The following is a 125474-nucleotide window of genomic DNA, read 5'->3' on the forward strand; positions in this document are numbered from 1 at the left end:
TTTGAATTAAAATATAATTTAATTTGAATAATCTTTAATTTAAAAAATCTTTTCGTCTTGTCATAAAACGTTCCACATTTTGAAACAATCCTATCTGGTTTTGCGTTTATACTATCGTGAAGATCGTTTATCAGGTTTATCGTGTTTTGCGTTTATCGAATTTTGCGTTTATTGTGTTTTGAGTTTATCCTATCGTGCATGTATCCTGTCCTATCGTGCGTGTATCCTATCATATCGTGTGTGTATCCTATCGTATCGTGCGTGTATCCTATCGTATCGTGTATCCTGTAAAGAATAACGATGCGGGTACTGTAGCTTCATGTTTTCAAAAGAAAGAAAATTAAAATAAACAAATTGCTTTCCCATTAACACTGCGTAAATGCTGTAGAATATCTAACTTTAACACTATTTTGTTGCCCCTATGAATGGTTACAAACAAACATCATGCTGGTTAAAAATAAAATTTCATTTTCTTGGATACAAACTATTACCAGTGAAATGAGTTTATATTTTCAATATCATAAAAGAGAAGGGGTCTGATTCGGCATTAAAATACTTTGTCTTTAGTTGCAGTAAAATCATATCGCACTATCGAATTTAATTGATAATTGTATGATAGGTGTTCAGTTCTAATAAAATTGTATCATTATAATTATACAATTATATATATGTTTTGCACAATATTAAGTATCGGATAACGATTTCCGGTCTATGTTTGAGAGCCATGTCCGGGTCTTTTGTTTTGTACAGGGGAATTTGTAGTTTTAACTTTACCATACGTACATGTATGACTGAAGAGTGAATAAACATTGACCAATGAGTTTCACTTTACTAAGTTTATGCATGTTTTTTAATTACTCGTGCAATATATGAAGTAAGAAACCTGTCAAAGAAGGATATGGAAAACAATTATATTGTGTATATTACACATTACTTAGTACACGTTATTCTTGTTCTGTTCGTGACATGATGGTGTCAACGTTCCTTTCGTGACTGTTTAAAGGAGGTGGAAGTATCATGGAAGTAAATGTATTTTTTTTTTCAAATAAGACAAAATTGAAATATTGGTCAAGTGTTTTTATAAGACAACTGTGTTACGTGTCACTTTTCCTCGAGACAAGGTGACAAAGTTACGGTATATTAATCAGTGACAAGATGACAAAGTTACAATATATTAACCAGTGACAAGGTGACAAAGTTACGGTATATTAACCAGTGACAAGGTGACAAATTTAAAGTATATAAACCAGTGACAATGTGACAAACTTACGGTATTTTAACAAGTTACAAAGTGACAAAGTTATAGTATATTAATCAGTGAAAATGTGACAAAGTTTTAGTGCATTAATACGATTTAAAAGAGAAAATTTTCGGATTAGCTTAGCATATAATATTTTGAAATTTTGAATCTCGAATCTGGAAGGAAACAAATATAGTACGACGCATGCGATTCAAAGCCCATTTACCGGGTAATAATTAGCTGTCTAGAAACCAACCTCGGTTCAAAGCCCTGGCCATTTTTACAGATCTTGCGTCTAGAAAAAAAAGCAGGAAATACCTTCTAAAATATTTATTTAGTTTATAATATTTCTATTAAATGAAACTTCCAAACAGCGTGTCTAAGTTTTATTTTTACTTAGAGACTTTTATATGACCCACTTTCTGCTTTTTTTGCAAACATGACGTGCAATTTGAATTAATTCCCCTTTTGTCGCCAGCTTACATCGTTTTAACATTTGATATTGATTAGCAAACACATAGTATGATTGAAATTGTCAAATAATTTTAAGAAATATGTTAATGTTACAAGAAAAAAAAAATATGTAGGATTCTGTTCGCAGCAAAAATATTTTGCAAGCTTTTTTTTTTTAATGATTTTACATTTACATTGAAATTGATTTACACACAAAAAACAAAGACTTTGTTTTACTTAAACGTAGGAAAACGTACATAGGTAATTCATTCAGGTTACATCCTGTGTATTAAGAAATGTATACACTAAGCAGCGTCGTTCCAGCGGAGCTTCTCATCCGCTTTGATTAAGCTCCACCCGACACTAACCTTATTTACGGAAAACCGACCGATTTGAAACCGTAGCCTTTAAGACTGATATGCAAAACCGGCGTTATAATATAAGATATTTAAAATGTACATGTAAGAGCCTAAGAAGTAATTCAAGGTATTAGAGACATGCCGGGCTCGGGGAAGGTTTGCATATAAGCAGTTTGCATTTAAAAAATAATCGTAACCTTGAATTATGCCTATATGTTGCTAAATAATTCCTCAACGCGTTTAGTATATAAATACGTTATGATCCTTGAATTTTTTTTTCAATCAATCAGATTTAATCATTAAGTATTAAATAAACTGAGGTAATTAAAAAAAAAATTCATAGAATAATAAAAAGAAGGCAGCGTTTTGCAAAATTGCATATGCACTTCTTCTATTACATATAATGAATTTGTTTTAATATACGGCGGAAATGTGTGTAGTGCTAATTAATTAATAGGCCAACAACCTAACACTCATGACCAGTGTTTGCAAACAATTTTAAATACGCTAATTTATGTACACGTACCTTGCCTCATTCCTTTATAATTAGACTGATTAAATACTAGAATTTCTGTCTACAGAAAAAGAAGAGGCAATGGGATTTAATTAGTCAACTGATAAATATACAACAATATAAAAGATCCATAGATATAAAACAAAATAAACTGATAGATGAAGCAATGTCGCCCAAAAGCAGAGCAAATATAATAATCAGAGTTCTACAAAATATTTAATTTTGGCACCTGATCCCACCTCTGAGGTTTCTGTGGTCCGTGTTTGCTCTGCTCTTAGTTTGTATTGTTTAATGGACTTTGAAACTAAATACTGCTCGTTATCTTTATATCCTACTTTTGCAGTTAGTAGCATTTAATGGAGTAGATCTACCTTCCCCTCAGTTCTCACTGTCGCCGTGCAAAGTAACAAAACAATAGTGACTCGGCAAAATACAGAGTATCGTTGTACTAAAGGCGGGTTTGACAAAGAATGTTTTTTCCTACGCAATTTGTCCCATCTATTGTAGGTCCTTGTTTCATGCCCTGTCACACTGTTGACTAAGTCGATGAAAACAGAAATAAATCAATTGTACTCCAGTCTGTACACGGGCTACCTGGTACTTCGTATCTTTTGAAAACTATATTTATTGTAGAATTTGTTGTTCATGGCGGATGGAGGCACTCTTTTAACCCCTTAAATGTATTCATTTATTACTTAAGAAGTTATATTGCTTATGTCTGAAAAAAGGTAATACAAAACCTTTGTTGAATTTACACATTACAATAAGGTAATTATTACTTGCAGTAAGAAACATTTTTTTTATTTTTATTATTTTGGCTCACTTTTTTTGCTTAATCCCAAATAGATATAGAGCTCTTACTGTATTAAAAATTAAATTTTGCTTTACAACATTTTATATAATGAATCTATTAAGAGATTTAACATTGAAAAAAAAATACTAGTATAATATGCTTCAAATCTAATTTGTTGTATAAGAATTTGGATAAATGCTAATACCCTTGCATGCACCTTCGTTCTTTCATGGTGCAGCGTCCCGAAAATTTTATTTTAATTAACTTTGGGAGAAGCCTTAATGTATACCATAATTGTCTCACTTTGCCATTTAAATCTCTATCAATGTACTTACGTAATTGATAATTGATAAGAAAACATAAGATAAAGGGAAAGCGAAAAAACTTAACTTACAATACAATATTTATGAGAAGTAGTAATCAAGGCAGAAAAAAATATTCCGGAAAAGAAAGGTGAGTGGAAGATATGAAGATTGTGTCTTGTTCGCTTCCTAGATGAAGTAGTTAACATGCTTTAAATGGCTTCACGTATTGTGCTATATAAAATAAAACCGTAATGTAAAATTCAGCGCTTGTGCAAAAATCGGATTATCCTGTACATAAACCAATTAAAGTGTTACATGAAAATAAATGTAATACAATAAAAGATGTATCTACAAGTTCAATGGGTAGCACCTATATGAATCATGTGTTTCATTGCAAAATTTTAATTGTTAATTTTATGCCCATGTTTTTTCATGATTTTATATAATTACTTATTTGATACCAAAGGGATAGTTGTCCATTTATTTTATTTTAAGTCTCTGTATTTAGAAAATTTATTCAAACTAAAAAATAATAATAATAAAAAAAAAGAATATGAGAAGATAATCAAGTAAATATTACAAGGGTTACAAACTGGATTATGATTTATTCTTAAATATAAATGTCATTAATCTACCCTAACCATATGGTCACTTCTTAAGCAAAAATAAGAAGTTGATATAAGAAGAAGATTATAAGAAGTTTAAGGCGAAAACATAAAAATAATGTACCATACATGAACTGTGAATTAAGAAGGGCTATTTATAAAAAGCAAATGCTGAAAAACAAGTTTGACAAGTGTAAGACAGATGAAAATTGGGAAGAGTTTAGGAAACAGAGGAATTATGTTACAAAACTAAAAAGGGTATCAATAAGAAACTATTTTCAAGAAAGATGTTTAGGGGACAAAAAGTTCAGATTTTTGGAAAACAATTAAACCATTCTTATCGAAAAAATCAAAGTCCGCAGAAAATACAATTATTTTATGTGAAAATGACAAGATTTTAAATGACCCAATAGAAACTTTCAACACTTTCAATGAATTTTATGCTAATGTGGCTAGTGAAATAGGGAAAGATGTAGTTTTTAATGAAAAAGATTATTGTAGTCTAAATGCCATCAGGGAAAATTTTGCTTTTACTGAGACATTTGATTTAAAAAAAACTAATGAAGAAGTAGTGACCAAGCTAATAAATAAACTAGATGTTAAGAAATCCACTTATGTAGATACAATATCAGCTAAACTCCTGAAATTTGGAGCACCTGTTCTGAGTAAACATATTTCTATTCTTGTTAACCAATCCGTACAAAAGGATACTTTTCCTGATAGACTGAAACAAGCTCAGGTCATTCTTTTATACAAAAAAGAAGATCCTCTGTTAAAAAGTAATTATAGACCTGTTAGTATTTTACCAACCGTGTCAAAGGTTTTTGAAAAGGTTTTATGTGTACAACTTTCTGACTATTTTGATGGTATTTTTAACAACGCACTCTGTGCATTTAGAAAAGGTCATGGATGCCAAACTACACTACTGCGACTCCTTGAAGACTGGAAAATGGCTTTAGATCAGAACTTACATGTTGCTGCTATTCTAATGGACCTCTCTAAGGCTTTTGATTGTTTGCCTCATGACATACTATTAAGTAAACTCTCTGCTTATGGTTTATCTTTAAATTCTGTCTCCATTCTAGGAAGCTACTTGTCTGAGCGCTTTCAGCAAGTGAAACTTCAGGGAGTTGTCAGTAGTTGGGTTGGTATTAAAAAGGGAGTACCACAAGGTTCCATCCTTGGACCACTACTCTTCAATGTTTTTATTAATGACATTTTTTTTTATTTCATTAAGAATGGGTCTTTGTATAATTTTGCAGATGAAAATACTTTAGCATACTGGCATAAGGATTTTGACACTCTGATAAATACTTTACAAGATGAAATTTCTGTATTATTGAAATGGTTTTAAGAAAACTGTATGCAAGCCAATCCATCTAAATTTCAGGCAGTTGTCTTTGGTAAGAAAAGTTTTGATAAAAACCCTGTATCAAAATTGATGGTGCAGAGATTTTGTGTAATGAGACTGTCAAATTATCATGAATTGATATTGATTTCATGCTCAAATTTGATGTCTATATTAGTTATATATGTAAAAAAGCTGCTCAACAATTAAATGTGTTTAAACGCATTGGCTCAGTATTAACTCGGGCAAACAAAATTACAATATTTTATAATTTTATTTTGTCAAATTTTAATTTCTGTCCTCTTGTATGGCACTTCTGCTCCAAGAAATATACCAGGAAAATTGAGAAAATTCAAAAAAGAGCTTCACGGTTTATATATGAAGATTTGGAAAGTAGCTATGAGTCATTACTACTTAAGGCAAAATTACCATCATTAGAGATTAGAAGAATGCGTAGCATGGCTCTGGAATGTTTTAAGATTTTACATGACCTTTCTCCTAGATGACTGTCAGACTTAGTGAGTTTTAAGAAAGTGACATACAATTTTAGATATTCAAACATTTTAGAAATACCAAAAGTGAGAACTACATCATATGGCAAAATGTCTTTTAGATATGCAGCACAAGTTTTATGGAACTCCTTACCTGAACATTTTAAACGTCAAACCAATTTTTTACAGTTTAAATCTATGAATCCCTCTTGGAGCGGTAAGGAATGTAAGGGTACAGCCTGCTCCACTAGGTAAGTTGTGTCCTTTTGTTTGTGTGTCTGTGCATGTGTGTCAGTTTATCTTTTCTTTTTTTCCCTGTTATGTTCTTTTTATGTTTCTCTCGATGTACTGTTCGCATGTTTGTAATGTTGTGACTTATATATCTATACCTGTTGCTTTCTCTATGCATCTGTGCTGTATTATTTATGTGTCTGTACATGTGTGTTTTTATATGTATCTTTAACTGATGATGTCCTTTAAATTAGACTGTGTGCTGTACTGTTGCAAGTAATTCTATGTTTATATAGTGCTGCATGTTTTCATTGTTTTACTGTTATGTATATGTTAAACATGTCAGTCAAAAGCTCATTAGAGCTTGTGTTACTTTTTAACTACCATACTGACTTTAAATAAAGCTTATCTTATCTTATCTATCTTACATAATGATCATTGTTTCAAATAAAGTATATATGTCAATCAAAGTCCTCAACGCTCTGTGTTTCCTCATAAAAATAGATGTCAATAGATCTATTACACGTAGGTTTCAGGTGGTTTGAGGAATCGATAAGGGATGCTTACTTCTCCTTGTCACATGATCCCACACTTAAAAACTTTGGAGGAGCGGTGTTTTATACCCTGTATGATCAAAGATTTCCATTGTTTGTGGGAATTTTCATCCAACCATACCAAGTTCTGAATATGTATGGGGAAATAGACATGTTTACAAAAGTAATGGTAATACACATGTCCATATGCACAGCTTACTACCTAGTACGTAATTCTTTCTATTGTTTGTGGGATATATTTCTTATCCAGCAATACCAGTTTCTGAATATGTATGTGGATAAGGACATATTTACAAACGGAATGGTAATACACATACAGAATGTAAAACTGAGTAAAACTAATATATACTTACAGTTTAGAAAGGTTTTGTAAACCATTAAAGGCATTGTTCGGTATAACGGTAATTTTGTTCAAGGAAAGATCCCTACAAAAAATAAAAAAAGAAACCTTCGTAAATCAATAAATTGTAGTCGGTTGTAAACATGTTATAAATGATAACATGGATTACAAACGTAATTAAGTAACTAAATTAACTGAAATAGAAAAAATGTAATCAGCATAGCATTAATCATCACAATTATTAATTTTTCATGGATGTCTTCTGTGCATCAACTGAGAGATGTCATAGCCATGAAAATTACACTATATGTGATTGGATATTTTGCTTACCAAGGTAAAAAAAATATAAAATATAAAAATTGTTTTTACATTCTCATTTTCAATAAATAGAACAGGATTATAAGTGGAAATACCTAATTACAATTACCTTTTTAGTAATCTTTCGTTTTCTATTTTATTTCCAAAAAAATAGTTCTCAGACTTTAAATATTATCAGAAACCTGTGTCTGTGCAGAGGATAGAGCGATGGTAATGTTTTTTTGGTTATACCATATGTGCTCGAGTTGCTAGCACAATACACGATATCGAATTTTAAACCATTAGTCATTTCAATCAAACCTTGTTTTGTGGACTTTTTAGACTGAATACTGTTTGTTTTCTGCATATCCTTATTCTACCGAATCTCCAATTTTCTTTGATATTAAAAAAAATACATTAATATGCATGGATGTACAGGGTTCTCCATGGATCGTTTTACGTGCCGGTGTAAAGACGTATAATGACCCCCATCGAATAATGACCGGGGGTCATTTTACAACGACAAAAAATGACCCCCTACCCGTAGAATAAAATCATTTTTTGTAGAAAAACAGTCATAGGGGTCATTATTTTATATGTTAGTCATATAAAATATTGACCCTCATTGAAAAATGACCCTCTTTAAAGTGATACAAAATTTATAACAGGCGAAATGAAAGGGAAAAATATGCTGAACATCATAATTGTTCTTCCTTCGAGTAATTCATGCAATTGTTCGAATAGATTTTATCTTTGTTGTTCTTAGCATGTAGGGGTGATTAAATTCCTCATTTCTCTCAGCCGAAAAATTGACAAATCAGTTTTAAGCAATTAACAATCAATCAATTAAGTATTTCTCTGATAAAGGAAATCAAAGATGGAACATGTAAATGGATCAAACGCTGGAGATGAAATTTATGAAAATATTTTTTTCCTATACTAACTCCATTGATACGTTGTTTCAGAAAAAAAAAATTGTCGGAAAAAAGTAGAAATTTGTAGCAGGCGAATTAATATCCGTGCGTACAAATAAGTTATTAATAAGGTTTCATTCGGACGATGCTCGATGCTGTATATTTTTCATTTGTTCCATCCTATACATGCAGACTATCACAATATGATTAAAGATATTAAGTCTTTGCAAATACATATTCTTTTTATACCCCCCCTCCCCCTCCTCGGTAGAACAACCAGACTTGCAATGAACATTTTCAAGTGAGAAATTAAAAAATTAAGAGATTCACGTAGTCTTTCAATGCTAAAATTGTGTTTGAAAAGAGATTCTTTAATTGTCAAGTAAATAAAATTTCTTTTCAATATTCCTCCTTTTAATGTTTGCTGAAAGAATGATATTCCACTTGTTTTTTTAGATATCAAACCATGCAACAATTAGGTTTAAATACTCTTTAAGGTAAGGTTTGCGTTAACAGGGAGATAACTCTTGCGAATCACCAAAGCGTTTGAAACAGGCGAATTTAAACCAGCGATGCTAAGCATCTCGGTAACGAATTTCCTCTGTCATACTTGATGTTTGTTGTCACTTAACGAGGCCGAGTCTAATTCGAGTGCGCATCACTTTGCGCAGCTTTTTAATTTTATGCAGTCTTAAATTGTTTTATTTTAATACAAAATTAACATTATTTGTAACTCCTACTGATCTGAAAATGTGATTTTACAACAATTATTGGAAAAAGAACGTTGAAATGGCTCTAACAACGTAACCATAGATATGTATTTTTACCGTAATATGGCAATTTTAGAGGTATTTGGCTTCGACCTAGACCAATCGAGATGGTGAACTTTTTTGAAATTTCACAATTTGATGACTTTTTACATTTACTTTCATTTACTTGAATGAAAAAGAAATCCCTAGGGCAGAAGTACAAAAAATATTGTAAAAATGTAAAAATTCGGCGATTTTCCAACAAATTCCCATTTGGTCCAATAATAAAGTTTGACAATATTTAAGATGGCCCACTAAGAAAACGGGGTGGTAAACATTGGATATTTTAATCCTAAAACAATAAATATCACAGTAAAAATTAATTTTAAAAAAATTATCAAAATCCCTAGGGCAGAAATAATTAGACTCGACCTCGTTAATGTTAGGACTAAAAACAAAGGACGTTTTCAGGAGAAAGACTTATAACAAATCAAAGCATAGGAATCTTAGAAGCCTTTGAGATTAGCTTGATTCATGTAGATGAACCAATAAAGGAGGACTTGTTTATTTTCGATACGAAACGTGACAAGTTGCACAGCAATTCCCGATCAGAAGAAAGTCATTGACGCATTGTGCTGATGTGTGTTTCTCGCTTCACCACTACACTAAAATTTTAAGTGAGAATGGGAAAGAAAAAAGAAAAGACCTGAGAGTATCCTGTAAAGTATAATGCTATATGCAGTCCGAAGAGGGAAGAAAAGTCACGGTGCATTTGACCATCACCATGTCCAATGATGATGTTGACAGTTTGATTGTTGATAGTATTTTCATCAGGTAATTATTTAACTATTCATTTTACTCAAAGTTGTGAATGATCTATTGACTACGGATTTAAAAACGATGAATAAACGGTACAAGGATGTCAGGATGTGACTAATATCCCAACATTGTCAAAAAAAAAATGCATTCATTCAATAAATTATGTAAAATAAAATCCTTGCTTTTTAGGCCTCAGAACAGGTATTCAATTGTTCAAGTTACCTTTTTAACTGAGGTTTGATTTTAATTAATATCTCATTTTCTAATTAATAAAAAAGAGATACAGATTGTGCATGACAAGAACATTAATTTTCTTGATCAAGCATTTGCATTTCACTAATTCAATCTGTAAATTTTACAATAATTTCATATTGATTCTTCATTCATTATATTGGAAATTTATTCATTTCATTGAGTGAATGAAACTCAGTGCAATTCCTTATGCTATTCAAAAAATGCAATTCCTTAAATGTTATTATAAAAATGAACACATGTGATTTCAGATCATGGGTCACTAATTGGAATAGATAAGAACCAAAGAAAAGTACTTCAGTGTTTCCTTAAAAGATTTGTGCCATCAATCAAAGTAGAGGTCATCCCATATCAGCTCAAGAATATTAAAGAAAGTTGGATGGATCAAGCTAAGATGTTGAACCAGACATGGCAAAATCAATGGAGATTTGGAGAAGAACTTCTGACTTGTTATACCCAATGCATATTTTTATATGTCTATATATTATAGAAGAAAATTTAATGTTCAACAACATCCTATCTAGTATATACATGCTGTTTTCCATATATTTAGAAAATATGTGTATGCGATGATTGCAGTTCATGCTCTGCTTGTCCATCTTTGAATTTGATTTCAGTAAAATAAATGTATACATCATAGGTATTAATTGAAGGTTGCTTTTGTCTATACTTACATGTAACAAGTTTCTTAAAAGGGTTTGTAAAATTGCAAGGAAATTAATACATGAACAATTAAGATTAATATTTTTATTCATTAAATTTTGTTTTTACCAGGACCTAATATGCTCAAATAAGTATTTCTGAAAACTGACAAGTTTTGTATATAAAGCTGCAGTGAACATGTATAATTATATCTACTGTAACAGTTTAAAACATGACACTTGGCAATTTTAAGGTTGTTAATTTAGTAGGAATGATAAGACCAATTTAGTAATCTAATAAAATTAAAAATTTTTCACAAATACATGTAGTTTATTTTAAAATTGTTTACATTTATAATCTATTAATAATGTTAAATTTCTAACCTTGGTATTAATAAGCAACAGACTGGCATGTTGAATTTCTCACCTTAGTATCAATAAGTAACAGACTGGCATGTTGAATTTTTCACCTTAGTATTAATAAGTTATAGACTTGAATGCATTCATATACTATCTAATGTGTTGTGTTTTATACTTGTAAATTTGGTAAAAATATAATGTTGATAATTCGCAAGAAACGGCTGTACCTACGTATGGGACTCGTGGTGACTGTATTTTCAATGAATCAACTCAAATATGAAAGATAATTTCTCAGAAAATTGTGCTTAAAAATCGTGTGCAGTGCGCAAAATGCAAATGCCTTTATTAAACGTTCTTAGCAATGTACAGAAATAGAGCCGACTAAATGTTATGCAGCTACGTTAAGGTCGCCAATAGGAATTATGCTTTAAAATATATACCGAGAAAAATCAATGTAATATCGATATGTATGCTTGTATGTATGGGGTCTTAACCTAGTTCGGCCAAAGCGACTTCACATACATCAGCTGTTTGTTACGTGACATGGTTAAATATACACAAAATATGTACTGATATTTAAATCCTAAAGTTCAACGATAAACGGATAATTTTTCACTATGAAATTGATTATGTTTTCTTTTAGATAAATTGCTTAACCCGGAAACTGCTTTGAGCAACTTCCCTATGTCCAGATATTATATAAAATTTACTAGTCTGTTGATAAACTTCGTTGTATTTAATAAGCTTATATATCACAGGACTGACCTCATATAATACCATTAATTTTATAGCTCGCCTATAAGTCGGACATAGAGTTTTGGACCAGAGATTAACTCCCAAAAAAACGACTTATAGGCGAGTATATACGGTAATTCATGGACAATTTCATCAGAATATTCAGATGTAAAGATTGCCATAAATACTAGAGTTCTTCCATGGAATAAATTTTCAGACCATCATGTAGCACAGGAGGAGTTTTATTTTGAATATTTTTGGCCAATTTATGCCTAAAAACAATATCAAAAATAACATTTAGTCTTTAACATTTACCAAGACAAGGTGATATCAATGTTGTCTTTAAAAGTGTAGAAAAAGTCTGATTTTTATGTTCCGAACCCATAATATAGCCCCTGTGTCCATGGAAATAATATTGGGGACATACATATTTTTTTAGTTCAAATTAATGAAAATGATCAAATTAATAACTTCATGGATTTTGATGGAATCGGTAGATATGTAAAACGTTGGTTTTTATATTTTTGTTGCCATGGCAACGGTTTCACTTTATCAAGGAAAATTGAAAAATCTTCTTTTTTACCCATATTTTCACATTTTTGATAAAGGAAAATTAAAAGTTTAAATAATAGAAGCATGAATTATACTAATTCCGGTCATTTTGAATATAAAAGTTTGATAATTTATAAAATAAATCAATTTTTTCAATGAAAATAATATTCGAGGTGAAATATGAAATACGTTAAATTTGGCGTCTTTTACTCAAAAAATGAGACGGGCAATATCTTTGAAAATCATATTGAATGATGAAGCTAATCTCCCTGAATAAATTTATATATAGCATGTGTGCATATTAAAAAAAAATATGAGTTGGAGGGAGACGCAAACCTTACCTTAATAGGAAAAATTAATTTTTCCTTCATTTCAACTTTTAGCTTGTATAAGTTTTGCAAATCCCATTTGACAATGAAAGAGGAGGAAATTTTTATCCCCCTCCCCCCCCCCCAAAAAAAAAAATAAATTAATAAATAAATTACGTTAAATCAAAAAAAAAAAAAAGAAAAAAAAAAGAAAAGCAAAAATATAAATAAAACTCTATACCTTTAAATACTACTAGAAGAGGCTCTAGATAAAATATTGAACACAAGCACTATCATATCATAATTTACTTTACCATGACTAAAGCATATATTTTAAATGTTGGTGGGGGTATACTTGAAAGTATTGTGGCAAAGTAACAGTTGTAAGTTAGTAGAATAGTAAATTATTTTAAGCTTATTTTTAGTCCCTCCTTATACACTGTTATAGAAAAATAAAGGTTGGCTATTTTTTGTTGTTGTTGTTGTTGCTTTTGTTGATAATCGACTTTCTCCTAAATATATACTCTGTAAAGCTATGGGCTAGTGTAAAATACACATTCCAATGCAAAAACTATACATGTAGATATAACCTTTTGATATAGCACACAGTATTCATTACATTTCTTCATTCTTGTTTTACTCCACCCTTTTACTCAGTTCTGAGTATATTTTTCAGAGAATTTAATATGAAAATCAGAACAAACATTTTCATTTTTGTAACGTCGTCTTTTTACTGTATCATAATACGAAAAGTTAATTGAAGATCATTTCTTTTTATGTTCCCGTATGCGTAATCGAAGATTCGTGGGATATATAATTTTATCGTGTCCGTCTGTATGTCTGTCTGTCTATCTATATGGCGGTCTGTTTCTCCGCAAAAACTTGAATCTTGACCATATCTTTTCATTTATTGGAGCTATGACTTTCATATTTTATATGTGTATTCCTTGTGACAAGACCTTCTTTGGGTACCACCAAATTTGAACTTTTGACCTTTACCTTGGAGTTTGTCCCATTTTACACAAAAATGCCAAATTTTTTACTTTGGCCATACCTTTTAAACGGTAGGTACTAGTACTCTCAAACGTCACATATGTATTTCTTTGGTATGACCTTTCATTGGATACTAAAAAACTTTTACCCTTTGACCTTGACCTTGGAAATTTCCGTACTTATAAAAAAAACTTTGTTAACCTTGGCCATAACTTTTGAACAGTAAGGGCTAGGGTTTTCATACTTCACATATGTAATCCTTGTTACATTAAACCTGTCTTAAGAAACCATGAACTTTGACCCTTTGACCTTTGAGTTTGACCTACCTTTTAAAAACTTATCCTTAGCCATTACTTTTGAACGAGTGTTGCTAGTGCTTTCCTATTTTGCAACTCTATTTCTTGTGAGAAGACCCTACTTTGGGTACCAATATTTTTAAATTGCTTTTAAAAATAGTTTAAACGTCGCTATGTTACCATACAGATCATAGCTTTTTTCACAAACACATCTTCTTATATATATGAGGAGTTGCGGATAAGAGATGGATACCCCAAAGCGTAACAGACGGACATCCCGATCACTATATACCCTCCCGTTTTTCAAGCGGAGGATATAATAATATATAATACTGCTGAATTTTTTCTGTCAGTACGATGATTTCCACCATCGAAAAACAATGTTTACCTAACCCTTTAGGCTCGATAAATCTTTCACTCCTTTAGATTCTGAATCTTCGCATTGACCTTATAATATAGCTATAATTGTATAATGTTATGAGATAAACATATCAATTTATTCCCAATTAGCTCAGGTGAGCATTTAGGCTAATATGCTTTTTTTTATCTAATTTTTTTTGCCCCCTAAAAAAATTCAGCTTTAATCCACAGGGAGATTTTCAAAGAAATCATTCATTTTCACTATATAATCAATGTAGCCCCGCCCTAGCACTAGAACCCCTAACCCTGGGGCTATGAATTTCACAATTTTGGGAGAGGACTCAATGCTTATTACATTCATGCCAACAGTTTGCCTGCTTGATGTCCATGAGTAAAGTAGAATATTTTTAAAGATTGCAATAATTTTAGTGGATTTGGCCCCACCTCTCAGGTCCCAGGGGGTCAGGGACCACAAAATTCACAATTTTTGTTCTCCTTCACCTATAGATGCTGTATGCTAAATTTGATTGAAGTTGTTTCAGTGGTTTCAGAGGAGAAGCTGAAAATGTTCAAATGTTAACACACGACGCACGACACACGACACACGACGACGGACGAAAACGGATAACAATAGGTCACCTGAGTTACTCAGGTGACCTAAAAATAAAACATGTTTTTTTTATCAACAGAAAGGAAGCTTTCACATTTTGTATTTTTTTCATATTTTGGATCAGAGGTTGTGCTCTATATAAAATATTGAAAAAATGTTTTAGGTCATTTTTAAAAGAATATATATGATTTGAAAAAAATGACGCATTTTATGACGTCATAATTTATTGACAAGATGGGAAATTACTTTACAAGTAATAGGTATTACGTAGTCACCAACACTCTGTGTGATATAGTGTATTTCAAAACAATGAAGATTTATACTCATTTTGTGGCATTTGTAACAAGACATTTTATTGATAAACATTTGCATCATTCTGGAAGACATCACAAATCAGAGACCAAGAAGTGTCTCAACCTATCTTGTCCTTTTTATATTCTAGCTCATATATTAAGACAAATCAAAGGTTTATTTTTGTGCTAAAAATAAGAATGGAAATTACCTAAAAAATATTAATTTTAGTCATTTCTTTCTAATACTTGACAGTCATTTTTGTTTATATTAAAGAGTATTCAAATTTTCTAGCCATGTCTAAAACAGTGCAAAAATCTATATTTTCTGAATACATGAACCCCAATAAATCTTTTTTTAGACAACTGTTGCTATAGAAATAAGAGAGATTCTATCTTAAATAATATGTCAAATATTAATTGCCCAGATATTCTTGTTCATGAAATATAATAATGCAGCTGTACAGCAGTATATTTCGTAAATACGTTTATCAATAAAGCGTCTTTAATGGAAAATTGTCATTTTTCTATATTTGCTGAGAATTTTCTACATATGGGTGGATGTGATGTTAATAGTAAAGGAAACCTCGTTCGTATAACGTGCATTTCACTAAATAGTTTGGAAGTATTTGTCAGTCACACAACGTCTATAAGTCTCTATATTATTTCTTTCCAACATTGCCTGTAAAGGTGCAATAACCTACATTTTCTCGATTATTCGAGGAATTTTTTTTTTGACCATTCTTGCTATAAAAAGAAACAAAAACTAGATGCCGTCATCAGACAGAAATATCCGTTTGCCTTTAAATACACACTCCTTTCGTATTGGGCTTTCAATGGAAAAAATCAAAATATTTCTATAATTATCACTGTAAATGTATTCGTCAAATTGAGCATAAAATTTGCAGTTGACCATGTGATCTATGAGCCTCATATATGTATTTTGTATACTTAATTCATTACCAATCTGGAATAAAAGAATTTAATTAATGAAGTAAATTACTGAATTACTGAGTAGATGCTGATAAATATTATCCCATAATTGGATCTTTTTAAATTTACTTTCTCAAGAACATAAAATATTTTTTAAAGTACAGTGTTTTTGATGAATCTATTAAAATGTGCAAACTGTTTTTTAGTATTTAGTCAAGCAAAAAAAAAAAAAAAAAAAAAAAAAAAAACCAATTAATTTGTCAATCCCCCCCACCCCACACTCCAGACTTCTTTCTTTTTTGAAATAGGCCTAGATAGCAAAGCTATGCTAAAACATCGTTTATCATGATAGTTTGAAAATTGTACTTGTACTAGTAACACCTTATTGAAAATATCTACATTCACATTGGGTTTGTGTCACCCATTATCAAATTTTTTTTAGACATCACCACTCGCCACACCTCGGCCGATTCGAACTTCATCTAATGAAGGCAACGGATTCAGCAAAGGTTTGCCGAATGATAATTAGCACATGTATGCTGACAGTGCAGTTAAATCATTTGTGTTTTAATTAGATTATATGACTTATATTTTATAAAGTTGACAGGACCTATGATAGTTGGTAAGTACAAGATTTAGTAAAGATTGTGTAAAAATAAATCGAAATGCAAATGGTTAGCTTGAAGTTCAAAAAGGTTCAAGATCATTGCATGCCACAGTAGACGAATTTCACATAACTGCACATAACACATAACTTCAAAAAAGTCAAGTTATCTCCCGTTGTGGACGTGACATTCAGTAAACAGGCGCAGATCCAGATTTTTTTTTCGGAAGGGATGGGGGTCACACCTAAGTAAAAAAAAATACAGTCCAAGATTTCCTGAGAAGCAAATTTAAAAAAAAAATAAATGAAAACAATGATGATTGGCTCTGTTTTTTTTTGGGGGGGGGGTGTCCAAAGTCATTCTTTTTTATCTTCAGTAAATAGTCTTATTTGAATATCTGCATATTCCGGAGGGAAGGGGGGTAGTCCGATCGCCCTAGTCACTCCCTGTAACTGAAATGACAATTGATCTTGTGACTCCAAAATAGTAGAAAATTTTTCCATATGACTATATATATATTTTGTTTCTTGTATTTTTTTCTGTTTGTTTGTCCACAGATACTTCCCTGCCCATAAATTTTGAGTGGATTGGGCTATACACATGGCTTCCACATTTTAAAGTTAAATTCCTTTTGACAAAACCTTTAACTTGGGTACAACCAATTTTGACCTCTTGATCTCTTGACGTTGGAGTTTGACACATTAATACAAGAAAAATACCTTAAACCTGGCCTAAGTTTTGAACAGTTGGTATTAGGGCTTCCATGCTTAACATGTGTATTCATTGTGAACTTTCAACGGGTATAATATTTTTGAAGAAAGGCTTGGAAGGTTTTACATTTTAACATAGTTCGATAGTCATTATAATTACGAGTAAAATGATATACAGCACAGCTACTATCTCTTTTGCTGATTAGAGGTATTACTAAAAATAGCTTAGTTTACACCTGAGAGCTCGAACAGAAAATGGCTGTATACCGGAAGTGACGTGTGTGAAGTCACAAGTGTGACATGGTATTGATCAATGTCGAAGGAAAGAATAGGTAAATTTTACTTTGCAGCGCGGGATGCACATCACACATAAAGATAATGTCCTTACACGATTTTCCCATGGAGAATAGACCAGATGGCCGTCGGCAATGATTAGTTTTGTTAAAACTAGACCCTTAAACGGAAATATTTCACCAGTCTCAGTCCTACTACATAGAGTACGATAGAGTACTTTAAAGTAAGCTATAAAAATGTTATAATTGATTGCAATTAAACTGCTTTTTTGTATGATTTTCTTCTTTAGTCTAACATAGTAAATATATATTTTTGATAAGATTTGCATGTTTTCCTTATTTTACAAGTTATTTCAGGCACGAAGCAAAAGGGGGGGGGGGGTGCCCCTTGATTCTACTAACATTACGTTTACTTTTAGAAATGTCCATTTAAAGGCTGGTTGGCCCCTCATTTTATACTGCACGAAATTGGATTTTCAAGCTTGAGTGATTTTTTTTTTTTTGCTTGTCAAGTTTTCAGGTAGGTCAATCATTTTTTTTATATGGCACCCCCTCCCCCCTTTCAAAATCGATGAGCATTGCGTGGCTGTATTTCAGTCTTTGATTTCAGGTTAATGTTGATCGTTTGATTCTAATCCTAATTTAATTTTTAACTTGAAATGTTTCATTGTAAATGTAAAAAATATTGACGTTATGCAATTAATTTAATTTTTGATACCAGTAAATAAAATTTAGTTGAAATTACTGTAAATCACTTTTTAATTGCGAGAACTTTATTTCCGCGTAATGACGCGAGACAGTGTGCTCGCGAAAATTTAATTCTCGCGTATAATAGTTTTCCTTAAGATTATATAGATCAATAACCACAATTCGCGAAAATTTTGTCTCGCTAATCTAGAGTCAATGACTACCTCGCGAAAATAAGGTGTCGCGAAAATCTAGTGATCTACAGTAGTAAGTCTGAAACAAAACAGTAATCGATATTGGGGTGTTAGTAATCTTTAATGCATAGAATGATTAATGTTGTGTTCTTGCCAAAATATCGCTAAAAACAAATATTTGAGGCACATATTGAAAATATTACATTATTATTATATGACAATCAGGAATCCACTTGTATATACAGCAATAAACAATCCAAATGCATTAAATAAATTACTTAATTTCTTTAATAATGATTAAGAGGTCTATCGGTATGGAGTTAAAGAAAGTCAATTTGCACCTCGATGCAGTGCCCACTTTTCATTTCTCTGGAACACTGAATCCTTTTATGAAAGTAGAGATCTTCCTCAGACTTATGTGCACCAACAACATTGCGTCCTTCGCAACAAAAGAAAATGCTATTTGCTTTTCTTAAAAGGAAAAGTTTTTGGATAAGTTTGAAAATCAAAATGCTTAAATAAATATAATTATTTGCAACAGCCTTGTTTACCACTTATCGTCAGCAACGGGTTTTTTTTTCTACTTTCGTTTTTAAAAAATGCACTTCCAATTTTGATATAATTATTTCTAATTTACTCAATAATTATTTATGTTTGATATCTTTTAAATGATAACACTGAATGTTGTTGCATGCACTGAATAAACAAAACAGCTATTCTAGAATTAACACAGATTTCGGCAATTACATTTTATTTTTAAAGCTACATGTACTAATCAAAGCATCTATTTTTTTCAAACAAGATTAAAAACAACTGGTTTAATTTTATTTCAATAAAAAAAATTGTCAATGAAAAGATCAAAACAAATTTTTGAGTCGGGCTAATTTCGTAGGTCGGTCGGCTAAAGACAAACGAACAATACTTTATTTTCGCCTTGCTAATTGTCTAAAGGCTGTGTATCTGTATATTTTCTGAAAACTTGTTTATCCTTTATCAAGTTATTTATGCTTAAAAATTTGATTTATAATAGTAGAATGTAAACTTGTACTAAAATATGTTCCCAAACTCCGTTTGGGGAACATAATTTGAAGACATCTAACTCCACAATCAATGGTAAACTTTATAGACTGATTCTGGTATTGTGTATCCATATGAAATGTAAAGATTGGAAAGATAATTCTGAATCATGATTTGTAGTAAGGTGCATGTAAGAAATATTGAACATTACTCTAAAGAATTGTAAATGTGTCCCCATCCTGCAATTTATATTCCTGTTTCAAACTGCCTCAAGTACAGGTTACGGACACTACAGGGTTTTTTTAGTGTCCGTAACCACATTGGTGATGATAACAGAGAAACAGCGCTGATGATCAGGAAAATTACAACACATCTCAGTATCTATATGAGATGCCTATCTAGGAAATTAGTTAAGATATCTATAGAGCCTTCCAATTTCACAGGATTAAAGTGGTTACGGACACTGCAGTTTTTTTGCAAAAACTTTTTCCCTGTAAGTAACAGAGCATTAATACTGTGATTTTAGACAGAAATCTGCGAAAATAAATGATATGGACATTATTTTTATGTGGCATAATGAGAGGGGTAAAATTATGTGAAAAATTTATAACAGTGCACCCCAATTACATTTTCTTTCATTTCTCCAAAAGTTGTTATTCAATCCTGGAAATTCCCCACATGACGTCTATAATTAGAAAAAAATGCCTAAATGAAAAAGTGAAAAGTTCAACACTACCCCGGGGATAATTAATTTCAGTTTGTAATAATAGTTATGTAAAAACATCTCTGTGCCGTGAAAAGTGCTGCTAGAATCCTACTGTCCTGCTGAAAATTCAAGCACCAAAATAATTTGTAAAAATAAATTCTAAAGTCTGATAATGATCATTGGCATGAAATTTATGAAATTTAATAATTATTTCAATTGAAAAATGCTGTAATTTCAAAGCGCAACCCCATAACCTGAAAAACGGTCATTTTGGGGTACTTTTTTGCAGTAACGTAAATTCTGTTAAGGCTAGACCAACAAAATTTTGCACACAAGTCCTTTATAAGTATGCCTATAAATGAATGTTGATAAATTACAAGTAAAGAAAATATCATTTTTAAAAATCATGTATAACAACGTGGTATTCTTAATGCGCCCTAATATTGTGTTTCACCCGTTCTTTTTTAAATGTAAGCAAACTTCTTGCCACTTTAAATTTGCGATTTTGCTAACAAAAAACATTTTCTTTTAATCTGACACAAGAAAAATTGAACAAAAACTTTACAGTGTCTGTAAATTTGGAAATTTATTAAAGGCATTGTCTGGAATGGTGGTTATCTAGTTGCTACCTAGGTTTCTGAAATGATATTTAACAACTCTGTCAAATTTACACTCTTTGTATTTGATAACACATTTATAAAAATAACTAGCTGTGATAAGCACTAAATGGAAATATATCATATCTTAGTTGAAACTATTTATTAATTCATTTATTGTATATTTATGTGCTTATGTTCACTTTCGTCATTTATCTGGTCAATAAATGACAAGTTCACATCTCTTCTCTATTGGTTCAAGGAACAGGAGCGTACAAGCTACGGAAAACCTTTTTTATTTTATAAGATTTATTATTATTGGTGGAAAAGTTGTGGATATAAAAATTTATCTCATACGAAAGACTCGCTTACTGTATAGGGGGAAAATAACTCGCGGTGTTAATATTCGCTATATTCACGGTGTTAACAGATCCGTGAATTCAAGAAACAGTGAATAAATTTTCAATAATCTCCATGTTTTATTTGGAAATTTGAGAATAGACTACGATAGATTTATAAAGGTGTACGTGCAGTCCATGGTCATTTCAGTAATTGCTAGTAGTACTGTCATTCAATTAATTCTAATTATCACGCTTTACTTGAATTCAAATCGGCAGATAATAATGTGTATTTGTTCAGAAGCTTTTTTAATAGCCAACGCTACATGTTTTATCAATCAAAACACGTGGGTCATGGGTTTTGATTACCCGTGCGTAACTAATGTTACCACGTGTATTTGTTACCTGCATTCTCATGCATATTAGTTCATGTAGTTTTTATCGACATTTTGGTTTAAAAAAATCATTCAAATAAATATCGAACTTACTGACGAAGGAAGTGTGGAAGGATATTATTTCGTACATTGTAGAACTACATGAAAAGTTTTATTTCCGTCCAGTGGTTTTTTCGCCGCGTTGTATCGAAGATCTCGGGTGCACATGCACTCATCGTAATAGGAACGTTTAGGGACTATTAATAACTGCACTTGTGTTAATTAATTATTTATAAAATCTAACAATTTTATAATAACTTAGCCTGTTGTTCGTGAAATAAAGACATAACGCTGATTAATGTCGTTTACTTGTAGCTATGGTATGGATTAAATGGAGACAAGGGAAGTAACTTTTATTACATACCAAATTCCGCGAATTCAAGAAACCGCGATCGTGTCAGATGAGAGAAAAACGTGAAAATTACAATCCGTGAAATTAATCCCCTATACAGTATTTAAAAGAAATGTTTTCGTTTATCAAGGTACCTGTATTGGTAACTTCAAGACGGATATTATCCCCCACCCTTACAATAAACCGTTTTTGGAGAAAGTAAAGCCTAGCAGTTATGTTGTTGTTATATGTTCTCCAACAATAATTTCTTACATTTGACTACGTATGCCTACCTAGTAATGCAGGTGCAGCTTACCATGGTTCAACAATTAATTTACAAGTAGCCTTGCCAGCACGTTTTGTACTGCCACCATACAAAGAGTTAATTTTCTCGATCCCATGATCCTTAAAACTTTCAGTCAGAAGTTCGTGTGATATCAAGCTCCAGCAATGGTCACATAATGTTTTCAATAACGCAGATAACATTTTTTTTTTAATTTTTAATACGATCTACTTTCTTTCAAGGCATGTCAACATCAACAGTGATACGTCATCAATTCGAATAAGAAATCATTCATGTAGTTTCACAGGAGAAGTCTAAAATGTCGTGTTAAAACGAAAGTCGTGTGAGATAAAATGAACATCTATAATTGTGTGATTTGATAATGGCTTTATCCGACGAGTTGAAATGGTGTATATTCTCTCGGAAAGCCTCGCGAATATATTCACCATTTCAACTCGTTGGAAAAATCACATCACACAATATAGAAATCCTTCATATATCTCTTTTTATCCTTCTTACTAAATGATAATTATAATGAATAAATGTAGAAATATTCATCGGTGTACGTTACATATAGTCAGTTGTAATGTTTGGCGTCAGCACACGAATTATTAGATAAGCACTTCTTATTACCTACATGTGAAAGGACAATATCCATATGATTTCAGGAACCTGTTTGACTTCTTGATTTTATCTTACAAAGTGCAATTCCTCTCAATAAGATCAGAAAATAAGAGTCGTCGGTTATCCCATCATTCTCAGAAAATAGGATTTGATTCTAAGTGATGTCATACACGATGTCATAGAAGGTGAAATTGATAAAATTCGCAGCACAGTTAAGGTTACAAAAGGGAGGCGGAGCCTAATTTGTACGGGAAATCTTGACTATGACATCATACACAATAAACGTCATACAAAATTTCTTTAAAACACCACAAAATGAGTTTATCTGCTAATTTAACCAGTAAGAAATCATCAAACTACATAAAAACTTACTACAGCGTGTTGTTTTATCCTTAGTTAAATCCCACATAACAAGTTATAAAAAAGTTACTGATCGCAATACACTTGTCAATATGACGTTATTTCTTACAAAGTGACGTAGTTTGTATGCAGTGAGAGACAGATCAAGTAATTTTCTCAACAAAATGTGTATTCTCTAATTAAATGAAATATTATTTACAGATATTCTATGGGGCAATAACTTGAATTTAATGTCTTCTTTACTATTTTATTAACATATTTTCTGTACATTATGTATTTAATTGACACTGCCGTATATTTTTATGCAAATACATTGGAGGGTAATGTGGGGGGGGGTCTTAATATATCGATCTAGTGCAAGGGCATACACTCTATGGATCAAAGTAAGTTTTTACATTTCAACTATAGAACTATTAAGGTATCTGAAAAGTGCTGCGATCCTGATGAAAAAAAAAATTAATTATATCAATATTTCATGCCGCTGACCAGCAAAAAATATAGCATTCGGTCATACAAGTATAATTTTAACAATGAAATTGCAGAATTTAGACAGGATCGCAGCCCTTTTTAGAAACTATAATGCCTGTTGAAAATATTTATATGCTAAACTTGGAAATTTAACTTGGTTGTGCCCTTGCACTAGTGACATTTATATGTAACATCAATACATCAAGTCAATGTGCTAAAATCGCGTGATTGCCGCATCACGTGACTAGTCTAAATATAAAATATAATCGTCCTCGATATGTAGTTATTAATCATAATTACAATTATCCGATATAAATACATGTAATGTACTAAAAATAATCGCCATCCCGATTACGAATACAGTTTTAAATACAAAATTTAGTCGATATTTCCATTGCGCACCTTACCTGTGCTGCATTACCAATCCCCTAATTGTTATTTTTCTTCAGTTGTAAAACACTTTTTCATTCCAAAAAAGGAAACATTCCTAGCTACAAAACATCTGTCTATATTTACAAAGTTTACAGATTTCATGCATCAGTATAAAGTACACTTTCAGTATATAAAATCTTATATAGAACAGCTTGTTCTTCATGTTTTGAAAGGAAAAATTAAATAAAAAAAATGTTATCTCATTAAAACTGAGGAAATGTTGTAAAAAACTTAATTTAACAACATTTCGTGGCCCCCATGTATGCTTTAAACAAAATTAATGCTGATTAAATCACAAGCATCATTAATTTTCTTGGTTGCAAACTATAACCTGTGAATTGTGTTTATATCATTTAATGTGATTTCAATATATGCTTATTACATGTAAGTATCACATTCTGATTAGCACGCATTTTCTGTCGATGTTTGAGAGCCATGTTCGGGTGTTGTTTTTTTTTAATGAGTTTAAAGGGGGAGGAAATAAGCACCTCCTTCAAATTTACCTGGTCTTAGAACCCCTGTCAATCATCTGAAATTAAGCCTGGGATTGGATACTTTGATTTGATTGACATTTAGTTTGCTGCTGTTGTGTATATCTTTGTACCTTGTCTGGAGATCGTACCGACCATCGAATTAACTTTCAGGCTTTTGATGCCTACCGCACTGTATGCCAACGTGACGAAGAAGCAATCAAATCGTTCTTTTCTTATTTTAATTCATAAGAATATGCCATAAATATAATCAATCTATCAAATAATTAAATAAATGACAAGAAAATCATGGCTATAGAATATATATTTTAAATTTATTTTTAAAAGGGAGGATTTCATATCACGATTACAATCGAAAAATTTTAATTTCCGTGTCAAAACATGAGTTAACGTATATTTATTCCTCCATTAATTAACAAAACAAACCGACCTGCGTTTGAAGCTAGTATCATGGAATTAAATAAAATTAATTTTTAAAACAAGTATGACAACATTGTAACATTGTTCATGAGTCAAGCGAATTTATATTTATAAGACAAACCTGTAATTGTCGCTTTTCTTCGAGACATGGTGACGTAGTTACGGTATAAGTTTTAGAAAAGAAATTACTCGGAATATAACATCTTGCTTTGTATTTAATGTTTGAAATTAATGATGAATCCCGAAAAAAAAAAAAACGATGCAGATGATTCTTTTCCCGTTTCATAGCTGTCGGGGAATCAACCGACCATGCGTTATGGAGAATTCAAGTAGGGTTTATCTTAAAAAGATATTTATTTAGACAATAATATTTCTACCTCAACATTTTATTCACAAAACATCGTTTCTAAGTTTTATTGTTATTTACCGAGAGACTGTTTTATGATTCACTTTCTTAATTCTTTCGTTTTGCGTAGACGACGTGTAATTTGAATTACTTCCCTTTTTGTCGCCAGATTACAACGACAGATTTTGGTGCTAAATGTATTTTCGTTATAACACTTCATTTAGAAGCACACTGTATATAAATATGTCAAATTATTCAAAATATCAATTATTTTAAAAGAAAGAAATTGAACAGGATTCTGTCTGCAACAAAAAATGCTTTAGTTCGCATTTCAATTCATGAGCTAAACATGAAAAAAAAACGGCCTCGGTTTACAAAGTCGTAGGAAATCGCATACAGGTAATACACTCAGGGGCTCAGGTAACATCCTGTGTATATAGGTAGTATACACAAGCCAGCGTCGTTCCCTCGGGGCTTCTCAGCCACTTCGATTAAGCTCCACCCCACTCCAAACTTACCTGAGGAAAACCGTACGGTTGAAAACCTCGGCCTTTAAGGTGAATTCTAGTTTTCAATTTACAATACATATGACTGATGAGTGAACAATTATTGACCAATGAATTTCACAATATTTATTTTATGTATGTTTTTAATTACTCGCGCAATATATGAAGTAAGAAACCTGCCAAAATAATTTCATTGTGTATATAACACATTATTTAGTACATGGTTTTCTTGTTTCTGTTCGTGACATGATGGTGTCAAAGTTCAGTTTAAAGGGGGTGGATGTGAAGTTTAAAGTATCATGGAAGTGATTTTTTTTTTTTTGGAAAATATAAGAAAAAAAATTGTAATATTGGTCAAGTGTTTTATAAGTCAACTGTGTTACGTGTCACTTTTCCTCAAGATAAGGTGACAAAGTTACGGCATATTAACCCCGTTTTACTTGGTAATAGCTAGCTGTCGGGAAATCAGCCCCAGTCCGAAGCCCTTGTCATTTTTACAGATCTTGCGTTTTGGAAAAATGAAGGAGGAATTACCTTCTCAAATATTTCTTTAGTTTATAATATTTCGATCAAATGAAGCTTCCAAACAGCGTGTCTAAGTTTTATTTTTTACTAAGAGACTTTAATATGACCCACTTTCTGCCTTTTCTTTTTTGCAAACACGTGCAATTTGAATTACTCCCCTTTGTGTCCCCAGCTTACATCGACAGATTTTGGTTTTATATTCGTTATAACATATTATATCAATTAATAAACAAACAGTATGATAGAAATTGTCAAATTATTTAAAAAATATATTCAAGTTACAAGAAAAAAAATGATGTAGGATTTTCTTCGCAGCAAAAATATTTTGCAAGATTTATTTCAAACTTTAACGGTCAACATTGTGATTGATTTACACATGAAAAACAATGACTTTGTTTTACTATATCGTAGGAAAACGTACACAGGTAATACATTCAGGTTACATCCTTTGTATATAGATAACTTTACACTAGGCAGCGTCGTTTCAGGGGAGCTGCTCATCCACTTTGATTAAGCTCCACCCGACACTAATCTTACTTACGGAAAACGGACCCGTTTGAAACCGCAGCCTTTAAGATTGATATGCTAAACCGGCGTTATAATTTTGGATATTTGAAATGTACATGTAAGAGCCTAAGAGGTAATCCAAGGTGTTAGAGACAGGCCAGGCTCGGGGAAGGTTTGCATATAAGCAGTTGGCGTTTAAAAAAAGAAACGTAATCCTGAATTATGCCGATATATTGCTAAATAATTCTTCAATGCTTTTAGTATATAAATACATTATGATCGTTGAATTATTTTTTAATCAATCAGAGTTAATTATTAAGTATTAAATAAACTGAGGTAATTAAAAAAATTTAAAGCACAATAAAAAGAGGGCAGCGTTTTGCCAAATTGTATATGCACTACTTCTATAACATATCATGGATTTGTTTTAATATATACGGCGGGAATGAGTGTAGCGCTAATTAATTAATAGGCCAACAACTTAAAACTCATGACCAGTGTTTTCAAACAATTTTGAATACGCCAATCTATGCACACGTACCGTGCCTCATTTCTTTATAATAAGACTGATTAAATAATAGAATTTCTGTCTACATAAAAACAAGAGGCAATGGATTTAATTAGTCAACTGATAATTATACAAAAATATAAACAATCCATAGATATAAAAGAAGATAAACTTATAGATGAAGCAATGTCGCCCAAAAGCAAGGCAAATATAATAATCAGAGTTCTACAAAATATTTAATTTTGGCACCTGATCCCACCTCTGATTTTTCGGGGGTCAGTGTTTGCATTGCTCTTATAGTTTGTATTGTTTAATGCACTTTGAGACTAAATACTGTTCGTTATCTCCATATCCTTCTTTTGCAGTTAGTTGCATTTCATGGAGTAGATCTACTTTCTCCTCAATTCTCACTATCGCCGTGCAAAGTAACAAAACAATAGTGCCTCGGCATACCAAATCCATTCTCGAAACTAAGGGCGGGTTTGACCGGTTGGCTAAAAATGCTTTCACCTTATACACAAATTGTCCAATCTCTGAAATTTCTGGGGTATGTGTTTTATACCCTGTCCCACAGTTGACTAAGTCGATGAAAACAGAAATAAATCAATTGTACTCCAGTCCGTAAAAGAGTTACCTGGTACTACTTATCGTTTCAAAAATATATTTATTGTAGAATTTGATGTGTTCATGGTGGATGGAGGCATTCTTTTAAACCCCTAAAATGTATTAATTTATTGCTTAAGAATTTAGATTGCTTATGTCTGAAAAAAGGTAATAAAAAACATTAATTTTGTAGCATTTACGCATCACAACAAGGTAAATTCTACGTGCATTAAGAAACACTTTTTTTTAATTTTTTAAAAATTATTTTGGCTCTTTTTTTTTTTGTTTTGTTTTGTTTTTGCTTCATCCCAAAAAGTGCTCTCACTGTATTAAAAAATAAATTTTGTTTTACAACATTTTAAATCATAAATCTATTAAGAGCTATAACATTGAAAAAAGTACTAGTATCATACGCTTCAAATCTAATTTGTTTTAAAAGAATTTGGATAAATGCTTATTCCTTTGCATGCACCTTCGTTCTTTCATGGTGCAGCGTCCCGAAATCTTTATTGTAATGGACCTTTGGGAAAACATTAATGTTTACAATAATTGTCTCACTTTGTTATTTAAATCTCTATCAATGTACTAACGTAATTGATAATTGATGAGAAAACATAAGATAAAGGGAAAAACATAACTAAGAATACAATATTCGTGAGAAGTAGGAATCAAGGCAGAAAAAAAATATTCCGGACGAGAAAGGCGAGAGGAAGATAGGAGTGAAGGTTGTGTCTTGTTCGCTTCCTAGATGACGTTTTAACATGCTTTAAAATGACTTCTCGTCTTCTGCTACAGTGGCTGCAATGTTTTTGTTGACAAACCAATCGTGTAGTATCGTTTGTGTATCGCGCGTGATCGTTCGTGTAACGTGAGAGATCGTGCGTGTATCAGACTCAATCGTTTGCAGTTTTAATCGTGCGTGATCGTGTGTTCATAAACGTGTAAATTTCGTTTTGTAAGATTTTATTGGAATGTTTTTGTTTAATATGCATTTCCCTTGTTTGTTTGTTTTTTAAATCAGAATAAAATAAATAAAACGCGAATTACATAATTAAAAGCGGAACGAACAAATTTGCGCTGTTAATAATTCATATAGTAACAATATTATGTTCTTATCAATGTGAATAGTGTAACTTTTTGTGATAATATGTACTTACATACTTGATTTACAATGTGTTAATTACTCATAATAAATTAAGGTCAGGATATTTTTTGAATAGATACATCAAAATTGATATTTTTTTACAGATAAAGAAACAATTCTCAATACTTACATCAATATTTAGTCGGGGAATGTACTTTGCGCGACATGATTGTCATAGTTTCCTGTACCGGTGTTTATCTAAGGAGCTTACTGTCAATCACTTTCTGTAATTTCTTAATAAAAGTGATTTGTAAAATAACTGTTGAATTTTAGAGATTTACAAATGTAAACATTTATTTACGTAATATGTATAACATCTGATTAAATTCATTGTAAAACCTTTTTTTTCAATCTTATCCCCCTTACTCTGCATTAAGAAATCAAATTCAATCTAAATTCACGGTCCACCTAAATGTAAATCTTCTATAACTAGAAGGGAAAATTCAGTCTTTTTAAGTCGGAGATTTACGTAAATAATTCATTTTAATTTAAAATAAATGATGTCATACATAGATGTATATACTTCCAAAAACATTCAATTCATTTTTAGGTCACCTGAGTAACCTATTGCAATCTGTTTTTGTCCGTCGTCGTGCGTCGTTCGTCGTGTGTTAACATTTGAACATTTTCAGTTTCTTCTATGCAACCATTCAACCAATTTCAACCACATTTGGCACTTATGGGTGAAGGGGAACAAAAATTGTGAATTTCATGGTCTGTGCCTCCGTGGGGCCTGAGAGGCGGGGCCAAAACCACCAAAATTAATGCAATCTTTAAAAATCTTCTTTTTTACTCCTGGACATCAAGCAGTCAAATTGTTAGCCTTAATGTAATAACCATTGAGTCCTCTACCAAAATTGTGAAATTCATGGCCCCAGGGTAAGGGTTTCTAGTGCTAGGGCGGGGCTCTATTGATTATATAGTAAAAATACACTATTTCTTTAAAAATCTTCTTCTCTGCTCCTGTATATTAAATAAACTAACCAAGTACATATTTATGAAGAGGAAGAATGCCTTTTGCAAAATTGCGAATTTCATGGCCCCAGGGTCAGGGGTTCTTGTGTTTGGAGGGGGGGGGAGCTCTTTTCATTATTTAGAGAAAATGCATTATTTCTTTAAAATCTTCTTGTCTAGATCTGCTTCTGGATATTAAATAAACTAAACAAGTACATATTTATGATGAGAAAGAAAGCTTTTTGCAAAATTGTGAATTTCATGGTCCCAGGGTCAGGGGTGTTTATGTTAAGGGGGGGGGCTCTATTGATTATATTGAGAAATGCAGAATTTGTTTGAAAATCTTTATCTCTGCTCCTAGGAATTCAACGAATTAACAAAGTATATAAGTATGATGAACAAGAATGCTTCTTCCAAATTGTGAAGATTATGGCCCCAGGGTCAGGGGTTCTGGTGTTAGGGCGGGGCTCTATTGCTGGGTATAAAATAAATTAACTAAGTATATAGTTATGATGAGCAAGAATGCTTCTTCCAAAATTGTGAATTTTATGACCCCATGGTCAGGGGTTCTTGTGTTACAATAATTCTTTGAAAATCTTCCTCTCTGCTCTTGAGTATTAAATAAACTCTCTAATTATATAGTTATGATGAGCAAGAATGCCTCTTCCAAAATTGTGATTTTTTATGGCCCCAGGGTCAGGGGTTCCTGTGCTAGGGCGGGGCTCTATTGATAATATAGTTAAAATGGATTATTTTTATAAAAATCTTCTTCTCTGTTTTGGGGTATTAAATAAACTAAGTTAGTAAATAGTTATGATGTAGAAGAATACCTTTGTGAATTTTATGACCCCAGGGTCAGGGGCTCTATTCGTTATATAGAGAAAATGCAGAAATTGTTTGAAAATCTTCTTCTCTGCTTCTGGGAACTAAGCAGATGAACTACCAATATAGCTATAATGAGCAAGGGCCATTCTTCCTGAATTATAAATTTCAACACCCATTGGTCAGGGGTAACATAGAGGGGGGCTCTACTTATATACTGGAAATGAATTAATCGATTGAAATCTTCTTCTTTGTATTAATCAAATATTATTGATAAGCAAGGGTGCCTTTTCCAAAATTTTGAATTGTGTGGGCCAAGGATCAGGGGTTCATGTGTGGTAGTGGTACTATACTGATTATTTCTGAATATTACTGATAAGCATTTTTTTGGTCTATGGGTATTTAGTAACCAAACTAAACAAGCTGATTGTATACATGTAGTTATGATTAGCAATGGTGCCTCTTTCAAAATTGTGAATGCCATGACATCTAGTTTAAAATATCAATCATTATCAAAGTCAATCATTGTAAAGTTGTTGCATGCTGCTCAGGTGACCTATAAGGCTCATGGGCCTCTTGTTTAGTATTCTGTCAGTCAATGAAATAATAAAAAATAATTATTTAAAACTTCATATAGGTATTAAACCTTTTTTCGTTATGAAAATATTCATTCTTTAATATTTTGAACCATTTTGAGTGAAGAATCGTGCGTTTGCGTTAGCAATCGTTTAAGATCGTGTAACGTGTAGAATCGTGTGCGTGAGGAATCGTTCGTGTAATAGGTTTTATCGAGCGTTAATCGTGCGGAATCGTTCGCGTAACGTGATCGTGAGTGTAAGTTGTCAACAATAACGTTGCAGCAACTGTATATAGAATAAAACTGTTATGTAAAATTCAGCGCTTGTGCAAAAATCGGATTATACTGTACATAAACAAATTAACATGTAAATAAATGTATTACAATAAAAGATTTATCTACAAGTTCAATGGGTAGCACCTACATGTATCATCTGTTTCATAACAAAATTTTAATTGTTTATTTTATGCATGTGTTTTTTTCATGATTTTAAATAATTAGTTATTTGATACCAAAAGGATAGTTGTCTATCTATTTTATTTTCCTTTTTTAAATTAAAAAAAAAGAATACTTAAGTCTCTGTATTTGAATGATTTATATTTCTATTTCATTTTTCCTCTTCGAAAATTTATTCAAACTAAAAAATAAAAAAAAATAAGAGATGATAATCAAGTAATTATTTCAAGGGTTACCAACTGGATTATGATTTACTCTGAAACAAAAAATGACATGAATCTCCCCATACCAAACGGTAACTTCTGAAGTAAAGATAGTGATCATAGTTTCAAAAAAAGTATATATGTCGTACAAAATCCTCAACGTGTTTGTGTTTCCTCAGCATTATTGTCAATAGATCTATTGGGTCTAATGTGGTTTGAGGAATCGACAAGGGATGCTTACTTCCCCTTATCACATGATCCTACAATAACAAACTTTGGACGAGCCGTGTTTTATGCCCTGTATGCTCAAAGATTTCTATTGTTTGTGGGAATTAGATCTGAATATGTATGGCGGAAAAGACATTTATACAAAAGTAATGGTAATACAAATATCCATATGCACAGCTTACTACCTAGTACGTAAAATAAGTACAAATACAGGATGATAGACTGAGTAAAACTAAGAGTTAATGATAAGAAAGGTTTTGTAAACCTTAAAAGGCATTTACCAAATAGTCTCCTACAAAAATAAAAAAAGAAATCCATTGTCTTCAGTTGCTTTCCGAGCATTTATAATTCCAAAAAAAAAGAGATGAAACCTTCAAAAATGCAGAAAGGTCCAGACTTTTCGTATGGATAAATTTTGAATGCAATCAATTGTAGTCGGTTGTATACATGTTATAAATGATAACATGGATTACAAACGTCAGTAACTAAATTCATGACTGCAAAAGAAAAATATAATCAGCATAGCATTAATCATCACAATTAATATTTTTTTCATGGATTTCTTCTGTCCATAAATTGAGAGATATCCTAGCCATGAACATTACACCATACATGATAAAATGTTTTGCTTATCAACCTGAAAATGTAAAACATTTTTTACAAATTCATTTTCAATAAATAGAGCAGGATTATAAATGAAAATACACTATTTACAATTACCTGTTTTAGGAATATTTCATTTCTCATTTTTTTTTATTTAAAAAAAAAATCCATGACTTTAGATATTATAAAAAAAACTTGTTTTTGTGTATAGGATGGAGCAATGGTTATGTTTTTTTAGTTATACCATATGTGCTCGATTTGCCAGCACAGTGCACGATATACAATTTATTACCTCGAATCATTTCAATCAAAACATTTCTACTCAATCTCCGAATTTCTTTGATATTAAAAGAATAAAGTATATTAATGTGCATGTATGTACAGTGTTCTCCATGGGCCGTTTTACGTGGCGGTCCCGTCACACTTAAATCCCTTAGCGCCACAGTTACAAAATCAGCGCCATTCTTCTGCCTCCATTTTACATATTAGTGCCACAGTAAAACTTTTACCGTCAGTAAGTTTATTAAACAAATGAAAGTCAAAATTATGTATTGTTGTTCAGTTTCTGATGGTAAACCAATGATTTATTTCAATCCTGCTAATAAGGACCCAATTAGGTCCCAACTCATCAACGTGGCTCAGTGGTTTTCAAGAGTGCTTGCTCTAGAGTCGCGGAGTAAAGAGCTTATTGTAACGTAGTGGGTTCGAATCCCACTTTGGAGCAAGGAGACCGGTCCTTCGGATGAGACCATACAAACTGAGGTCCCGTGTCGCAGTAGGTGCTCTCCCGAAAAAGGATCCCTCACTGCTCAATAGCCGCAAGTGCCGATTATTATTAAGAATTTGTAGCCCTCCACTGGCAAGTGATGGCCTCTCCATGTAAATGAAAAATCCAATTGAAATCTTTTATATTTAATAGATGTTGTCATGAGACAGTAATGCTCACACTAATGTGTTTGCCTATAAAAACACACTCATTCAAGTTGGGTTTTCCAAGGGAAAAGTCAAAATAATTCTATATTCTAAACGGTACATATATATGCTAAAAATGTGAATAAAATCCTTAGCTGACTATGTGACCTATGAGCTTCTCATGTGTATTTTATATACTTAATTCATTAACGTTCTAAAATAACTGATTTTAATTGATGATGTAAATTAGATTTTAATAGTCTTTTTGCCCATATTAATTCCATAAATTTAGTTACTTTCTCAACAGCAAATAATACTATTTTACTACAAAGCGTTTTGGATGAATTTATCAAAAGTGCAAACTTTTTTTTTAGCATTTGGTCAGGTTAAAAAAGTGCATATCCAACCCAATCAATTTGTAAATGCTCAACCCCTTCACATTTTTGAATAGGCCTATATGGCAAAGTTATGTTAAAACATCTTTTGTTATGATAATTTAAAATTTGTTCTTCTCCTTTGTATGTTTACAAATTAACATCTTTTTGAAAATTCCTTCAACACATCGAGTTTTCGTTATCCATTATCATATTTTTAGATAGCACCACTCAGCACACCTCGGTCGATTCATTCTTCATCTGATGTAGCACATGCTGTATCATTGTGCCGTGTGTTTATAGAAGTTGAAATAATTCATTTTATGTTTTAGTTGGATTATATTTCATGGAATTGACAGGAACTATGACAGGTTATGTTAAAGTTCAAAAAGGGTCAAATATCATCGCATGCCACAATTGACGAATTTCACATTGTGAGTCGGCATTTGACTTTATGCATATGATAATTGTATTTTTGGAAAAGGTCATTGTATTGACCATAGGACTTACAAAATTATGATTTGAAACGAGACCGCTGATATTCTTGTTTCATCAACTTGTTTGTCAATAACTTATCTCGTCATAGAAATTGTACAACTGTACAGCATGCCCTGGAGTATTGAATCAACAGAGATATAAACCATGAATGCAGATGATGAGGGAATGTTCCTGCATAAGTTAGGTACGTTGAAGATTAAAAAGTTAAAGTGTCATCAGGTTTTTATCAAGTTTAATTTTTAGATATGAATATATTCCAAGTTGAAATTGTTCAAATAAAACATTTTTTAAACCCTATAGGTTTACACTTTTTTCAAAAGAACGAGTCCTAAATTCAAATATTAAAGCCAGAAAAACAAATTGAGCAGGAAAATAAGAAAAATACTTTTATTTTTGTTTGAGTTTGAATATGTTACTGAAGACTTACTACAGCTTTTCACCTGGCACTCCTCAAATATTAAAACACCCAAAAACCATTGTGCCTGATGTTTTATTTAAGTCTAAAGAAACGTTTAGTAGGAATTATTTTTTTCATCCTTTGCAGTAAACATTCAGGGCACTTCATCATTCATTCTTGAGAGTCAAATAACCAACTCAATACATGTACCTTCTGGTTTTGTTTATGTTCAGTATGTGCATCGTCATGCAGAGAAAACATGTAATGTCCTTTACTCTATCCACTGAATTTCTTCACGCTTTTTTAAAAATGTAAGCAAATTGCCTGCCACATTTAATTTGTGAATTTGCTAACAAATAACATTTTCTTTTAATCTGACACATGAAAAAAATGATCAAAAACTTACAGTCTCTTTAAATTTGGCAATCCATTAAAGGCATTGTCTCGAATGGTTGTTATCTGGTTGCTACCTAGGTATCTGAAGTAAAATTTACCACTTCTGTAAAATTTACACTCTTTGTATTTGTGTACACATTTATAAAATTATTATTGAATCGTACTTAAGCTTTTCAGTGTATAATGAATGGATTTGAACGATTTAAAACAATTTTAAACTAGTTAAAAATGCATTGCTAGATAACAATAAAATAGAATGGAACCATATTCACAAGACTGATAACATGTAAGGAGATAATCATTTTTCATGTTAAATTTAAGTTTTTAAAGAGTAATCTGCACTTGATATAAAGCAGAAAATTTTCGATTTCTAAAAATGTCTGCGGTAAATAATTTATTTTATTTTATATTTTAATAAAGAGGAAGTTTATTTGTTTGAAATTCAAATAACTTTTTGTAAATGTGCTGCCCATAGACTTCAGTGTTACATTCAAGATGCAATAAATTGGACAATAATCAAAATTTTGTAAATCCCTTTAATGGAGCATTTTTTTCTACTAACATATTCAAAATACTACCTTGATTAAACATATTGGATCAAATGGTGGTTATACATTAAACACCTTTAAAAAAATATTCATATACTCGGTAATCATTATATAAAAATAGCTAAGATAAGCACTAATTAAATCTCAATATATGATATCTAAGTTGAAACTATTCATAAGTTGCCCTTACCCCAGCTATAATTAACATGATTGAATGTTATTAGGTCTTTCCACCTTTCCGTGGAATGACCAACTGAAATTGTTCTGTTTATTATTATTTTTCGTTATCATTTTTCCGCCGAATGGTTTTTTGTTTCACAAGTTATCGAATAGATTTATTGTTCATAAGAATGTACTCCCTAAATCATTTTTTTCTTTTAACCCTGCGTATATGAACTTCGACTCCTTTCGCAGTTGTCGCCCCTTTCGCAAAAATGCTTGTTATCACTACTCCTCCAAAACCGTAAAACGTAGAGAAATGAAACCTTCACCAATGTCTTTGACTAATTGAGAAAACCTTAAATCCTTCTTTCAAAAGTATTCATTGACCCCTTCAATGAGCACTGCCCCTGAAAATTCTTGAATTTTACAAATAATTAAAAATTTTCAAAACGAGAAGTCGTAGAGACCTGGGACCAACTGCAAAAAATTCCTTTACCTTTGTCCTTACAATCAATGTAAGGGTCATGGTCAAGGTCATTCCAAAAATGAGAAATTAAGCTCTTTTTATATTTTTTTTTATCTTTTAACATATACAACCTGTCTTGGAATCACTAATATGTACTCTTAAAACTATTTCAAAGATTTCATTCTTGTCCCTTAAGATTGACCCTATTAAAAGTTATCGCCCCTTGTGTGAAAACGTTGTTATTGCTACTGTTCCAAAACCATAAACCGCAAAGACATGAAACCTTCACTAATGTCTTAGAGGTTTTTGGGATAACTTTATGTTCACAAGCGAAAGGATCTGGTGATTCCTTAAATTAGCTACTGCCCTTTAATGCTTTTGTGCTTACCAATAAACCCTATACCTTTTAATCTATAAGTCTATCTATAATCTATAAGAGACATGGGGTTAATTAAAATGTGACCCTTGATCCTCGACCTTGAATATAACTTGAAAGTTTAAGGTCACTTCCATATTTTTAAATTTTTCATTTTTTTTCTTTTTAGCCATTCCTGGTTTCTTTTTGATGAAATTTAATTTTAAAGAGATAAATATTAAATGTAATTGAAATTCTAAGAAGGTGGAAAAACCTCTTATTGTACTGTGAACAATAAGTCTTCTAGTTGTATATTTATGTGCTTGTGTTCACTATCGTCATTTATCTGGTCAATAAATGACATGTTCACTTAACTCAAGTTGTCATGTCTTCTCTAGTGGTTCAAGTAACAAGTACGTTCAAGCTACAGAAAGCCTTTTTCATTTTGTCAGATTTATTATTATTAGTGGAAAAGTTTTGTATATAAAATTTATCTCATATGAAAGACTCGTATATTTAAAAGCAGGGTTTTCGTGTATCAAAGTACCTATATTGGCTACTTCAAGACGGAGGTTACATCCCCTCCCTTTAAACCGTTTTCGGAGAAAGTAAAGCCTAACAGTTAAGTTCTTGTTATAAGATTCCTTTAACATCTTCAACAATGCTTTCTTACATTAGACTACGTATGACTACCTAGTAACTTACCATGGTTCAACAATGAATTACAAGCCTTGCCTAGCACGTTTTGTACTGCCACCATTCAAAGAGTTAATTTTCACGGTCCCATGATCCTTAAAACTTTCAGTCAGAAGTTCGTTTGATATAAAGCTCCAGCAATTGTCACATAATGTTTTCAATAACGTAAATGGCAAAATTTTTAACATGATCTACTTTCTTTTAGGAATGTCAACATCAACAGTGATACCTCATCAAGTTATACGTTATCATTTCGAGTTAGAAATCATTCATATAGTTTCACAGAGGATGTCTCAAAAGTCTTGTTGAAACGAAAGCCGTATGAGATAAACAGAACATCTTTATTTGTGTGATTTGATATTGGATTTATCCAACGAGTTGAAATGGTGTATATTCGCTCGGCAAGCCAGGCGAATATATTCACCATTTCAACTCATTGGATAAATCAAATCACACAATATAGAAATCATTTATATATCTTTTTCATCTTTCTTATAAAATGAATAATGATTCTAAATGATCATTATACATGTAATGAATAAAGGTAGAAACATTCATCGGAGTACGTTTTATGTAGTCAGTTTTTGTCGTCAGCACAAAAATTATTAGATAAGTACTTCTAATTACCTACATGTAAAAGTACAATATCCATGTGCTTTCAGGAACCTGTTTGATTTCTTGATAGGATTTTTCTTAAAAAGTGCAATTCCTCTCAATAAAATCAGAAAATAAAAATCTTCGGTTATCCCATCATTCTCATAAAACAGGATTTAATTCTATGTGATGTCATATACGATGTCAGAGAAAGTGAAATTGATAAAAATACGAATATTCTTTTTTTAAAATTTCCTCAGTTGTAAAGCACCTTTTCATTCCAAAAATAATAGAAAAGCATTCCTAGCTTCATTACATCTACCTATATTTACTAATTTCACACTTTTCATTGATCAGAATGAAGTACACCTTGTGTATATAAAATCTTATACAGAACAGCTTAATTGTTCTTCATGTTTTCAAAGGAAAAATTAAAATAAACAAATTGTTATAGAAAACTGCGGAAGTGTTCTAAAATATTTAATTTTAACACCATTTCGTGGCCCCTGTATATGCTTTCAAACAAAATTAATGCTGGTTAAAACACAAGCATCATTAATTTTTTTGGTTGAAAACTATTACCAGTGAATTGTGTTTATATTTTCAATATCATAAAAGGGAAGCGGCCAAATTCGGCATTAAAATACCTTGTCTTTCGCTGCAGTAAGATCAAATCGTCCTTTTGAATTTAATTGATATTTGTATGATAGGTCTCCTGTTCTAATGAAATTGTATTATTATTATTATCTATATGCTTTGCACAATATTACATGTAAATATTAAATTCCAATTAGCTCGCATTTCCGGTCGACGTTTGAAAGCCATGTTCGGGTGTTTTCTTTTGTACAGGTAAATTTCTAGTTCTCAATTTAAAATTTCTATGACTGACGAGTAAACAATCATTGACCAATGGATTTCACTTATTTATTTTATGCATGTCTTTAAATACTCTTGCAATATATGAAGTAAGAAACCTGCCAAAACAATTTCTTTGTATGTATAATACATGTAGTATGTACACGTTATTTATGTTTCTGTTCGTAACATGATGATGTCAAGGTTTCTATCGTGACTGTTAAAAGGATTTTGAATTGAAGTTTGCAGTATCATGGAGGTTAATATTTTTTTTAAAAAGAAAACATTGTAATATTGCTCGTGTTGTTATAAAAAAATTGTGTTACGTGTCGCATTTCCCCGTCGCTCGATACAATGTGACAAAGTTACGGAATAATAATCAGATTTAAAATATAAATTATTCGGATATAAGACGGATATGGAGATAACAAACAGTATTCAATCTCAACGTCCATTAAACAATATACAAAATAAGAGCAGAGCAAACACGGACCTCTGAAACATCAGAGGTGGGATCAGGTGCCATGGAGGAGTGAGCATCCCCTGCCGACCGGTCAAACCGGCCGTGTGCTCGTTGTCATGATCAGGAAATAACGGAAAAATCCATCGTCAATTCAGTGTATAAATAATGGACTAACAATTGGTATAAAAACGTCAGTGAGCATTTGTCTCAATGATAAATTGTATTTGCTGACAAGGTCATTGTATCGACCATAGAATTTACGAAATGATGACTTTAAACGAGACTGTTGATATTCTTGTTTCATCAATTTGCTTGTCAATAATTTACCTCGTTTAAGAAATTGTTCATACGTAGAGCACGCATATTAAAACATCTTGCTTAGGATATAATATTTTGAAATTATGAATCTGGAAGGAAACAAATATAGGACGACGCATATGATTTAACCCCCTTTTACCGGGTAATTGCTAGCTGTCGGGAAACCACTTACCTCGGTCCAAAGCCTGGTCATTTTTTTTACAGATCTTGCATCTAGAAAAAAAATCAAGTAGGAAATACCTTCTAAAATATTTATTTAGTTTATAATATTTTTATAAAATGAAGCTTCCAAAAAGCGTTCCCAAGCTTTATTTTACTAGGATACTTATTTATAAACTACTTTCTTTTTTGTTTTGCATAAACGTCGCGCAATTTGAATTACTTCCCTTTGTGTCGACAGTTTACATCGACAGAACTTGGTTCTATATTCGTTTTAACATTTGATATTAATTAACAAACACACAGTATGATTGAAATTGTCAACTTATTCAAAAAAATTTAATGTTACAAGAAAAAAAATTATGTAGGATATTGTTTGCAGCAAAAATATTTTGCAAGCTTTATTTCATAATTTTACGATCAACATTGTAATTGATTTACACATGAAAAACAATGACTTTATTTTATAATATCGTAGGAAAACGTACGCATGTAATTCATTCAGGTTACATACTGTGTATATAGATAGGTATACACTAGGAAAACCGACGAGTTTGAAACCGTAGCCTTTAATATTGATATGCTAAACCGACGTTAAAATTCTAGATATTTGAAATGCACATATCAGAGCCTAAGAGGTAATCCAAGGTGCTAGAGACGGGCCGGGCTCGGGATAGTTTGCATACACAGAAGCTGCAACGTTATTATCGACAACTTACACCAACGATTCCGCACGATTAACGCACGATTAAACAGGTCTGGACGATTTCTAAATAAGGAAGTCAAGAACGATAACCGTGAATTGCTATTAATACACAGAATAAAAAAGGCCCTAATCCATCTGACCAATCAGATAACAGCATTAAGACAAACCCATGAGAGAATAAACATGTGGTTTTTAAGTTTTTTGCTCAAAAGATTTTTTTAGAACAAACTTTTTGTATACTTTATGCGCATTTGGGAATAATATGATATTTATGACAATTCTACCATGAACAAACACGACTTGAAAGCTTGGAAAGCTTGGAATACGTTTTAAGTGGGATAAAAAAAATCTGTCTCTAGGAGTTAGCAATCCCAAAATTTTACTTACGTTATAAAATTGAAATAAATACGGTAAATTTCCAGTCTTTAGAGCCTGACATAAAAATCTTATCGAAAAGATAGCAGTCTTTATTATTTTTTAGTGTTTATTGCAGAATGCAGAATGGTAGTAGTCCATGCAGTTTCTGAAATGCGAGGTAAGGTATTGGGATAAAACGCATTCATGTATAATTTAGTATTCTCTTTTCTCCACTTAAAACGCCTTTCCTCATGCCCATTTAAAGTCTGCATAGCTAAGTATTCGGCGCTCATGAAACCCGTGATAATGCAAAACTACATGTATATGTGTATATACTCTATACGATAAACACTTGTGTGAGTTGATCTATTCACATGGAATTAAAGCATTATCGATGAAAATCGGACAGCTAAGCAAAATTATATTTACCATCATTTAATATATTCCGGTAAATGTTATTATTGAACTTGATAAAAACATGCTGGTGCGATCTATACCTCTGTAAATGATTACATTCTATCGTGCATTATTTTTTTTTTTTTACCGAGATAAAATGTCAAGGTTGTTCATGGTAAAAATGTGGGGAATACCTTATTCTTCAAACGTTTTCATCTTACTTTTACAGATTTTTTGTCAAAAAATCTTTTTGAGGAAAAAAACAAAGCACGTGTTATCTTTTTGTTCTTTTAAAATATGTTTTGGGGTGTGTAAAAATGCTGTTGTCTGATTGGACAGAAAAATAATTACGTGCACTTGATGTACATTTATAGCAACTTTCGGTTATCATTCTTGACTTCCATATTTAGAAATCGTCCAGACCATTTAAACCTATTACACGAACGATCCTTGCTCAAGCGATTTCACACGTTACACGATCTTACACAATTGCTAAAGGCCCTGTCACACCAACTGCGTTCACACGGAGTCACTACGGCGTTGTTAAATTTTTAAAATCGCCGTGGAATCGCAGGAAAATTGCACAAATTTCTGTTAATTTTTCACAATATGAAGATGTCACGGCGTCCTTACGGCGACGGAGGAGATTCTACGGCGATCTAACGGCGTTCTACTGCGTTCCCACGGAGATCTCTCGGCGATTGACTGCGCTTCCGCGGAGTTTTCACGGCGCGTTAGGAGTTTTCACCTCGTGTTCACGGCGTTCTCACTGCGCTTGCTGCGTTCACAATACGTTCACAATGCGTTCTATACTCATTGATATATATTTAGAAGGAATGTAACACATTTTTGTTAAAAGATTCAAGTTACACGATGAAAAGACTTCTAATCATGCCAAGAAATATTACTAATCAAAAATGTTCTATATTCAAATAATTTAGTACTAAATTATTAATAGTTTTATGAATAAACTCTTTTTCTTTCAATTTCATCTGTTCAGTTGTGTTGTTAGATTTTCTTCATTTTATTTTTAATGAAAAAAAATAAGCACACCGAAAAGTTTTCTACAAATTTTAATTGAAACAACAGAACAAGTGCTTGTGTAATTTTCTCTTCCATTTTTTCACATAAATGCTCCTAGTGCAACAAATACGTGTTTAAATTATAGCTGATCATATATGATCCCATTGCTCTTGTTTTCTGAGCTGGCTGACAACGCTCTTACAACGCCTTGAAAGCGCATTATGATCGCCAACGGACGCTGTAGAAACGCCGTGTGAGCGCAATGACCGCAGTGACAACTCCGTGCTGTCGCCGTGTAATCGCAGCCGAAAAATCACAAGACGATGAATCTCATTAGAAGCGCCGTAAAAACGCGATAGAAACGTAGAGACATCTCCAAGGACTCCGCGACATCTCCGTGGGGTCTCCGTGGAAGTGCAGTCTACTATCACTGCGTTCGTGCCGCGATCATGTGCGACTTCACGGCGTTTATACGGAGCTTCCACTACGTTGTTGGAGATCTCACTGCGCTGCTACGGCGATCATACTACGTTTCTATTGCGTTCTTATTAGACCGCGATCACACGGCGCGTACTTTGTGCATGCTCAAAGTGATCGCCGTCCCCTGGCGTTCTTGGAGACCCTACGCGACCCTACGGCGTTCAGTGGAGATCTCGCCGCGTTGTCACGGCGCTGTAGGAGACTCTACTGCGATCACCTCGGCGTTTCGCATTTTTTGAGGACGCCGTGCAGTCGCCGTGAGGACGCAGCCCCGGTGTGACAGGGGTTAAACGCAAACGCACGATTCTTCACTCAAAATAGTTCAAAATATTTAGGAGTCAATGTTTTCAAAACAAAATACAACTCAATAATGATGATAGATTTCAAAGAATTTTCAATATTATTTCAAAAACTTGGGGAAAAAAGCGAAAATAGATATTTTTGTAACCTACATTGAAGTACATGTAAGACTTATTTATTATTTTAGATTATAAATTATTATAGTTTTAACAGGAAATTCTCCTACCTTATTGATTATAAGAAACGGATTTTTTCGCTTTATCAGAAGATGCACATGTAGTTTGACCGTAAAATTTGATTGAATTGGATCTCATAATATGCAGAAAGTGGGGAAGATTCAAAATAATATGGCAGCATGGAATGATTTACATTAGTAAAACGTGTTATATCAATATGTTTCCATTGATTCGATGTTTGTGATCCTCTAAAATGAACTTGCCAATTGTTTCACATTTTTTTAATAGCAGAAATTAAAGAAAATGGATAAAAGTACGTTACAGAGAATAACACTGATAATCAAACCCCCGAAAATCATGTCGAGTGCATGTTTAATTATTCGCCGACTAAATATTCATGTTAACATTGAGAAATGTTTTTTTTAATTGTAAAACAATTTATTTTTGATGAACTCTTTTTAAAAAATATTTTGACGACAATTAACAGTAAACAAGAATAAAAATCAGAGGAAAAAAATATTAAACATCTAAGTACGGTTTATCACAATATTACAGATCGCACTATTTGACAAGAACATAATATTGTACGACTTACTATATTGCTTGCTTACGAGCGATAATTAGTTCGTTCTGCATTCAATTATTTAAACTACGCTTCATTCATTTTATTGGGATTAAAAAAAAGGAAAAAAAAAAACAATTGAAACAAATAACATTCCCATTAAAACTTACAAAACTAAAATTGCACGTTTCTAAACGCACGATCCCTCACGAGTAAAACTGCAAACGATTGGGTCTGATACACGCACGATCTCGCACGTTACACGAACGATCACGCACGATACACGAACGATTCTACACGATTGGTTTGTCAACAATAACGTTGCAGCCACTGTAAGCAGTTGGCGGTTATAAAAGAAACGTAACCTTGAATTACTCAGTATTCCATTGCATTACTGAATAATTCCTCGAGGCTTTTAGTATATAAGTACATTATGATCCTTGAATTTTTTCACTCAATCAGAGTTTATCATTGAGAATTAAGTAAACTGAAGTTATTTAAAAAAAAAATATCAAAGCAAAACAAAAAGAAGGCTACGTTTTGCGAAATTGCATATGCACTATTTCTATTAAACATCATGGATTTTTTTTAATATACGGTGGGAATGTGTGTAGCGCTAATTAATTAATAGGCCAACAACTTAATACTCATGACCAGTGTTTGCAAACAATTTTGAATATGCCAATCTATGTACACATATCGTGCCTCGTTCCTTTATAATGAGACTGGTTAAATACTTGAATTTCTGTGTACAGAAAAACAAGAGGCAATGGGATTTAATTAGTCACCTGATACTTATACAACAATGTAAAAGACCCATAGATATAAAAAAATTAACTGATAGATGAAGCAATGTTGCCCAAAAGCAAGGCGAATATTATAATTAGAGTTCTACGAAATATTTCATTTTGTAGTTAGTAGCATTTCATGGATTATATCTACTATCGCCGTGCAAAGTAACAAAACAATTATAGCGACGCGGCAAAATATATAATATCAGTGTACAAAATCCATTATTTGAGCTAAAGGTGGCGTTTCTTTTTTTTTTTTTTTACACTGGACTAAAAATAGATTAAGAATTTCTAACAACTGAAATATGATTTAGCAAACCTTGAACTATAATGTTTACTCGCCTAAATGCTCGGGGAATACTGCTCTTTGGGTAGGTTTATTGTCATATTGTCCTCTGAACAGCAATTATTGTATGGTTTTATTAACTTTTTATGTGCAGAAGCATGGTGCGAGAGGTAATAATTAAAATGTCATCGGAATTGTCGTCAAAATCTTAATACTAGTAATAGAAATAATTCTACAAAAATCCGTGTCATAAAAATCCTAAGTCATTAATAATAATATCCTCAAACTTTCATCGCCTATTTGAATATTATTTCATTAATAAAAAAACAAACTGTAATTTATTTTCTGCAAAACGACTCAGAATTATGCAGTTTGGGTATTTTACGAAATTGAGTGTATATGACGTCATTTTGAGTTTATTAACACATTTCAAATTTAAACGACTTAATTTTCCGAATTAAAGTGATAATATAAGCGTTCTATTGTCATTTTACATAGTTGTACTACGCTCAGTAAGACATTCACAAATCCTTTCTCCTATGTAAACGACATTAAGAAATAATTTGAAAAAAAATGAATATCCGCCATTTTGAATCGCCATTTTGACTTTTAACTTACAGCTGCATCACCATTCAATAGTAGAATAGTGAGATGCAGAAGAAAAATACAAAACTGTAGTGTATGGATATTTGCAAAATTAAAATCCTGAACAAAGCAGAATATATAAACAATAGACAAATAAATCAGAGAAAATTTGAATTAAGTGTAGAAACGACTAAATGTTCTGAGTTAAACTAATAATGTAAGCATTTTATTATCGTTTTTTAGTTGTATTACACTTAGTGAGATATTTAAACATTATTTCTCCATTTGGAACGGTATTTAGAGAAAATAAGAAAGAATGGATATCCGCAATTTTGAATCGCCATTTTGAACTCTTTAACGCCATTTTTATGAAAGCCAGCATATTTTTTTTTTCGGATTTAGCTTACTCGAAATAGGTTAAAAACTATGCTGGACCAAATAATAATTATTTGCCGTTAGAAGTTATTTCTAGCCTTCTTTTTAAAAATCAGAACCAGACTAAATATAATAATCAGAGTTCTACGAAATGTCTAAAAACAAGAGGCAAAAGGATTTGATTAGTCACCTGACTATTTTAGAACAATTTCAAAGATCAATAGAGATTAAAAAAAATATTAAAAAAATTGATAGATGATGTAATGTCGCCCAAAGCAAGGCAAACCTGATAATCAGAGTTCTACGAAAAATTTAATTTTGCAGTTAGTAGCATTTCATGGAGTAGATCTACTTTCCCGTCAGTTGTCACTATCGCCGTGCAAAGCAACAAAACAATAGTGACTCGGCAAATTACAGAATATCGGTGTACCAAATTCATTATTAAAGCTAACGGCGGGTTTGACTGGTTGGCTAAAAATGCTTTCTCCTTTTACACAATTTGTCCAATCTCTGAAATTCCCGAGGGTCCGTGTTTTATGACCTGTCCAACAGTTGACTAAGTCGATGAAAACAGAAATAATTCAATTGAACTCCAGTCTATGAAAGGGCTACCTGGTTCCACTTTATCTTTTGAAAACTATTTTTATTGTAGAATTTGTCGTGTTTATGGTGGATTGAGGCATTCTTTTATACCCCTTAAATGTATTCATTTATGTAAAGGAGAAAGGCCGAAAACTGTTCATTCTATGAGAGAAAGAAGTAATCGGGGGCCGTAGGACCGACATTAATTCTTTCTCTCACAGAATGGACAATTTGAGGCCTCTCTCCTACTTAAAACAGGATTCTCTTTGTTCTGAAAATTTAACAAAAAATGTGCAAAACAGGTAGCACACATACGATAAATTCTTTGTTTACAGAATGGACAGTTACAGGTAAGCTTGGGGTGCACAGCAATTTGTTGAACAGCCATTGTGTTTCCAGTTGCAAATAAGAAAAGGTCTTTGTCTAAAGAATGGACAATTACAGGTGGATTTCGGGGGATGCTAGTTTTTATTTTAAGAATGCAACTCCCCCAAATCATTTTATATTTTGTGTTGTAAAGGCAAACATGTTTCCATCTGATTGAGAGAATATATGACAGAATCGAAATCGGGTTGAAACCAAAAGATGCACACAACCAGTGATACTATGATCTGGAAACAGAGAATTATTAAGCGTAAAAGAGAATATTATCCAATCCTTTATCCCCTCACAAACTTCGACGACAAATACAGTCGAGATATTTCGAATTCAAACCGGAAATCTGTTTTTTTTTATTCGAATTCAGTTTTTGAGGATATATTCCGAGTGCTGGATAGTCATGGGCCAAACATCGACCTGAAAATGTATATCAAATCAAATCTTGAAATGTTTCAATTTTGATTATTTGGTACCGAAATATTCACTGCAGCTGTGTATTTTTCATGGTGCAAACTGTTTTTTGGGTGATGGATTTAATATAAACCTACTTCAAGCTTAAAATGGATGCTTCTCGAGAGAATAATGCTTCCAAAATCTTAATCAAATTTGAAATTATGTCATTCAAATTCAAGTTTTGTGAATTGAAATAATGTGCATTATTCATGGATTTAAATGTGTAAAATCGAGCAGATCCGATGCAGACATGGTGTTCTGGATTAACTTATATCTCCAAGTTCTTTTAGTTATTCACATGTACATTAAATCGTATCTATTTAATATATTAATTTGTTTTTGTTTCCTCTTGTGCACATGCAAAAGGTTACCTGTAACTCTCCATTCTGTTTGTGTTATCTGTCCATTCTGTTTGTTTTTAACTGTCCATTCTTATTGAAAAAACTGTCCATTCTAAAAAAAGAATGGAGAGTTTTCCAAAACGAATAAACACTTACAGGTGACTTAATGGATTGTAAGGGGAGTTAGCTCAATACTAAGCTATAGAATGGACAACGCAAACAAAAGGTTTACGTCACAATCATGTTTTAGTGCTTAAGAAATTAAATTGCATATGTCTGGAAAAAAAGTAATAAAAAACTTTTGTAGAATTTACGCATCACAATAAGGTAATTACTACGTGCAGTAAGAAACTTTTTTATGGTCTTCCGTCTTCAGCAGAAGACCTTTCTATTATTTTTCGGTTTCTTTTTTACCTTTAAAGTAATATACGCTATAACGTGCGCCATTTTAAAATACGGCTGGAAATTTATATATTTTGTTTACCAATAAAAGTTATGAAAATGCTGTAAATTACACCATTTTAATAAAATTCGTTATAAAGTTATCAAATTATAATTATTTATTATCCTGCAAGGAGAATAATGTCTATTTTTAAGTAAATCCACCACGTGACGCCGTCGCTAGCTACTTTTAGATTGATAAACAAACACGGCGTCAAGAAGACGAGGTAAGCCCTTTGAGAAACAATTCACTTTTGACATGGATGGCGTGTTACTATTAATATAACTTATCTTTAAATGTAATCAGTATTAACCATCTGTACTCTATTATGACGCATATTAACCTTTTATTAATAATCATTGTCAAAATGCAACGTGCCTCGTTGTCTATAATTTCCAGTGGACATACGTGTCTATATTTAGACCTACTGATTACGCACTTCCTTTATCAATATTCATGAAAAGACTGAATTCTTGATTGCAGATATTGCTTTATTGTTCTGTTATTACAACGAGTTTTATAGTTAAGTTTTGTGGAAATATTTTTTTTTCATTACACTTTATGTGTTTCAAATCATTTAATCATTTTGTTTCACATACAAATCGGCATTCATACGGCGTATATTACTTTAAAATTATTTTTTTTTTCTTTACAAAATTTGTGCAGAAGATTTCTCAGAGATGGCTTGTTCGATTTTATTCAAATTTTCAGAGTTTATGTGTTTCTATCTGAAGTTTTTACCGGCGATTCGATTTTGAAAAAATCACTTTCGGTCGGAAGTTATCGCCCTTTGAACGAAATTTAGTGGACCTATTTGTCTGTCACGTTACTCGAAAACGGTTCAAGCTAGAAAGCTGATTTTTTTTCAGGGATGATAGAAGACATGTTGCCCTGTTGCGCCTGGGTCAGGATATTTTCCGGAAGTGCCTAGTATGGAAGCTTGGTAGAGGTCAAAATTAAGGACACGAATCATGAGTGATTTTTTGAGACATTTTGCATCATATCTTTTGAAGTATAACTATTTTATTAAGACATATTGAACAACATTTTTGCAGAATAACGAGATCTTTAAAATGATATCAAGAAAAAAAGCGCTGGCTCATCAAATCAGGGGGGAAAAGGAGCAAAAATCTTTAATCGATAACTCTTTAACAATCAATATTTTGTAATATATTATTGAAGCAAAAATGTTTATCTCAACAATCTACAACTACATATCATGATTTTTATGTCGTATGGAACATAATTAGGGGCCACAAGGGGCCAGAATGCTACATCTTGGACGCTTTATATCTTGAAAATGAGAAATATTTTGATAAGATATATTGAACAAAAGATGTTTAAAATAATGTTCTAAACAATATGCAACCTTTCATTTTTCGCTAAACGTATCCGTTAAGGAATTAAAGGGATGGCCCCTTAGTATTTCTAATGCAGATGAATCAAAAACGAAAAAAGAATCTCTGAATAGTTGTTGAACAAAATGTGATCAAAATACATAGAGCTTTAAGATATGAATAAAAAGGACTGATTCCTAAAATTAGCGGCCATGAGGGGCAAAAGCCGATATTTTTAAGTCTTTAATGTATAATGTATTTTTACAGATTATGGAAAATCTTTATTTTAGAATGAAAATCTCAATCAAAATCTTATCTCGTCTCATCAAGAATTAGACGGAAGACCCACTCGATCGTATCCAGTTTATTATTATTATTTTGTTTTATTTTCTTTTTTTCTTTTTTTTTTTGCTTAATCCCAAGTAGATCTCTCACTGAATTAATAATTAAATTATGTTTTACAACATTTTATATAATAAATCTATTAAGAGCATTTAACATTGAAAAAAGTATTAGTATTTTATACTTTAAACCTTCTCTACCTCATAGGTCAATATGATCGATAGCTCGTTAAAACACGACAACGCGATAACAGGACCTCCATATCTTTTTAATAATAGCATTAAGGTACATAAACTATATATCATCTTTTAGGAAATTTTCTCTACTTTCAGACCCTGTAAAAATTTGGAGCCTTATTAATCGGTTATGAATAGATTTTACGTTTTGAAAACATTCATGACTTTTGGAAAATGACGCTATTTTCCAAAGCAGTGACGATTTTCCTGACGATAGATATATTTTTTTCCTGATTAAATCAATTAAATAAAATTAATATATTTAAAAAGGATATTTTTCTGCTTTTGAAATATGTAAAAAAAAATATTGCTTTTACTTTTAAATATTTTGTAAAAACAAGAATTTTCTTCCATGCATGTGATTTTTCTGGGTTTTATTCGTAATATCTAAATTAAACAAGTTTTACCTTTATTTCTGTGTTGAAATAGGGAAAACAAAATACAACTGGTAAAAGTGGAGAAAATTTCCATTTCAACAAGCCTTCACTGGTCTCTTTATTTTCGGTATTTTCTGAATGACCATAGTTTGAATTTTGAACCTCCGCGCAATTTTTTGTAGAAAATGTAGTCAATATTTAACGTCAAGGTCGTTTTCGTTGTGCCTCATTCGTAACAACATGCTTACTACTATTAAATTTAATTAAATATTTTTATTTAAATAGTTGCTTTTTTAAAAAATGGTTTAAAATATCAGTAATTATCTTTACACCTTTAGAGAAATGTAGTACATGTACATATGTATTTTTGTTTATTTTTGCAATGTGCAATAAGTTCATTCAGTGTTGATGAAAAAAATGTTTGATTCATAAAGATCTACGTTAAAAAAATCAGATTTTATTGCTGTTTGCTTTAAAATATATTCTTAATATAAAATACATTTAAACATATTCTGACATGAAATAAAAAAAAACAACTTTGAAACACAATGATTTAATACAAAATCTCGCATTTACACGACTTATTACGATATGAGTTGATATTATTTGAGACTAAAACGTGTTTCCGCTGTAGCAGTAAACAAAAACAACATGGATTTTCATGATTATTTTACGATAGAGAACACGTCAATTCATCAGATATGACGGGTCTTTTCTATGGCATAGGATGTAAGTAAGTATTGATTGAAAAGTTTTTTCAAAGTACATTGACTGAAATGAAAAGACAAAATCGACTACCAAGGACCTATATACTATATAGTAGTATAGAATGGACCCTGGCTACACATGTACATGTGATATGAAGCCGTTCGCTGGTTTGACATCATCGGTAACCCAAAAATTATACTTTTCGGTTCTTTCAACGATCACAAAAACTGTGTTTTTTTCCGATGACAATTTTTTTTTTACAATTCAATGTTACTTTTTCTCAATATGGAATCTGAATACTGTGTTGACTGATCAATAAAATATTTTTGTTCGATGTACTCCGATCCACATTTTTCAAGATGGGTAGGTAGGTCGTTAAATTTTCGGTGGTTTACACTGCTGAAAAATTGATAACTGTCATAAAATCACAGATTTCTTAACAGTGCACATTTGACATGTTTGTTAGCTACACAAGTTTATTGTTAGGCCACAATTAAAATATTGTTGGTTTGACGTTGCCGACTCAGTCTTAATACGTTTGGGTCGGTAGGTAGGGAAAATATTTTTTTCAATTTCATAAATGTTGTTAGCATCCCTGCGTCATGGGTTTCTGATTGTTTAATAAAAACTGCAGTCCTAGTTGATTCCCAGTTGTTATTTATTTTCAAACCCATATTAGTTTTAAACCTTTAATATACATGGTATAAAAAAAATGCCGACATTGTGATGCACATATTCAACATCACATAGACACTTTTAAATGAAAACTGTTCAATCAATGAAGCGTTGACATGATTCTTTCCTATTTTTTATATTACTCAAACTTACAGACACCTAAATCCGGATATATAGAACGAAAAAAAAAAATATGGTTCATGTCAGCTGAAAAATTTCTTTGGACTGCACTGATTTACTTGAGTCTGACGGCAACGCCAAATAAAGTAAATTTTATTTTTGGCCTTATAAAAACTTTCAGTCAAAAAGCATTTTATAGAAATTGTACATCTTTGCTTTAAAATGAAACAATTTAAGTAAATTTAAATTGAAAAAAAAAAAATTTAACTTAGAAAATTTAAAAAGGAAAATTAAAGTTTAAAGTGTTGAAAAAATTATTGGGTAGGGGCAAGTTTGAAGGGTAGTCAGAGTACATCAAACAAATCAATTTTTGTATTGTAGGCCTGAAATCCAAACCGTGTTTTGTGATCATGGATTCAAATAAGTTCGACATTTTTTGTGTTGTTTTTGAAGTGGGTAAGTTTTCATGACCACCTCTAAGTACCATTCGAAGACAAATGAAACATGACATAATTAACACAAACACATAATTTTTTTTAGCATGTGTAGTGTTCTGGTACCAAAGGCTTCAAAACTTTCATCTATGAAGACCCACTTACTAATCCCACCAATGGCAACCACGCACAGAAAAGACTATGATGTTGAGGACATAGGTGCTTAGTTATTGGTAAGTCAGTTTTATTGCAGTCAAAATTCCTCATTGCCAATGGATGGCTATTAGTCAACACTCCCAGGTACACGAATAGCCCGACTGACGCAGCGGTTAGAGTTTCTGCCCTAAAGTCGCGAAGTAGGGGTTGATCCTTACATCGCAGGTTCAAATCTTACTATGAGACATGGAGACCTGTCCTTCTGATGAGACACTATAAAAATATCTTATATTATACTTATATAAACCAATTAAGGTCCCTTGTCGCAGTAGGTGCTGGCATGAAAAAGATCCCTCATAGCTCAATAGCCGTAAGTGCCGAGTATAGAACAAAATTTGCATCTGTCCACCGACAAGTGGTAGCGTCTCCATCTGAGAGAGAAATTCTTCAGAGAGACATTTAATAACAACAACATGTACATAACAACAAAACAAGTCCATGTACATAAACACCTTGTCCCATGGATTTTTCTCTGAAGTAACAGTTTTCAGTCCAACATGCCCTTTCTCTTAACAACCCTGACAACAGAAACTAAAAAAGGATACTTCATGCATTTGATAAAATTAATGGTCAATTATGCTATTTTTTAATATTCATAATTGATTAACCATGATTGTAAGTACAAGGCTGGCAATTTTTCAGTCATAATACATTGACTTCACCAAACCATTTATTTAACTACAAGTATGACAAAATATGACATATATAATATAATATACTGTAGATTCCTTATTTTGTGAGTACTTTTTATCGCAATCTGGGCCTTTAACGTCAAATCACGAAAATTATAATTCGCGAATGGACGGTTGATTAACAGGATTTCCATATTTTTCAACACCATAGAAATAAAAGCGAGTAATATTTTTTCGCGAGTGAAATAAATTCCTCGCGTTTAATAAGGAATCTACAGTATATGATAGGCTTTATATTAAAGACTTTTTAACAATATTATAAAAGGAAAGTTATATCAATGTGTCAATTGTAGATTTCTGTATAACCTAAATTATCTGATTAAAAATACATATTCGATTAAAAAAGTTTTTTTCAAAACTTTTTTTTCTAAATTGTTACAGGAGTTGGGACAGAATACATTTACAAACTGATCATGCCTTGGTCAAATCAAAGGAGTTCCCTCGGTCTTTGAGAGAGATGGCTGAGAGTTCATTCGACATGAAGATGATATGCACATAATGTAATCTGGAATCTAAAGTTAGAGATAAAGACCTGCAAACTTATTAGCAAATAAGCCTATATGCTTGTTAATTATTCTTTGTCGGATACGCGGATTTGTTAAGGCAGTACATGGATAAGAATTCGGCGAATTAACACTTTTTTATAATTATGTAGAACTAATAAATCGGAAAAGTCAAGGATAAAACTTTTACTATAATTATGCATTCTATAGACTTCAATGGGACTTATACTACAGGAAGTACTTCACCACGACGTCATCACATGACATCTATAATTAGAAAATATGCTTTAATGAAAAAGTGAAAAGTTTAACACTACCCCGGGGATAATTAGTTCCAATTTATATTAATAGTTATGTATAAACATCTCTGTATCATGAAAAGTGCTGCTAGAATCCTACTGTCTTCTAAAAGAAATAATTATTCAACAATTTCGGACGAAACCTTCCCAATTTTTTTTCATTTTGTTTCTAACATCGAAAAAAATGCAACAATTTCCGTAAACCATACGATTCTAGCAGCACTTTCCAAAAACAAAAGAATAAGAACTTTAGATAGAAACAAAAATTAAGTTTCACGGTATGCGGCGTAGTGTTGAACATTTGCATATTTTTTTGTCACAAACGACAGAGGAAAGGCTGATCGGCAAGTAAACACCCTCCCTGCTTTAATTTTACAAAGAAATTGCAGAATTATATTACCATACCTTATTCATACGCTTTATTCCCACAAGAATCAACAATGATATTCATTCTAAATGCTTTTAAACTCCAATTTCGTGTGTTTGTTTACATCAATTCTCGTTACTTTTCACTTTCACTCTGCTACTGCATGATCAACAGTTATGACGTCCAGGGTTTGGTATGTATCCCGTGTGATAACTACAGAGGCCCAGGAACGACAAAATTCCTTTGATATTATTCCTCTGCATATTTTGGTTCATTTTCACGACCTCAAATCAATCTTAGATATCGATTTTAAGAAATTGTTATCTCTAAATCTTACGTTATATAGCTATTTATGACGTCATATCATATAGGCAGGTAGAATATTTGATTGTAACCTTAACCTACCTGCGTACTTCACTTTTAGGAATGCTATATATTTCTATCAATGATGCACGTGGTTATTCAAGATCATGTCATGTGATATAAGGAATTCTGACTTTTGACAGCATAAATCAAGGGTTTGTGAGAAGAGTAGCAAATACTAAAGAAATCCTTGGCTATTGAAATTCAGACATAAAGTGGATGCGTGAAAGATTATAGCTGAAGTTCTGTGCTTGTCCATCTTTGCTGCTGTTTCATATGCTTATAAAATGACAAAATTTGTTTTGACAAGTGACCCAGTAAAAACTTGAAAATATAAAATAATTCTTGTAAGAAAAGAAAAATTGTAAATGTTTTCTTATACAATGTATTCTAGATGACAAAAAATGTGTTTGACTTAGTTTTTGAAAATGACAAAAAAGTATTCTTGTGTGTAATTAAAAAATGATACTGGTTGCAATACATTTTTACCTTAATATGATTTTAAAAGCAATTGTCACTAAGATTGAAATACTTGAGAACACGTCTTACAAATTTTGTTCCAGTTAACTTAAGTCAGAGATATATTTTTTGAATGACAACCAAGATTTGAAAAAAAAAAAAAACAAAGTAAAACAAAACTATTCACTTTTGTGATATCTCCGTTGATTTTGTTGTTTACAATTTTATGTGTCAGTTATTGGACAATATGTCCATAATAATTGCAGCATTTCAAATTTGATATATACTTACAATTTAAGACAGATTTCTATACTGATATGACCTTGACCCCCTAAGGAACAGAAATTTCAGGGTCAATACTTAAGACAATTATTTGTTGGATGTTTCATACATTATTTTTGACCTTATATCTTACAAACGATACCATGGAAAACTGTCTTGAATAAGAAATAAGAAACCTATAAAGCCAACAAATAGAATATTGTTGTTGCTTAGCAACCATTTAAAGGTCATTTAACACAAATTTGAACAAAAATAATATGTGGATATATTGCAATTCAGTATGATGCCTTCTAAAGAGTGAATTCATAATTTTCTTCTTTAGCATCCATTGTTACAAATTTTAGCAAGAAAGATAAAAAGTTTTGGGAAAATTTTCTAAAATTATGCACTTATTTGACCTTTGACCTCCAAAAAAGTGAATCTAATGAGGTCAAACTTTAAGACAATTATGTGATGTATATTATTTTCAGTATCATTACCCCACATTTGACTTAACAATGTAATTGAATGCATAAATGTGTGTGGGATGAACAAAACACAAGAAATATTGCCTGAAAATTGAAAAATACTCCGTTGCTTAGCAACCTATTTAAAGTCATTATCTGCAGAATTGAAAAAAAAGTTTATGTGATTAATGTAGTACAGAATAATGCCCTTTTGTGTGTTTATTCTGAATTTCCTATTTAAATGTGTATCACTCTTAATCTTTAACTTGAAGATTAAAATGTGTCAAAAAATGCAATAAAAATCTGCACTAATTTGACCTATGACCTCAATTTCCAGTAGCAAGGTCAGTCGTGAGTACCTGCAGAGTTATAAATTATCATCTAAAGAAAATTCCCTACAAAATGGTATACATTATGACTAGATTACTCTTTGAATAAAAAAGTTATAATCTGATTTATAAGGATATGTCAAAAACGCTTTCAAAAAACGTTTTCAGAAAGGCTGAAAAAGAGCTGGTAGAGAAAGGGTTAAAACTAATTTGTTGTATAAAAATTTGAATAAATGCTCATACCCTTGCATGTACCTTCGTTCTTTCATGGTGCAGCGTCCTGAAATTTGGATTGTTATAAACCTTTGGGAGAAGCATTCATGTTTACAATAATTGTTTTACTTTGTCATTTAAATCTCTTTCTATGTACGAGGGGTTATCAAAAAATTCGTGGACAAGCGTCATAAATTTAAAACCGCTTTAGGCACATCAATGAATTTTACATTATCTAGTAAGCATCATCTTTTCTATCTAAAGACTCATAAATTTTTTTTTAATAAATAAATAATACAAATTTTAATAATAAATAAACTGAGAAAAACTCTTTTGATATGATCATTCGACAAGCAAAAGTCCCGTTAATTCGGATATGTGTCGGGACACAATTGTTCCATAAAATATGAAATCTTCACTTCATTCTGGAAGTTCTATGAAATTTTATCGTAAATTTTACACGGAATTTCCAAACAAATGAGGCCTTGAAAATGACGTCAAAATGGGGGAGGGGTTTCCGTTTCCAACATTCTATAAAGTTTTGCCCGTGAAACATGGTATAGACTTAAAATATGTTGAAACTTAATACAGGGATATAATGCACCCAGATTACTTGTCAAAAAAGATTCAGGGAGAAAAGAGATACGCAGTTTAAGTCGATTTGCAGTAAATGTGTGAAAAATCAATCACGCCAAAAAATGACGTTGATCATGCGTTGTAGATATTGGACTCCCAAAAGCAAAATATGCCGGTGTAAAGACGAATAATGTAACCAGAAAAATTCAAAAAGTCGTATGAAATAGTTAAGAGATTCACGTAGTCTTGCAATGCTAAAATTGTGTTTGAAAAGAGACTCTTTAATTGTAAAGCAAATAAAATTTCTTTTTAATATTCCTCCTTATAGAGTTTGCTTAAAGAATGATATTCCACTTGTTTTTAGAAATCAAACCATGCACAAATCAGGTTTAAATACTCTTTAATACGAAAAATTAAATTTTCCGTCATTTCAACTTTTAGTTTGTTTAAGTTTAGCGAATCCTATTTGACAATGAAAGAGGAGGAAATTTTTACCCCCCCCCCATATGCAAATATAATGAAATGATGTGCATTCCTTTTAACAATCATTTGTTATCTATTCATATTTTTGGTGTTTGATTACAATTTTTTCTATTAAATATGATCTTTTTAAAGTAAAAGTACAATTTCTGATAAATATTTAATCTGAAACTAACCCCAAACAGTCATTTGATTAATAAATCCCGTGTAAGTGCAAAAAGGTTAGGAATATGAGTATCGGTAAATAGCCTATCTTTCATTAGTTAGGGGGGAAAAGTATACATTTTAATCATTTTTTGTAATCATTTGGCTATGTTCTTCATCATATTGAAGATTGAAAACATTGTGACAAAGACTTCTAAAAAATTAATTTTACAAATATAAGGGTGCATAATTGACTAAAAGAGTTCATTTGACTATTTTTTTTAATGGTGGACTTATCTTTTATGTTAATTGACTAAAAAAGAAATTGTTCTTGATAAAATATTGTTTAATGTTATTCAGTTAAAAAAAGTTTTAAAACGACGATGTTTGAAGAAGTAGTTTTGTGATTTTTCATATTCCCTTTATGACAAGTACCCCTAAAAAAATTGAAATGTGAAGTCGCAGAATGTAAATACCATACCAAGTTTCACAGCCTGTTCTAGATTAAAAAAAACAAGGAAACATATCATGATATCTTAACTGATTAATAAGCAAGTACTAATTTATCATTTTGAAAAGTTTGAAAATCTTGTGACAAAGACTTTTCCGACATAGGTTCTACCTTAATTCTTGTTTAACTCCACCCTTTTGCTCAGTTCTGAGTATATTTTTCAGAGAATTTAATATGAAAATCAGAACAAACATTGTCATTGTTGTAACGTCTTCTTTATAATGTATATTAATATGAAAAGTTAATTGAAGACAATTTCTTTTTATGTCCCCGTAATCGAAGATTCGGGGGTATATAGTTTTATCGTGTTCGTCTGTATATCCGTCTGTCTATCTGGCGGTTTGTTTTCCTCAAAAACCTTAACCTTGACCATAACTTTTCATTTATTGGAGCTATGACGTTCATATTTAATATGTATATTCCTTGTGACAAGACCTTACTTTGGGTACCACTAAATTTGACCTTTTGACCTTTACCTTGGAGTTTGTCCCATTTTATACAAAAATGTCAAATTTTTACTTTGGCCATAACTTTTAAACGGTAGATACTAGTACTCTCATACTTCAAATATGTACTTTTTTGGCATTACCTTTCATTGGGTACTAAAAACCTTGACCTATTGATCTTGGAGTTTTCCGTACTGATGATTTTTTTTTTACCTTGGCCATAACTTTTGAACGGTAAGGGCTAGGGTATTTATACTTCACATATGTAATCCTTGTTTCATTAAACATTTTTAGAAATCATCAACTTTGACCTTTGAGTTTGACCTACCTTTCAAAAATTTATCCTAAGCCATTACTTTTGAACAAGTGGTGCTAGGGCTTTCCTATTTTGCAGTTGTATTTCTTGTGAGAAGACCCTACTTTGGGTAACAATATATTTAAATTGCATTTAAGAAAAGTTTAATCTTCGCTATGTTGCCATAGAGGGGCATAGCTGTTTCACAAACACGTCTTTTTATATATGAGGATTTGCGGATAAGAGATGGATACCTCAAAGCGTAACAGACGGACGGACGGACATCCCGATCACTATCTAGCCTTCCGCTTTTTAAGCGGAGGATATATAAATATATAATACTGCTCATTTTTTCTGTCAGTTCGATGATTTCCACCATCAAAAAACAATGTTTACCTAACCCTTAAGGCTTGATAAATCTTTTACTCCTTTAGATTCTGAATCATTGCATTTACCTTAAAATATGGCTATAATTGTATAATGTTATGAGATCAACATATCATCAGTTTATTCCCAATAAGCTCAGGTGAGCATTTTGGCCAATATATGCTTCTTTATCTAATTTTTTTTTTGCCCCCTAAAAATTTTTGCTTTAATCTACAGGGGGTCATTTTTCTACAGGGGTCATTTTTCTTCACGTGGGTTCTGCAAATTTTTAGGGAAGTGACACGTTTTCTACGGGCAAAAGGGTCATTTTTCTACGTCGAATAATGACCGGGGGTCATTTTTCGCTGTCGAAAAATGACCCCCGGTCATTATTCGATGGGGGTCATTATTCGTCTTTACACCGGCACAATCACGCGCGGATCTCTCCCAATGTATCAATCCATTTGGATTATTATACTCATTTAAGGCCACTGTAAATCTTATATACAATACGGGTTTAAGTCCTTACTCAGCTTCAGGGAATCTCATCAAAAAAGTGTATGAGGTAGAAGAATCGGACATTGAAAGAAAAATAACGTTATCGAACGTCATGAAAATAAACGACGACAGCGCCGGTAGATCATATCATGTAGTTTATATTTTGTGGTAATTTGGCAAATAATGAACGTATCAGGCTAAGATTTTCAACATTTCTTTATTTTTTGTTGTTTTATGTTCCATATAAATTTTGAAAGCACAGCCTACATAGTACTAATTTTATAGCCTCAGTCCACGAACGTTTTGGATAACCCCTCGTACTTACGTAATTGATAATTGATAAGAAAACTTAAGATAAAGGGAAAGAGAAAAAACATAACTAACAATACAATATTTGTGAGAAGTAGGAATCAAGGTGGAAAAAAAATATTCCGGAAGAGAAAGGTGAGAGGAAGATAGGAGTGAAGGTTGTGTCTTGTTCGCTTCCTAAATGACGTATTTAACATGCTGTAAAATAAAACTGTAATGTAAAATTCAGCGCTTGTGTAAAAATCGGATTATCCTGCACATAATCCAATTAACATGTAAATAAATGTAATACAATAAAAAAAATTTATCTACAAGTTCAATGGGTAGCATCTACATGTATCATGTGTTTCATAGCAAGATTTTAATTCTTAATTTTATGCACATGTTTTTTCATGATTTTATATAATTACTTATTTGATTCCAAAAGGATAGCTGTACATTTATTTAAGGAATTCATTTAAGGAATCGATTTCATGAAGTGATCAATCGATTGGCTTGCTTGATAATTTGCATAAACGCCGAAGGCGATTATGCATAAAATTATCATGCAAGCCAATCGATTGATCATCTTCATGCAATTGAAAAATCTGACAGTTATTCCTTATATTTACATGCTTTAATACCGCCAATCGACGTGCTCGAAGTCCTGCTTCTGACTAGCTGTTTGTCCAGCCCTGCACGTGCTTTTTTTTTTTTGGAACCGCGCCAATGCATTGATGGGGAAAGAAAGTACATTTACAATTGTTAATTTTATCTCGGACAAAGACATTGGAAATGTAAATAATTTACTTTCCTTTTTTAAATAAAAAAAGGAATGCTTAAGTCTCTGTATTTAAATAATTTTATATTTCTATTTCATTTTTTTTCTCTTCGGAAATTTATTCAAACTAAAAAAAAGAATATGAGAAGATAATCAAGTAAATATTTTAAGGATTACAACCTAGATTATGATTCATTCTTGAATATAAAATGACATTAATCTTCCCTTACCATACGGTAACTTCTTAAGTAAAAATAGTGATCATAGTTTCAAATAAAGAAGATTTGTCGTGCAAAATCCTCTATGTGTCTGTGTTTCTTCAAAAAATGTAAATAGACCCACTGGATTAAGGAATCGACATAGGATGCGTTCTTCTTGTCACATGATCCCACACTCACAAACTTTGGGGGAGCCGTGTTTATTAATATTTTGCTCCATGAATTTTACAATGAAGTCTATGGGGTGGACATTTTTATCAGATTTTGTAAAACGTTATTTGAATTTCATACAAATCTTTTGGTGAAAGTATGCATAAACTCCCTTTTTATTAAATTATGAATTAAAATAAATTATTTACCAAAGATATTTTGAAAAATAAAAAAAATTCTTCTTTTCATCAAGGGCAGATATTTCTTCGAAAAATTTTACCTGCAAAATAACTGTCTCCGTATATGTAACATGTATTATTCTCGTGAAATCGGTTTATTTCACGTTTATTATTATCTAGTAACAGATTTTAACCAGTTTCAAATTATTCAAAATAGTTCAAAATCCCTTCATAATACATTGAATGCTTTAACTTTAAATTCTGCAAAATTGACAAACCCTGACAGAAAGGTTGATCCCCTGTCAGATGCTCTTTTTTTTGGGGGGGGGGGGGGGGGAGGGGGGGGGCATTTAGATCATATATACAGTCAGAAAATCGCCACTTAGGTACATGTACATGTATAAAAACACACTAAACCTTTACTTGTATTAAAGATTGTGAGGTCTCAATCAGAGATAATCTAGACAATTTCTTTTCAAACTCCATGTGTTCCACGTTAAAACGATCTATTAAAATTTCAAAACCTGACACATTTTTATTTAAAAAATTAAAAATTCAAATAATAAGAATATCGAAATACTGTTACTGAGTGACGCATTTAGAAATAGAGTGACAATAGAAAATGATTTTTTCACCAGATAAGTTTTTTTTTTTAAAATAGATTGTTGTATTGGTTAAAAACAGAGAAGGAAAACTCTTACCAAAATTCAAGGTCATAGATTAGGACACATCCCATCTAACATTCTTACAGCATTAATTGTAAATCATAACTTAATATTCTCAGTGTTCGACACCTTCAAATCTGTTATGTATTTAATTTCATTTTCTTCTGTTGCTACTAGGGAAAGAATACCTTAAATCAAAGAATACCTTAAATCAACCATATGAGACTAAGCTCTAATAAGAAAACTTTCAACGCCGTCCATGATACTGAATGTATTCAAAGTGGACGGATTATCTTGACAAAATTAAGGGTTCACTTGATTAGAAAATGCCGGGTCGTATATCGTCCTCGCAATGATAGGGTTTGATTAACATCACAAAATGGCGTGCGCTAATCCCTGATAGATAATTTTAAAAAAAAGTGGTTTTAAAAATTCAATTTCGGGGATTTAATATTGATTAAATAGAATTTGTTAACATCTTATATTCCAAAAAAAAACACGAGCTTTTTTTCAGAATGAGATTATAAAAACATATCTTCTTTAAAAAACAAATTTTTGGCCGTGATCAGCGCCAACAAAAAAACAATAATATTCATTAGTTCAACTGGACGAGTCATACACCTTTTTGTTTCTTTTAAATGTATCTTATCTTGTACCTGGCTACAGCCTGATCAAATTGACACAGCTCTATTAAAACAATACATACAGGACAGATCCCTGAGGAACATAATCAGGACAGATGTACCCAGGGCAAAGCCAACATAATTAGAACAGATGCACCCAGGCTTAAGACCACATAATCAGGAAAGATGTACCCAGGGCAAGGCGACATAATAGGACAGAGCCCACATAATTAAGACAGATTTACCCGGCGTTAAGACCACATAATCAGGACAGATGTACCCAGGGCAAAGACCACATAATCAGGACAGAGGTACCCATAGCAAAGACCACATAATCAGGACAGATGTACCCATAGCAAAGACCACATAATCGGGACAGATGTACCCAGGGTAAAGACCACATAATTAAGACAGATGTACCCAGGGCAAAGACCACATAATTAGGACAGACCTACCCGGGGTTAAGACCAGATAATCAGGACACATGTAACCAGAGCAAAGACCACATAATCAGGACAGATGTACCCAGGGAAAAGACCACATAATTAGGACAGATGTACCCAGGGCAAAGCCCACATAATTAGGACAGATGTACCCAGGGCAAAGCCCACATAATTAGGACAGATGTACCCAGGGCAAAGACCACATAATTAGGACAGACCTACCCGGGGTGAAGACCACATATTTAGGACAGATGTACCCAGGGTAAAGACCACATAATCAGGACAGATGTACCCAGGGTAAAGACCACATAATCAGGTCAGATGTACCCAAGACAAAGACCACATAATTAGGATAGATGTACCCAGGGCAAATCTCACATAATCAGGACAGATGTACCCAAGACAAAGACCACATAATTAGGATAGATGTACCCAGGGCAAATCTCACATAATCAGGACAGATGTACCCGGGGATAAGACCACATAATTAGGACAGATGTACCCAGGTTAAAGCCCACATAATCAGGATAGATATACCCAGGGCAAAGACCACATAATTAGGACAGACCTACCCGGGGTTAAGACCACATAATTAGGATAGATGTACCCAGGGTTGAGACCACATAATCAGGATAGATGTACCCAGGGTAAAGACCACATAATTAGGATAGATGTACCGAGGGTTAAGACCACATAATCAGGACAGATGTACCCAGGGCAAAGACCACATAATCAGGACAGATGTACCCAAGACAAAGACCACATAATTAGAACAGATGTATCCTTGGTAAAGGCCATATAATCAGGAAAAATCTACTAAGGGCAAAGACCATTTAATCAGGAAAGATGTACCAGGGGCAAAGACCTTTCCCCAAGAGATAAATTTTGATTTGTTTTATAATAAAGCGATAGACATAACCTGTAACCCTACACATAAAAAATGAGAAAATTCGATCGTTGATTTTATATAAGCCGTAAAGTTTGTATTTATTTTTTGAGAAAAAAATCTTATCATTTGTATACATTCCTCAAACTGGTCTGAAAGTCCAGTCGAGGATACATTACGCGTTGACAAGATACCGGAAGCCAGATAGGTGTGAATGCCTCCAGGGTAGATATAATATTTTTTCTTTTAAGTACACTTCATTAAATATAACCAGTGTTTTAAACAACAATAACTTCCACAAACTTTAAATCTTTAAATCTTCCTTTAGGTACTCCGATCATTTCCAAGGATAACTCTCTAATTAATAATTTAATTCAAAAAGTCTCAAATTGTAGTTTGAAAATTAATTTTTTTCAGGCACTAATTTTTTATATTTTGCCTCTCAATGTGTTTCAAGGTTTCTCAGAAACGTCTTATTAAAAAACGTCGAAATTTTTACCTCATAAAAGTACAGACCCTAAACCGTGCTATTACACCACTTGAACGGTACGGTTCGGTACGCTTTGAGCACAGAACGGTACACTTTGTGAACAGAACGGTTCGTTTTGTTCACGGTACGGTACGCTTTATGCACGGAACGGTACGCTTTGTGTGTGGAACGGTTCGCTTTGTGCACGGAAGGGTACGCTTTTTGGACGGTTCGTTTCGTTTCTTGCACGGAACGGTTCGTTTTGTGAACGGTACACTTTGGGGAACGGTATGCAAATGAAGTGGGCGGAGCCTGCTAGATTTAATTCTTGATTGGCTGCGTGATATTAATTTATTTTAAATGACTTTTGAAGTACTTATGCACGTGTATAATTATATTTCGCTATTTACAAATTAAGTTCTCGGTCTCAATTTTTTAAACATAAATTTACACTACAGCGGTGACATTAGAAAAATAAATAAATATGAAAAATAATAAACATAGAACTCGTATATATTTCCCTGCTTATTTTTTACGTGTGCTGAACCTTCGTTTTAAAAAGAAAAAAATACCGGGTGCATACTTGTTGAATTCTACACATATGCGCTACGCACATATAAATTATTTCAAATTAATTGATCTATAGAAATAAATATGACTATTCCTGCTTCATTTTTATTCCTAGTAATTAGATATGTACATTGTTTTTTGTTTTTTTTAAATTGTAGATCTATTCGTTTAAACGTTTGCTTCAGAAGAGAAATATCAGTAAACAAAATAAATACGAAAAGCAGCATCAGAAACACGAAATTAATACAATAACTTCCGAGCGCCTTCTCGTAACAGCAAACTTTCTTTTCACAGACAAGTATTTATTTTTTCAATAATCCTTTCAGTGTATTAAGTTATTATTTTAATAAGATTTTCTTTATTCCATTAAGTTATCCTATTCTTGTAAAGTCTGTAAAAACGATGTCGTGAATGAGAGAGGGGGATAGAGAGAGAAATGCAACCCATTAATACATTATCTGTAAAAAAAAACCAAGCAAACTTGTATTTATTCTCATTCTTCGTTTTATTTAAATCGCAAAAGTCACAATTAATCAGTCTATGTTTGTATTTAATCAACCTATTTACAACTATTGTGCAATGAATAATCCTTACACTGTACATGCATGCTGCACGCATGAAGTTCTCGTGCATCACCTGTCAATCAAATGGCATGACGCTAGGTGACCCCGAAAGTCTGTTTATGCAGAAAAAATTCTCCTGTGATTTGAAACATTCTTTTGGTCAGTTCATAGTTCACACCTGTTTAAAAAAATAATGGGTCACAGCCGGAGGGGCAGGGGCGCCCTGTGTTTAACACACCTTTCAAATTATTTAGTTCTGGCCACACCAAGTGTATTAAATCACTCAATTGACATCCAGCAAACTCATCTTCCAGGTTTCACCACAACACTGATTACAAATTTACTTCCTAAATTATCCTTTTTCAGACAAAAATAAATATTAAGCCTGTATCGATCCTAAATTATAATTTTCTTTCTCTTTCTCTCTCTCTCTTTTTTTTTTGACAAAAGTACAATTGATAGTCACATAAAGTTGCATAAGTATCGCCTTCTAGAGGGGGGGGGGGGTAACAAACATAACTGACAAAATGACTTGAAAAAGGATTGATATTTTTTTTTATTTCATTTTATTTTGTCAATTATCTTTTTCACTAAAAAGGATGCTTCCTGTTGATAATGATTTTTTTTAATTTACAACAACGTACCATCTAAAGAACTTTGAACCAGCTTATTCGTATTGCTTTCTAGAAAGGGGATGGGGGTATAGTGTAACAAACCTTATAATATCTTTATTTTTTCGCAAACTGTTTTTTTTTTCATGAGATGTATTTCAGAATGAAGTAATATTTATACTGCAGTTTGGACATTTTATTTGTGAGAAATTTGGCTTGTGATTTTTGTATTCAGCGTGAGAGTTGATCACAGTTTTATCAGTAAGATTATCATCTCTGTCAGTTCAGGAGAAATCTTCACGTTATTTTAATCCATATTTTAAATGATTACAGATTTTCAGTGTAAGTATAACTGCACCAATGGTTCGTCTATTGTAAAAATCTTAACAGAATTAATGTGAGAGTCTAATACGGTTCTTTTTTTTTAATTTTACTCTAGACAATTTCTATATGTTTTAAAATTTTTACAAAATAATTCATTATTAAAATCGCGCATCTTGAATGCATACTTACGACAAAATTGATCTCGATCCGATTTAATAATTTAAATGAGCAAAAATAAAATCAAAATTAGAGACAACCAGGGAATTAATCCATGAAAGCGTGTTCTATCTTAGTGGTATTACAGTCTATTGAACCTAGTTTTATGTCAAATATAATTATAGGATTATGAAACATGAATGTACATGTACACATTAAAAGAGGGTTTTCTCCCCGGGCACGAGCACGATTATATTGAATTTTGGGGCATCATATAATATTAGTTTGAATATCTGTATAATAGTTAAATTACGAGTATTTAAATACAACTGATATTTCAAAAGGAAATTTATTTAATTTGCTAATATAAAGAAAATGAAAGACTTCAAAGAAGCCGATATTATTCGAGGTCCACTGTGCCCCGTACGTGTTTTGCCGGAAAAACTCGCGGCCTGTACTCTACCTTTGACCACAAACACAACCAGTTAATCTAAGTTATAGCAAATAAGAAATCGTCCCACACGCTGTGTAGTTGTTTTAAAGTTGAAGTTTTCTTCGAATAGTTTCCTTATTTTTACAGTTGAAGGCCCAGACGCATGATACTTGATAATGGTGTTTCGAACAGGCAGACACAACCTCCGTCATCCTTTCACACGCGCCGTAAAGAGAAATAAACCAGAATGACTTATTTGATCATTACACGATTCAAAAATCATTGGGGGCGTGGCTTGCATAATTAACCAAAGAACGGTACTGTTCGTTTCTTGCACGGAACGGTACGCTTTGTGGACGGTACGGTACCCTTTGCGAACGGAACGGTTCGCTTTGAGAACGGTACGGTACGCTTTGTGCACGGAACGGTTCGCTTTGTACACGGATTGGTACGCTTTGTGCACGGAACAGTTCGCTTTGTGCACGGAACAGTAAGCTTTGTTCACGGTACGGTACGCTTTCTGCACGGAACGGTACGGTTTGTTTCTGAGGTGTATTAGCACGGTTTAGGGTCTGTATTTTAAAAATACATATTAAAGAAATTGAGCTTCATCCTAATTTAACATGATATGAGATTAGAAGTGATTTAAGATATTTTGCAAAAAAATGGAATATTTTAAAACATAATGCATTGTTAATTGATTAAAGTAAATGCAAGAAATAAAAATACATTATACGAACTAAAAAAAGGAGGAATTTGTTAAAAAGCCCGGATACCTATGATTTTTATTTTTAAAATGAGTATATTGATCAAATATGAATTGGAAATTGAAATTAGTTATTGAAACCTTACAGATAAAGTTAATATATTGGAAAAATTATTGTGAATAAAACATCATCATTTAAGAATTCATTGGCATTTTTTGTGCTTTTTCAATAAGTTTATGCTTTTTTTCAGAACCAGAGGATCGGAGTATCTAAATTATACTATATTGAACACCAGCTTTCTTTTCTTTATCCCCAACATGTGGAAAAAGAGGGGTTTAATATATATTTTCTCCTTTTCTGTCTAGCTATCCCTCCGTCTGTCTGTCAGTCTGCTTATTTGGTTTTTCTCACTTCTTTTCTAGATGCTTTAAGATGTTATGCAGAATTTTGGTGTGTAAGGGCACAGAAGTTCGTGATATGATACGAAATACCTCTTATATGTGTTATTATAATAGGTATTACTATTTTTTTAATTAACTGAAAATATTGGCAAAATTGATAGGTAAGCGAACTCCTGTGATAAGGGTATCCTGATGTACACTGTATTATAGATCACATTTAGATGTCGTTCTGCATTAATGACTTTTCAAAAAAAAAAAATCGGCATTTTTAGCGCTTTTTAGTCCTCTTTTTCCCAAAAGTTGGCAGATATTGAGCTGTTTTCTCGCAAGTAAGTTTACCTTATGAAGTTATAGATAAAGTTTATATTACGCTCCGCTTCAATGATTTTTTTAAATAAATTACGGCATTTCAATTTCTTATGGGTACCAGTCACACTTACCGTAAGAGGACTAATGTATGCTTCTTATATTTTTACACTATAAGAGGTAAGTAAAAAAAGTATTTATAATAGTCCTTCTACCTAGAGTTTAAGGCTAAAAAAGGTTGTTTTTTTTAATCCCCTTGGCCATCGATACTTGCAAGCATGTAGTTACTATTCGGCAATTCATGCGTCCAGGCGATAATGCGTTCCAATATAAAATGCATTATGCAGCCATTTTTTTTTTATATTTATGTTGCCTGAACACATGTAAACTTTTTAAATCACGTGATTCGTTGAAAAAAAAAAGATACGAAACGTCATGCTTTTGAAAAGGAGTTATGTTTTTTAAAATATTTCAATAAATTATCAAGCGGAATATAAGATCGTTCCGACTAAATTAGATCTCAGAAATTCTTTGATAGTAGTAACAAAGTATACATTTGTTTCTTTGTCAATAGTATAATTCCAAATCTTTGATAAAGACTGAACAAGAAGAGGTTATTTTGATCACTAAGGTCGAACAGGTAGAATAAGTCCGGATATGTATGTCAATGGTAGGTCAAACAGGTAGAATAAGTCCCGATGTGTATGTCAGTGGTAGGTCAAACAGTTAGAATAATTCCCGATGTGTATGTCAATGGTAGGTCAACAGGTAGAATAATTCCCGATGCGTATGTCAATGGTGGGTCAAACAGGTAGAATAATTTCCGATGTGTATGTCAATGGTAGGTCAACAGGTAGAATAATTCCCGATGTGTATGTCAATGGTGGGCCACACCTGACTACAGGTAGTCAATCTATCGTCAGCATTCCTTATTTATATAGTCAACTTTGGTATCAAATTCATTTTAATTTAATCTCTTTCAGTTCTCTAAGTACAATCAGTCTTTTATTCGATATAGGTAACGGCCAGATATGTTGATGCTATAGAAAATTAGACAATTTTGTTAAAGATCGGTATTTGGTAAATTCTTTAGTCGTTATTACACTGTATGGTCTTCTAGAGCAAAAATAACCCATCATTGGGTCGTTTATTAGTTGACGTTTTTCATCCCAATTTTAAGTCCATTTTATTTAATTTAACTACAGTATATCTGTCTACCGGGTCCATCCTACGGCCTGAAGGCGGGTTTGACCGGTTGACTATAAATGTTTTTCCTACGGAATTTTCTGAGATTTAGAAATTCATAGGGTCCATATTTTATGCCCTGTCCAACAGTGGGCTAAGTAGATGAAAGCAGGGATAAATCATTTTACTCCCGTCTGTAAAAGAGCTACCTGGTACTAAAAATCGTTCGAAATCTATTTTTGTTGTAGAATTTATTGTGTTCATGGTGGAAGGAGGCACACTGTTATACACATTAAATGTATTATTGCTTAAAAAGTTAAATTGTTTATGTCTGAAAACAGGTAAAAAAAAACATTTTTAGAATTTATGCATCACATTGAGATAATTTTTACCTGCAATACGAGACATGTTCTTTTTATTTTATATTTTGGTTCATTCTTTTTTGCTGAAACCCAAGCAGAGCTCTCATTGTATTTAGATTATATTCTGTTTTACAAGATTTCAAACAATATATTCATTAAGAGAATCTAACATAGAAAAAAATATCATGTATTTCAATTTTAATTTGTTGTATAAGAATTTAAATAAATGCTAATGCCCTTGCATGCACTTTCATTCTTCCATGTTCGTTATCTCGATATCCTTCCATGGTGCAGCGTCTCGAAAGCATTCTCAATACAAGTTTATTGATTTTTTTGACAACCATCACAGATAAAGAGTTTTTCCATATCCTTTTTTCTCATGACCTATGTAATAATTTGGTTTTTCGCTTTGTAATAGACTTTTGTGAGAAGCATTAATGTATACAATATATGCCTTACTTTGACCTTTAACCTCTATTATGCACTTACGTCATTGAAAATTGAAAAGAAAACAGAAGATGAAGGTACAACATAACTAACAATACATTATTTGTGAGAAGAAGGAATCAAGGCAGAAAAAATACCCCGGAAGAGAAACTAAAGATGAAGAAAGGAATTGAAGATATTGTGTCTCTTGTTCGCTTCCTAGGTGACGTACTTAATTTAATTTGAAATGACTCATCTTTTACTTTTTATTAACTTTAGGCGTAATATTTATATCACAAAAGATATTCCGTATTTTTCTTGTTATCTAAAAGGAAACAGTTATGTAACATCAAGAGTCCGAGTATCCTTTACCCAAACCAATCAACAAGTAAATAAATGTAAAACAATAAAAGATTTATATACAAGGTCCATGGGTAGAGCTTACAGGTATTGTGCGTTGCATTGCTAAATTTAATTTGTGAATTTTATGCACACTATTTTTTACATTACATGTATTTCATACAATAAGGATAGTTGTTCTTTAATGTCATTTCCTTGCTTAACATTAAAACAAAGCATTACTGTCTGGAACATTGGATTGGAAACTAGTTCTACATAACTATAAAACAAATTATAATCAAACTAGTAAATCTTACAATATTTACTTGATTTTTCATATTTTCCTTTCAATGTTAAGTTTTCATAAAATTTAAAAGTTAGAGAAAAAATGAAAAAAATAAATTTAAAATAATTTAAATACAGAGACTTAAGGTATTCACTAACGTAGAACATAGTGAATTCCTTAAGTGTCTGTATTTAAATTATTTAAATTTCTTTTTTTATTTTTTCTCTTTAAAATTGTATGCAAACTAAATTTATTAAAGGAAAATATAAAAGAAGATAATCAAGTAAATATTGTAAGAGTTACTAGTTGGATTAAAATTTGTTTTTAAACATTAAATGACATTAACATCCCCATACAATACAGTTAACGCCTAAAGTAAAAATAATGATCATTGTTTCAAGGAAAGTATATACGTCGTGCAAAATCCTCTACCTGTCTGTATCACCTCAGAAAAAAATGTCGATAGATTTGCTGGGTTTCATGTGGGTTTGAGAAATCGATAGGAGGTACTTACTTCTCCCTGTTACATAATTTTACTATTACAATTTTTGGAGAAGCCGTGTTTTATGCCCTGTATGTTCTAAGACTTCTATTGTTTGTGGGATTTATTTCATCTAGCTATATTTGGCCCCAAAATCATGAAGTATCGTAAGGTGAAGGCAAAATCGTCATGCTTTATTTAAATTTTGTGGAAGTCAACCAGAAGAAACTTAAAATTTGTTTAGATATTGATTCACTATAGTGTTGATATTTAAAAATTTTAAGATAATTTAAGTATTTAATAAATATTTTAATATAATTAAATATTTTACAGGTGATGAAAATGTCAGTTAATTCTAAGTCTGTTTCATGATCCGAGGGCAGGTTCTGAATATGTATGGGGAAAAGAAATTTTTCCAAACGTTATGGTAAGGTACATTCCCATATATCCCTGTCTCTACCTAGTAATTACGATAAGTACATATACAGAATGTCAAATGAGTAAAACTAAGATATACTTACAGTATAGAAAGGTTTTGTAAACCAGTAAAGACATTGTCCTGTATAACGCTAATTCTGTTCGAGGAAAGATCCCTACAAAACATGAAGAAAATGTATTGCATTCAGTTGTTATTTAATTAATCTTTTCACATAAAAGATATGGGAACATCCGTCATAAATAAAGAAGGTTCCAGACATTTTTTTTCAATTACCGAAAAGATCCCAAAAACAATTAAATAAATCAGCCCATTTTTTCAGTTATTTTCCAAGCATTTTTAATGGCAAAAATGAATACATGAAGCCCTCTTCAATACAGAAGAGTCCAGACATTTCTTTTAGATGAAGTTTGAATACAACCAATTGTAGTCGGTTGTAAACATGTTATTAATAATAACATGAATAACATATGTAATTAGATAAATCAGTGATGGCATTATAAATTTAACAAGCATTGAATTAATCATCACAATTAATCAAGAACAAGGTATGGATTCTGTACATATCTTGCCCTGTGATTTTCTGAAAAATAAAATTGGTGTGAAAGATGAAATAATGCATTCTGAATCATTGAAATTCCTTGAAGAAAATATCGTACAAATCATTTTTCTCCGATATGTTTTAAAATGGTAATTGTGACGTCAGAAACATGGGCGTTTTTCCTGTATTTTCTTCAAAAGTTGCAGAAGACACCAATTTTCAGTTGAATTTTCTTTCAGAAAATACCGTATAAGCAGAATTTTACTAAGGATTAATTTTGGCACTATTAGCGAGAATGTGGGGATCGCTTAAATCAAATATTGCTAAAAATTAACTGCTTTTTAGTTGCTTTGACTTCTTAAGAGAGCATTTTAGAATCGCTAGAATAATTTCTAACCATTTTAATGACAAATCACTAAATTTGCCTCTTGCTTAAATTTCCACTTGAACGGAATTGTCCACAGGAAATGCCCACAAAGAGATATATGATTTTTTTTTTAAAAACGTTTCAAAAAATCAAAGTGGGCAACGGCTGTGGACACTATTTTCTAAGAAAAATTTACTATTAAAATTGGTCCTCCTTCCTTCTTGAGGCTTTTTCTTTTAAAAATACAGAATCAAATCACATTAATGATGTCATATTGGCAGAATGGTAATCCTCTCTGACATATTCTTTTCTAAACTATCACAGTCATATACTTAATTAATATTCAAGCCAGTTTCAAAATTTTTTGATGACATAACGTTTTAGGGCACAGTTACATGTACGCTAAAACCATACTTTCTTTCATAGAATTCTTCGGTGCATCAGCTGAGAGATGTCAAAGCCATAGACTATATATACTAAATTATTTTGCTAAACAATATAAAATGTAAAACATTTTTTTGTACATTTTCAATTAACAGAAAAAAGAGCTGTATTATATGAGAAAGTACATTACTTACAATTTCGTTTATTTCAGAATCTTCCATTTTCTTTTTTTTTTTTTTTTCAAAAGTAAAAAAAAAGTGTTTCCTGACTTAGAATTTAATGAAAAAAAGGATATGGAGATAAAGAACAGTATTCCATATCAAAGTCCATAAAACAATACAAAATAGGAGCAGAGCAAACATGGACCTTCAAAGGTAAGATCAGGTGTCTGAGTTTGTGTATAGGATAGAGTGAAGTATGTGGTTATTTTTAATTATACTATATATATTCGCTTTGCTAGAACAGTGCACGATGTAAAATTTAATACCTTAGACCAAAATTTTCTACTTAATATCAGTTTACGTGGCGGTCCCGTCACAGTTAAATTTCTTGGCGCCACAGTTAAAAACAATCAGCGCCAGACTAAGATATTTTATCGTCAGTTAGTTGTTTAACAAAATAAACTTCGAAATCATGTGCCGTTCTTCATCTTCTGATTGTAAACCATTAATTATCTTTAATCATTAATAAGAAGATAACGAACAGTTTTTAATGTCAAAGTCCATCAGAGGTGGGATCAGGTGCATTGGAGAAGTGAGCATCCCCTGTTGACCGGTCATACTCACCGTTTGTTCCTTGTCATGATCGGAAAATAACGGGAAAAATCGTCGTCAATTCAGTGTGTGACTAACTGTTTAACAATTAGTATGAATAAAGTCAGTAAGCATGCGACTCAATAATAAATTATAAAGTATTTGTTGACAAGGTCATTGTACCGACCATAGAACGTACAAAATGATGATCAGTGCGCAGTGCTTAGATTCTGCTCTAGAGTTGCTCAGTAAGGAGTTCATCCTTACGAAGTGGGTTCGAATCCCATTGTGGGACGTGGAGACCGGTACTTTGAGTCTGTTTACATGTAAACAGTAGCCCCGTGTCGGAGTCAGTACTGTCACGAAAAGATCCCGCACTGTTGAATGGCTGCAAGTGCAAATTATAGTTAAGAATTTTTAGCCCTCCATCGGCAAGTTTTTTTCTCTCCATATGAATAAAAAGCTTTCTAGAGGAACGCTAAACAACCAATGCACAAGCAATCTATGTATTTTATAAGGTACCATTGCTTGACTTGCACAAGCAATTATCATCTGACCTCGCTGAACTCTGGAATTAAAAGAGAGAAACCTTTTTTTTTCTACCCCGGACGATGATTGCAAATGGAATGTTCGATAATAATTAGACAAGTTCACACTTTAAAAGTTCAGCAGAGAACCACGTTCATAACATTGATTTCTGTACTGCAAATTGAACACCGCACACGTATTGCAATAATGCGTTTTCTTTATGTTGAAAAAGTACCCAAAGAACCACTAAATATAATGATTTTTTTACTCTGAACTGCTTAAGTGATTTTTATTGACAAGTTTTAGCTCTACTGGTAAGAGACCAGAAGATCTTATGCGATAAAAATGCGTCCGTCGTCCGTCCGTCTGTCTGTAAACATTTTTTTCAAAATGCTACTCCTCCCACAGTTTTGGTCTGACTTTGATATAACTTAGCACACAAGTGGAGGCGGAAACATTTAAATTAATTACGTATTACATGTATATAAAGGAAGACATTATAAGCTGTAGCGTGAGATAGGAAATAATTAACAATGTAAGATGGGTAAAAATAATATTCAATGAACTTGAATTCGATTTTACATTATTCATATTTTTCTTTAGGTGGGTGAGGAGTCTTTTTTTTCTTGAGTCGGATATTTTAAAATCCCCAACACACTTTAAATTTTAGCATTATTTTTAATCCTTAGAAAAAGTGGCAATTTTGTTGTGTATTAATGAGAAATATTAAAACTTTTTTCCAGAAAAACAATTTTATTCAGAGTAGAAATAGTAGAAAGCAAAACTCCTTCACAAGTATCGTCATTCCGAACTAAGAGTTGCGTACTGAGTTTAGCAAATCGAGCACACTCGTGTTATATACACAGTTTTTGTAAATAGGGCACGAGATCTGATATTGTTTATGTATACAATTGACCGGGTGTGTTCATTCGTCACAGTGTGCTTAACAGACCGTTAACTGCACGGACTGACAAATATTGTGTGTTTGTTTTGCTTTCGAACTTGTCTCCTTTGAATTTTCTGGATTATAGTATTAATATTTTTTATTTATACAAAACGAGTTTGCCACTTTTTCCTAAGGATTAAGAATAGAATTAATTTGTGAAAAAGCAGGGATGTGTCAATCAAACCCGCCCCAAAAAAGAAATTTTAATATTTTTTATATGAAATAAGATTTTTAATTAATTTTTGTGTGAAATGCTATTAAGATACATAAGTCGTAATATTATAGAGAAAATAATACCTTCAAATCTGTGTCCAAGTACATGTACCTTTAAATGACCATGAAAAAAAAAATTATGCTACCTTTCTTCCATAACTTAAACAATGTAAATAATCATTTGGGAATTTATTATTGAATTACCGGTAATTCTTAATTTATAAACAAGTTATCAAAAGAGTACATTTATTTTATAAATAAACTGTTGAAAATACCGTGAATTGTAATTAATATCTTTCTTCTTTTACTTTTGTTTACGTATACCTGGCCGATTAATGTTTATTAAATGGTATCAACACCCGCGGTTTCAATCGCCTTAGAGCAGAAAATCAGTACATGTCATTTGGGTATACGTATCAGCGCTTCACTTCATTGAAAATGCTGGTCAACAATGACCCTAATTTCAATCTACCAGAATGTAATGCAAAAAATAAAATTGATAAATGAAATTTGTATGAATTTCTTTCAGGATTAATTAATTTTTAACATAATCTGAGGGTACTATTCTGGTGATTTAAAGATGTGCATTCTAAAATTTACAAAAAATCAATTGAAACTGAGTAATACTGACATAGAGAAATTAACAATTATTAAATTGACGTGTCAGTAAAAATAATCATGACTGAAAAATAATGCTTGGCAAAATTAACAATGACTTTTCTAAAAGCCCTAACAATTCTTTTGTGTATCCCGATAGTATGAAAATTGGGCATATAATGATAAGATCTGTTTAAAACTAATTCTTACTGATGGAAAAAATTCACGTTTAATTTTCTGTATAAGAACTAAATACAGGAAACAGTAGAAATCACAGAAAATAAAGAAATTGAATAAGTGAATTATTAATTTACCCGATAATTATGATTAAATGTTCATGTTCAGTTTAATTCATACATGTAAGTGCGAAAACCTTCTTCTTTCATTAACTAGTAATTCAATTTGTTTCTATGTGCGTACTTTTCATAAAATGACCTTCGCATACATGTAACGATTCCTGGCATACTACCCAGAATCAATTTCTGCCTTTTATAGTTCCATTGTTTATCTCTAATCTCATTTCTGAGTAAGTTCCGCCCATTAAATTAATAAAACCCGACCACTGGGACTGCTGGCTTGCTCTGTAGGACTGCTGGGACTGCTCTCTGGGACCGCTGGGACTGCTGGGACTGCTCTTGGACCGCTGTGGGACTGCTCTTGGACTGCTGTGGGACTGCTCTTGGACCGCTGTGGGACTGCTCTGGGATGTTTGAGAGTGATGTTCTGGTGTTTTATTTTGTACAGGTGAATTTCTAGTTTTAATTTCACAAACCCTATGACCTACAAGTGGACAATCATTGATCATTGAGTTTCACCATATTTATTTTATGCATGTTTTTAATTACTCGTGTAATATGTGAAGTAAGAAACCTGCCAAAACAATTTCATTGTGTATATATGTACACATTATTCTTGTTCTGTTCGTAACATCGTTTCAATGTTTCTTTCGTGACTGTTTAAAATAGTCTCAAGTGAAGTTTGAAGTAACATGGAAATTAAAATTTTTTTTATAAAAAGACGATATTGTTATTTTGCTCGTTGTTTTATAAGAAATTGTGTTACGTGTCGCTTTTCCTCGTTACAATGTGACATTTTGAAGTTCTTAAAAGAACAGTTTTAAAAGATAAATTATTCAGATTTATAGATCTTGCTTAGGATATATATTTTGAAATTATGAATCTGGAAGGAAACAAATATAGGACGACGCATATGATTTAACCCCCTTTTACCGGTTAATTGCTAGCTGTCGGGAAACCACTTACCTCGGTCCAAAGCCTGGTCATTTTTTTTACAGATCTTGCATCTAGAAAAAATCAAGTAGGAAATACCTTCTAAAATATTTATTTAGTTTATAATATTTTTATAAAATGAAGCTTCCAAAAAGCGTTTCCAAGCTTTATTTTACTATGATACTTATTTATAAACCACTTTCTTTTTTGTTTTGCATAAACGTCGCGCAATTTGAATTACTTCCCTTTAAGTCGACAGCTTACATCGACAGAACTTGGTTCTATATTCGTTTTAACATTTGATATTCATTAACAATCAAACAGTATGATTGAAATTGTCAAATTATTTTCAAAAAAAATATTAATGTTACAAGGACATAGGTAATTCATTCAGGTTACACCCTGTGTATAAAGATAGGTATACACTAGCCAGTGTCATTCAAGCAAAGCTTCTCATCCACTTTGATTAAGCTCCACCCGACACTAACCTTACTTACGGAAAACCGACCGGTTTGTAACCGCAGCCTTTAAGATTGATATGCTAAATCGGCGTTATAATTTTATATGTTTGAATTGTACATGTAGAAGCCTAAGAGGTAGTCGAAGGTTTTAAAGACGGACCGGACTCGGGGAAGGTTTGCATATAAGCAGTTGGCGTTTAAAAAAGAAAAGTAACCTTGAATTATGCCTTTGCATTACTAAATAATTCCTCAACGCTTTTAATATATAAATACATTATGATCCTTGATTTTTTTTTTCAATCAGAGTTTATCCTTCAGTATTAAATAAACTGAGGTAGATTAAATAATTTCAAAGCATAATAAAAATAAGGAAGTTTTGTAAAATTGCATATGCACTACTTCTATTACATATTATCATTTGTTTTGATATACGGCGGGAATATGTGTAGCGCTAATTAATTAATAGACCAACTTAACACTCATGACCAGTGTTTGCAAACCATTTTGAATACGCCAATTTATGTACACGTACCTTGCCTCATTCCTTTATAGTAAGACTGATTAGATGCTAGAATTTCTGTCTACAGAAAAACAAGAGGCAATGGGATTTAATTAGTCACCTGATAATTATATACAACAATGTAAAAGATCCATAGATATAAAACAAAAAATAAACTGATGGATGAAGCAATGTCGCCCAAAAGCAAGGCAAATACAATAATCAGAGTTCTACAAAATATTTAATTTTGGCACCTGATCCCACCTCTGATGTTTCGGGGGTCCGTGTTTGCTCTGCTCTTATTTTGTATTGTTTAATGCACTTTGAGACTAAATACTGTTCGTTATCTCCATATCCTTCTTTTGCAGTAAGTAGCATTTCATGGAGTAGATCTAACTTGCACTCAGTTCTCACTATCGCCGTGCAAAGTAACAAAACAAAAGTGACTAGCCAAAATATAGAATATTGGTGTACCAAATCCATTCTTTGGCCTAAAGGCAGGTTTGACAAAGAATGTTTTCTCCTTCTACGCAATTTGTCCCATCTCTAGGGTCTTTGTTTTATGCCCTGTCCCACTATCGACTAAGTCGATAAAACGGAAATAAATCAATTGAACTCAAGTCTGTAAAAAAGCTACCTTGTTCTTCTTATCTTTTGAAAACCATAATTATTGTAGAATTTGTTGTGTTCATGGTGGATTGAGGCATTCTTTTCAGGGTTCTCCATAAGGGGTTTCACCATGTCGGCCCGCCATGGTTAAATTTATGTGCGCTGCGCCATGGTTAAAATCGGCATCAGCCATGATTAAATTTTATTGCATTTCAGTCCTAACACCTACATTTTTAATGACTTGAGTAGTTTATTGTGTTTATACTACGACTGCCGTGCACCCAGCATGCCTCGAAGGAAAGCGGACTGTGCTAAACATACACGTCGTAATCAGCGACTATGCTGTGAAGCGTGACAATCAATGGAGAATCAATCAGATGATCAATATATTGAGAGTTAATTATCCTTTACACATGTAGATAATTTTGGGGAACTTCAACATGTTCATGATTAGATATATACGGTTTTATAAAAGATTAAAATACCGGTACGGTAATTACGAGCACAACAATCGTCATGCTTGCGATTCAACTTTCTGTGCCAGAAAAAAACACTCTGTATAAATTTCATATTCCTATATATTTAATCAATTACCGGTGCTCTGTTTTTTTTTTTTTTTTTTTTTTTTTTTTAATTGATAAAATGTGCATGGGCCTGCGTCTAAATCACAACCGTAGTTTTAAAGTTACTCCCCGTTGTTATGAAATGTCGCGTGGCACTATGTTTAGCTCTGGGCACGTGGAGAAGTACACAACAGTTAAACTGGGTGATTAATGCAATATCTAGAAAAATAAAACGTTTAGAAAAAAGGACACTGGTCCAATTGTTCCTTTGTGTGTAAACTTAAAATTACTACCCATTCATCAGTTTTAGTCATATTGAAACAAAACATTTCATACAACAGGCTACAATTCTTCTAATTATTAATCTAATGCCATGGTTACTGGCTAGCTGTATCAACATTTTTTTTCTTTAAATTCCTTCACAAGGTTACTACATTTTGGGCAAATTTTGGTACATTTGTGAAGTAAGATATAGGATAAATCCTCTTCAATTCAATTTTTTCTACTTTTAAAAGTGTAAGTAACTGTTATTTAATTGTTTTGCGTTTCAATGGGTAAATTTTAAAACCAATATTGATTAATGAAGATTAGTAAGTCTAAGATGCATTGCTGTTTTCGGCCAAATTTCGCCTTCACGCAGCTTCCTCCATTAAATTTTCAAATGAGGAGAACCCTGCCTCCATGGTTAAATTTTCAAATGTGGAGAACTCTGCTTTTATATCCCTTAAATGTATTCATTTATTGTTTAAGAAGTTAGATTGCTTATGTCCGAAAAAAGGTAATAAAAAACCTTTGTAGAATTTACGCATCACAATAAGGTTACTTACAGTAAGAAACATTACTTTTATATTTTTATTATTTTGTCTCTTTTTATGTTTTTTGGGTTTTTTTGCCATATCCCATGTAGAGCTCTCACTGTATTAAAAATAAATTAAATTCTGTTTTACAAAGTTTTATACATGTAAAATAAATCTATTAAGAGCATTTAACATTGAAAAAAAGTAATAGTATCATATGCTTCAAATCTTATTTGTTGTATAAGAATTTGAATAAATGTTAATACCCTTGCATGCACCTTCATTCATTCATGTTACAGAGTCCCGTAAGCATTCCCAAAACAAGCTATTGATTTTTTATTGACATCGATTACAATTCGAGAGCTTTTCCCTATCCTTATTCTCATGACTAACATAAGAATATATTTTTATGATTGTAACCAACTGGATTATGATTTATCCTGAAACATAAAATGAAATTAACTTCCCTTACCATACGGTTAACGTCAAAATATTTCAAATAAAGTTTATAATTATGTCGTGCAAAATCCTCAACATGTCTGTGTTTTCTCAGAAAATAAAGTTCAATAGATCTTTTGGGTTTCAGATCGTTTGAGGAATCGACAAGGGATGCTTACTTCTCCTTGTCACACGATCCTACCATTACAAACTTTATGGGAGCCGTGTTTCATGTTCTGCATGCTAAAAGATTTCTATTTTAGTGGGAATTTTTTTCATCCAGCAATACCAGTTTTGGAACATGTATGTGGAAAAGGACATGTTTACGAATAGAATGGTAATGCGTATAACCATATGTAAAGCTTACAACCTAGTAGATAAAATAAGTACACATACAGAATGTCAAACTGAGTAAAACTAAGATATACTAACAGATAAAAAAGGTTTTGTAAACCGTTAAAGGCATTGTTTGAACGGTAATTTTGTTCTTGTTATCAAAAATCTGTGCTCGATTTGCTAGCACAATACACGATATACAATTTTATACCATAAACATTTCAATCAAACCCTTTCTCTCGAATCTCCGATTTTCTTTGATATTAAAAGAAAAATACATAAATGTGCATGGATGTACTGGGTTCACCGTGGGCCGTTTTACCTGGCGGGCCACGTCACACCTAAGGTCCTTAGCGCGACAATCACAAAATCAGCGCCATACTTCCGCCAACAGTTTAAATATTAACGCAAACTGTAAAATTTTATCGTCAGTAAGTTTATTAAACAACTGAATGTCACAATTATGTACTGTTGTTCAGTTTCTGATGGAATCATGCTAATAAGGACCCAATTAGGTCCCAACTCGCCAACGTAGCGCTTTGGTTTTCAAGAGCGCCCGCTCTAAAGTAGCGGATTAAAGAGTATATCCTTACGTAGTGGGTTCCAATCCCACTGTGGAACAAGGAGACCGGTCCTTCGGATGAGACCATAAAAACTGAGGTCCCGTGTCGCAGTAGGTGCTATCACGAAAAAAATCACTTTCTGCTCAATGGCCGCAAGTGCCGATTATTATTAAGAATTTGTAGCCCTCCACTGGCAAGTGGTGGCCTCTCCATATGAATGAAAAATCCAAATGATAACTTTAATATTTACTAAATGCTCTCAGGAGACAGTAGAAATACCCACACTAAGGTGTTTGCCTCTAAATACACACAATGTGTTTTCCGAAGGAAAAGTCAAAATAATTCTGTATTTCAAACAGTACGAGGGTCATTCAAAAAGTTCGTACACTTTTGTCCTAACCTTTTTTTAACGTCACATTGTATCCAAATTTGGTACAAACTAAGTGGAAATTCTGACAGATACAGTTGGACTACTTATCAGGAAATTACGGAAATAATCCGTCGTCAGTTCAGTGTATAAATAATGGACTATCAATTGATACAAAAAGGCAGTCAGATAATTGATTATGCAAGGTGAAGCCCTCGTAATTAAGTGCTCAATTTTTTAGAATTGAAAGATGGTAGAGTTTCAGTTAGAGAGAATTTGTGTGTTTAGATTTTCTAATTAACACAGATCTTACTGTGTCGGCAAAATTTAGACTTTGTTACATGCGTAAAATTTGAATCGTTACTGTGTCGGGGAAAATTTTACTGTGTCGGGAGCAACACAGTAAAACAGCTCATGGAGAACCCTGTATAGGTGGATGTAATGTAAATAGTAATGGGAACATCGTTCAGATAACGTGCATTTCACTAATAGTTTGGAAGTATTTGTCAGTAACACAACGTCTATAACAGTCTGTATTTTTCTTTCCAACATTGCCTGAAAAGGTGCAATAACCTATATTTTCTCGATTGTTCGAGGAATATTTTTAAACCATTATTGCTATAAAAAGAAACAAAAATCAGTCCTAAATATTTTAGTGATTATTGTACGTACAAGTGTTCATTTCGAAGGCATATTGTAGAAAGCTTTATATTTGATAAGACATTTCTACGAAGATTTCAATTAGCATAAAACTGTCATTTTCCCTAATATTTAGAGACATAACTATATTCAGCCACGTGATTCTAAATACAGAAATGGGAAACCCCCTCAACAATTGTTTCACACCGCCTAATGGGGGCCAGCTATTGTCAATAACATCTTAAATTTTACAATATACATCCTAATTAAGCAGCAATGACATCTAAAAAGTGCATGAAAAGCTGCAATAATCTACAATTATTCGATTGATTGAAATAATCTATTTTTTTCACCATTTTTCCTATAAAAAGCAAGAGTCCATCCACAATCTTGTAGCAATTATTGAAAAAAACACCTCTTCACTTTGAAGGCATATTGTAGAAAGTTTTCTATTTGTTTAGACGTTTTCTATGAAGTTTCCATGGGGCATAAAATTGCCATTTTTCCTGATATATTGAGACATTTCAATAGTTAAACACTTGATTCTAAAAATAGAAATGGGAATTCCCCTTAATTATTATCCATACCAGCTAGTGGCGTCCAGTTCTTGTCATTAACATTTTAAATTTTACACAATATTACCTAATTATACAGGAATAAAAAAAAAATACATCTAAAATCTTCCTGAAAAGGTGCAATAATATATATATATATATATATATTCACCATTATTCTAGTAATCTATTTTTAGACAATTGTTGCTTAAAGGAAACAAAAGTCCATCCTCAGTACTGTAGCAATTATTTTACAAAGATGTGTACATTTTGAAGACATATTCTGGAAAGTTTTATATTTGTTAAGACTTTTTATATGAAGCTTCCAATTAGAACAAAAATGCCATTTTTCCTAATATTCAGAGACATATGTATATTAAGCCACCTGATGAAAATAGGAATGGGAATTCCCCTCAACCAATTTCCTTACCAACTAGTGGTGTCCAGTTCTTGTCATTTAGATCTCAAATTTTACAATATACTTCCTAATAATGCAAAAATGACGATTAAAACTCTGCGAAAATTTGATTTTTCATATTTATCTAAACTATATTTATAGATACATTTTCCTGAAAATAGGATCATAAACCCAATTATGTTTTTTTCATAAAATGACACTTCTTATTCGCAAGTATAATACAATTCTTAGGATTTGGAAATTTTCCGCTGACAATTCTTCTTATTTTCCCTTGAAGATCTCAAAAAATGCCAATTTCCCCATTTTTTTCAAATTTTTAGAAACCATGTCAGTTTCTATGACTTTTTTCTTACAGTGAGCTATTTCTACAGTAAACGTTTATATGCCCTGTGTACCTTAAAAGTTCATATTATCATATGATCCAGTCATCTTCGTTAGAGTGCATTAGATACTGAAAAATATTCATTTACATTTCCTCAATTTTCATGTTTTCAAAAAGGGCAAAAAAGGCTGAATGCAATAGATCTGTGTCCATGGCAACAAATTGCACGTGTTGAAATTCCGACACCATATTTATTAGTTTTGTACCAAGATTCATCTATGGTGATGATTTCATAAAAATCCGAGACATGTCGTTTCCAAGATTTTTTGGTGCTTACAGAGAATGCATGTTAAGAGCTAATATTAACATTTCCAATAATTTTTCCCTATGACTCTTTACAAAATGAAATGCAGTTTATTTTCTCATGAACTGCATTAAATATGTACAAAGAATAAGCATGAATATCTCAAATGTTACGTCATAATGCAGCACTTGATGTCAAAAAATATAGTGCACACTGTTTTGCTTTCAAAATGACAGTTGAATGGAGTAAATTTATGGCAAGTCATCAGAAAAATAATGTAAATATAAGAAATGAATTTTATTTTTGAACGCCAAACGTAAAAGTCCAAAAATTATGCGATTTTATTTTGCGTTATAACTTTTTGCTTCAGTCAAAACAAAATGTTAAAACCCAAAGTGACATAATTATTAACGTATGCTGTGCATATTACGGTATCACATTCTGCGTTGATTCCGACTTAAAATGTTAAAGCGCAAAATGCAATAATACCGTTTTCCCTTATATGTGGTGTTGAAACATGTATTCCATTTCGCCTTGAAATAAGGCATTGATTGGAATGTTATTACCTTGTTGGAATATAGGGATTTTAAATATTAAGAAAATGCAAATATATATTATTCAAACAGTCAGTTATTTCCATCGTACTGCGTTTCCGGACTTGGAATAAAATAGACTCGTTGTAGGAGATCATTAGCACATAATCATATGATTGAACCATGCTCTAAAATTACTGAATATATTTCGTCGAAATGTATTTCTACGACCTTGGAAACCTAAACAAGTTGTTCATTTTTTTTATTGTTTGTGTAGTGTTAGAGCTAACATTGTAAAAGATGAGATAAGATAAGATAAGTGACAAAGGAAATTCAAAATATTGAAAATACGAGGGTCGTTCAATAAATAATGCAACATGTCATCTAAAAGTAAGAAAAGTACGTAATACATATTTTTAATAGTTTCAATCCCTAAAGAAATTCCCTGTTACTAATTTCATGTGTCTCAAGTCTTTGACTCCATAAACAGAAATCCTCAGCATACTTATCTTTAGGGATACCCCAAAGACACTGAGAAATATCATTTTCTATCGCATATCTGACATTGTAAAATTTTCCTTTGATTGTTTTCATGTATTTTGGGGACGAAAAGATCTCACAGTGGCTACGATTAAACTAATATGGGTCATTGAAAAGTCCTGTATACTTTCTTTTCTTCAAAATTTTATTTTTTCACTATGAGTATATTCAACTGCGTTGTTAAGCACAGAAAAAATACCATGTTCAACGAATTTTGGACTCCCTTTGCAGGAAATCTGTTCAACTTTCCTTTATGCGAATTGAAGATAAAACTTACTATTGATAGTCCTTCATTTGGATGCATGTTCATGTTATAATGGACCTCTTTAAATACATGAAAACTAATAAAACATGTTTGCAGCCATTGCTTCTCTTTATCCTAATTAAATGACAACCTTTTCTTTGATTCCTAATTTTTTTATCATTAATCATATTTTACGACTATAATAAGAGCACCAATGTTTCATTATACATTAAGCAAGTTTATCAATTCTGCAATTTTGTTTAAAAATACGTTTTTAATATAACCGTAGGCACATTTGACGAATATTCTCTCTTGGACGTTTGTGAGAAGATAGGGCACCTATCTGATTGAAATATTGTTATATGTTGTTCCGTTGTCCGAATTCTATAAAATGCTGTGACGATTTAATGTTAAGTATTTTAACAATGTCTTTCCATGTAAATATACCTTTTTCAAATTACATGTGGCACATAAAGTCGATATTTTGTGATGTCCCAACAAATTTCAATTGACCATCATGACTGTTATATTTCAACCCTTGTTTTTTTCTTCTGAATTATTGAATCCATCTGAAAAGTATACAGCCTTAAAGATTATTTTTCCACTTATAAAACTTTTCCTCTTAAATATGAGGTTGGCGGCGATTTATGTAAAAAGCGCATGTTTCAAATACGCACCTATTTTCATCTTCTTGGCAGAGATCATTTTTAAACAGTTTTCAGCTCAGTGTAGTGACCATGCTTACTTTAAAAATAAATTTCTTTGCGAAGACACTATGAAAATTCGTGGGGTTTTCTGTGTTTAGTAGATCAAAAATAGAACTTATCAAATATGAAAAAAATAAATTCAAATGCCTCAACATTTATTATGATATACTGAGTATCGCATTACTTATTGAACGACCCTCGTATAGTCCAAAGATTTTAATCCATCAACCAGGGGTAAGGACTTTGTTCAGTTCATATTCGATTTCTTGAGTATAATGTTTCATGGCTGTCTTACTAGCTATTGTCTTGCCACCTACACCGGAACGTAATACTCTCCGTTGATAATTGAATCAAACATGGCACAACCCCCCAGTCAACGTATACTTACATTAATATAATTTATAGACTCAGTAACGGTCTCTGCATTATTCGAATTTTTAGCTTATCTAAAGTGTCCAATTTTATTGATATTATAGTGCTCCTTGTCATTATCAGAAAATTACGGGAAAATGTGTGAACAATTCAGTGTGTGAATAATGGTCTTACAATAAGCGTGAAATTGTCAGCCAGCATTTGACTTAATGATAATTCGTATTTGTTGATAAGGTCATTGTATTCACCATAGGGCTTACAAAATTATGACTTGAAACGAGACTGTTGATATTTTTGTTTCATCAACTTGTTTGTCAATAACTTATCTCGTCATAAACATTGTTCATACGTAAAGATTGCTCTGGAATATTGAATCAACTAAGAGATATAAACCACGAATACAGGTGATGAGGTTATCTTCCTGCATAATTTAAGAATGTTGACAACTGTAAAGTGAAGGTGTCATTACGTTTTTCATAAAGTTTACTTGATAGATTTAAATATATTCCAAGTTTAAAATGTTCAAATAAAACATGTTCTGAATCCCACATGTTTACATTTGTTTCATAAGAACATGTACTAAATCCAAGCATTAAGTTAAAAACAAGTTGAGCAGATAAGGAAAAGTCTATTATCTTTGTTTGAGTTTAAACATATTACTTAAGATTTATTGCAGCACTTTACCTGTAACTCCACAAATGTTAAAAGACACCAAAACCATTGTCACTGATGTTTTATTTACGTCTGAAGAAACATTCAGTAGGAAATATCTTTTTCATCCTTGGCAGTAAACATTCGGGGTACTTCGTCAAATAACCAACTCAATACCTACTGATCTTGTTTATGTTCAGTACATGCGTCGACATGCAGAGACAACATGTATTGTCTTTTACTCAATCCACAAAATTTATTCACTCTTTTTTAAAAATGTAAGCAAACTGCCTGTCACATTAAATTTGTGAATTTGCTAACAAATAAGGTTTTCTTTTAATCTGACACATGAAAAAAAATGATGAAAAACTTACAGTATCTGTAAATTTGGCAATCCATTAAAAGCATTGTCTGCAATGGTGGTTATCTGGTTCCATCGTAGGTTTCTGAAATAATATATATTCCAACTCTGTAAAATTTACATTCTTTGTATTTGATTACACATTTATAAAATTATGACTGAATCGTACTTAAGGTATTCAGTGTATAATAAAGGGATTTTGAACGATTTTAAATAATTTTGAATTAGTTAAAAATGCATAGCTAGAAAACAATAAAAGTGAAATTAACCAAATTCACAAGGCTGATAACAATCATTTTGCAGGTTAACAATTTTAAAGAGTTATCTGCCTTTGATAGTGTGGCGGTTTTCGACACCGGGCATTTTTGCCTATGGGTCGAATCCAACCGGTACCCAACAGAGTAAGCATGCTTTCTGGTGTAATAGCGAGGCGACAGATTTTCCATGTTGTATGCCCACTGTATTTGCTATATACTACCTGTTTTTTCCATACAATAAACATTGGTTAGTTTACATGATCGTTTTCCCTCGATCGATCTCGGCTATGTAGCGGAGAAAAACACGATAAATGGCGCTGCGAGCAGGGTAGTACGAGGGCCGTTCAAAAATTACGCGGACTGTGCTATTGTTTACTCTTATAGACGTCATATAGTTATGAAAATTCACAGAAATGTGTATCTTAAAGATTTCAATAAATTTTAGGCAAAATTTCTGTATTTAAGAAAAATTCAACTAAAATTATCGCTATGTTGATATCGCTGATGGAGAGGTACGCAGCACGACAAGAAATTTGAAGCAAAAGCATGCGGAATCCAAAATTTAATTTATTTATTTTCTATAATTCGCGATATTTTCCGACAATTTTCTCAAATGTATCTTTAAACTGTTCTATTATTATGTATTTAGATTTCTGACATGCTATTCGAAGTACTATCAGAAATATAGTGATTTTTCCCTGATGTGAACCCCGAGCAAACGACTGTAAAAATGACGTTTCCTGAATTGACGGCGCACCACACTTTTGTTAAATTATGTGTAATGCTCGTGATATCGCCAAAATAGATCCAAAATATGCATAAAAAAATATGTAGTTAACCAGGGTATTTGTGACATTCGTCCACAAATAGCTTATTGAAATTTTAGACCGTTAAACCTCTGTAAAAAGGCTATATGGGAGGACGGGAAGAAGATTATCGGCGAGAACTTTATCCGGACTGTTAAAAACGTGATTGAGAGTGACCAATGTCACGCTATATCTCATAATTACCTGAAGTTTTTGGTTTTAAAACAAAAAAAGAATATTCTTTACTTATTTAATAGATTTTAAGCGTGAAAAGAAATGGTGTTTGGATGTTGAGTAGATAAGGTAACTCAAACTGTTCAGGAACTCTTGGGAAAATGTTGAGAAAATGAAGGCTGAATCACATATTTTTGTATAATGCCCGTGACGTCGAAGATTTACCTGCTCCGTGACTTAATGATATGTCCTGAAAAATTACTCAAAATTGATACCAATTAACACCATTTTGATATGAAATTTTGAAAACCATATAAGTAAATATTCTTTTATATAATGTATGACATTTTGCCCGATTATTTCGTCAACTATTTTTTCTGTGCAACAAGTCCGCGTAATTTTTGAACGGCCCTCATAAGTATCGTCGAGTGGGAAAAAAATTAATTCTACAGTGACGACAATGTGGATGGTGCCTTTTTGAAAAATAATAATATTTATGTGTATTTGTGCAATATTAGCGGTGTTCCGCAAATCATTCATGTTGTAATATGCAGAATTGATTGTTGTTTTTCCAATGTTTGGTGCATGTTGAGGTTTATTCTTATTATTATGGAGAAAATGTAAACTGCAGGTGTTGTTAGAGGGGGCCGGAGATATCCGGATGGCCGGTACGTCCATCCTTGGGGAAATGGCCAAGGTAGCATGGGAAGTACCTCACGGAATATCGGGAAGGGTAAGGTCTCTAATACAAGCAAGGTGCATTTTGACCCTAAGATGTTCAGTACACCCCGTGGGGAGGATGCCCCTGTTTATAATGTCACCCAGTATGAGCAACTTGATATGTCGCTCACTCAGGAGGGGGATAAGCTACAGGGTCAAGAAGGAGTATTTTCAATAACCGAACTTGAGAAAAGACAACAAGTGCTTGTGGAAACGTTTGACAATCTACAGGGTATGGTAGATGGGTTAGGTTATGATCTGGATGATGTTAGAAATGAGTTTTCTGGGCAAGTAAATTCTTTAAGGGGTGAAGTGTTACAAAGAGTAGATTCTCTTACAAATTATATAGGATCTCCTGAGACGAGTATGACCGTGCAAGTTCAGGGGGTAGGTTCCCACCTTGGGGGAATAACTAGAATGTTGAGCGGTCTGTAAGGTCCCAATAAAACTTGTGAAAGTCAGACATCTACTGTCAGTCTCGCTGCAAGTCAGCCACTTATTTCCAGTAGCCAGGGGAGTTCTTGGGCTCCTGGACAGGAAGTACATGGGTCATTTGCATTTAGTGAGGGTATAGCATTTTGTGGGGGTCCAGGGGGTGTGAGCAGCTCAGTTGGCTCTGTCAGGGGGGCAGGTTGATGCCATATCCTCACGGGATATTGCAGAAGTGTCTGGTACAGAGCCGAGTCATATCTTTACAACTGGTTATGGGAGCTCAACTAGCCTAGGGTTTGGGTTACCTAGTACCATATTTTCAAACTTGTTAGCTCCAGGAGGTTTCATCACGAGAGGAAATGATGATCACAGGTCTTAGATAGGGAGTCAAGTTTTAGGGTATGGGGGGAACCGTTGTCTAAATGCCCTTGACCCCAGGTTGCCCCAATGAAATTTGGCAAAATGCCACAGGACCTGGTTATCATTGAACTCCTCCTGGACTACCAATTACAATGAAGAATAGGCCACCAATTATGTCGCACATGTGGCAGTCAGGTAGTATCCCAAGTACTACTTTAGCAAGTACACATAGGTCTCCATTGCCGAGCCTTATACCCCCGGGTAGTAGAAGTGGAGTAGGTAGGAGTATATTCACAGAGGTACAGGGTGTTTATTAAAATGGCAATGTAGAGTGGGGTCCTTTCTACTCTAAATTCTCGAAAATTCTTGAGTAGCATGGTTGGGTTATACTGATTGTTTATTTGCACTTAGTTTAAGATCGGAGAGTTCAGCGTTGAAACAGGAAAAAATTTGGAAAAATTTCCCTGTGGGCAGCCTCCCAGTTAGAATTTAATTCTCTCACTCAAGGACCTGAAGAGCCCATAGAACAATGGGGGGACAGGGTAATGGATACAGCCCAAAAAGCCTTTAGGGTAGAAACCTCACCTGAAATTTTTCAGGAATATTTAATAGTGAGGTTTGCCTTAGGATGCAGAGATTGTGAGGCAGGTCAGCAGATCATCAATCACCCACCAAGTACTCTAGAAAGAGCAATCAAAAGGGTTAAGGCATTCCATTTAAGTAGACGCGTAATTTTTCGTCTTCAAAAAGCAGTTAGATCCACCTCTAATGATAGGTTTGTCTCTAATGCCTGTTCCTCAAGGTCAATCTCGCCTCGCAGTCAAAGGTCACCTAAATATATTGAAAGGGGACAACCAAGTGAGAGATCTCGGAGTTTAATTAATAGACAAAGTGAGAGCCGAGGTCACAGTCCAAGACAATTTTCGAGGTCATTAGGGTTATCAAGTCCCAGTCGCCTGGTACATTCAAGGTCAGTTGTGTGTTTTGGTTGTAAGCAGTCAGGATATATAAGGAGAAACTGTCCAAATAGGTTGCGTATTCGTAATTCTGTTTCTCCATCCCAGCGGAATAGGGATATAATTCACACAGAGCCAAAGGTTTCGGTGCCGACATCTACATCTATAAAGTGACATTTGCTGAGAACCCGTATGACAATGCAGCCAATGTGATACCGTCTGTGCAGTCTGGTAATAAAGGTGAAAACTCAGGCGCATGGCGTGTTCCAGTAGAGATTGCGGGTTTACAAATAAATGCTACAGTTGACACAGCCGCAGATATAACAATTGTTTCCCAGAAAGTATATGACTCTATGTTACCAAAGCCGCATGTTGTAGTGGAATCGAGCATTAGACTTGCGGGTGAAAGAACTGGTATGAATGCCCAGTTCTTGGGTAAGGTAACGCTCATTATGGGTGGATACGAATTTGAGCATCTGGTCTATGTAGGCCCATTACAGGGTGAAATGCTTTTAGAAATTGATTTCCTTAGAGGGCATGATGCACAAATTTCCTGCAAGACTGGAATCTTGATTTTTCCTGAGGGTCCATTTCAAGTGCTTAATGCTGAATCTTCCCGTCGGGTGCGGAATCTTCCACACACTGTCCAAGTAAAAGAGTGCAATCTAGATGCTGAGATGCCAGATTTCATCATTGAACCAGTTAATGTTTTCCCCACTGGCATATTTGCTTCTAGAACTTATAATGCTTCAGGGTTTTGTAGTTGTTTCGTAGAATTGTGAAACCTTGAGAATACACAAAGCACGCACAACACCATAGAGACCATCTGGAAATGACCAGGTTGAACTTTACAATCACACACTCATGGATGCTGTGCGCTGTTATGTTGATGGTCAACCTAACAGCTGGGATCAATATTTGGGTATTTTTCCTGGAGCATTGCGGTCAGCAGTTAACCGCCATACTGGTTATACACCAAATAGACTTATGCTGGGCAGGGAGGTTAACATCCCAGCAACATTAATGTACAGCCCACCTCCTACCGATTTTCAAATGGGGAGGAGGGTGAGGTAGATAAGTATGTGCAGGATCTAGAGCAAAATACGTAGAAAAGCACATGAACTTGCAAGAAAAAAGTTGAAATCTCCTCAGAAGTCAATGAAAATGGCACATGACCTAAAGATGAGGGCAGGTAAGTTCAAGGTTGGTGACATTGTTTATTGGCGCCGAAATGCAATTGAGTCAATGTGCATTGGTCCAGGAATTATGATTAAACTAAAGTCTGATATCGTTTATGCTGCAAAGTCACGCCGTGAAATTAAGGTCATGCATCTTGACTTACTGAAAAAGTGTGAAGCACGGAAATTACCTGAATGGTTAGTGGAGTTCAGAGAACAGTTGCAAGGTGAGGTTAACAGTGATGACTAGATGGAAAATGAAGGTGAGTCAGACTTGCCAGGCAACCCACCCTACTATCAAGGACAGTACAGCAGTGGGAACCAAGGAAAGACCTCAAAGTTGTCCATATATGGGTACTAGCGCAAGTAGTAGGTCTAAAAATGGAACTGGTGAGTCAGTTGTGTCTGAACATGTGAAACACAAAAAGCAAAGCCGTATTAAAAAATCGCATTGTCTGTGCAAAAAGCAAAATCCTAAGGGGTTAATGATTCAAGTGATTTTTGTAAAGCTTCTTTCCACCCGTCGGAATTTCAACAGATGATGCCCAAAGTATACCCCAGTATGTTTGCACTGAGTGCTCTTCAATAAATGGAATGAGAAAAACGAAGAAAAAAATGAATCGTAAATAGTTAAGGGTTTGTGTAGATATTTTTTACCCTTAAGATTTTAAAGGTTGTTTAGGTAGTCGAGAGAACTCGGAGAATGTATTTGTTTATATTTTGTTTATATTTTCATTTTAAGATCCAACCATGGAGGAGACTTTTGATGTGTTTTTTTTTATGAGGAAGATTCACTGTTAGAGCTGGAAGATCCAGACAAGCCAGAGGGTGTGTCTAAACACAATCCGCAGGATGCGGAGAACAAAGACTGGACCGAAATGGTTTTCATTTCGTTACATGATTCTGAGGAGGAAGGTGCCTCTCAAGTTACTGCCCCCACCAGGGATGCATCTGACGACAGACCAAAGGACCTCAAGAAAAGACCACGAGAGGTGCGTAGGTGCGCCGTTGATAGGTGTGATGACGTTTTCAAAGGGGCCACATCCATGCAGTATCATATTTGGCGTTATCATGACAGAGAAGCCAAGGAACCAAGGGATTTCGTAAATTTCCTTTTGGAACTCCCTTGTCAGATTGTAGGACCCACCGCAGATGAATGGGCATTGGTCTGTATAGGGAGACTGAGAGCTTGGGTTCGGAGCCAGCTTGGAAGGGTCAGCCGGGGGTTTTCTTTGCCAGTTCGTGAGGCTGCTGTTGGTGTTTCGAAGCATTGTCCCTCCCAGTAGCAGACAAATTAACGAGGTGAGCAAGGGAAAGGTGCCCCATGTAGCATTACTGGTCCATCCAAGACTGATGGCTCTTGCGATCAATAAGGCCACACGGAGAGGCCACTGGTTCGGGGAGTTGGAGCGGTCCAGGTCGGACCTGGATTGGTCAGTCTGATGTTGCGGAGTCGTGGGAGAAGGAGCTGGCGCAGACTGAGGCAGTTCAGGTGGACAGTGAAGGGACAGAGGCCAGAGCGGAGGTACCCGCTGTTTATCAGGGGCCAACTTGGTCCACGACATCCCCTAGGGAGGATTCAGAACATATTGTAGTTGCTGATTGCCACTGGCACCCAAGGCGTTTGCCTGACCCTTTTACTGGTGATTTAGATGTCTTTACCACCCTTGACAAACGGCCAGTGGAGGTACCAGTCATTCCGACAGGAGGCTTTGTTGTTTATGGATTTGATGAGCCACATGAGGTGCCAAAGATAATCCTTAGAAAGCAGTGGCTTATTGCCAGGGGGAGGCTCCGAGAGCCAGTAGCGATGATGTGCGGGTCATAGTAGACCTATACCGCAGTAATTCCTGGGCGCTAGGAGAGATTGGTTTGGGTTATACAGTAGGGGGGCATCGCCAACAGAAGTTCATATTGGTGGCCGATGTCTCGACCAATATGGTCTTCCATCTCCGGGGAGAAGAGGATGACCCTCTTGGACTGGTTCCCAAGCAGGACTGTATAACTTTACTTGATGGCCTGGGTGTCCCGACTTTGGCACCCATCCATCTACATTGCTTCACTGGTGGCCCGGACCAGGTGTGCCTGTGGTTTCGCACAGGACGACCCGTCTACTTTGGAGTAAGCGGTAGAGTATTCTGTATGTCGCCTCTACAGAACCGGAGTGAGATCTATTCCGGATAACAAGCTTCTGGTATAAACGGAAGTCCATATATGCCTTGTTCCGTGCAGTTCCCCATGACACCGAAGCACTTTGGTACCATTTACAGGAGGGTGGCAGAACTCCGACGTACGCCGCTGTCTCTCTTGGCTCATGAGGTCCATGAAAACTTCATGTCCTTCTTTAGGGTACAGTTAAGGAATCAGTGATGGAGATCGAAGAAGCCATTTCCGTAGATGCCAAACCGACGCGCCGGATTGCGAAGGAATCGCAGCTGGACTTTTCGTTATAGCCACTCATGATCAAAGCCTTTAGTATATAAATACATTATGATACTTGAATTCTTTTTCAATCAATCAGAGTTTATCATTAAGAATCATATAAACTGAGGTAATTAAAAAAAATTCAAAGCATAATTAAAGAAGGCTGCGTTTTGCAAAATTGCATATGCACTACTTCTATAACATATAAAGGATTTGTTTTACATGTAATATACGGTGGGATTGTGTGTAGCGATAATTTATTAATAGGACAACAACTTAATACTCATGAACAGTGTTTGCAAACAATTTTGAATACGCCAATTTATGTACACGTGCCGTGCCTTTTTCCTTTATAAAAAGACTGATTAAATAATAGAATTTCTGTCTAAAGAAAAAAAACAAGAGGCAAAGGGATTTGATTGGTTACCTGATAATTATACAACAATATAAAGAACCATAATTAGATATAGAACAAAATAAAATGATAGATGAAGCAACGTCGCTCAAAAGCAAAGCAAATATAATAATCAGAGTTCTACGAAATATTTATTTTTGCAGTTAGTAGCATTTCATAGAGTAGATCTACTTTCCCCTCAGTTGTCACTATCGCCGTGCAAAGTAACAAAACAATAGCGACTCGGCAAAATACAGAATATCCGTGTACCAAATGCATTCTTAAAGCTAAAGGCGGGTTTGACCGGTTGGCTAAAAATGCTTTCTCCTTTTATGCAATTTGTCCAATTTTTGAAATTTCCGAGGGTCTGTGTTTATGCCTTGTTCGACAGTTGACTAAGTCGATGAAAATAGAAATAAATCAATTTTACTCCAGTCTGTAAAAGGGCTACCTGTTACTACTTATCGTTTGAAAACTATATTCATTGTAGAATTTGTTGTGTTCATGGTGGATGGAGACACACAGTTATATCCCTTAAATGTATTCATTTATTGTCTAAGACGTAAGATTGCTTATGTCTGAAAAAAGTAATAAAAAAACTAGTATTTTTATTTATTTATTCATTTTTTTTTCCTTAATCCCAAATAAAGCTCTCACTGTATTAAAAATTAAATTATGTTTTACAACATTTTATATAATAAATCTATTCAGAGCATTTAACATTGAAAAAAAAATTAATAGTGTCATATGCTTCAAATCTAGATCATATGCTTCCTAGATGACGTATTTAACATGCTTTACAATGGCTTCTCGTCTTCTGTTATGTAAAATAAAACTGTAATGTAAAATTCAGCGCTTGTGCAAAAATTGGATTATCCTGTACATAAACCAAATAACATGTAAATAAATGTAATACAAAAAAAGATTTATCTACAAGTTCAATGGGTACATGAAGCACCTACATGTACTATGTATTTCATAGCAAAATTTTAATTGTAAATTTTATGCACGTTTTCATGCATGGTTTTTCATGATTTTATTTAATTACTTATTTGATACAGTGTACCAAAAGATAGTTGTCCATTTATTTTATTTTCCTTTTTTGAATAAAAAAGGAATACTAAAGTCTTTGTATTTAAATGCTTTATATTTCTTTTTCATTTTTTCTCTTCGAACATTTAATCAAACTCAAAAAAACGTAAAGAATATGAGAAGATAATCAAGTGAATATTTCAAAGGTTTCAAACTGGATTATGATTTATTCTAGAATATAAAATGACATTAATCTAAGTGAAAATAGTGATCATAGTTTCAAATAAAGTAGATATGTCGTGCAAAATCCACTACGTATCTGTGTTTCCTCAGAAAAATGTGAATAGATCAACAGGGTTTCAGATTAGATTGTGGAATCGACAAAGGATGCTTACTTCCACTTGTCACGTGATCCCACCATAACAAACAATGGGGAAACCGCTTTTTTATGTCCTGTAAGTTAAAAGATTTCTATTGTTTCTTGGAATTTTTCATCGATCCATACCAAGTTCTGAATATGTATGGGGAAATGGACATTTTTACAAAAGTAATGGTAATACACATGTCGATATGCACAGCTTACTACCTAGTACGTCAAATAAGTATACATACAGAATGTCAGACTGAGTAAAACTAAGATTTACAGATAAGAAAGGTTTTGTAAACCATAAAAGGCATTGTCCGGTAAAACGGTAATTTTGTTATCAGAAAGACTCCTACAAAAAATAAAAAGAAACTAGGAGACTTATTGTTCACAGAACAATAAAAGGTCTTTTCACCTTCTTTGAATTCCAATTTCATCTGATATTTATTACTTTCAATTAAATTTCATCATAAAGATAAAAAAAAAATGAGACGTCCTTGACCTTTGACCTTCAAATGATATTCAAGATCAAAGTTCAAGGGTCCCTTTGTAATTTACCCAATGCCTCTATGACTTATGGTATTAAAGTTATAAGATTTAATGGTAAGTACAAAGGCATTAAAGTGCTGTAACTCATTCAAGCTAGGAGACACCAGTTCCCTTTGCACTTGAACATATAAATTTATAATTCCAAAAAAGAGAATGAATGAAACCTTCATAAATGCAGAAGGGTTCAGACTTTTCTTATAGATAAATTTTGAATACAATCAACTGTAGTCGGTTCTAAACACATCATTATTGATTACATTGATTACAAACGTAAGTAACTAAATTCATGACTACAATAGAAAAATATGATCAGCATAGCATTAATCATCACAATTAATAATTTTTCATAGATTTCTTCTATGCATAAACTGAGAGATGTCATAGCCATGAATATAACACTATATATGATAAAATATTTTGCTTACCAATGTGAAAATGTATATTTTTTTTTACAAATTCATTTTCAGTAAATAGAGCAGGATTCTAAAAGAAAATACACTACTTACAATTACCTGTTTCAGGAATCTTTCATTTTCTATTTTTTTTCATTTCCACAAAAAAATATTCTATGAATTTAGATATTATCAAAAAACTTTTTGTGTATAGGATGGAGCAAAGATTATGTTTTTAAGATATACCACATGTGCTCGATTGGGTAGCAAAGTGCACGATATACAATTTCATACCTCGAATCATTTCAATCAAACCTTTTATATCGTATCTCCGATTTTATTATATACCTAATCTGTATCACCAAATTTTACTGTTGAATTTACGCCATCACGTGACGTCGTGATCCGATATTCCGGATTACCAACATGTTGTTTTCTGAATCCATATCACCACTCTCTGAAACTGATGACGTAGTACGTAGAAATATGACGTTATTTTTCTTGCGCGTTAAAAAGTCCCATGTTATTATGCTTTGTTTTATGGATAAATGTTATGCATTTGATCTCTAAAGTTTTCTATTGCTATATTTTGCTAGTTATGAGGGGGTATATAATAAATTTATCATTATAACAGTAACTTGATCCGAAGAGCCGTATCACATCTCGTTGACAGGCGCGGATCATCAGATCAAACTCGACGCTTCGCGTCTCCTTAGATCTGATCATCCGCGCCTGTCAACTCGACGTGATACGACCCCTCGGATCAAGTTACTGTTATAATAATATATATTTCTTTGATATTAAAAGAAAAAATATATATTAATGTGCATGGATGTACAGGGTTTTCCATGGGCCGGTTAACGTGGCGGCCCCGTCACACTTAAATTCCTTAGCGCCACAGCTACAAAATTAGAGCCATACTTCCGCCCCCCAGTTAACATAATAGTGCCAAAGTAGAATTTTTATCGTCAGTAAGTTCATTAAACAAATGAACGTCAGAATTATGTACTGTTGTTCAGTTTCTGATGGTAAACCATATATTTACTTCAATCATGCTAATAAGGACTCAATTAGGTCCCAACTCACCAGCGTAGCGCTGCTAGTGGTTTTCAAGAACGCCTGCTCTAGAGTCGCGGAGTAAAGAGATTACCCTTACATAGTGAGTTTGATTCCCACTGCGGGACATGGAGACCAATCCATCGGATGAGACCATATAAACTGAGGTTCCGTGTCGCAGTAGGTGCTGCCATGAGAAAAGATCCCTCCCTGCTCAATGGCCGCAAGTGCCGATTATAGGTAAGAATTTGTAGCCCTCCGCTGGCAAGTGGTGGCCCCTCCATATGAATGAAAAATCCAAATGAAATCTTTGATATTTAATAGATGCTGTCGTCATGAGACAGTAATACTCACACTAAGCCTATAAAAACACACTCTTTCAAATTGGGTTTTCCAAGGGAAAAGTCAAAATAATTTTATATTTTAAACAGTAAATCGTTCAACATGAGAATAAAATTCTTAGCTGACCATGTGCACTATGAGCCTCTTGTATGTATCTCATATACTTTATTCATTACCGTTCGTAAATGACTGATTTAAATTTATGATGTAAATGAGATTTTAATGGCCTTTTTGCCAATATTAATTCCATAAATTTACTTTCTCAATTACTAATGATATTATTTTGCTACAAAGCGTTTTCGATGAATTTTTCAAAAGTGCAAACTTTTTTTTAGCATTTGTTCAGCTAAAAAAAAACTTGAAAATCCAACCTAATCAATTAGTCAATGCCCAACCCCATACATTTTTTTTAAATAGGCCTAGATGCCAAAGTTTTTTTAAAACATCTTTTGTTATGATAAAATTTGTTCTTGTGCTATGTATGTTTACAAATTAACACATTTTTGAAAATTCTTTCATCACATCGGGTTTGCCTTTTCCATATTTTTAGATAGCACCACTAGGCACGTCTCGGCCAATTCATTCTTCATCTGATAAAGACGAGGGATCAGACAAGGTTTGTAGAATGTGATAGCACATGCTGTCTCATTGTGCAGTGTGTTTATAGAAGATGAAAGTTGAAATAATTCATTTTGTGTTTTAATTGGATTATATTTCATGAAGTTGACTGGACCTATGACAAGTTAGGCTTAAGTTAAAAAATGGTCAAATATCATTGCATGCCACAATTGACGAATTTCACATTGTGAAGTTATCTCCCATTGTCTATGTGACATTCCGGCCCAGAATTTCCTGAGAAGCAAAGAAAAAAACCCAAAAACAAATAAAAAAAAAAATAATAAAAGCAATGATGATAGTCTCCCTGTTTTCTAAGGGGGAGATACCCAAAGTCATCTTTATTTTCTTCATAATCCACTCTAAATAACCCTGCAAATTCAAAGGATGTTAATTTGTTGGTTCACAGAAACTTCAACCTTACCTCTAAGTTTTAACTGGGTTGGGCTATACACATGCATGGCTTAAACAGTTTATAGGTTTTTTTTATATTTCTGACAAGACCTTAAGTGTTGATACCACCAGTTTCGACCTATTAATCTCTTGACCTTTACCTGATGTTTGACCCACTTTTTACCAGAAAAAAGTCCAAACTTTGAACCTGGCCTATGTTTTGAACAGTTCGTGCTAGTGCTTTCATGCAAGAAGTATAATTGGTATGAACTTTCAACAGTTAATAATATTTTTGTGGCGGTCAGCCAGATTTGATCTCCGGTAGCCAGATAGCTTTTTTGATAGAGCACCTTACCGGAGTTTCGGGGGGGGGGCAGAATCCCGGTCTGATCCGCTGCATTTCCTCCTCTCCCGTTACATTTTTAACTTGACCTTAGAGTTTGATCCACTTAAAAAAGATCTTGGCAATAACTTTTGAACAGAGAACATTAGGGATTTCTTTTTATTTCACGTGGTTATTCATTGTGACAAGACTTAGTTTCCTTTTGATACCAACAATTTTAACCCTTTGTTTTATTCATTAGTAATAATAATTTTGATTATTGTCCAGTTTATTGCTCCTTAAATTTTACATTGAAGTATAAGGGCAGGACATGTTTTATCAGATTTTGTTAAGAAATATAATTTGAATTTCAAACAAATCTTTTGTTGAAAGTATTCAAAATCTCCCTCTTTATTAAATTAATAATGAAAATAAATTATTAACCGCAGAAATTTTGAGAAATTAAAAAAGCATTCTTCTTTTTATCAAGGGCAGGTATCTTCAAAATATTAACCTGCAAAATGAATGTCTCCATACATATCATCAGTCTTGTGAATTAGGTTTATTTCATTTTTATCATTATCTAGTAATACATTTTAACCAGTTTAAAATTATTTTAAATAGTTCAAAGAACTTTATTCGGTAATAACCAATATTTGCCCCCCAAATCAAACTTTGACGGAGATTTATTTAATTAAGTTCTTAAACAGGGGAGTATATGCTGACTTCAAAGCACTGAACATTTTCATAAGTAATGACGTCATATGTACGTAATGACGTCACAAACATGACGTAAATTTCAGTTTTTTTATGAATTTTACAGAAAAATGTACATATTTTGTCGATTTGTCGAGTAAAAGTCACCGAGCGCATGTGTGTTCAGGATCAATATTTTGATATAATGTGTAGAATGATAATATCAATGAAATATGCCAATATCGTTCCTGAACAATCTTGCGCTCTATAAATTTTAAAGCTAAAATTGTTGAAATTTTGTCCATTTTGTCCTCTTTCTGAAAAAGGATATAAAATCGGACTAGTTTGTGACGTCATAAAAACAAAAAATTGTGAATACACTGCTTTGACACTATAATATTTTCTGTTAATTTATATTTCTCATACAATTTATTGAATTCAGCACATTTCAGGAAGTTTTCAAAATTTGACTTTTGTGGGGGCAAATATATGCAATATACCGCATATAGTTCTTTCTTCATTATACATTGAATACCTTAACTTTAAATTCTTGGGGAGGGGGGGGGGGGGGGGGGGGGGGGCATTTAGATCGTATATACAATCAGCAATTCGCCAGCTAGGTACATGTTCATGTATAAAAACAAAAAAAAAACTTAATTATATTAGGAGAGGACTATCTAAGTTACTGAACTTGTGTCCGATCCTTTGACTTTGTCAATAAAATATGTTCAATTCAATTTAATCAAACCTTTACTCGTATTAAAGAGAGTGAGATTTCAATCTAAGATATTTTTTTGACAATTTCTTTTCAAACCCAATGTGTTTTACTTTAAATCAATTTATTAAAATTTCAGAACCTGACACATTTTTATTAAAAAATCAATAATAAGAATATCGAAATACTGTTGTTGAGTGACGCATTTCGAAATAAAGCGACAATAGAAAATGATTTTTTTTTTACCAGAAAAGTTTTTTTTTTTAAATATTGTTTTATTGGTTAAAAATAGAGAGAGATAACTTTAACTAAAATTCAATGTCATAAATTAGGACACAGCCAACTCTGACATTCTCATAGTATTAATTGTAAATAATAACTAAATATTCTGAGTGTTCGACACCTTCAAATCTGTTATGTATTAAATTTCATTGTTTCTGGTGCTACTAGGGAAATAACACCTTAAATCAAGCCTATGAGACTAAGCTGTGGTCAGCACAAGAAAAACATTTATTCAGTAGTTCAACTGGACGATGCATTCAGCTTTTTGTTTCTTTTAAATGTATCTCATCTTGTACCTGGCTACAGCTTGCGTCAGATCAAAGAGACACGGCTCTCTAATAACACACAGGACAGATCCTCGAGGCACATAATCTGGATTTACCCAGGGCAAAGACCACATAATCTGGATTTACCCAGGACAAAGACCACATAATCTGGATTTACCCAGGGCAAAGCCAAAAAAATCAGGATAGATCAGGGCAAAGACCACATAATCAGGACAGATATAAACACGGCAAAGACCACATAATCAGGACAGATATAAACACGGCAAAGACCACATAATCAGGACAGATGTACACAGAGCAAAGACTACATAATCAGGACAGATGTAAACACGGCAAAGACCACATTATGAGGACAGATGTACACAGGGCAAAGACCACATAATCAGGACAGATGTACCCAGGGCAAAGACCACATAATCAGGACAGATGTACCCAGGACAAAGACCATATAATCAGGACAGATATACCCAAGACAAAGACCACATAATCAGGACAGATGTACCCAGGACAAAGACCATATAATCAGGACAGATATACCCAGGACAAAGACCACATAATCGGGACAGATGTACCCAGGAGAGAGACCACATAATTAGGACAGATGAACCCAGTGCAAAGACCACATAATTAGAACAGATGTACCAAGGGTAAAGACCACATAATCAGGACAGATATACCCAGGACAAAGACCACATAATCAGGACAGATGTACCCAGGACAAAGACCATATCATCAGGACAGATGTACCCAGTACAAAGACCATATCATCAGGACAGATGTACCCAAGACAAAGACCACATAATCAGGACAGATGTACCCAGGACAAAGACCATATAATCAGGACAGATATACCCAGGACAAAGACCACATAATCGGGACAGATGTACCCAGGAGAGAGACCACATAATTAGGACAGATGAACCCAGTGCAAAGACCACATAATTAGAACAGATGTACCAAGGGTAAAGACCACATAATCAGGACAGATATACCCAGGACAAAGACCACATAATCAGGACAGATGTACCCAGGACAAAGACCACATAATCAGGACAGATGTACCCAGGACAAAGACCACATAATCAGGACAGATGTACCCAGGACAAAGACCACATAATCAGGACAAATATACCCAGGACAAAGACCACATAATCAGGACAGATGTACCCAGGACAAAGACCACATAATCAGGACAGATATACCCAGGACAAAGACCACATAATCAGGACAGTTGTACCCAGGACAAAGACCATATAATCAGGACAGATGTACCCAGGACAAACACCACATAATCAGGACACATGTACCCAGGGGTTTATTAAATGAATCCAAGTTTACAATTTCTCCGTGATCGTATAGGTTTTTAATGAATAACAAAATTGTAATCAGCATAGACCAATAAACTTTGTATACAAATGTTATTAAGATCCGTCCCCAAATACATAAGAAGAGCTTAAAACTAAAAGTCCGAAAACTGAGAGTCCAAATTGTTTTCAAAAGAGTGTTTCAACTTAAAGTCAAAAGATTAAGAATTTATTCTCAATTTTTTTAATAGAATAGAATGTCTTTTTCCGGCGAAACATTTGTACAATTTGTACTCAGAGGGTATTCGTGGTGCTGGATATATAAGTACAAATACATATAAGTAGTTTCCATTTGCTGTCTTACCATTGCCCTGCCAACTAGGCTTTGTCCGTATGTCTGTCTGCTGAGCTATGAACCCAAACATGGCACCACCCGCAAATACAGGTAAACATACGTTAGTAATATTTATGGACTCTGACCCCATCTCCGCACTGCAGGAGTTTTAGCCCTAAGCTTTTTTACTTACCTACGTCAAAGTTCCCAGTTTTATTTCTCTTGATCATCTTAAGGTAGGTCGCGGGTTTGCTTTTGTCATCAATTTTGGTACACAATTTCGACGATTCGAGCGATTGTTTTGTGCACATTTGATTATGACGTCAGTTACGTCACAAAGGCAACGTCACGTTGTTTCCCGTTTAATTCTCTGCAAATGACTTCAAGTCTGTACGAATTTAAAAGTATAGATTTAACACAAAGTGCATACTTTTGTACGTAAACCTCGTACATGTCTTATAATTAAATTTCAGTCTGAATTCTGGTGTGATTATATGTAATGTCTTAGGGCTAATTAAATACAATACCTAATGAAAGCAATAAATTATATTTGAAGTGTAACTAAACTGCTAAAAGCCAATCAGAATAAATCAGCGTAAAAGTTATGGCTTGTAGAAAGAAAGTTATCATGAATAAAAAATTGCTTTAATAGCGAATACTTGACGGATTGCATATGCGCACGTTATTTGAAAATCAGGGGAACTTGACTTCAAATCAAAGCTGGGGCGAAAATGTGTGTATACTTTTCAGGATGGAAATTAATCCTCATCACTAAGAACGAGTTATATATAATTACAAGTATTTTCCTGTTTTGTTTTTAAATTATCATAATTAATATTGATTGGTTGTTATGTATTTAAATCTCGTGCACTCGCCTTGTTTTGCTCTCTAAAAAATTGTGAAATGCATTTAAAAATCAAATTTATTCAAACACTTGGATTTTAAGCCTTACAAAACACTGTAAACAATTTATAAATATAATTTTTTCGATATATTTTCTATGACAAAAGCCCAATGTGTAAAAGCTCAATGAAAGTGTTTTACATTTTGCGTATTGAAATTTAATTCAGAAAATTCGAAATTAAAAAAATGTTTGAGATTTAGAGCCATATACTATAGCTTGCGACTAATATAGAAAGAACATTGCAGGTAACCCCCCCCCTCCCTCTGCCCACTTATTTCATTACAATAGGGATGTTTTTCCTGCCGTTTTCAAATAAAGTAATCAAATTTTTGTTTATTGCCTGAAATCCTATTGACCTAAAATTTCCTAAAAATACAGGTACTAATTTTTTTTCACTCGCGGTGAACATTGTCGCTGTATGTTAATGTGTGCACGAGGATTATTTATACCGTTAATTCTGACTTTGTGATCAGAATATGAATTTCACAATACTAGTGAAAATAAGTTGTTGGTCCTCCTAATATGTCTCCGCAATAAATTAAATGATGAATAAAATCAAATTTTGTATCGATATCACCTTTTAATTCTTGCATATTCCATAGGTCAATATATTTATACTCGTACTGTAAACGTGACTACGTTCAACAAATGACGTTGTAGATATTAATAACGCCATAAACGCCAAATTTTAGCATTTTAAAAGAAAACTTTGAAATTATTTAGCAAAAAATCTAGCAAGAAGACATATTAATTTTTTTATATTAATGGTTTTTATTTTACCTCATCTTGACATTTTGAAATTCCTGAATAATTCGTCTACGTCTTTAAAAAGTTATCCAACCTTTCTAAAAAAAACTATTTTCACAAAATTGGCTTAAAAACGTCATTTTCCCATATATTTCAATGGTAAAAGCGTCAAAAAGGATTAAAAACTATACTGCGTTTACAGTACTATAACAGTAAAACTACTTAGGCAAATTTGATAAGATTTGCAAATTATACGCTTTAAATTCTAAGGAACATTATTATCAAATTTTCAGGATATGTTTTCTCGTAAGAATTTTTATGCAGTTAACCCGCGACCTACCTTAATACATGTAGTAACGTTGCATTTCCGTTCCACCTTTATTACTTAGTATATATCGATGGACTGGAATGGTCTATTCTGATCAATTTCCTAACAAAATGATTTACAAAATTATAGTTCATTGTCCCAACAACAGCATCCAATTTTTTCTGACAAGATAAGTATAGTTCATGAGATGAAAGTCTTTTTGTCAAATTGTAAAGTCACAGTATGTGGTACACTAATAATAAACATCCTCGTTCAATAAACTTTCATTTCGTTTTACTATCACTAGTAATTTCAATATTAATAACTGAAATGATTTTGATATTAATATTGTCAAAGTTTAAAATGTTCAATCAATATGTCTGTTCTAAACCTATAGGTTTACAGTACCCAGGACAAAGACCATATAATCAGGATAGATGTACCCAAGACAAAGACCATATAATCAGGACAGATGTACCAAGGACAAAGACCATATAATCAGGACAGATGTACCCAGGACAAAGACCATATAATCAGGACAGATGTACCCAGGACAAAGACCACATAATCAGGACAGTTGTACCCAGGACAAAGACCACATAATCGGGACAGATGTACACAGGACAAAGACCATATAATCAGGACAGATGTACCCAGGACAAAGACCATATAATCAGGACATGCAAAGACCACATAATCAGGACAGATGAACCCAGGACAAAGACCATATAATTAGGACAGATGTAGCCAGGACAAAGACCACATAATCAGGACAGATGTACCCAGGACAAAGACCACATAATAAGTACAGATGTACCCAGGACAAAGACCACATAATCGGGACAGATGTACCCAGGACAAAGACCACATAATCAGGACAGATGTACCCAGGACAAAGACCACATAATCGGGACAGATGTACCCAGGACAAAGACCACATAATCAGGACAGATGTACCCAGGACAAAGACCACATAATCAGGACAGATGAACCCAGGACAAAGACCATATAATTAGGACAGATGTAGCCAGGACAAAGACCACATTATCGGGACAGATGTACCCAGGACAAAGACCACATAATCAGGACAGATGTACCCAGGACAAAGACCACATAATAAGTACAGATGTACCCAGGACAAAGTCCACATAATCAGGACAGTTGTACCCAGGACAAAGACCACATAATCAGGACAGATGTACCCAGGACAAAGACCACATAATCAGGACAGATGTACCCAGGACAAAGACCACATAATCAGGACAGATGAACCCAGGACAAAGACCATATAATTAGGACAGATGTAGCCAGGACAAAGACCACATAATCAGGACAGATGTACCCAGGACAAAGACCACATAATCAGGACAGATGTACCCAGGACAAAGACCACATAATCAGGACAGATGTACCCAGGACAAAGACCACATAATCAGGACAGATGTACCCAGGACAAAGACCATATAATTAGGACAGATGTACCCAGGACAAAGACCACATAATCAGGACAGATGTACCCAGGACAAAGACCACATAATCAGGACAGATGTACCCAGGACAAAGACCATATAATTAGGACAGATGTAGCCAGGAAAAAGACCACATAATCAGGACAGATGTACCCAGGACAAAGACCACATAATAAGTACAGATGTACCCAGGACAAAGACCACATAATCGGGACAGATGTACCCAGGACAAAGACCACATAATCAGGACAGATGTACCCAGGACAAAGACCATATAATTAGGACAGATGTACCCAGGACAAAGACCACATAATCAGGACAGATGTACCCAGGACAAAGACCACATAATCAGGACAGATGTACCCAGGACAAAGACCACATAATCAGGACAGATGAACCCAAGGCAAATCCCATATAATCAGGACAGATGTACCCTGGCGAAGACCACATGATCAGTACAGATAAACCCCGGACAAAGACAACATAATCAAGACAGATGATACCAGGGTAAACACCAAATAATCAGAACACATGTAGCAAGGGCTAAGTCCACATAATCAAGACAGATATGCCCAGGGTAAACACCACATAATCAGGACAGTTTTATCCAGGGCTAATACCACATAATCAGGACAGATATGCTCAGGGCAATCACCACATAATCAAGACAGATATGCCCAGGGCAAACACCACATAATTAGGACAGATGTACCCAGGGCAAAGCCCTGTCCTCAAGAAGTAATACATTATTCGTCTTTAATACATTTATATATATAAATGGTTTATGGTGGTTGCACGGTGTGTTCATTTTTAGTTTTATACGCAGTACTAGCTATTAATAGATTCAGCTACTGCTCTGCATAGCTCCTAATGGAATTTTCCATGCGCATGCGCATTGGTTATTTTATTTGTAAACATTGGCTGCATTCATTGTCTAAAAGAAAACACAGAAAACATCCTAATAGATTATTTTATATGGAATTGCCCCGTAAAGGAGTATTATCTTACTGAGGATTGTGTCTTACAGAACGTTTTTAACAGGTAATTTGTTTGATTCGGAGCCTATTTATGTCATAAGGCGAATAGCGTCACTTCGTCTTCCAATTTGCACATCGCTGTAACCTGATATCCACAGCGCATCGTTAAGTACAATCGCCAAGATGCATATTCTTTTTGTTGGTGACTCACATGTACGCAGATTTGGAAACTTTGTGAATGGTAAACATCCCGCTGAGACGTTTAATATTAGGAACTTGGGATTGTTTGAATCTTACGGTATTAGCGGCGGATCAATCGGATTCACGCACACACCCGCGCCATCACTGCCGCGGTTAGATATAAGCGACTACAACATGTCATTGTGAATTTAGGAGGCAACGAACTAGATTCCTCTGAGGATATTGACTGTATTGTAATGAGACTGATTTCATTTGTGTCGCTACTTAAGGGACAATTCAATCTCAAAAGTGTGGTGATTTTGAGTTTTATTCCCCGGGATCGGAAAAGAAATATCAGCCCTTCGGAATACACTCGTCGAGTGGATCAGGCTAATCGCTTGTTGAAAACTTGCGTAACACAAGATGACATGCATTTTTTGGAAACTGAAAGGTTTTACCTGTAGCAGGAATAACATTTTATGTGACGGATCCATTTAAATAATCTTGTCCAGTACAAACTCTTGATACAAATTAGGGGAATTCTCCTTCTGTTATCCAGGGATCACTAATTACCCTTGAAGACAGGGGTTTCTCGGGTCCACAGGCGCAAATTCACATTGTGTGTTCTTGTTAACATTTTAAAGTTTTTTAACTTTCTATTTTTATGATCATCATGCATACAATATTTGATTTAATAAGTTGTATAAATATTTTATGGTTTAGATTACCTAATAATTTCATGAATCGTCTATATTTTTGCACCTTTGGTTAAGCATATTCAGCAATGTTTACAATTCAATTATTTTGGTTACAGCAGAAGTTTGTGTTCTAGGGTGAATCTACATCCGTGGGTTCCAATATTGTTTTTTATTTGACCTGGAAGGTAAGAGTTTTTTGGCTACCTATTTCTGTATGACAAAAAACCTAATGATTTAGCCGTAGTCGTTTCTTTGGTCTAAATCGTTCATTTTCTATCTGCTTAATTTTTCGGCAGTAACAACTTTTATTTATGCTTCAAATGGAGGCACCACAATTAGTGGCCAATGCTAATATATGAACTATAATTAGTTCACCACACTGCTTCGGCAGATTGTTTTTATATGATTGAACCATTCTGCTTTGGCAATATGGTTTTTTATATGTATATGGATCATGATTTGTTACCACACTGCTTCGGCAGATAGTGGTTATATGCGATCCAACCCCACAGCTTCGGCATATAGTGGTGATTGAACCATTCTGCTTCGGCAATATGGTTTTTTATATGTATATGGATCATGATTTGTTACCACACTGCTTCGGCGGATAGTGGTTATATACGATCCGATCCCACTGCTTCGGTATATAGCGGTGATATATATTTTATATTATGATTTGATATCACACTGCTCTAGCAGTTGTTGCTTTTATATGATTCATCCACACGGCTTAATAATTCGGCCGATTTTGGCAAAATATGTACACACATAAATTTATATAATATACTACTTCATAAGTATCAATAGTAAACAAAAGATATGATTTGTAACCATATATGCAGTTAATGCAGGCCTTAATGGTTCTGATTATAATGACAATTTCAGTAAACACTGATTGGTAGCACTCGTTATAGTTGTTTCTAATTACCACCTTATTTATGACTTATGAATTTTCTTAGGATGGCTTCGAGACCAAAACGAAGAAGAACCTCGACCAAACGTCAGGATCCACCCACAACAACAACGTCAGAGAGGAGAAGCGAAGACGTTAGTATAATTTTCCATCAATGCATGTCGAAAATCATGCCGACGATCGAGGAGACGTTAAAAACGTGTATGGACGATTATTTTAAGTCCAAGTCTGCATCTTTGCTTCCGCCAACTGCATCTTCGCCTCCGCCAACTGCATTCTCGCCTCAGCCAACTGCATCTTCGCCTCCGCCACCAGGGCCACTGGAACCAAGTACGACGTCGCCAGCAACTACACTCCTTAGTGAGATTACAGGTGATCAATCTCTAGATAGTACGAACAAAGATTGTGTTGTTAACTCAGATCCCCCCCAGGCCCTATCTGCCGTGTCCTTAACGTTAGGCGTAGATCAAAAACACGGGCAAAAATCCAGAGTGACCAGTACGTCAAATTTGCTTCACTAATTAAACCCATTGACCCTGCTGAAGAAGAAAGTTACAAGACTGTAGAAAAAGACGGACATCTGATCTTTAAAAAGACTTCAGACAAAACCCAAATCACTTCTATCTACAAATGGATCGAGTGTTTTCATGTTTTTGTTGCTATCTACGCGGAAAAACACCCTAACGAAGTACCAAATCTTATGGTATACGGCCAAATCGTGCAAAAAATTTCAAAATCAAACGGTGACAAGGCGGCAATTACCTACGATGAAAGTTTTCGACGCTGGCGACAACTGGATCCCAAAGCCTGCCCATGGCAATCCAAAAATATAGAATTGTACCAGGAAGCCATGGCACAGGGATTAGAGCTTAAGTTTAAAAATAGAAACCAGCCCTTTCGTGCCTCAAACACCCAGGCTAAGCACCGTTATTGCTTCTCATACAACAATAACGGATTCTGTAAAACTAAAGGATGTCCACACCCCCATGTCTGCCAAATCTGTGCAGCTAGACACCACAAGAGACAATGCCCAAAGTTTAAACCAAGTGACACACCTCAGACACAGAACTCCAAACAAGGCGCAACCAGAACAGAATCGACAGCCCCCTCAAAAAAACTCTGATTCTATCGTTACTCCGATCAATGTTCAACAGCTTCAAAATTATTTAGCTGGATATGACCATTCTTTATCGCAGTTTTTAATAGAAGGCTTTTCTCAAGGTTTTAAGATCCCATATATGGGGGAGCGTAAATTTAGGTCTTCTCGTAAACTATCTTCTATCTTAGGCAAAGAAAAAATATTACAGGACAAGATTGGTAGGGAAATCGAAGCTAAAAGAGTCTCTGGTCCTTTTCTATCGCCACCCGTCCAAAATATTCAAATTTCCCCCTTAGGTCTGGTCCCTAAAAAAGCCCCTGGGGATTTTAGGTTAATCCATCAATTGTCTTACCCGGAAGGGAACTCCATCAATTTCCACATCCCTAAAGAAATGACTACAGTAAGTTATAATTACCAATCAATTGACACAGCCATCGCAATCATCAAACAAGTTGGCAGGGGGTTCTTCTCGCAAAAACTGACCTGGAAAATGCCTACAAACAAATACCCATACATCCACGGGATTTCAAACTGCTAGGTTTCAAGATATCTGGGTCATATTATTATGACAAAACACTTCCATTTGGCTTGAGTTATTCTTGCCATCTCTTTGAGAAGTTCAGCTCAGCTTTGCAGTGGATCTTAGAGAACAAGTTTGGTGTAACTTATTGCGTGCACATACTAGATGATTTCCTTTTCGTGGGTCCCCCCAGGTCCCCAGACTGCTATAGCTCACTTTTAGCATTCTATTCCCTTGCCAAAGATATCAATCTCCCTATCAAATCCGAGAAAACTGTTCACCCAACTACCACCTTGACAATTTTGGGGTTGGAATTAGACACGTTAAAATTGGAAATTAGACTTCCAGCGGATAAGTTGCAGCGTTTAAAATCTGAAATAAAATCATTCCAAAATAAACGCACCGCTTCACTCCGCCAACTGCAGTCATTGATAGGTACCTTAAATTATGCTTGCGCAGTTATTCCCCCTGGACGCACATTCCTTAGGCGGATTATCAATCTTACTCGAGGTTTGCAAAATCCTTTTCATCATAGGAATCTAGACAAAGAAGCCCGAGCCGATTTGAGAGCATGGGCCATTTTCCTGGATCATTTTAACGGCAAAGCCTTTTTCCCCTCGGGGGTACAACACACATCCTCCTCTTTGCACTTATTTACTGAAGCTAGCAATCTGGGGCTCGGCTGTACCTTTGGTAGGAAATGGTTTTATGCTCCTTTTCCTAATCAATGGGTTGATTTTCACATATCCGTCAGGGAATTCCTGCCTATTGTGATCGCTTTCGACATATGGGGACACTTATTTTCTAACAGCACTGTTATTCTGCACTCTGACAACCTAGCAGTTGTTCACGTCATCAACAAAAACTCTTCTAAAGATGCATCGCTTATGCAACTCATGAGACGACTGATGGTCTTATCCCTAACATACAATATACATTTTCAAGCTAAACATATTGAAGGAGTCAAGAATATAGCTGCAGATCTACTCTCTCGATTGCAGGTCAAAGAGTTCCAAACACGGTTTCCTTACATGGGTCCGGCCTGCACCCGTGTGAACCCAGCATTGATAAGTCTCTGAATCAAACCGCAGAGTCCTTGCTGTATCGTTCTCTATCACCGTCCACAGTTGCAGCATATAAATCAGCATTCCAGGCATACAAGCTCTTTATATTACAAACTTACGGTGAAGAAATGTCACCACTACCACCCTGTTTGGAACACCTAGCTTACTTCATAGCAAATTGTTACCAAACAAATTTAGCTGCGTCCACTAATCGAACCATTATATCCGCTCTTAGTTTCATTTTTCAGTTAAGTTCTTCCCAGGATGTTACCCAACATTTCATCATCAAAAAAATGCTTCAAGGCTTTCTAAAAGCAAAACCGATTGGCGACCCTAGACTCCCAATAACCCCAGATATTCTCCTAAAACTAGTACAGGCCCTCCCCTACACTGCAGATTCATATTTTTCCACAATTTTGCTTCGGGCCATGTTTATCTTAGCTTATTGCGCCTTTCTAAGGGTAGGAGAAATTACTAAAACCAACAGCAAAACCCATCATTATCTATTAGCAAAACACGTATCAAAGGGTAACAAAACAAATGGCATAGGTTTCCTGGAACTTGCAATACCTCATTTCAAACATTCAAAGTCAAATTCTACAACTATCCACCTATGTCAGAACACCATAAACCCATTGCTATGTCCATATCGCGCGATCACAGATTTCCTTAACATCAGAAAACACGATTCCCCAGAAGCACCCCTTTTTTCTTTTATGGACAACACCCCAGTCCCCCGCCAATACTTTACTTCACAACTTCGGCTAGCAATTTAGATCTTTCGAAATATCAGGCCCACAGTTTCAGGATAGGTGCAGCAACAACAGCTGCTGCAACGGGATACACTGAAATTCAAATTCAAAACATGGGTCGTTGGAAGTCCAGTGCCTTTAGGAAGTACATTCGCATCCCTTCTATTACCCCGTATTAAGCTTATCTGGAGACAGGGGCTTCAGGTGTTTTTGCCACAACAACTCGTTTTTACCTTAAGACAGGGGCTTAAGGTAATCCTTAATATGACATTGTTACTTAGAGACAGGGGCTCTAAGTATGGTTAATGTTAGTAGTTTTTCTTGAGACAGGGGCTCAAGTAAAACCTTAACTTCTAGAGTATTGTCTATTCATGTATTTTGATTTTGTGTACATAACACTTTCATTCGATCTTTATAGTAATTGTCAGCAAGAAAATGGTGTGACATTTAATTTTTGTTTTGTCTACGATGATGTTGTTGGATGGGGGCGGTAACAAGCCAGCATGAGCTCCTTTTCCTTCTTGCGCCGGTATTACAATGCTACCTTGTTACGGTGGCAGATGACGCCCCATATTGTCTTTTTGTTGTACATGTATAATTATATGCTGACATTTTTTAGATATATGTTTTTTGGATTAACAATTTTTACAATTGAGACTCAAGGACGTTTTTTAGTTTAACACAGGTGCTTAATTGTTGTCAATAGTATTTTTTGTTTCTTTTTCTAGTCAGAATCGTGCACCGACCTTGCGGTTTCATAGCATAATATTTTTGTCCCTAGTCCTTTTAATTTGATTGTATGTATTTTTACTGTTTGTCATTTATTGCACTTGTTTGAATAAATGACCATTCTTATTCCTTTACTTTTTGTTACTGTTATGTTTTCGGGGAGATTGCCAAACAACATAAAGGTAAAAAGAGTTTATAATGCTCAGTTTACCTTCAGTTTTTTCATTTCAAAATGCAAAATAGAAGACAAAAAATACCAAATAAGTATAAAAACCATGACAATTTCTCTAAATACCTGGATACCTATCTTTTTTATTCTAAAATATATTTGTTGATCAATTTGCAAATAGAAAATGCATTGCTGATATTTCAATTCGCTTTTTCTGCAAAAATTTTGGAGATTTGACAATTTTCCCTATATAATATGATTAACTTTAATCTTAAATTTTTAAGAAATACTGTGGATAAATTGACATAACTTTGTGGATTCAGAGATACTTTAATGAGTATTTTTGATTACTTAACTGCTAATTTTATAAACCTGAGGATCGGACTACCTTAACGAAATTCAATCAAGTCTTCCCTTGTTGTATCTTGAAAATGTTAAGAGTGTTAATTTTCTTATAGATATGAATGAAAAAATCACAGCGAACAATGTTATAAGAATAATTCGACTGGAAATTGCAAGAATTTTATCGCAAATGATGACGCTTTATCGAACACATTCATACTTTATTTTGATTACGCTTTGTGGCGACAAATTTTTACAGAGACATGATAAAAATTATGGGAACATCATTAAAAATAGTTATTATGTTCTTTTGTGACAAATACCTATGTTGAAAACAAGAAATTATCTAATTTTTTCATTTATGTCTACGTTACTTTATCTTCATGAAGTATGTTTTTTATAAGAAAAGACAAGAAAGTTAAAAGCATAAAACTGGTCACTTCTATTCCATATACCAACCTTTAGTGAGAAATCCAAATAATATAATTCTTTAAAGAGAAACTTCAGCTGGTCTCTGTCTTATGCGATTAAAAAAGATATGAAAACTAGAATCAACCGGTAACCCTTTCTTCAGATACTTTTCATAGAATAGCGATTGGTTGTTGATAAGGTTGAAAAGGCCTTGTTGCGACACTGCTGACCTTAGTGTCTATGATGGACATTCACCCCCCCCCCCTTAAATCATGACAAAATAAGATAAAGAATATACAATCTAGTCATAACTCTATTTAGGAATTGGAAGAGTGTTTTAAAAAACGCCTTTTGTCTTTGAATTAAAAAAAAAAGTTCTTTAAAACTCTCGCCATAGGCTTCTCGTAAACAATACATTTTAAAGTCGTAAGTCAATGTCTGTCTTTTTTTTTTTCGAAAAAAATCTAATACTAGCGAAAAAACGAAACTATGACTGGCGGTAATAATGATTTTATTTCTAAAACTTCCGCCATAGTTGTTCAACTTTCTACATGTGTTAAGAAAAAAAAATAATGACAAAAGTCCTTAAACATTTCAAACAACAACCGATTATTTGTCGCTATATTATGGTTCTCTGAAGAATATTTCACTTATATTGTAATGCCATGAATTTGGGGCTGCAAATTAAACCTATGCTCGGCACTCCGGGGCTTTGAACTGCGAGGGATTTTTTTTTTTTTTTGTGCTAGCATCTACTGCGACACAGGATCTCAACTTGTTCGGTCTTATCCGAAGTACGGTCTCCACGTGCTAAAATTCCGCAAAATCTGCGACGACAGCGCGACGTGGGTGACATAGCATAAAAGATACACAGTTTGAATTATCAAATTAGGTTAAGATTTCCGATAAGAATAATACGCAGTAGTTACAAGTTAACATCAATAGATAAAGCCCTATGTAAATATTTCGCAAGAGATCTAATATTTCATATTATTCAATCAGACAAGGAATTTACAAGGTGAAAGGTTTTTAAGTAATTCAACATGACAATTTGTATAAGTGTATATTTCTCAAAAAATAACCAAGAAACACAAAAAGATATTTTAGGAAAAATACCCAGGAGCTTAAAACTTAAAATATCTGCATAGCACTTGAATACACCGCCGAGTGTAAATAAGTAATGAATCATGACAATTTGTGTAAGTGTATAACGTTTGATAAGAAAATCTCGAATAAGTTTTCCAAATTGAAATTAAGATATAATGAGAATATTCAAATAAATGATAATTTTTCATCGTCTTATATATAAGTGTATTAGTTGGCGTAAGAATTCCTGAATTTAAAGTGTCTGTGAAATATGTGATCAAGTGGCAATATATATTTTACTTAAGTATTGAAATAAATTTAAAAAAAGTAAGTTTTCCCGACAAAATCGGTTTAAAAAGGAGATATTAGCAAAAAAACTGAAAATTTTTAAAATATACACCTTTACGATACCGAAAACGAGGCTATTGCTAGCTAAAGCGGAAATGACGTCACAACACATCAGTTTGCGCCATTTTTAGAAAGTCCCCTATAGAGTTCTGCATAGTTTCCGAGGAATAATGGCCAGTAAAAGTGTCGGACGCATGTGTGTTGTTGCGGGATGTAGCAATAGACAATCGGACGGCGTGTCGGTTCATTGTTTTTACCATAGATGAGCGACTGCGAGCGGCCTGATGTGAATTCCAAGGGAGGGTAAAAAATAAGATTAAAAAATGAAAAAAAGAGTTGATTAGACAATATCATTATGTATCAGCTTATGATGTTTGAATACACTATTTAATCATTCCTTTAAAATCGAGCAAAAGTTAATTTAAGAAAAGTGAGGTCAAGGTCAACGTTTAACGGAAAGAAAAAGGTCCAAAAACTGTTGATGCAGTCCAATCTCTCTCATTAATATCTATCAGCATAATATGAACCTTTAGAGAAATATATCTTGAATGTTTTCTAAACACCAATTTAATGACAGACAATGCGCTCCTCAATATTTTATATAATTTTCTCCAAGATTTTGTCATTAAAGTATTGTTTTTAAACATGTTTATTCACAAAAAATTGTCCAAATTACCGGAGTATGTTTTTGCTACATAATCCCTACATAAAGGGAAAAAAACTCATATGCCAATATATTCATATGACAATTTTTTCGGTGTTTCGATTTAAAAAGACACTTAGAAACCGGTTAAGAAATCAGGCCCCAAGATCATGAAATCGACCCCCATTCATTCGACGTAAATTTGCTTGTATGTGCAAATTTACAAATGAGTAAATATACATACGTAAGTAAAAGTTAATTTGCGATACGTTCAGACGAGATTTATGTACTGTAAGTAAATCCTTTTAATTTCATATAGAATAATGTAAAGGAAAATGCTATTTTTTACTCTTTGGGTTTAAATTAACTTTTGAATGTTTCTCAAAGAAAGAAGGGGAAAATCCGATCTATTTATTTTTTGGTATGAAAAAAGCAAACTTAATAACTTTTAGGAAAAATTTATACACGAAAAAAGGAAAATGATATAAAATTATTGTTTAAAATTTGAAAATGCTTTGGCCTCAGTCCTAAAGTCTATAGAAGATACGTTGAGTGTTAAAGAAAGATGGCTGTTGCCATCTACTGAATGGCGTCTTCATCAGAATAAAGTACGACTGGGAATCTTTTTTGGTGTTTGAAATTTACAGTACATCAAGTTTGCGAGGTCATTATGAAGTACCTGCTTGAATATTATTTGTATTTCCAGGAGAATGAAATGGGTAATCAATTTTCAAAAAAAAATTCAAACGAAACAATTTATTTGAAAAGGAAATAAACACGAATCCCCTATGGGATTCATGGTGGGACCGGTTGCCAAGGATCGAGAATGCTTCAAATGCTTACTTTCAACAGGGTTGTTAAAATGTCTGTAGCATCAATTTATATGTCAGTAGCTTGCCTTGGTTTAAAAACAAAGAAAGGTAGAAGAAAGTCAATCTGTAATTGCCCGAGGCCCGGGCGATTGATGTAATGCTTATTCTTATCACAGCCCCGGAGCATTCCCATGAAGACTACTTGAATTGTAAGGGCACTACTTATTAATCCTGCAGGGCACATGTTTGCGGGACCACAGCTATATCTTTTTAATTTAGAGGCATAAACATAGGTTTGCAAGAAAGGGTGAAAAATGCGCACGTTTTTGCAAATTCAAATTTATCTCAGAGACTGGATCTATAGTGTGGTTCTTGTTTTCAGAGTTGTAAAGCCATTTGGGGAGAGAACTATACTAAAACAACCCGGCGCACCCTTTAAAGCAGTGCATTTATCAGAACTCTCATAACTTTTATCCGTCGTAGAAGTACAGCAAAGTGGACCATAGAAAATCCAGTTTTTTATGTTTTGCTTTTTAGCCGCCAGACTGATATTATACATACAACAATGCATAAATAACCGAAACAACACTTAAAATGGAGATTTATGCGATGAACAAAACAAAATACATACATAAGTAAATTTGCTGCATGTTCACACGAAAAAAAATTACACACATGAACTATTAATTTAATTACAACATGTATGCAAAAGTTAATTTGCACCTAGTCCTGGCCATGTGTAAATTTACTCAACTGTGCAGAATTTGCATACGACTAAAATTGCACATATGAGTAATCAAATTTACATTTGAGCAAAATATACTGAGGTATGCAAATCATGCCGTATGAATGTGGTATTAGACTTAAGTCAAATTTTCAATCGCCTGTGAAATGTTTGAATTTATATACAGTTTAAAACACTTATTGACAGATACTTTAATTTTTGTTTGCTAGACTTTATCAGAATTTTAGTACAAAATGAACATTTTGACTTAAGCTAAACATGTTTCACGATCCATACCGTGGCCAGATAGTAATTAAAATTCCAGAAATGTCTTACATATACTGAAGATATATAAAAAGATATTCATTTGAGGAACGTGTCATATATCCTTAAGATAACTCTGAGTATTCTAGCAATTTCTTTTAAGAAAAGACAATGCCACTTGGATTCCCGTTGCATGTTGAACTTCGACAATAATATTTCATTTTGTTTTACATTTATATTCTAAATATTAAAAAAGACTGATTTTGAGTATGTTTTACATGGGTTGTTGGAAAAATTCGCGGACTTCTGTCAGTTTGATGTCAACTGTGATCCAAAGAAACACACATGCTCTCGATTCCCTGCTACATTTTGCACCCATGTAATTCAATATCAATGGCAATTTGGCTATCAATTTTTTTTTTAATACAAAGGACAAGTTTAATGATGATTGATGAATTATTTTGATACCAGCAATGAATAGTTAATTATCCCTAGTTCCAGCATTGGGAAAAGGGGGTAGACGATATTTTCCATTGAAATCAGACTTTCAAGCATCACCATAGTTTGAAATACTCTCGGTTATGATTAAATGTTCATTTTATCTTATGTTTTAGGAAAATTAATTAAACTTAGATATATTGATAAAATATAATGTTTCAGTTGTAAATCGCTTTGATTTTGGTGAAAAAGAAGCATTTTTATGTCTATAAACATATCTCTCTCTCTCTCCCCCCCCCCCCCGTGATGCACACACAAAAAAGCTTTGGAATGAATTTGTGGAAGAACAGTCCATATTTTCTGTAAAAGGAATTTTTGTTTCGGGGGGGGGGGGGTGTTTTAAAAATATTTTCCCTTTTCCCTTGATTTCTATTGTAAAGAAAACCAAATGTTTTACCAAAATTATAGAGTTATATCTCTTTGTTTTCACAAACAAGTAATGTTTGATGAAAATCCATACAATTATCTATAAAAATATTAAAAATCTTTCGAAAATGTTAATTTCTACTTGAAGGAACCGGGAGGGGGGGGGTATTATTTTTGCAGTGTTTTGGTAGAAATACTTTAACAATAAAATAATCTAAATGATCTGTTTTAAATATTTTGAAAATATTATGATATATTCAAAACTTAAACAGATTTTTAAAATGCAAAAGCCGGATCGCAGAGCTGGTCAAAATTTAGTAAGTTATAAAGAATACACTAAATAATATCTGTAGTTACATTCTCTTTAAAAAGAAGCAAAAACGTATAAAATAACCTAGAAAAACAAATTAGGAAATGTTACATCAATTCGTATTCCAAATTATGGTTTAATATTTTTGTTTCGTTCAGAAGATAGGTAGTCCTCATGGAAAACGAAAAAAATGATGACGTTTTAAAACGTCAAGGAGCAGCAGATAACTATGCAATTTTGTGTTTTATTCAGGAAAAATCCTGAATAAACTCTTAAAATTTTGGAGGAATAAAAGAATGTCACTAGCGAGTTGTGCGTAAACGGCTTCACATTAAAAATCTTAATAAAAACCTTTAAAAGTTGGAATTTCAAGGAAATACATGTACATAAGCGCTTCAGAGTTGCTTATCTTGTGAAAGCACAGTTAAGTTATAAAAGAAATTAAAACGTACCTTAACAAAGGGAATTATACATATCAAGAGCGATTCTTAAAAATAATATATTTTCAAGTCTTAGAAAAAGGATTTAATGAGTGGGCATTGGATTATACTGTGTGAAGTGTTTAGGAATAGTATTTTTTTTAAAGAAATTCTTAACGCTAAGTTTTGACGTTATATTTTTAGGGTTCAATGAAGACTAAACTGTACCTTCTTCTTTGACAAAGTACAGAGTTTCCTTCCGGTATACAAATCCAAAAATTAGAAACGTAATCTGCAAAGGAAAAGTGTACTTCACCCTGACTTTTCTCTTTTATTTTATATTTAAATCTTCAATTTTAATAAAAAAAACGAGGGTTTTTCGAAATGTTCGACGGCGATTTTAATCTTTGTTATACATGTATTACTCTTTAGAAATTTGAAATGAGCTTAAGATAATATGTAACAATATTTGTTTTGTTGATGTGTGAAGTTTCATTCCATCCGAATCAACAAAAATCAATTAACGTCATTTTAAAATCAACGGTACATGTAAGTGGGATCCACAGATACAAAACACGTTGATTTTGAAATGAAGTAAAAATTGATTTCTGTTAAATAGGAATTGTAAAGAACACTTTTCATTTGCAGTTTACGTTTGCAATTTTATGTCATATGTCTACTAGTTTGGATTTGTCTCCCGGAAGGGAACTCTGTACCTGTCAAAGAAGAAGAAACAGTTTGGTTTTTATTGAACCCTAAAAAGTTATATTAATAAAAAAAGTAATTAAATTTGTAATATGAGTTGCGTAGAAAAATATAATAATAAATCATTAAAGAAATTGACATGAAAGAAAACCATTCTGTAAATATGACGTCTTGAAATTGATACATATTTAATATTCATGCTCGTCACCCATTTTGTGGTTTTCTTTTTTTGGAAAATAGTGTCCACAGTTGTCGCCCACTTCAATTTTTAGGTCACCTGAGTATCCCTGCCCCCTGGGGCCTGGGGCCAAACAGGTGACCTATTGCTACTTGCAATTTTTGAATATACATGTATTGTGTAAAATGCTTATAATATATAAAATAATATATCTCAAAATCTTATTGATTATGTGGGACAATCTTCTTCTCTGCTCCTGGGTATTAAATGAACTAACTAAGTACATAGTTAAGATGAGCAAGAGTGCCTCTACCAAAATTGTGCTATTGATTATATTGTGCTAAGTATATGTTTTATGAAAGAAAATTCCACTGAAAATTGATGTCTTCTGCAACTTTTCAAAAGAAAATAGGGGTTCTGGTGTTGGGATTAAATGCACAAGTTCATGATGTCACAATTAGCATTTTGGAGGCCATTTTGAAAAAAAAAAAATTGTATGAACTACCAATATTTTATTGCATGGAATTTACCAGGGTACTTATTCAGAAAAGATGATTTCTGATTTCTAACATCAGTTCAATATTTTAGAAAAATACATTTTGGGCCAGCTTTGTATAGAAACCTTACCTTGTTCTTTTCATAATGCTCAGGTGGGCCTCTTGTTGGAGGATTGTGTAAAATGCTTATAATATATAAAATAATATATCTCAAAATCTTTGTGGGCGACGCTTGTGCTTATGTTTTATGAAAGAAAATTCCACTGAAAATTATGTCTTCTGCAACTTTTCCATAGCGGGATGTGTATGATTTTATTGCATGGAATTTACCTTATTCAGAAAAGATGATTTCTGATTTCTAACATCAGGAATACAGGGCCAGCTTTGTATAGAAACCTTAAGATTCTATTCCATAGCGGGACCTACATCTAGCAGACTGTAGGCAATGCATAATGAGGACAAGGGGTTTCATTTTTTTTAGCAATCTCCAATGCCTTTGTCTTAGCATATTTTGTATAGTTTATGAGTTAGAATATGCTTCTATACATGTGAAACTAGTATATAGAATAATCCTTTATCATTTCTTTCTCTCTGAAAGAGGAGTTACACTTCCGTCTGAATTTTTCGCCCATGTCAAATTTTAGACCCGTGCAGAGCTCTAGCCATCCTAATTAGCGAAGCACCAGAGCACATTAATTTTAGAGGTATGATATATCTTCATCAGAGGGGACTCTCCTCTGACCCAATGTGTATTGAAGCTATTATTTTAGCTTTTATTTCTATTTGTTTCTTTTAAATATCAAAATCCAAATTGTAGCAAATTGTATTATTATTATTATTATTTTATCATATGGAGACTTTTTTTTAGCTAAATATAAATTAAAAACTGTTCATAAGAACGTATGTTTACTTACAAATATTTGTTTAAAACAAGAAACGTGATCAGATAAATGGGAAAAATCAGAGCAAACGATTTCGTATTAAAAAAAATTCTAAAAACTGACTGGAAGTCTTAAGTACGAGACCGCAGGGGATGACGCTTAAAGTAACATTTTCATTCTTAATTTCAATTACACTTGCCGATAAAATTTTACACAGACATGATAAAAGTTATGGGAACATCATTAAAAATAATAATCATTTTTCTATGTAACAAAGTCCGCTGTTGAAAGGAAGAAAGGCTCTATATTTTTTTCATTTATGTCTAGGTAACTTAATTTTTATAAAGTATGCTTTAGATTGATTAATTGTATATTGTTTAACGTTCCTCTCGAGAATTTCACTCATATGGAGACGTCAGCGTATTCCGGTGAAGGGCTTCAAATTTAGACTTATACTCGGCCATTGAGCAGTAAGGGTTCTTTACCGTGCCAACGCCTATCGTGAAACGGGACCTACGTTTCATCCGAAAGACCGGTGACTTTCACTTCTGTTGCGAGCGCTTGGCGAAGAAACAGTCACTGTCTAAGTTTACGTCTTAGGTATGAACGAGAATCGAACAGGGCCTCTCGATCACGTAGCAAACGCTTTATCACTAGAATACCCTGACTGGTATATACTTTTGATAAAAACAGACATGAAGCTTAAAAGCATACAATGTGTCACTACTATTCAAATAACCAACCTTTAATGAGAAATCCAAATAAAACATCAACTGGTTTCTGTCCTATGCGATTAAAAAAGATAGGAAATCTAGAATCAACCGGTAACCCCTTGTTCAGATACTATTCACATGGATAGCGATTGGTTGTTGATAAGGTTTATTTAAGCATTGAATTCATATTTTTGGATGTCTTCGGTCCTGTAACACACCTGGCCGTGCCGACAAATAATCATACCGCGCGTTAGCGCGGTATGATAATTTGTCGGCACGGCCAGGTGTGTTATAGGACCGAAGACATCCAAAAATATGAATTCAATGCTTATATTTACATTTTCTAATTTTCCTTTTTCATAATTGATTATTTCGTTAATCGTATGCCCTGTTCACACGGAGAGTTTAATTCGAATTAAACGTAAGTTTACTGCGAATTAGCTTCGCTTAGCGTTCACACGGAGAATTTAATGCGAATTAGTTTAATTCGAATTAGTTTACTGCGCATTAAATTACTTCGCATTAGCTCCGTGTGAACGCTAAGCGAAGCTAATTCGAATTAAATTCTGACGCATGCGTAATGGCAAAATTTAGTCAAATGCCACTTGTCGGTGGTCAGCTATAGGTACTTGTGTGTGAGTGAAAAACTAAGGAAAATTTTGTTAATCATCAAAATGTGCATACAGACATTTTGCCATTACGTCAAATGGATCTGCTTCTGCATAAGGTGACGTGATCTGCAAATGACGTCATAATAGCCGTGCTGACGCCGGGCTGCAGAAGTAAAAT

The 125474-nt window shown here is 33.3% G+C and overlaps 1 protein-coding gene and 1 long non-coding RNA gene across 3 annotated transcripts; one reads left to right on the forward strand and one right to left on the reverse strand.

Moving 5' to 3' along the window:
- Positions 1–7244: 7244 nt before the first annotated feature.
- On the reverse strand, positions 7245–98022 carry LOC134263912 (uncharacterized). Of its 2 annotated transcripts, XR_009991372.1 has the most exons (5): positions 97954–98022; positions 88590–88661; positions 35901–35972; positions 21120–21191; positions 7245–7318 (listed from the first exon to the last, which is right to left on the reverse strand). It is a non-coding gene; the product is annotated as an uncharacterized LOC134263912 (long non-coding RNA). The 2 variants fall into 2 exon arrangements; XR_009991373.1 differs by lacking the exons at positions 88590–88661; positions 97954–98022 and adding an exon at positions 72827–72898.
- A 12423-nt stretch (positions 98023–110445) lies between these two features.
- Positions 110446–115453, forward strand: LOC134263918 (uncharacterized). The gene is made up of 2 exons (XM_062746273.1): positions 110446–111527; positions 113776–115453. Exons 1-2 carry the CDS (start codon positions 111188–111190, stop codon positions 114612–114614), a joined length of 1179 nt encoding a protein of 392 aa, XP_062602257.1. The 5' UTR covers positions 110446–111187; the 3' UTR covers positions 114615–115453.
- The last annotated feature ends 10021 nt before the right edge of the window (positions 115454–125474 follow it).

Source organism: Saccostrea cucullata, unplaced genomic scaffold (assembly GCF_032062105.1).
Source record: "Saccostrea cucullata isolate Sc308-1 unplaced genomic scaffold, CSIRO_AGI_Scuc_v1 ctg1126, whole genome shotgun sequence".
Lineage (NCBI taxonomy): Eukaryota > Metazoa > Mollusca > Bivalvia > Ostreida > Ostreidae > Saccostrea > Saccostrea cuccullata.

What these genes read in the sequence shown, in the direction of transcription:
- LOC134263918 (XM_062746273.1), top strand. Translation starts at nt 111,188, where the DNA reads ATGAATTTTCTTAGGATGGCTTCGAGACCAAAACGAAGAAGAACCTCG. An exon ending in ACTCCTTAGTGAGATTACAG is followed by an intron (nt 111,528 to 113,775) that starts GTGATCAATCTC and finishes TCTCGATTGCAG; the next exon opens with GTCAAAGAGTTCCAAACACG.